This window comes from Rutidosis leptorrhynchoides, chromosome 7 (assembly GCF_046630445.1).
Source record: "Rutidosis leptorrhynchoides isolate AG116_Rl617_1_P2 chromosome 7, CSIRO_AGI_Rlap_v1, whole genome shotgun sequence".
Taxonomy (NCBI): Eukaryota; Viridiplantae; Streptophyta; class Magnoliopsida; order Asterales; family Asteraceae; genus Rutidosis; species Rutidosis leptorrhynchoides.
In genome coordinates this window covers 30,249,344-30,393,522 of record NC_092339.1, presented here as the reverse complement: position 1 = coordinate 30,393,522, position 144,179 = coordinate 30,249,344, and the positions used below count along the sequence as shown (strand labels likewise).

Genomic DNA, 144,179 nt, shown 5'->3' with positions numbered 1-144,179 from the left:
AGCTAGATCTATTTTTCTCTTTTCCAGTAGGTTTATCCAAGGAACTTAAGGTAGTAATGATGTTCATAACATCATTCGATTCATACATATAAAGCTATCTTATTCGAAGGTTTAAACTTGTAATCACTAGAACATAGTTTAGTTAATTCTAAACTTGTTCGCAAATAAAAGTTAATCCTTCTAACTTGACTTTTAAAATCAACTAAACACATGTTCTATATCTGTATGATATGCTAACTTAATGATTTAAAACCTGGAAACACGAAAAACACCGTAAAACCGGATTTACGCCGTCGTAGTAACACCGCGGGCTGTTTTGGGTTAGTTAATTAAAAACTATGATAAACTTTGATTTAAAAGTTGTTATTCTGAGAAAATGATTTTTATTATGAACATGAAACTATATCCAAAAATTATGATTAAACTCAAAGTGGAAGTATATTTTCTAAAATGGTCATCTAGACGTCGTTCTTTCGACTGAAATGACTACCTTTACAAAAACGACTTGTAACTTATTTTTCCGACTATAAACCTATACTTTTTCTGTTTAGATTCATAAAATAGAGTTCAATATGAAACCATAGCAATTTTATTCACTCAAAACGGATTTAAAATGAAGAAGTTATGGGTAAAACAAGATTGGATAATTTTTCTCATTTTAGCTACGTGAAAATTGGTAACAAATCTATTCCAACCATAACTTAATCAACTTGTATTGTATATTATGTAATCTTGAGATACCATAGACACGTATACAATGTTTCGACCTATCATGTCGACACATCTATATATATTTCGGAACAACCATAGACACTCTATATGTGAATGTTGGAGTTAGCTATACAGGGTTGAGGTTGATTCCAAAATATATATAGTTTGAGTTGTGATCAATACTGAGATACGTATACACTGGGTCGTGGATTGATTCAAGATAATATTTATCGATTTATTTCTGTACATCTAACTGTGGACAACTAGTTGTAGGTTACTAACGAGGACAGCTGACTTAATAAACTTAAAACATCAAAATATATTAAAAGTGTTGTAAATATATTTTGAACATACTTTGATATATATGTATATATTGTTATAGGTTCGTGAATCAACCAGTGGCCAAGTCTTACTTCCCGACGAAGTAAAAATCTGTGAAAGTGAGTTATAGTTCCACTTTTAAAATCTAATATTTTTGGGATGAGAATACATGCAGGTTTTATAAATGATTTACAAAGTAGACACAAGTACGTGAAACTACATTCTATGGTTGAATTATCGAAATCGAATATGCCCCTTTTTATTAAGTCTGGTAATCTAAGAATTAGGGAACAGACACCCTAATTGACGCGAATCCTAAAGATAGATCTATTGGGCCTAACAAACCCCATCCAAAGAACCGGATGCTTTAGTACTTCAAAATTTATATCATATCCGAAGGGTGTCCCGGAATGATGGGGATATTCTTATATATGCATCTTGTTAATGTCGGTTACCAGGTGTTCACCATATGAATGATTTTTATCTCTATGTATGGGATGTGTATTGAAATATGAAATCTTGTGGTCTATTATTATGATTTGATATATATAGGTTAAACCTATAACTCACCAACATTTTTGTTGACGTTTTAAGCATGTTTATTCTCAGGTGATTATTAAGAGCTTCCGCTGTCGCATACTTAAATAAGGACGAGATTTGGAGTCCATGCTTGTATGATATTGTGTAAAAACTGCATTCAAGAAACTTATTTTGTTGTAACATATTTGTATTGTAAACCATTATGTAATGGTCGTGTGTAAACAGGATATTTTAGATTATCATTATTTGATAATCTACGTAAAGCTTTTTAAACCTTTATTGATGAAATAAAGGTTATGGTTTGTTTTAAAATGAATGCAGTCTTTGAAAAACGTCTCATATAGAGGTCAAAACCTCGCAACGAAATCAATTAATATGGAACGTTTTTAATCAATAAGAACGGGACATTTCACCTATAACAATATATACATATATCAAAATATGATCAAAATATATTCACAATATTTTCTTTATTACGTGTTGATGATTTTTTGTTGTCCAGTTAGCGGTCCGATGTTAGAAGTCCACAATTGATCGTACATGAATAATTTAATATATATATCTTGAATCAATCCACGACCCAGTGTATACATATCTCAGTATTGATCACAACTCAAACTATATATATTTTGGAATCAACCTCAACCCTGTATAGCTAACTCCAACATTCACATATAGAGTGTCTATGGTTGTTCCGAAATATATATAGATGTGTCGACATGATAGGTCAAAACATTGTATAAGTGTCTATGGTATCTCAAGATTACATAATATACAATACAAGTTGATTAAGGTATGGTTGGAATAGATTTGTTACCAATTTTCACGTAGCTAAAATGAGTAGTTTTTACCAATTTTGTTTTGCTCGCCATTTCTTCGTTTCTAATCCGTTTTGAGTGATTTAAGCGGCCACGGTTTCGTATTGAACTTGAATTTATGAAACTAAACAGAAAAGGTATAGGTTTATAGTCGAAAATACAAGTTACAAGTCGTTTTTGAAAGAGGTAGTCATTTCCGTCGAAAGAACGACATCTTGATGACTGTTTTGAAAAACATACTTTCACTTTGAGTTTAACCATGATTTTTGGATATGGTTTCATGTTCATAAGAAAAATAATTTTCCCAGAAGTATAGCTTTTAAATCAAAGTTTTTCATAGTTTTTTTAATTATCCAAACCAAAACAGTCCCCGGTTGTAACTACGACGGCGTAAATCTGGTTTTATGGTGTTTATCGTGTTTTCGGGTTTTAAATCATTAAGTTAGCATATCATATAGATATAGAACATGTGTATAGTTGATTTTAAAAGTGTAGTTAGAAAGATTAACTTTATTTGCGAACAAGTTTAGAATTAACTAAACTATGTTCTAGTGATTACAAGTTTACCACTTCGAATATGATAGCTTTTCATGTATGAATTGAATGATGTTATGAACATCATTACTACCTTAAGTTCCTTGAATAAACCTACTGTAAAATAGAAAATTGGATCTAGCTTCAACGGATCCTTGGATGGCTCGAAGTTCTTAAAGCATAATCATGACACGAAAACAAGTTCAAGTAAGATCATCACTTGAAATAAGATTGTTATAGTTATAGAAATTGAACCAAAGTTTGAATATGAGTATTACCTTATATTAGAAAGATATCTTACTGTAAATAAGAAAGAATTCTTGAGGTTGGATGATCACTCTACAAGATTGGAAGTAAGCTAGCAAACTTGGAAGTATTCTTGATTTTATGAAACTATAACTTGTAGAATTTATGAAGAACACTTAGAACTTGAAGATAGAACTTGAGAGAGATTAATTAGATGAATAAAATTGAAGAATGAAAGTATTTGTAGGTGTTTTTGGTTGTTGGTGTGGATTAGATATAAAGGATATGTAATTTTGTTTTCATGTAAATAAGTCATGAATGATTACTCATATTTTTGTAATTTTATGAGATATTTCATGCTAGTTGCCAAATGATGGTTCCCACATATTTTAGGTGACTCACATGGGCTGCTAAGAGCTGATCATTGGAGTGTATATACCAATAGTACATACATCTAAAAGCTGTGTATTATACGAGTACGAATACGGGTGCATACGAGTAGAATTATTGATGAAACTGAACGAGGATGTAATTGTAAGCATTTTTGTTAAGTAGAAGTATTTTGATAAGTGTCTTGAAGTCTTTCAAAAGTGTATGAATACATATTAAAACACTACATGTATATACATTTTAACTGAGTCGTTAAGTCATCGTTAGTCGTTACGTGTAAGTGTTGTTTTGAAACCTTTAGGTTAACGATCTTGTTAAATGTTGTTAACCCATTGTTTATTATATCAAATGAGATGTTAAATTGTTACATTATCATGATATTATGATATATAATATATCTTAGTATGATATATATACAGTTAAATGTCGTTACAACGATAATCGTTACATATATGTCTCGTTTCGAAATCATTAAGTTAGTAGTCTTATTTTTACATATGTAGTTCATTGTTAATACACTTAATGATATATTTAATTATCATCTAACATAATTAACCAAGTGTATCAATATCTTAATATGATTCATATGTACCTAGTAAGACGTTGTTATAACGATAATCGTTATATATATCGTTTTCGAGTTTCTTAATTTAATAGTCTCATTTTTATGTATATAACTCATTGTTAAAATACCTAATGAGATACTTACTTTTAATAAAATTATGTTAACTATATGTATAACCATATATATGTCATCGTATAGTTTTTACAAGTTTTAACGTTCGTGAATCACCGGTCAACTTGGGTGGTCAATTGTCTATATGAAACCTATTTCAATTAATCAAGTCTTAACAAGTTTGATTGCTTAACACATTGGAAATATTTAGTCATGTAAATATCAATCTCAATTAATATATATAAACATGGAAAAGTTCGGGTCACTACAGTACCTACCCGTTAAATAAATTTCGTCCCGAAATTTTAAGCTGTTGAAGGTGTTGACGAATCTTCTGGAAATAGATGCGGATATTTCTTCTTCATCTGATCTTCATGCTCCCAGGTGAACTCGGGTCCTCTACGAGTATTCCATCGAACCTTAACAATTGGTATCTTGTTTTGCTTAAGTCTTTTAACCTCACGATCCATTATTTTAACAAATGAATTGAAGTTTTTCGTTGATTTGGATTTCATCTAATGGAATAGTGAGATCTTCTTTAGCAAAACATTTCTTCAAATTCGAGACGTGGAAAGTGTTATGTACAGCCGCGAGTTGTTGAGGTAACTCAAGTCGGTAAGCTACTGGTCCGACACGATCAATAATCTTGAATGGTCCAATATACCTTGGATCTAATTTCCCTCGTTTGCCAAATCGAACAACGCCTTTCCAAGGTGCAACTTTAAGCATGACCATCTCTCCAATTTCAAATTCTATATCTTTTCTTTTAATGTCGGCATAGCTCTTTTGTCGACTTTGGGCGGTTTTCAACCGTTGTTGAATTTGGATGATCTTCTCAGTAGTTTCTTGTATTATCTCCGGACCCGTAATCTGTCTATCCCCTACTTCACTCCAACAAATCGAAGACCTGTACTTTCTACCATAAAGTGCTTCAAACGGCGCCACCTCAATGCTTGAATGGTAGCTGTTGTTGTAGGAAAATTCTGCTAACGGTAGATGTCGATCCCAACTGTTTTCGAAATCAATAACACATGCTCGTAGCATGTCTTCAAGAGTTTGTATCGTCCTTTCGCTCTGCCCATCAGTTTGTGGATGATAGGTAGTACTCATGTCTAGACAAGTTCCTAATGCATGCTGTAATGTCTGCCAGAATCTTGAAATAAATCTGCCATCCCTATTAGAGATAATAGAGATTGGTATTCCATGTCTGGAGATGACTTCCTTCAAATACAGTCGTGCTAACTTCTCCATCTTGTCATCTTCTCTTATTGGCAGGAAGTGTGCTGATTTGGTGAGACGATCAACTATTACCCAAATAGTATCAAAACCACTTGCAGTCCTTGGCAATTTAGTGATGAAATCCATGATAATGTTTTGACATTTCCATTCCGGGATTTCGGGTTGTTAAAGTAGACCTGATGGTTTCTGATGCTCAGCTTTGACCTTAGAACACGTCAAACATTCTCCTACGTATTTAGCAACATCGGCTTTCATACCCGGCCACCAAAAATGTTTCTTGAGATCCTTGTACATCTTCCCCGTTCCAAGATGTATTGAGTATCTGGTTTTATGAGCTTCTCTAAGTACCATTTCTCTCATATCTCCAAATTTTGGTACCCAAATCCTTTCAGCCTTATAACGGGTTCCGTCTTCCCGAATATTAAGATTCTTCTCCGATCGTTTGGGTATTTCATCCTTTAAATTTCCCTCTTTTAAAACTCCTTGTTGCGCCTCCTTTATTTGAGTAGTAAGGTTATTGTGAATCATTATATTCATAGATTTTACTCGAATGGGTTCTCTGTCCTTCCTGCTCAAGGCGTCGGCTACCACATTTGCCTTCCCTGGGTGGTAACGAATCTCAATGTCGTAATCATTCAACAATTCAATCCACATACGCTGCCTGATATTCAGTTGTTTCTGATTAAATATGTGTTGAAGACTTTTGTGGTCGGTATATATAATACTTTTGACCCCATATAAGTAGTGACTCCAAGTCTTTAATGCAAAAACAACCGCGCCTAATTCCAAATCATGCGTCGTATAATTTTGTTCGTGAATCTTCAATTGTTTAGACGCATAAGCAATCACCTTCGTTCGTTGCATTAATACACAACCGAGACCTTGCTTTGATGCGTCACAATAAATCACAAAATCATCATTCCCTTCAGGCAAAGACAATATAGGTGCCGTAGTTAGCTTTTTCTTCAATAACTGAAACGCTTTCTCTTGTTCATCCTTCCATTCAAATTTCTTCCCTTTATGCGTTAATGCAGTCAAGGGTTTTGCTATTCTGGAAAAGTCTTGGATGAACCTTCTGTAGTAACCAGCTAGTCCTAAAAACTGGCGTATGTGTTTCGGAGTTTTTGGGGTTTCCCACTTTTCAACAGTTTCTATCTTTGTCGGATCCACCTTAATACCTTCTTTGTTCAATATGTGACCGAGGAATTGAACTTCTTCCAACCAAAATGCACACTTTGAAAACTTAGCGTACAATTCTTCCTTCCTCAATACTTCTAACACCTTTCTCAAATGTTCACCGTGTTCTTGGTCATTCTTTGAGTAAATAAGTATGTCATCAATGAAAACAATGACAAACTTGTCAAGGTATGGTCCACACACTCGGTTCATAAGGTCCATGAACACAGCTGGTGCATTAGTTAAACCAAACGGCATAACCATAAACTCGTAATGACCGTAACGTGTTCTGAAAGCAGTCTTTGGAATATCATCTTCTTTCACCCGCATTTGATGATACCCGGAACATAAGTCAATCTTTGAATAAATAGACGAGCCTTGTAGTTGATCAAATAAGTCGTCGATTCTCGGTAGTGGGTAGCGGTTCTTGATGGTAAGTTTGTTCAGCTCTCGGTAGTCGATACACAACCTGAATGTACCATCTTTCTTCTTGACAAACAAAACAGGAGGTCCCCACGGTGATGTGCTTGGTCGAATGAAACCACGCTCTAAAAGTTCTTGTAATTGGCTTTGCAGTTCTTTCATCTCACTGGGTGCGAGTCTGTAAGGAGCACGAGCTATTAGTGCAGCTCCTGGTACAAGATCTATTTGAAATTCAACGGATCGATGTGGGGGTAATCCCGGTAATTCTTTCAGAAATACATCGGGAAATTCTTTTGCGACGGGAACATCATTGATGCTCTTTTCTTTAGTTTTTACTTTCTCGACGTGTGCTAGAACAGCATAGCAACCTTTTCTTGTTAGTTTTTGTGCCTTCAAATTACTAATAAGATGTAGCTTCGTGTTTCCTTTTTCTCGTATAATGCGAATTGCATTTTTGTAACAAACGATCTCTGCTTTCACTTCTTTCAACCAGTCCATACCGATTATCACATCAAAACTCCCTAACTCTACTGGTATCAAGTCAATCTTAAATGTTTCGCTAACCAGTTTAATTTCTCGATTCCGACATATATTATCTGCTGAAATTAATTTACCATTTGCTAATTCGAGTAAAAATTTACTATCCAAAGGCGTCAATGGACAACTTAATTTAGCACAAAAATCTCTACTCATATAGCTTCTATCCGCACCCGAATCAAATAAAACGTAAGCAGATTTATTGTCAATAAGAAACGTACCCGTAACAAGCTCCAGGTCTTCCTGTGCCTCTGCTGCATTAATATTGAAAACTCTTCCGCGGCCTTGTCCATTCGTGTTCTCCTGGTTCGGGCAATTTCTAATAAGGTGGCCCGGTTTTCCACATTTATAACAAACTACATTGGCATAACTTGCTCCGACACTACTTGCTCCGCCATTACTCGTTCCGACACCATTTGTTCCTTTCGTTCTGTTAACCCCTGGTCCGTAGACCTCACACTTCGCTGCGCTATGACCATTTCTTTTACACTTGTTTCAAAATTTGGTGCAGAACCCCGAGTGATACTTTTCACACCTTTGGCATAGCTGCTTCTGATTGTTGTTGTTGTTGCGGTTATTATTGTTGTTGGGATGATTGTTGTAGTTGCTGTTGTTGTTGTTGTTATTGTTGTTGTTGTTGTTGTTGTTGGGCCGTTTATTGTAGTTGCGATTGATGTTGCGATTGTTGGGATAGTTGTTGCGATTATTGTTGTAATTGCTGCTGTTGTTGTATTGGTGATTCTTATCACCGTTTTCCTCCCACTTTCTTTTGACTTGCTTCACATTGGCCTCTTCAGCAGTCTGTTCTTTAATTCTTTCTTCAATCTGGTTCACTAGTTTGTGAGCCATTCTACATGCCTGTTGTATGGAGGCGGGCTCGTGTGAACTTATATCTTCTTGGATTCTTTCCAGTAATCCTTTCACAAATGCGTCGATCTTCTCTTCCTCATCTTCGAACGCTCCCGGACACAATAGGCATAATTCTGTGAATCGTCTTTCGTACGTGGTAATATCAAATCCTTGGGTTCGTAACCCTCTAAGTTCTGTCTTGAGCTTATTGACCTCGGTTCTGGGATGGTACTTCTCGTTCATCAAGTGCTTGAATGCTGACCACAGTAGTGCGTAAGCATTATCTTGTCCCACTTGCTCTAGATAGGTATTCCACCATGTTAACGCTGAACCTGTGAAGGTATGCGTAGCGTACTTCACTTTGTCCTCTTCAGTACACTTACTTATGGCAAACACCGATTCGACCTTCTCGGTCCACCATTCCAATCCTATCAGTCCTTCGGTTCCATCAAATTCCAAAGGTTTGCAGGCAGTGAATTTTTTGTAGGTGCATCCTACACGATTTCCTGTACTGCTAGATCCAAGGTTATTGTTGGTATGTAGCGCAGCCTGTACTGCGGCTATGTTTGAAGCAAGAAAGGCACGAAATTCCTCTTCGCTCATATTCAAGGTGTGTCGAGTGGTCGGTGCCATTTCCTTCAAAATAGTCAAATAAAACGAGTTAATCATATAGAATATCAAGAGTAGTCAATAGTATTTTGTAGCGTAATATGAACTTATTTATAAAAGCTCTTTCTTCATATTAGCATTTTATACTCTTTAATTCGGGTAGTACCTACCCGTTAAGTTCATACTTAGTAGCTAACATACAATTTCAACTACTACAATTCTATATGAAAAACTAATCACAAAAAAAAATATCATATTCAAACCTTTATACAATAACTTGCAAACTTACAATACCGCTTTTTTTAACATATAGCATGAAATATAGCACATAAAACTTTGATACAAAGTAGTTGCGAAGATAATTCTAGTTAATAAGTAAGGCGTTCAGCAAAGGCAATAAAGACATGTAATTCATACGTCCAGAAACAAGTCATGCATTCTGGTTTTACTAATACCACTTCCCATCCTTGGTTTTGTGGAACATAACCGTTATGACCGATAGTAAGACAATGTGTTGTAACGTCGTCAAAAGGATGAAGGTTACGTAATGACCAACAGTCTCGTAATAACCTAAAAAACTCATTTCTTACCCCAATTACCGACTCCGTCACTTGTGGGAATGTTTTGTTTAATAGTTGTAGCCCGATGTTCTTGTTCTCACTTTGGTGAGAAGCGAACATTACTAACCCGTAAGCATAACATGCTTCTTTATGTTGCATGTTAGCGGCTTTTTCTAAATCACGAAGTCCTATATTCGGATATATTGAGTCAAAATAATTTCTTAACCCGTTGCGTAAAATAGCATTTGGGTTCCCCGCAATATATGCGTCACAGTAAATATATCGTAACTTATGGATTTCCCAATGTGATATCCCTCACCTTTCGAACGAAAGCCTTTTATAAACTAAGGCATTCTTGGAACGTTCTTCGAATGTCTTACAAACTGATCTCGCCTTAAATAGTTGTGCCGAGGAATTCTGACCGACTCTAGACAAGATTTCATCAATCATGTCTCCGGGTAGGTCTCTTAAAATATTGGGTTGTCTATCCATTTTGTGTTTTTATACTGTAAAATAGACAAGAGTTAGATTCATAAAAAAAATACTTATTAATACAAGCAATTTTTACATATATCATAAAGCATAAGCACACTATATTACATATATTACACCACACGAATACAACTATCTTATTCCGACTCGCTCGTTTCTTCTTCTTCTTCGGTTTTGGTTCGTTTTGCCAAGTTTCTAGGGATATATGATGTTCCCCTAATACGAGCCGTCGTTTTCCACACTGGTTTAGAAAAACCTGGTGGTTTCGAGGTTCCCGGGTTATTGTCACAACTTAAGAAATACGGGTGTTGACGATACATATAAAGTTCATCGGGTTTGGAATCAAATGTCCCTATTTTTATGCCCTTTCCCTTATTGTTCTCTTTTGCCTTATTAAATTGTGTTGGGGTAATTTCTATAACATCATCAGAATCCTTGTCGGGATCCGATTCATCGAAGAATTGGTAATCCTCCCAATGCTTTGCTTCCTTGGCGGAAACACCATTGACCATAATTAACTTTGGTCGGTTGGTTGAGGATTTTCTTCTACTTAACCGTTTTATTATTTCCCCTACTGGTTCTATTTCTTCTTCCGGTTCCGATTCTTCTTCCGGTTCCGACTCTTCTTCCGGTTCCTCTTCGGGAACTTGTGAATCAGTCCACGAATCATTTCAATTTACATTTGACTCTTCATTATTATTAGATGAGTCAATGGGACTTGTTCTAGAGGTAGACATCTATCACATAATATCAAACACGTTAAGAGATTAATATATCACATGATATTCACATGTTAAAAATATATAGTTTCCAACAAAACTGTTAAGCAATCATTTTTAAAGAAAACACGGTCGAAGTCCAGACTCACTAATGCATCCTAACAAATTCGATAAGACACACTAATGCAAATTTTCTGGTTCTCTAAGACCAACGCTCTGATACCAACTGAAATATCCCGTTCATATTGTTTATAAACATTCCATATTAATTGATTTCGTTGCGAGGCTTTGACCTCTATATGAGACGTTTTTCAAAGACTGCATTCATTTTTAAAATAACCATAACCTTTATTTTATCAATAAAGGTTTCAAAAGCATTACGTAGATTATCAAATAATGATAATCTAAAATATACTGTTTACACACGACCATTACATAATGGTTTACAATAGAAATATATTAAATCGACATATGTTTCTTGAATGCAGTTTTTACACAATATCATACAAACATGGACTCCAAATCTTGTCCTTATTTTAGTATGCAACAGCGGAAGCTCTTAGTATTCACCTAAGAATAAACATGCTTTAAACGTCAACAAAAAATATTGGTGAGTTATAGGTTTAACCTATATATATCAAATCGTAACAATAGACCACAAGATTTCATATTTCAATATACATCCCATACATAGAGATAAAAATCATTCATATGGTGAACACCTGGTAACCGACATTAACAAGATGCATATATAAGAATATCCCCATCATTCCGGGACACCCTTCGGATATGATATAAATTTCGAAGTACTAAAGCATCCGGTACTTTGGATGGGGTTTGTTAGGCCCAATAGATCTATCTTTAGGATTCGCGTCAATTAGGGTGTCTGTTCCCTAATTCTTAGATTACCAGACTTAATAAAAAGGGGCATATTCGATTTCGATAATTCAACCATAGAATGTAGTTTCACGTACTTGTGTCTATTTTGTAAATCATTTATAAAACCTGCATGTATTCTCATCCCAAAAAATATTAGATTTTAAAAGTGAGACTATAACTCACTTTCACCAAATATCACTTCGTCGAGAATTTGACTTGGCCACGGGTTGATTCACGAACCTATAACAATATATACATATATCAAAATATGATCAAAATATATTCACAATATTTTCTTTATTACGTGTTGATGATTTTTAGTTGTCCAGTTAGCGGTCCGATGTTAGAAGTCCACAATTGATCGTACATGAATAATTTAATATATATATATATATATATATATATATATATATATATATATATCTTGAATCAATCCACGACCCAGTGTATACATATCTCAGTATTGATCACAACTCAAACTATATATATTTTAGAATCAACCTCAACCCTGTATAGCTAACTCCAACATTCACATATAGAGTGTCTATGGTTGTTCCGAAATATATATAGATGTGTCGACATGATAGGTCGAAACATTGTATACGTGTCTATGGTATCTCAAGATTACATAATATACAATACAAGTTGATTAAGTTATGGTTGGAATAGATTTATTACCAATTTTCACGTAGCTAAAATGAGTAGTTTTTACCAATTTTGTTTTGCTCGCAATTTCTTCGTTTCTAATCCGTTTTGAGTGATTTAAGCGGCCAGGGTTTCGTATTGAACTTGACTTTATGAAACTAAATAGAAAAGGTATAGGTTTATAGTCGAAAATACAAGTTACAAGTCGTTTTTGAAAGAGGTAGTCATTTCCGTCGAAAGAACTACATCTTGATGACTGTTTTGAAAAACATACTTTCACTTTGAGTTTAACCATGATTTTTGGATATGGTTTCATGTTCATAAGAAAAATCATTTTCCCAGAAGTATAGCTTTTAAATCAAAGTTTTTCATAGTTTTTTTAATTATCCAAACCAAAACAGCCCCCGGTTGTAACTACGACGGCGTAAATCCGGTTTTATGGTGTTTATCGTGTTTCCGGGTTTTAAATCATTAATTTAGCATATCATATAGATATAGAACATGTGTATAGTTGATTTTAAAAGTGTAGTTATAAGGATTAACTTTATTTGCGAACAAGTTTAGAATTAACTAAACTATGTTCTAGTGATTACAAGTTTACCACTTCGAATATGATAGCTTTTCATGTATGAATTGAATGATGTTATGAACATCATTACTACCTTAAATTCTTTGGATAAACCTACTGGAAAAGAGAAAAATGGATCTAGCTTCAACGGATCCTTGGATGGCTCGAAGTTCTTGAAGCAAAATCATGACACTAAAACAAGTTCAAGTAAGATCATCACTTGAAATAAGATTGTTATAGTTATAGAAATTGAACCAAAGTTTGAATATGAGTATTACCTTATATTAGAAAGATATCTTACTGTAAATAAGAAAGATTTCTTGAGGTTGGATGATCACTCTACAAGATTGGAAGTAAGCTAGCAAACTTGGAAGTATTCTTGATTTTATGAAACTAGAACTTGTAGAATTTATGAAGAACACTTAGAACTTGAAGATAGAACTTGAGAGAGATCAATTAGATGAATAAAATTGAAGAATGAAAGTGTTTGTAGGTGTTTTTGGTCATTGGTGTATGGATTAGATATAAAGGATATGTAATTTTGTTTTCATGTAAATAAGTCATGAATGATTACTCATATTTTTGTAATTTTATAAGATATTTCATGCTAGTTGCCAAATAATGGTTCTCACATGTATTAGGTGACTCACATGGGCTGCTAAGAGCTGATCATTGGAGTGTATATACCAATAGTACATTCATCTAAAAGCTGTGTATTATACGAGTACGAATACGGGTGCATACGAGTCGAATTGTTGATGAAACTGAACGAGGATGTAATTGTAAGCATTTTTGTTAAGTAGAAGTATTTTGATAAGTGTCTTGAAATCTTTCAAAAGTGTGACTTTCAAAAGTGTATGAATACATATTAAAACACTACATGTATATACATTTTAACTGAGTCGTTAAGTCATCGTTAGTCGTTACATGTAAGTGTTGTTTTGAAACCTTTAGGTTAACGATCTTGTTAAATGTTGTTAACCCATTATTTATTATATCAAATAAGATGTTAAATTGTTACATTATCATGATATTATGATATATAATATATCTTAGTATGATATATATACAGTTAAATGTCGTTACAACGATAATCGTTACATATATGTCTCGTTTCGAAATCATTAAGTTAGTAGTCTTATTTTTACATATGTAGTTTATTGTTAATACACTTAATGATATATTTACTTATCCTCTAACATAATTAACCAAGTGTATCAATATCTTAATATGATTCATATGTACCTAGTAAGACGTTATTATAACGATAATCGTTATATATATCGTTTTCGAGTTTCTTAATTTCATAGTCTCATTTTTATGTATATAACTCATTGTTAAAATACCTAATGAGATACTTACTTTTAATAAAATTATGTTAACTATATGTATAACCATATATATGTCATCGTATAGTTTTTACAATTTTTAACGTTCGTGAATCACCGGTCAACTTGGGTGGTCAATTGTCTATATGAAACCTATTTCAATTAATCAAGTCTTAACAAGTTTGATTGCTTAACACGTTGGAAACATTTAGTCCTGTAAATATTAATCTCAATTAATATATATAAACATGGAAAAGTTCGGATCACTACAGTCCAGCCTTTTGGGACGGCGTCCTAATGATCTACAAGGGACTGATCACCGTGCTCATCTTACATGAGCGGAAAACCCGCTTCCCACCACTTTCAAACGTAACCCTTTTTACAACATGTCAATATAGATTAAACTAAGAGATTTCCACAATAAAATCGAGTTTTACAACTTCAGGTCTACCTCGGCCGTTTTATGAGTTCCGTTCAAAATACAAGTTTCGACCGTACGAGTTTAATTTCCAAACTACACTAGAGCATGGTGTTTGAGGTTAAACTACCCTCATCTTGGCCAAACTTCAAAATCTAAACATCACAAATGCGTTTCCTATTAAAACAAAGCGGGAGGCCACTAATCCAATCGAACACCCTTACCCTTGTCCACGCCGGAATCTAAAAAGAGTAAACAACGAGAGGGTAAGCATGACGCTTAGTGAATGCAATAATTATACATATACATATATCACTTACTTACTTGCAATCACTTACAACATTTCCGCATACATACTAGCAATATAATTAGCATACCATCAAAAAGTATAACGCCAAGACTCCGATATCACAAGCTAGTATATCAATAGCATATAACACAAACAATATAATATGTTATGCACAATACACGACATTGATGTTCACAACATCCATTAGTACTCAAATCCCAAGGCTAGTCCTACGAATGGTATCGTCAACATCGAACTTAAACCCCATCCGTCCCAATTAATGTGGTATCATCAACATCGAACTTTAAACCCACACATGAGGTATCGTCTACATCGAACTTTAACCCCTCATCAAAATCACTACAATAGCGGTATGGCATCGTCGACATCGAACTTTAATTCCATACATGAGGTATCGTCAACAACGAACTTTAAACCCTCATCCAACAAACAATAGTGGTATGGCATCGTCAACATCGAACTTTAAATCGATACCCCACAAGCAAATAAATCATATACACACATATATAATTATTCCACTCACCTTAACGTCTTCGCTGAGTTGATCAAGCTCGCAACCTTCAACGCGACGTACCTATATATATATATATATATATATATATATATATATATATATATATATATATATATATATGATGCATATAATCAATCACACAGTCGAGTTGGTCAACCAACTCACTCGCCATCCTAGTATCGTTTTGACCCATAGTGCAATTTCGACCCATTTGCACTCTTAATCATGATATTAGGTCAACTTCGCCAAAACCCTAACACTAACAAGTTTTGGGTCTTAACTCATTCATTAACACAAGGTTATCGCATTTTCACACACATTTAGACAACTTAGGTCATCAAAGACCCTTTTGACCCATCTCAAGGTTCACACACCCATTTGGTCACCAATTGCCCAAATAACACCCACTTACATCACATCTAGGTTTGCTAGTAGTTAACTAACCAATTTAAGACTCACAAACACCAATTTACACTTTGAAACCCTATTGAGTCTTCATGACTCAATCTTACCAAGAGCACCCAAAATCACCAAATATGGGTTTTAGGTTCAACTATAACCCAAACCCTAACCCTTAAACAACTTAGAATAAGGAAATTAGGTTTAGGACTTACCACTACTATCACAACGTAGCTAGGAAGTAGATGAATAACTTTAAAACACGCACTTTGGCCCGAAACTAGCTTCTTCCTCTTTGGATTGAGCTTTCTCACACTAGAACCCTTCTCTCTCTCTCTAGAATTGAATTGGAAAAGGTGTGGTTATTGGAGATGGAGTAAATGGTGCTCCAAAACTGAATCTAGGGCCTTAAATTCTTCCATAAAGTGAAATTACCAAAATACCCATTTGTAATGTCTAAAACAAGACAGCTGGGCCGCCAGTTAATCTGGACGGCGTCCAAATTTCTGGACGGCGTCCAGTCCTTCACACTTGGACGGCATCCCATCCATTTGGACGGCGTCCCATACAACTGCAAAGACAGGATCTTACATTAATGTAATTATATTACGCGTGGTAAAAATATATTTGTATTACATATTTATTTGATAAAATAATATTGATAATAATAATAAAAGTTATATTATTTTGTAGTAATAATAATAATTATTATTATTCTACTAATAATAATAATGACAATATTTATGTTTACTAATGATGATATTAATTATAATAAAATGATTATTCTAATCATGATTTTTAATAATAATGATATTTTTTATTATTAACTAAAATGATAATAATAATGATATTTTATAATAACAATGATATTTCTATTAAAATAATAATTTTAATAAAAATGATAATTTTAATATTAATGATACTTTTAATAATAATAATAATGATAAAAATAATAAAATGATAGTTTTGATAAAAAATATTAATTATTTTAGTAATAATAATAATAATAATAATAATAATAATAATATTGATAATATTAATAATAACCTTAATGATAATAACGATAAGTAATAATAATAACAATAACAATTCTTAATGATAATACTTATATTAATAACGATAATGATAATAATAATAATATTAATTATTAGATAATAATAATAATGACGATAATAACGACGATAACGATAACGATAACGACGATCGTAATAATAATAATAATAATAATAATAATAATAATAATAATAATAATAATAATAATAATAATAATAATAATAATAATAATAATAATAATAATAATAATAATATTAGAGATAACGATAATTCAGTTGACCATATCTTTAAATCCGTTCATCGAAAGCACACGACTTCTAAATGAAAAGTTAATAATTTTCACCAGCTTTCCAACGACATGCATATCATATACCTTAACTCAGTAGCATATGTAAAAAATTCATAATTTATCATAAACTAACTAACGATGAAACTAAGCATACAAGCATGCATAATCAAATATACTCGAGCACTAGTCAGGGATACACTATTAATATATAAAAGATAAGATATGAATGCTCACATATCAATATTGAGATCCAATATTGCAGGAAAGTACGTAGACGTGATGGAGATGATAAACACTAGATTGACCTCACGAGCATACCCCCGAACATCACCCATAACCTCCATAGCTATAACCCATAATTTCCTTAGCTCTATCCCACTCGGAAAACCCGTTTGAAATTACGCGAACAAAACTTCGTCGTAGTATTTTATATATAATAATACTAATACTACTAATAATAATATTAGGATTAATAACAATAACAATAATAAGACTGATAATAATAATAATAATAATAATAATAATAATAATAATAATAATAATAATAATAATAATAATAATAATAATAATAATAATAATAATATATAATAAATATACGGAGTAATATTTTTGGTGCAATGAATCGCAGAAGAGCTCGAGTTTTATAGCCCCGTTTGGTGAACCACAGCTCCGCGATTGCGGAGGAACTGTGCCCAACAGGCTCGCGATTGCGGCCTTCCCAGATCCAGCTCACCATTCAATGATTAATGGCTGCCGACAGTTTTATATATATATATATATATATATATATATATATATATATATATATATATATATATATATATATATATATATATATATATATATATATATATATATATATATATATATATATTATATAATTAATTATATATAATATTATATTTACGTGCATAGTTAACTTGTAACTTTAGTTCTGTTGAGACGTACATTGGAAAATGGTTTATGACTCGGTTCTGATTTTTCGAACGACATTTCGTACGCTTAGAAAACTTGTACTTTACATTTCGTGACTCGTACCCTTGTTAATATAACCTTAAACCATTGATAAATTATATTACACAAAGTATAACTTATACATTTGGGTGTTTTGGTCATTTACTTCTATAAATCAACTTCTCGTTATTTGTTAAAATATATTTGATAATATATTTAAAATATTACTTAAATCAAAACGTTTTATAACTATATTAATATTACATTGTAAAATATATATATATATATATATATATATATATATATATATATATATATATATTTAGGAATATAAGTTATATATATAATTGGAATATTTATTTAGTTTTCAAAACCAGTTATATTTCAAAGTCCGTTTTATATAATTTAAACTCGTTTAAATAATAGAAGTTATTATATCAAATAATGTTTTTAGTATTATGAAAACTAAATAGTTAATTTACCCAGGGTCACGAGGCAATTACTGTAAAGTATGCTTTTGATAATTAAACGAAAATCTCCATCAACTTTTGACTAACTCACGTTAATGACACTTTATTCCAATTTGTAAAATCACTTTACCAATTATTTCGAATATCGTTGAAAAATGAAAAGTTCCTAAATCAAAGTGGACCTCTCAACAGAGACACGTAAATCATGTCATAATGAATCTTGATAACTCAATCATTTGATATCATCTTTTAATTCCATCGGTAAATGCGATCATGTAAAGTATTATACCTAATACTTTGTTTACGTTTTCAAGTTATAATATATACACATATATATATACAATCATATCCATTTGTATAATAGTTCGTGAATCGTCGAAATTTGGCCGAGGTTAAATGAATGTATGAACACAGTTTAAAATTCTTGAAATTCAACTTAACAAACTTTGTTTATCGTGTCGGAATAATATAAAGATAAAGTTTAAATTTGGTCGGAAATTTCCGGGTTGTCACATTTATAAACTTAAAATCTTGTGAATCATGAAACCGTTTATAAACTTAAAGATCTTGTGATCCGTGTTACCGTTTAAAATATTTTTATAAATGATTACAAACTGATTCAATTTGTTTACGTTGTGTTTTATCTATTTTACATGTTATAGTAAAACCTATTAACTCACCAACATTATGTTGATCGTCTATTTTTTATACATGTATTTTCATGTCTTATATGTTACGCTTCCGCACTTTGGCTAAAGACATGGATAATGGCATCATGGGAGTCAATCGACTTGACCAACCGATGTATGAATGTTGTTGGGCCTCATGGATCACGACACGTCCCGAGGGCATCGGGCGGGGTCGTGTCAGGTGGAGAGGAGAACGAAGCATGCCTTATAAGGGTGTGGAGACCTTTTCTAGCATGATGCGTTTTGGGACTACAAGCGCAGCAGATCCCATGAGAACTGATATCGGCTAAAAAGTCACGTTTTTACCCCCGATATTAGCCCCATTTATGATAAAGTAATTGAATTTATCATCTAAATAAGCATTTATTTGCTTCATTTAGTAGATTATGTCATTACGAAGGCTATGTTTCCAGAATCACTAAAAACGGATGAAAAACGAGGAAAAAACGAGCAAAACCGACTAAGACGATTAACTCGCGTTTAAATAACTTATTTTATAATTTTAGGAAAATTTTATTTACTTAATCTCATGTTGTAGGATATTCAATTACGAACGCGTGGGCGCAAGAATCGTCAGAAACGGAGCTAAAACGAAGATTCTAGAGCGAAAACGGTGAAAGACAAGAAATCAAGTTACGATCCAGCGAATCAGCAAGCCAAACGGGCCGCCAAATAGCCTGCCAGTATGGCAAACGGCCTGCCACATGCCCAAAGCAAATAGGCACAGCAAACGGGCAAGGCTGGCAAACGACCCCTGCAAACGGCTTGCCAAACGGCTTATCACAAATTTTTGGAACAAGGCAAAAGGACCTCATCCTCGATGTTAATGGTGTCGACTCCAATACTCGCACTAGCCTTGAACGAAAAAGGCTCACTTTTACCGGTACCGTCACCCTTGATAGAACTCGGTGAAAGGGAATACAAACCGCCATTTCTGAACTGATCAAAAAAACCCCCCTGTCCTAACGAACGTCCCGAGCCCACATAAGATCACTTACAAAACCCATTTTGTTGAGCATCTTTATAAGACAATTGTATCGCATCCCCCACTTCTTCATCATCAATGCAATCTCGTAGTCCAACTGAAAAATCCGGTGCATTCTTCTTTTTAACCTTATCCTTTGCCCTACCCTTAGCGCCATAGTTCTTCACCCCGGGCCCCCGCAATTTACCCTTCGAGTGAGAAGCATTCGACTCTGAAACAAACTTCACAACCTCGTTCAATTTCCTGTTTTTGTTGACGAAACCATGACCTTCAAGCGCTCTATCTATATTGGTATAATATAAATTATAAAGGCTTTGTTTCATATCAATCCCAACCCCCGATTTTTCAACAGACACTTGACGCCCTATCCCCTGTTCAAGACCTGACCGGCTAACCATATCACCCAACAATTGCGGAGCTAATTTCTTAGGGAATGAAGGGTCCTTTGCCAATAATAATATTTTAGTACATAGTGAGATTTGTAGCGCTTTGAGTTATAGAATCAACTAAAACGGGGTCCGTATAAAGAAGATAACACAGAATTTGCGAGTTGTCATTGTTTTGGTTATAACTCATTCAAACATAGTCGAATTTAGTTGATTTAAAAGCTCATAACCTCGTAACTCATATGACTATAAACTTTATTTTTTTTTGTTACCTGAAATTAAGTTACCGGTTCGAGAGACGCCCTTTCTTTTAAGGGATATGACCAATATACTCAAGTTTAATATTTTCACTAAAATCATTTAGTATTTTGAATATAACATTTCATGTCAAGCTTCCAAAACAATTTTTCAAGTTCCGTAACTAATTACACAAGCCGAAAAAAGAATGTATCTATGGTGGTTGAGAGTTGTCCACATGCATTAAACACTTGATTTCTGTTTTTGGAAAGGAAAAAAAAAAAGTAATTCACGTTATTCTGTATTTTAAAAGCTTGAAAAAGAATGTATTATGGTGGTTGAGAGTTTGTCCACATGCATTAAAAATTGCAGTTATAATCTGACTACAACCAAACATACCTAAGTACCTCAACTACGTGGATTTATCTTGGACATCATCACAAATTATTATTTTCATGGGCATTAAGAAACATCACCGTCAAACACCTTAGCCAATATTTGGCTCCAATGGCAACCAACTGGCATTGTCAATCTTCATGCGTGATCATTTTCGTGATTATAAGGCATTTTGCATCACGTAAAATTTTCATGGTTTATAGTTAGAAAGTAACATTGAATGGTTTGTAGTCAAGTAATAAAATTAGGATTAATAATAAAATAATAATGTGATGGTATGTCATAGTTGGGAGTAAATTGTGATGAGTTAGTGATGAAAAAAAAAATGAGGAGGAAATGATGATGTGATGCTGATGTGACAGTGTGTTAATATAAAGAAGGGTGTCATGAATGAGAATGCTCTTACACAAATTACAAACTAATATATATATATATATATATATATATATATATATATATATATATATATATATATATATATATATATATATATATATATGAAAAGTTTTACCTACAGAGAGTATTGTAAACGACGTCCGTTACAATGTTCGTTTTGACGTTTTGATGACTAGCACGTCCTCATCCCGTCCTGCTGTCTAATAATTCGATCAACGGTCAAAAGTCGGGTCAAATGCAGGAAAGGTCGGTTCAACGCTGACAAAAAGTCAAAAATTCGATTAAAATCGGTTAAAAGTTGATCAAATCGCTCAAAATTTACGTAGTTTAGTATTATTTTTTACACGATAATAGCGATTGAATGTACAAACTAGTCAACAAATGTTTTGTTGGCTTTAAAATGCGTGTGTAAATATAATTATGTAAATAAAAGTCAACGTTAGTCAACGTCCGTCTCGTCCTCCATCTCGGCCGTATCGACCATGTCTCGACATTTTATAGTCTCGTCCGTCTCGACTCTATTTCGCGTCTTTTTCAACATTGTCTATAGATATATCAATTAACACATGAAATACATATATACATAAATATAGATATATCTGAACACATTTACTATTACAAATGCATTTATCATTACACGTACATTCTGTTTGCAATTATATAATAAATTAACTATTATATAATATAATTAAAACATGTATATCTAAATAAGCATAAAAATTACATATTTAATTTTCGATATTCTATATTTAAACGTAAATTTAACAAATTGTGTTATAGCTTTGACAAAGATTACGTGTTTTTGTGGATAGAATTTAAATATGTCACGTTATATATATATATATATATATATATATATATATATATATATATATATATATATATATATATATATATATATATATATATATATATATATTTGTTATATCGCGTTTTGATTTTATCATAACTTAACTTAGTAAATATTACTATAACATTTTTGAATATGTAACGGACATCGATTAATCTGGTTAATCTACCGAATATGAATGGTAGATGAAAATTAAACGATGTGAATGAATAAAAAGTAAATTTTAGCATTTTTAAAAATCTTGTTATTCCACTTGCTATGCTCTAAGATGTCATTGTCAGACTTTGTTGATAACATAATATCAAGCTTGCATCTTTACTCGAAAAGTATTTGATCGGAACTTTTTAAAGAAAAATCGAACTCGACGAGTAATGAAATTGAACTTTGTTATACATTTATATTTATATAATAAAGTTCAACATTATATGTGTAAATATAAATATACAAGAAATTCATAATTATAAACATAAACATATACGTTAATATAATTTTCTATATTACATTAACGTGTATGTTTATATTTATGTTTATAATTATGAATTTCTTGTAACCATAAAGTTGAGAACACATCAACAAAGTAAGGGAATGACGACTTAGATGATTTGGGCATGTTAGGAGGCGCACACCTTTAGAGCCGGTTAGGAGAGTCGAGACCCTCGCCGTTGACGGCGTAAGGAGAAGGGGTAGACCTAGACGTAGGATGGAGGATAGATTGAAGCTTGACATGAAGGAGCTTCGACTGACGGAGGACATGACTTCTGATAGGAGCCTGTGGATGAGTAGAATTAGTATAATTGAGTAGGATTTTTTTTTTTTTTTTTCAATATGTTAGATACATTTATTATACAACTACATATATAACTATTATAGCTAGCTATTCTATAGCTAATCTATATATATCCCTCTACTTGGTATATGTTTCTATGTATATGTATTTAGACTATATATGTATCGATGTATATGCTTGTATCTATATAGGTATCTATGTATCTAAGTGCATGTTTTCTTGGTGTATGTATGTTGGTCTGTCTTGTATATATATATATATATATATATATATATATATATATATATATATATATATATATATATATATATATATATATATATATATATATATATATATATATTTGTCTGTATACTTGAAATTAAATGGTTATGTGCACTATATTATCCATGCTATTTGCTCTATTGTTGTGTATTACTGCTATATGTGCTATCTTTTATGGTTACTGTGTATGGTTACATCTTTCTAGGCGCACATAACTCTTACAGGTACGTATCATTTGCCCTCTCTTTTTCGTTTTTATGAGCATTTTCTGGCCGGAGGTCCTTAGAAAGCAATCTCTTTTGCTCTAGAGTAGAGGGAGGGACGACCTTATCTAGTCGCGGGTTCTATACCCGCGGGTGGAGTAGTGACTTCCTTCTAATCGAGGGTACGAGGAATGATTGTCTACACCCACCTCTCTCATACTCTACTTCCGTGGGATTAGGTATTGTTGTTGTTAAAATAATTTTCTAGCAAAATAAGAACTAAAAAATTATTATCTAAGTTTATATTATAAGGTTGACCGGTATTATGATCAATTTTAAATGATTAAAATCCAATCTTAACTAATGAAATTTGGTTTTGACCTATTGACCGATATTGATAAATTAATTATTTGAATTTTAAAAAAGTGGTAAGCTGGTTACTAAAAAAGTGTAATCGAAGAATAATCGGCATTATTGAAGAGTTTTACAACATTGTATAAATATTATGCACAATATCTTCTATCACTACATTTGCTATAATATTTTATTAATATTAATATTAATATTAAAAAAGTTATTTATCATATTGACAAAAACATTAATAATGGCAAAATGGTCATTTCGAAAAATATTTCAGACATTTTCTTATATTATCCACACAAAATCTCAATCGTTGATATAAGTAAATCCAACGGTCTAAACATGTACAATATCCCAAACCATATCTTAAAAATCTTACAAAATCACAATTCTCACTTCACTTTGAGCTCACAACCACCACAAATGGCTTCCCTTTCACTCAAATCCTTCGCCGGACTCCGTCAATCCTCACCGGAAAACCACCATCCATCAATCACAGCTCTCTCCAAACCCCTTTCCCCATCCCAAATCAACTATCGCCGTCTCAATGTCATCGCCAGTAAATCCAGCCCCAAAATCACCGGTCGCAACCTCCGAGTCGCAATCGTCGGCGGTGGTCCAGCCGGTGGTGCAGCCGCCGAAACTCTAGCCAAAGGCGGAATCGAAACAATTCTAATCGAACGCAAAATGGACAACGCGAAGCCATGCGGCGGCGCAATTCCCCTTTGCATGGTCGGAGAATTTGACCTGCCGTTGGATATCATCGATCGCCGTGTCACCAAAATGAAAATGATCTCTCCGTCGAATGTCGCCGTTGATATCGGCCAAACCCTAAAACCCCACGAGTACATCGGCATGGTTCGTCGTGAAATTCTCGATGCGTATCTCCGTGACCGTGCCTCCGCTGCCGGAGCCACCGTTATCAACGGTTTGTTCGTTAAAATGGACAAACCAACCGATAAGTACGCGCCGTACGTCATCCATTACAATGCCTACGACGGTAAAGCTGGTTCCGCCGGTAAAAAAACTAGCATCGAAGTCGACGCTGTCATCGGCGCCGACGGCGCCAACTCTCGTGTCGCCAAATCCATCGACGCCGGAGATTACGAGTACGCAATCGCGTTCCAAGAACGCATCAAAATCCCCGAGGATAAAATGCAGTACTACGAAAATCTCGCCGAGATGTACGTCGGAGATGACGTGTCACCTGATTTTTACGGTTGGGTGTTTCCTAAATGTGACCACGTGGCAGTGGGGACTGGCACAGTAACCCATAAAGCTGACATCAAAAAATTCCAAACAGCCACGCGCTTAAGAGCACGTGACAAGATTTTGGGTGGGAAAATCATTCGGGTCGAAGCTCACCCGATCCCAGAACACCCGCGTCCTCGAAGATTAGCTGATCGGGTGGCACTAGTTGGTGATGCAGCAGGTTACGTCACCAAATGTTCAGGTGAAGGGATTTATTTTGCGGCGAAAAGTGGGCGAATGTGTGCTGAAGCGATTGTTGAGGGTTCGGAGAACGGGAAACGAATGATTGATGAATCGGATTTGAGGAAGTATTTGGAGAAATGGGATAAAACGTATTGGCCAACGTATAAGGTGTTGGATATATTGCAGAAGGTGTTTTATCGATCGAATCCTGCTCGAGAGGCGTTTGTAGAGATGTGTGGGGATGAGTATGTGCAGAAGATGACGTTTGATAGTTATTTGTACAAGAAGGTTGTACCAGGGAACCCATTGGAGGATTTGAAGCTTGCTGTGAACACAATTGGGAGTTTGGTTAGGGCAAATGCTCTTAGGAATGAGATGGCTAAGCTTTAATTAAGAACTTGTTTGTAATGAATGGTTTGTATTATGCTTGATGTTAAGGAATTTATATTTAAAAAGTTAATTAAATATGGTATGCTTTGTTTATGTCACTTAATGAAAATAGTTTGTGAGCTATGTTGAAATCTTGGCATAGCCATGTTATAATGGGGCAAAATTGCACCCAAAAGTTCATGTACATTGTGGTAGTGCAATTGTAATTGTGCAAATTAAGATGATGAAAATTTAATGATGGTCAGGAATGGGTTAGAAACAGGTAGAGAGTAGTCTTGTTGGACTGCATATATCAGGGTATGATATCGAATTATTCGTCTGAGGGTAGCCCAAACAGGCCAAGTTACAATAAGACAGTCACTACTACAAATTGAATTTTTTGATTGTCATCTTATCTTATCGTCATATCAATGACACTAACATTGAGTTGTAGCTAAACTGGTAGTGGCTTGCCTCTCTTATAGAGAGGTCAGGAGTTCGACTCCGCTAGGCTGCAACATTGCACTCAATGTTATTCCTGACCTGAAGTATCCACCCAGGTCGCCTTTCGCATAGTGCGGGGGCAACAGGGAGGGGAGGTTTTACCGGTCATGCCCTCGGATTGGTTCGGGTTTCCTCGAGGACAGTAGTTGGGGCGGGTTATGCAACTACGGGAGATGAACGCGTGGGTGATTTAGTTACCCTGGATGATCCCAAACTGATGTGCAAATAAAAAATCCTGACACTAAACGCCGACTATCTTGACGCACAAAAGTACATACAAGACTATCCGTGCTTAAGAAAATGTAGCCATTCATGACAGAACCGTGCCTATAATCCTTCTTGGGAGTACTGCTCGAAGACAGGACAAATAGGGACCGGTCTTATAGCGTTGATAGGATCCTAGAACCTAAAATTGGTTGGCTGAACCATGTTTTAGCAACAAAAGAAATCTTACTTGATGTTGACTACGAACTGTTCATATGTCACATAAAAGCACTCCTTGGCAATTTGATTGCTACCACACATCATAAAAAGCATAGAGGACGTAAACTTTAAAGATTTTCTATACAAAACAGGATAGAAAACGGGGATAATTAGAAATCAGCCCAAATTGGAGTATTTTTACTAGCCCAATTGTGTCTTTTAACTAGGCCGAATGTATAAAAAGTAAAGAAAAAGAAAACAAACAGTAAACGGATAGGGTAGAAGGTTTTTCGTTTTCAAGCAAGTATTTTTATACTTTTTATTATAAGGTAGTGTCGCACTTGTTTTTATTTTAGCATATTGTTTTAAGTCATGAATACTATAGATATTATATGATTCTCTCTTCTTAGATCACTCACATTAAACACATAATTTTCTTTTAGAACAAATTATCATATAAGTGTCACGTTAGCACTTATTTCAAGGAGATACCTACAACTTAATCACTGTATTCATGACTCTTATGTCTCTTCAATAATAGAAAAGAAAAGAAAAGAACCCGGTATATTGATTATTTATAGCATAGAATATGATGGAAAGTCAAAAGTACATTACAAAATTGCATCACATTCGTCCTTATACATATGCTTAAAAGCACGAGAGAATGAGGGTGGAGTTTAGGGACATAGTGGTTGCCACTTATGTTCTCGTAGCACATGGCGAAGGCGGTGAGCACGAACCCACTGATAACACTTGTCTTATAGCTCTTAGTCAAGTAGGAAGGTAGCTAGGAAGGAAAGTAGAAGGTTTTTTTTAGTTCGGGCTACCCGGTAAGGCGAGTAATTCGATCCCATACTCTGATGTACGTAGCTCAGCAGGATTACTCCTTGACTGTTTCCAACTTATCATTGGCTACCACTAAATATTCGCCCTATACGAGATTCGAACATGAATATACTAATACCACTGAGCTATCTAGTAATGGTTTGCTCTTAGTCAAGTACATTTACTATATATACTAGTACCAAAGACCCTATGAACGGTAAGATGTTTTATTCATAAAAAATATATGCAAGGTTTATGATGGGCCAAGAAAAAGAAGCGAGCCTGAGCGTAACGGTTTTACTATTCATTGAAGTATGAGCTATACTGGATCGTTTTTTATTTTAAATCAAGTATAATACATATCTCGAACTCAATTACCACCGAGGTATTGCCTGAGTTGTATCCGGGGGTTGTACTCTTCATGTAGGCGCAAGTTCGAAACCTAGGGTCGGGAACTAATTGATAAGGCCAACAGTTAGCTTCTCGGGGGGGGGGGGGGGGGGGGGGGGGGGGGGGGGGGGAATTCTCAACCTTCTACCGTACGATCTGAGTTATTGCGATTTGAGTTTTCTCCTAACGTATGTCTGGATGACATATGATTGCGAAGGTGGTTAAATTCTCTATAGATGATGCCAATACTTAATACTAATGTCCAAAAAAATTAAAATCTCACTCAATTTAAGGGAATTAAATCAACATGCATAATCATGCTTCTATCATTGAACTACTACTTTAAAAAAAAATACCTTATTATTAAACCACAAACCCATGTCACATATATATATATATATATATATATATATATATATATATATATATATATATATATATATATATATATATATATATATATATATATATATTGGTAGGATCAATGGGGAAACGACCAATCGGGAGGAAACGTGTGGAAGCAATTTTTTTTTTATTTTTTTTGAAAATTTTTTGTTCACGAACATTATAGATTGGATGAAAATATGAACATTTAATAAAGACACTTTGTGATCAATGTTTTTATTTTGACGGAAAAACGCTCGAAGAAGTAATATATAACAATTATCGTGTTTTTCGAGCGTATGTTGAGGTTTTAGATATTAGGGTTTATAGGGTTTACAAATTTAGGGTCTAGGGTTTAGATTTAGGATTTAGATTGAGTTTTTAACACGAACTGTTTAGAGTTTAGGGTTTAGGGTTTAGAGTTTGAGGTTTTGGGTTTAGGGACTAAACCCAAAACACCAAACCCTAAACACTAAACCCTAAACTCTAAATCGGGCTAAATTTTACTTCACAAAACATGAAGAAAAAAAATGTTAACATTCTTCACGATCAATAATATCTTGATTGTTATTTTTGTCGATCGGTTTACCGCCTAAATAATAACATTCATCACGAAATGTCTTTGTTAAATGTTCATATTTTCGTGGATCTTGATGCATGAATTTTTTTTTTTCCAAAAAAACGAAAAAAAATTGCTTCCCCCGATTGGTTACTTCCCCATTGATCCCGCCTACACACACACACACACACACACACACACACACACACACACACACACACATACATACATACATACATATATATATATATATATATATATATATATATATATATATATATATATATATATATATATGAGTAAGCAAGGAAACCCTCCTATGAACGAGCACATTTGCTCCCCCATAGAAGGTAAAACCTCGGGTAATCAAGCTCCCCGAGCGCGAGACCTGGTACCGGGTGAATTGCGCATTATGCGCACATCTAGTCACACTATATTTATTTATTTCAAACTAGACTTTAACACCATGGATTATTATCTATCTTCAATCTATAGCTGTTAAAATAATTTTATTTAGTGTTGGACATATCACACTACAAAGCAATTTTTTAATAAATTAGGAGATATTTTTGTTTCGTCATTGTGCGTTGTAGTCATAAACTATTGAAATATGTTGTCGGAATAAAGCAAAATCATTTCTTGCGCTAACACGCGAATATATTTTCGTTCGTTTATGAAAATGTGAGTTGCTTTTTTTATTTAACTAGTTCCGGTCCGGCCCGCGCGATGCGGCGGAGGCTTTCAGCTTGCGTATTCATATTTAACGTAGCTTTATGTATTTACACAAGGGGAAACGACCCATGTGTTAGCCGTCGTTTTAGGTGTTGTCGTCTTTAGTGTTTTTTAAAAAATGCCGGGTTCGAACGTAGTTAGTTTCGTTTTGTTGATAAAAGTATTTCGAGTCTAACGGTGCTAGGGGAAAAATTTAACGCGCGGCGAGCAGGAAGATACGGTCTATCGTTGTTTTTAGCGTTTTTTTAAAAAGTGTCCGTTTTGAACGTGCTTATTTTCGTTTTGTTCATAAAATTATTTCGAGTCTGACGCTGCTGTCGGAAAAATTTAACTCGCGGTGAGCGAGAAGATACAAGCTGTCGTGTGTTTAGCGTTTTTTAAAAAGTGTCCGTTTCAAACGTGCTTATTTTCGTTTGGTTCATAAAATTATTTCGAGTCTGACGTTGCTGTCGGAAAAATTTCACTCGCTGCGAGCGAGAAGATACAAGCTGTCGTTGTGTTTAGCGTTTTTTAAAAAGTGTCCGGTTCGAACGTACCTAGTTTCGTTTTGTTCATAAAATTATTTCGAGTTTAACGGTGTGCTCGGTGAAATTTAATTCGGGGCGAGGAGGAAGATACGGGCTGTCGAAGTGTGTGGGTGGAGTTTTTATTTTAATTTACAAAATTGATAGTTTAACCCCTGCAGTTTTGGGTATTTTTTGTAAGGTGTTTATAGTTGAGTGGGAAAGAATAAAAAATAAGTGTGAAAAGGGGTGAAACTATTGTCGTTTTTGGCACTCACCAAACGAATTTCTCACATTTTATTTTAATTTACAAAATTGATAGTTTAACCCCTGCAGTTTTGGGTATTTTTTGTAAGGTGTTTATAGTTGAGGGGGAAAGAATAAAAAATAAGTGTGAAAAGGGGTGAAACTATTGTCGTTTTTGACACTCACCAAACGAATTTCTCACTGTTTTTAGTATATAATATATAATATAATATAATAATATAATATAATATAATATAATATAATATAATATAATATAATAATAATATAATAATATAATATAATATAATATAATATAATATAATATAATAATATATAAGATAATTTATCATTTTTGAAACATTAAAATTAAAAATCAGTAATATAATTTGCATTAGCATATTTTTACTACCAAAGTATCAACTCATATAGTATTGACATAAAAAGTTAAAAAACCACAAAAACCAAGTTTAAAAGAAGTAATTAATGGGATGAAAGTGGTAACAAGTGAATCTTAAAATTCATCCAATGAGATGAAAATGTAACTTACATTTGCTAGTAGAATATTAAATTTCTCATCATAAATCATAATGATGATGTAATTAGTATCCTACCTCCACCACTAATTCGCAATAAGTAATGAGATTAAGATTTCTTACTTTACATGTAACTCCCTCAAATATTAATACTTCATTTTGTTCACACCATGATTAGTCCGTTATCTTTCAATTAAAAAGTCCAAACTTACTATTTTACCCCCTACCTAAACCTTCGGTGAGGCTTTTATTTAACTAACAAACTAGATTAGATTTCTCAAGCTTTATTAAACACTCAACAACATAAATCTTGACAATACCACTTTAACTTGAAATCACCAAAATTTGTTAATTTCTCGTTACTCATTAAGAATTGTATAAACGATAAAATAAAATACTTTTAGCATCGTTATAAGATAGGTAATGATACATTTACCACTATTTTTTTTTTTATAAATTCACAAAATTTAAACATTACTTTATCTACAATACAACATCATGTTAATAAACTTCATGCAATTTATAAAAACGAGTAATGATCTATATATTTTTTGTGTTGCACTGAAACTCCAATCCAGACTTTGAATATAGGACGGCGCATGATCTTCATCAACATTGATTACATGATTTATTACTTTCACATTAACATAAAATTAGCTTTTAATGCATAATTAACATTAACGAACTAACAATTAATCACTTAATTATAATCATTCTAGGCTTCTCCACTTCCTATATATCCCTTCAAAACTTCCATAATATCATCATAATTCATAATCCATCCAATATATATCATATAACCGTGTTCTAGCATCTTTGCAAAGTCAAACATAGTCATGGAAAGTCAACATTCATTGGAAATTGAGTGGTCAACCCATGAAATCATACCAAAAGAAGATGAAGTTTTTTCCTTTCATCACCAATTGCCTCCTCTTGATTTTAGGTAATCAAGACTTATTCTCTTGTTTTAGTCAAAATTTTGCTTAGGTTTCTTAATTTTATACTTAACTATTCAATATTGTATTTTGTGCATTTCATCATGAAATTAATCAGCAATGAAGAACAGTGGTTTCAAGCTCTTGAATGCATCAATACTTATGATTTGGTACCTGTTCAACAAGATCATTTTGATGCTACTTATACTACTATGGATATCTTCTCAAATGACCCAATCTGGCCTTTTATGGACATCTTACCTTCAGGTTAACAATATATACAATTTCATTTTAAGTTATATAATCTGTTATCTTAATATCTTAATCATATTATATGTGTTAATGTCATGTGTAGATCCTGCACCCTATGAAGACAATTTTATGGTTGAAAAAGATGATCATTTAGTGCTTCAAAATCAAGAATTGTATATGAGCATGAACAACTCATTATGGTGTACAAATCAAGAAAAGCCAATGATCATTAATCAAGAGCTTCCCATAATGAACTCGGTAGGGTTTTCGAACTATGAAATGCCCATGATAGATACATTAGGGTTTCTACATCAAGACATGAACATGAGGGACTCAATGAGCATTCCTTATCAAACGCAACTATCGATCATCGAAACGAAGAATGATAAAGATAAAAAAGAGATGAAGATGGTATGGCCTACGTGTCATGAACCACAAGATGAGGTTCAACGTAAATGTGATAATGAAAATGGTGACAGTAAGAATGCTTCTAATAATCTGAATTGTCCTTCGCGAATGGCATTAAGCAGAGAGATGATATCACATTATTTTTACATGCCAATAACACAAGCTGCTAAAGAGCTTAATGTTGGATTAACACTCTTGAAGAAACGGTGTAGGGAATTGGGCATACGTCGTTGGCCTCATCGGAAACTCATGAGCATTCAAGCTCTAATCAATAATGTCCAGGTATTAATATAATTATTAGGCTTCATTTTGCTTAACTAGTATAAGATTTTAATGATGAATTGAAGTTCTAAAAGAAGTAGTAATCTTTATGGATAATCTTGTTTTGTAGAATGGATACAATGGAGGTGATGAGAAGGTACAAGAAGCAATTGCACAATTAGAGAAAGAAAAGAAGATGATGGAAGAAATTCCTGATTTAAAGTTTGAAGACAAGACGAAAAGATTGAGACAAGCGTGTTTTAAAGCGAATTATAAAAAGAGGAAGACAATGGAGAAGCGATCACCTACAAATTCGTCATCTACAGTTACAGTTAATGGACGTGCATCTTCTTCGTCTTCTAGTAATACTTGGGTTGATGATCATGGATGTTTTCAAGCTGCTGAAGATGGTTATGGTGATTATGAAGGACAAGAAGAAATGAATCTTATATTATCTACCGAGTGCTATTCCTCTTTTAGTAACACCTTGTTTTAAGACTATGCAAGTTTAATTTCAGGAATTAATAGTTTGTGGATATTTGGTTTTGGGAACCATAGAACTGCTTGCTAGCTTTTAATTAGATACTCCCTATATTGTTACGTTAAATATTTTATTTGGTAATTTTTTTTTCTTTTTACCTTTTTTACACAGTTTTCATAGTTTTCGATTCGGTTTTCGAACTGACTAACCATTTTGTAAATAGACTAGACTTATTGTTGGCGAACCTCCGTAGTCACAAAGAGGATTTTATTTAGGCCGGGAAGAATTTGAATCTGGTACTTTTAAGGAGTTTCACCTTTTTTTAACCATGTTATTACCAATAGGCTACCACCGTTGTGGTTTTTATTTGGTAATTTAATATAACAAGTGTAGGCGCGATATTATTTGTAACAATAAATAGTCACAATATGTATAATAAGCATTCTTTCATTTTGTTATAATATAGTACGCATAGATGATTTCTATAAATTATAAGTTTTCCATTAATTAATTTTTTTTATTAATAATTAGAAAAGGTTAAACAAACTGATTATACAACTCATGTATATATAAAAAAAAATAAAAAAAAATCTTTACATGGCGTCATGCTGATGTCAATAGGAAAAAATTGAGTCTTCGTGTATATATATATATATATATATATATGAAAAGTGAATATGGATAACATCACCATATAACCTTAAAGTGGAGAGCAGCGAAAGGGGTTTTGTGCGACAAGAAGATACCGCTCAAATTGAAAGGGAAATTCTTCAAGGTGGCAATTAGACCAGCCATGTTGTACGGATCAGAATGTTGGCCAATGACGAAGGTCCAAGAGAGAAGGATGGAGGTGGCAGAAATGAGGATGCTTAGGTGGACGTGTGGTAAAACCATGTTAAATATGATCCCTAATGGTGTGTTTAGGGAGAACCTTGGAGTGAGTAGCATCATCGACAAGCTAAGAGAAGAACGGCTTCGATGGTTTGGTCATGTGATGAGGCGACCACGAATTGCCCCGGTTAGAAGAGCCGAGGCACTCACCGTCGACGGCATTAGGAGAAGGGGTAGACCTATTCGTAGGTGGATGGATAGAATAAGGCTCGACATGAGGGAGCTTTTGTTAACTGAAGACATGACTTCTGATAGAGAGACGTGGAGAGCTAGAATAAAAATAGTCGAGTAGGGTTGCTTTCTTTTATTATTATCAGCATTATTATTATTATTATTATTATTATTATTATTATTATTATTATTATTATTATTATTATTATTATTAGTATAATAATAATAATAATAATAAACTTAAAAGTTTTAAAACTTACAAAAAATTAGTGGGAAGTCTAGAGACAATCTGGGCCCCCACACCTCTAGCAATAGCAAAACCTATCCTAGTAAAAATATGAGCAGCAGCACCGACACCAATATCTTGCGCCATCGAACTCTTCTGAACCCGCTTTAGCAAAGAAACAGCCTCCTTCTCTAATTCCCCAAGGGAAGAAAATGAGAAAGGAATGAAACCATAACCAATCGCCAGACAACTAGATTCGTACTTGACCCGCTTCCGACGAGCCGCATTAATCACAGCACGTCCAGGGACAAAGTCAGAAAGCCCAGACTGTGTCAAAGGAGAAGACCCTGTCAAGTCAACACAAACATCGCGACCACAATCCCAGGAATAAAGTAACACATCTGCAGGTCTGAGGGCCCTGCCGTTCCCTCCAGACAACCCAATGTCAACCTCCTTTCTCGCTGAAATCCCAGATCGATAACAAACATCAACAAGGGAATCCCGGACAATATTATGTCGATGCTTAATACCCACCATACCAGCACAAGACACCGCGTAATCCCCGAAAATATCCCCAGTAAAAACCCTTGAACAGGCAGAGCATGCCGTCGAGATAGAGAACAATGGAACACCTAACCGGTAGCACAACACACATCGGTAAGTCTTTGCGTTCATCGTCTGACCCAACCCCAAAATAGGGACTGCCCTTAGCCAAGCAGAGGTGTGATCACTCTGCTGTGATTTCCATAAGGCCGATTGTCGGGGAGATAACGAAAAAGTGGATTCTGCAGAAGCGGTAACCTTTGTGAAATAAACATCTGCCAATTTCTTCATGAGTATTGGGGCAGCGACCTCACTCGGATTACCTAAAATATCAAACCCAACCGTTTTATTAAACAGACCCAATGCATCTTCAAAAGCACGACCAAGACCAACAATACCCGCATGACGTAGGAGCTTGGTCTGCAATCCAGCAGACTGTAATCGAGAAGCCAGAAAAGCATAATGACGAACATCTCCCGCAGAATAAACACCAAGCCCTCCAAATGCAAATGGCAAGGTGGCAAGCCGCCACTGCCAATCACCAAACCCAGGCCCTGAAGCAGTAACAATACGCTCCAAGGAAGATCGAAGGGCTCCATCGAAAGCGCGTTGAGCCGCCTCAAATATACTAGGAGGACAAGTACGCAAGGAAAAGGAAAAGTAGTTGTAATACTACTACTTCTATTATTATTATTATTATTATTATTATTATTATTATTATTATTATTATTATTATTATTATGCGTTTGATTATTATTATGTCTATGATTATTATTAGTATTATTAGTAGTAGTTGTAATACTACTACTTCTATTATTATTATTATTATTATTATTATTATTATTATTATTATTATTATTATTATTATTATTATTATTATTATTATTATTATTATTATGCGTTTGATTATTATTATGTCTATGATTATTAATAAACTCGTGTAGAAATTGGTTATTGTAATATTATTAATAATTACTATTATTAGTATTATTGTTATTATTACTATTATTAGTAGTAGTAGTAAAATTTGATATTATTATCACTATTGTCTTTTTATTATTTTTATTACTATCACTATTATTATCAGTATCATTATTATTATGACTACAACTATAGTACTCTTATTATTATTATTATTATTATTATTATTATTATTATTATTATTATTATTATTATTATTATTATTATTATTACTTTTTACTGATGCTTCTTTTACTATTTACTATAATTACTATTACTATACTCTAATATTATTATTATTTGTATTGCTATTATCAATATTAATGCTATTATATGTTTGTTGACTATTATTTACTACCACTATTATTAAAATTATTATGTTTATACATTTATGTATGTATATGTGTATTCATGTTTATACTGTAGCGTCCAAGCTTTTTTTTTTTTTCAACCGTTGGCTGGAGTACGGCTCTAGTTAGTCGACAGCAAGCGTTGATTTATTGGCGACTTGACTGACCCCTAGAGCTTAAAGTGAATTTCAGGCAGGATTTAAAACCTATGAAAATTTGATTTTACCATTTTCATGGCGTCTCTATTTTATTTTATTTTATTTTTATTCAATTTTATTTAATTTCTTTGTTTAATTTAATTTTTTTAATTCTATTTTATTTCTTAAAATAAAAATTTTCTATTTTTTGGTCGGAGGTCCACTCGAAAGCAATCTCTCTATCCGTTAGAGGAAGGATTGTCTACATCTCACCTCCCCATACACCACCGATGTGGTATTGGGTTTTGTTATTGTTGTTATATATAGGAAAAGTGAATATGGATAACAGAATCATATAACCTTATATGTCAACCCTCCTAAAACTATGTCGTTTGGATCCAAAATCACAAAAAAAAAAAAAGAAAAAAAAAAAAATTCCTCGTACAATCAGGTTCATATATTTGCACCTCCCCTAATTTCCATCTCAACAATGGAGATATATCGATTTCGAGACCGTACTTCATCCAACTTAAATTTGATTCCAATCATCCAATACAACAAAAGGTATAATTGTTAATTTTTTTTATTTCGGTTCCCATCCCCAATTGACCAAGTCATCGATATAATTCCCATCTCATAAATGGCGATAAATTGATTTCTTGACTGTTCGTCATCCAACTTAAAATTGGTACTAATCATCCAAAGCAACTGAAGGTACAATCGATTTTTTTTCGGTACCCAACCCCAATAGACCAAGTCGACGATTCCATCTGTTGTGTCGATTTTTAAGTAATTTGATAGATTAGGGCAAGGTGTCGATTTTTAAGTAATTTGATAGATTAGGGCAAGGATCAATATTTATTTTGTTAGTTTAATATTAATCCTCAATAATGTAATTGCAGTTTATTTCAGTAATGAGTATACTAGCTACTCGTATATTGTTGTTTGCTTTTAGTTTTTATTTGTGTTTGTTTCAAATTACAACAACTAGGAGATGTCTGTACTTGTTGTAATTATTTGTTTTTGAGAGTAAATATATGTGTTATTGTTTTACTTTTATCAAGTTGAATTTATAGTTCTGTGTCTTGGTCTAGTTAGTAAAATCAATGTGTTATTCTTTTACTTTTTAGCATAAAATGTTAGCTTTTTGTACCACTCTCTAGTTAGTAAAATCAATGTGTGATTCTTTTACTTTTTAGCATAAAATGTGGCGATTGATGTACTACTATTATAAAGGTTCGATTGAAAGCTAAAGCATGAAGTGAAAATCTAGTGTGTTGATGGAATTCAAAACGAGTTGTTAGATCAAAAGCTTCAACAAGTATATGTGTGAAATCACATCAACTCATATTTGAGTCATGCGAAGATTTGTTCAAAAGAGAGTATGATTAAAGGCCAATGTTGTGGGGGTGATAGTTTTATTTAGTGAGTTTGTTTTTAAATGGTATGTTTTAAAAATTGCGAGATTGGTGAGCCTTTTGCATTTGAAAACTGATGTAATATTTTGTTTAGTTAAATGAAATTGCTCATCTAAAAATTGCAACTTTTGTTGTTCAGGTTATGATCAGCTTGTTTGGTAACTAGTTGCTATACTATTTTTTTTTTTGTCATCTTATACAATGCAATTTGTGACATATATATCTCAAAATTAGTATGTGCACATCGCTTTAGTTGTATGCAAACATAAACATGGATAGTGCAGCTATATATTTGGCACATCTTAATGGGTAGAACCACTAAAGAATTTATAATTGATCAATAAACATAAGCTAAACAATACTACCAACAATCGATAAAAAAGAATCAAAACATGCATACACTAAACACTTGATAAACTGATACAGGGAAATCCAATTTTGAATACACTAAAGACTGAACACATCAGTAGATAGAAAAAGAATCAAACTCTACATAAGCTAAATATTAGCAACCTTATGTCTTCATGGACTATTGCACCAGCAACTGAAAAATCATCGATAATAAACAAAACATCATTTAGTACCAGCAGCAGCATCTTCAGCCTGATGCAAAAGAGTATTAGAATAACGAATGCAACTATCATCAGAAAGTCAATGAACAAATAAGATAACTGAATACATAAATAAACAATCACTAGTACCTTCTTAACTGGACACCCTGTGATATAGTGACCTAATCCCCCGCAATGTGAACATTTTTTTTTTTCGGTGCTTCTAGATAAGATTTGATTCGACATGCGCTCTTTGGACGACCTTTAGTAGCAACAGGAGCCGGAGGATCCCGAACTGATATTTGAGGCATCATGCTTATTTGCGAGCTACCTGCATTGGATTCCTCTAATGAATTGTCAATTTGTGTAGACTTTTGGTGATTCGTATGTTCTTCTAAAAACTTATCTATAAGACTATCTAGTTTCTTCAGGTTTGAGGGAGATTCTTTAGCTTGTTCAACCGCTTTCATATATTTTGTTTGAACACACCACAAACTTAACGCATTAACTTTGTTGTCGTTATGTATATCTTCAAGTTTGTTGTTATAATTTTCCACTTTATACCTAGCATCAAGTGTCCACCTTGGTAAAATATAATGATCCAGAAGAGTTTCAATGTGCTTCTTCTTCATAACATACAATATATGTTTGCATAAGATTCCATATGTTTCAAACTTTGAACAGGAACATGTGACATTTAACTTATCTAACAAACAAATGGTCACAATTCTCCAATATACGTTCTCAACATTAACTTGACCAACCTTATATTTGATCTCTCCTGCGCTCTTACATAAAGTCTCGTGAGTTAAATTATTAGTCGCTTGTATCCATTCTCTTTGAAAAACATCAAACATCCTGCTTGTATAACGTGTACCTGCTTTCACTTCTATTGGATTAACCGAAGAATAAACTGCCTTTGTGTTCATAGTTTTGAAGTCCTCATCTTCTTCAGCAGCTCGTCGAGACTCAACAGCTTTATCATATTGGGCTACAAATTCATTCAACATGGTATTGGAAGTAACATATCCATCAAAGAATGAGTGAATGCTCTCACTTCTACCACTTGTGGTCATCCGAGCAAAAAAACAATCTTTAAAAAAAACTTTACCCAGGGTACGTTGATTATACATATCGTTTATGTTGAAATAAAAATATAAATGGTTGTTGGTAGATGTTGTTGGTAGATGTTGTTGGTAAATGTAGTTGGTAAAATAAGTGGATGGTTGTTGGTGAGTTGTAGGTAAGACTTTTCATCACCTAACTTGCCTAACTCTCACCAAATCCTAATCCTTACTACTATAAATAGAGCCATAAGCAAGCATTCAAATCATCTCAAAACACATTCTTCTTCTTATATCCTAAGAGTGTAATAGAGAGTTTGAGTTTAGTCTCATAATTACAAGAGATATAAGGATTAGTAATTATCCTTGTAATTAGAGAAAGAAGTTGTAATTCCTATTAGTCTTATTAGTGAAACGTTTCTTTCCTTGCCCGTGATTTTTACCCTATTGGGGTTTTCCACGTTAAATTTCGGTGTTGCTTTATTATCGTTTTTGAAGCGACCCGTACTAATCCATCCTGACGAAGTCCATATCGATTACAAACGATTCACAATAGTTGGTTACATCGCGAGGTACTTGACCTCTATATGATACAATTTTACAAACATTGCATTCGTTTTTAAAAGACAAACTTTCATTACATCGAAAGTTGACGGCATGCATACCATTTCATAATATATCTAACTATAATTGACTTAGTAATAATCTTGATGAACTCGACGACTCGAATACAACGTCTTTTGAAATATTTCATGAATGACTCCAAGTAATATCTCTAAAATGAGCAAATGCACAGCGGAAGATTTCTTTAATACCTGAGAATAAACATGCTTTAAAGTGTCAACCAAAAGGTTGGTGAGTTCATTAGTTTATCATAATCGATCATTTTCATCATTTTAATAGACCACAAGAATTTCATTTCCAGTTCTCATAAATATACGTCCCATGCATAGAGACAAAAATAATCATTCATATGGTGAAGACCTGGTAACCGACATTAACAAGATGCATATAAGAATATCCCCTATCATTCCGGGAAATCCTTCGGACATGATAAAAACAACATCGAAGTATTAAAGCATCCGGTACTTTGGATGGGGTTCGTTAGGCCCAATAGATCTATCTTTAGGATTCGCGTCAATTAGGCGTGCACTAATTCTCAAAATTAGTGATGTTCCCTAATTCTTAGGCTACCAAGCAAAAAGGGGCATATTCGGCTTCGATCATTCAACCATATAATGTAGTTTCGATTACTTGTGTCTATTTCGTAAAACATTTATAAAAAATTGCGCATGTATTCTCAGCCCAAAAATATAAAGGGTAAAAAGGCAAATGAAACTCACCTGTTGTATTTTGTAGTAAAAATACATATGACGATAATGGACAAATGCAGGGTTGACCTCGGATTCACGAACCTATATCATTTATATATTTATCAATACTCATAATCGTAATCGAATAAATTTATATATATGTATACATAACTTATTAGTTATATCATATTTATATTAATAATATATTTAGGTTTCATATATTCGTTTTATATATGTAAAAAAAAAATACTTTGTTATGTTGTATGTGTTAAATATATTTATGTATATATATTTCGTTTGTTTATCAAAACAGTAGTTCTAATTATACTAAGTTAATATTAGTAAAGGTAATAATAATGATAATAACCTTAATAATATACTTATGATAATAATACTAATATTTATGTAAGTATTAATAAATCGTATCATTTTTATAATAATATTACCAATGTTAATCATAATCATGATATTTATAATAATACTAAAATCGTACGATTAATAATATTAACATTACTTATAATAATACAATTGATAATATTAATAATATTACTACTTAATAATAATACTAGTGATAATGATAATAATAGTAGTCATAATTGTAACTTTTAATTGTATTAGTAATAATAAATGATAGCTTTTATTAGTAATGATGATAATAATAATAATAACTAATATTAACAATAATATTAACAATAATGATAATACTTATAGTAATAATAATGTTAATACTAATAATTTCTAAATAATACTGCTAATAACAATAATAATAACAATAATACTTGTATTAATAACAATGATTAATATAACAACAACAATAACAATCATAATAATAATAATAATAATAATAATAATAATAATAATAATAATAATAACAATAATAATAATAATAATAATAATAATAATAATAATAATAATAATAATAATAATAATAATAATAATAATAATAATAATAATAATAATAATAATAATAATAATAATAATAATAATGGTTACTACCTTAGAAGCTCCAAAAAATATCAAACCGCCTAAGCCGGGACTCGAACCCACGACCTCCCGCAAACCCGCTAACACCTTGAACCATGGGCTGTGGCCCGTTTTTCTGTTTTATAAATACATTTTAATTACTATAACCCGTAATTTATTCAGCCTTCTTCTTCCACATTCAAGTCGACTAGCAGTGAAAATGACCAGGGATCAATCCCGTTTATTAACAGGTTTCTAACTAATTTTAGGGTTAATGAATAACACATGAACGATTTGAAATTGATTTAAAAAAAAAAAAGAGCTGTAACAGATTAAAATATATATATATATATATATATATATATATATATATATATATATATATATATATATATATATATATATATATATACATATATACATATATACATATATACATATATACATATATATATATATATATATATACATATATATATATATATATATATATATATATATATATATATATATATATATATATATATATATATATATATATATATATATATATATATATATATATATATATATATATATATATATATGTATATATAACGATGAACTTTAAATCAAACTTCGAATTATAGGACATTTTAGAGAAAGAGTATAACATGAAATACGTTTGAAATCATCTATAGAAAGTTTAGAATTCATTAATTTCCACAGAAACAACACCTACGACTTTAATTTGATTGAAGAACAACGTTTGACTTTTTATTTCGAAAACTTTGACTTCAAAATTAACTCTCAATTTGAGGAATTTAAATTCAAAATTTTGCAGATAGTTTAACTAATGGATTCCTAATAAGACTGCAATTTCAGATTTTGATAATTGATAAAATTTTTAAGATTTTTGAAAATTGGATATATAACAGAGTTACGAGCTGTGAACATTTTGTTTCTGTTTTAATTTCCAAATTCGCAGAAGATATAGCCTCTTATAGTAATATCAATCGAATATATAAAGCTAATAAAAAATAATTTGTTTGTTTGTAACTTGATTTGGACATGTAACAATATTGGGACATAATTAAGTCGATCAAGGAAAGAAGAAATAAAAATATATAAACAGATATCAATTTTCCAACTGCTTTGTACGATCTACAGCAGATGATACTAGTGAATTGGAGACAAAAACAAAACAGATAAAGTTTGATGTGGATATATAACAAATTCGTTCCTGTAACATATTCTTAATTAATATTAGTAGTTAATGGAATATGTAGATAAATAATTAATATCCTGTTAATAAATTAATAATGATAATAATATAATTAATTAATGATAATAATATCAAATAATACTAATGGTAATTAAATAATTAAAATCAAAATTTTATTAATGCTAATATCAGTTATAACAATACATATATAAATGATAGTTTTATAGTGATACTTTTATTAATAATGAGTAAATAATATTAGTAATAAAGATAATAATAATAATAATATTATGACTATCTTAATGATAATAATTTTAATGATCATGTTATTAATAATAATAGTGGAAATAACTAGTAATACAATAATACTAATAAGTAGTAATAACTAAAATTATAATTTTTACTACTAATTATAGTAATAATGATATTAATATTGATAATAGTAATATTAGTAATTATAACACCTTATATGTATTAACTTTCATATCTATATAATATATATTGAAAATAATAATTTAACAATGAAATGCCCCGTCCTAATCCATCCGGACGAAGTCCATATCGATTATGAACGATTCACAACAGTTGATTACATTGCGAGGTACTTAACCTCTATATGATACATTTTACAAACATTGCATTCGTTTTTGAAAAGACAATCTTTCATTACATCGAAAGTTGACAACATGCATACCATTTTGTAATATATCTTACTGTAATTGACTTAATAATAATCTTGATGAACTCAACGACTCGAATGCAACGTCTTTTGAAATATGTCATGAATGACTCCAAGTAATATCTCTAAGATGAGCAAATGCACAGCGGAAGATTTCTTTTGTACCTGAGAATAACATGCTTTAAAGTGTCAACCAAAAGGTTGGTGAGTTCATTAGTTTAACATAAATAATCATTTCATAATTTTAATAGACCACAAGATTTCATATTTCCATTTCTCATAAACATACGTCCCATGCATAGAGACAAAAATATCATTCATATGGATTGAACACCTGGTAACCGATATTAACAAGATGCATAAGAATATCCCCTATCGTTCCGGGATCCTCCTTCGGACATGATATAAATTTCGAAGTACTAAAGCATCCGGTACTTTGGATGGGGTTCGTTAGGCCCAATAGATCTATCTTTAGAGTTCGCGTCAATTAGGGTGTCTGTTCCCAAATTCTTAGATTACCAGACTAAAAGGGGGCATATTCAGTTTCGATCATTCAACCATAGAGCGTAATTTCGATTACTTGTGTCTATTTCGTAAAACAGTTATAAAAGTTGCGCATGTATTCTCAGCCCAAAAATATAAAGGGTAAAAATGTAAATGAAACTCACCATACTGTATTTTGTAGTAAAAATACATATAACTATTTTGAACAACTGAACAATGCAGGGTTGGCCTCAGATTCACGAACCTATATCATTTGTATAATTATTAACACGTATAATTGTAATCGAGCGAGTTTATATAAATTATTATTAATAATATGCTCGTTATATTATATGTTATTTGATTAAATTTAATATATTTAATTTGCATATTTTATATATACTAATGTTTATCTTTCTTTATAACCGGTTATAAATAAAAACTTTTACTAGGGTTTTTATATAATAAAAATATATTTATATATAAATTGATATCTTTTATAACTTAATTAGTATCATTAAAAAAATATGGTGATATGTATTACTAATATTATAGTAATGAAATTTTTATATATAAATATCTATTTGTAATAATTTTGAAAATGATCAGTGGTAATAATAATAATGATCTTTCATTTATAATTTTCTTGAAAACAGTATCTTTATTTAAAAAAAAAAATTCTATTTTCATAATCCTGCTAATTTCAAGAATAATGATATTGATAATATTAATAATAATATTAGTATTAGTTCTCATTTTAACAAAGTGATAATAATTATAATGATAATAGTTTTTAACAATAACAATATTAATGATAATAATCATGCTAATAATAATTATAATGATAGCATTAATAATAGTCTTTATGATAATAATAATTAATAGTATGGTAATAGCACTAATATTAATGATAATGATAATGGGTTGTATTATTTTCCTAGTAATAATAATAATAATAATAATAATAATAATAATAATAATAATAATAATAATAATAATAATAATAAAAATAATAATAATAATAATAATAATAATAATAATAATAATAATAATAATATTAATAATAATAATATTAATAATAATAATACAAATAAAAATAAAAGTTATAACCTTTGAAGAAAGACTCAATAAAAGAACGCCACCGCCGGGACTCGAACCCAAGACCTCTCGAATACTTGACACCCACACTAACCATTCGTCTGCCCTTGTCTTTCTGATTACAACTATAACTTAATTTATTTAATCCTCGTTTCTGTTTCTCTTTTCTTATTCATAATATTAATCGACCCTCAACTAATCATCATCATCGTATTCATTTTTGTCCTAACAGAAATATAGCTGGACTTGTGACCCTGCAATGAATACAATCTCGGCCCAACATCCATTTACGGCCCAACAAGGGTTTCATAAGGCCAAATTCACAGCATCTTCTATTATACGAAAAAAAAAATAATTGTATTAGCCCTGGATTCGAACCCAGGACCTTGGGCTCCCTAGCCAACACCTTTAACCACTCTGGCATATCTACTTTTCTGAATTAAATCGATATTAACTATATATAACCTATTAAACTACCTGATTTCAGTACCCATTTATTTTGTTAAATAATCTTGATGGAATGTGGTGGTAGGGTTCTTCAGACACGACAAAAGCACACTGCATTTTACTTTACAACCTATTATCATCATTATAACAGCTAATATCAATAACACCTTTGCTATTAATTTTCTTCATTTCCTTCGTCACTTTAACAGAACCCAGAACAGGGAAAAAAAATATTGGTACAGCAGGTTATTGGGTTAGTGTCGTGGTCGTTTATCTATCATAAAGGTAACAATAACAGTTTTGATCAAGAATATGAGAGAGATAAAGAGAGGGCTGGTGGCGACGGTTAAGGTGACAGATATGGGTTTGTGATGGTGGAATGGTGGTCTTGATGTGGTTATAATGGTGGTGTTAAAATCGTTTAATAAAGAAGAAAGGAGAAAACATATAGAAGGTGGATTAATGTTGGTGGCGGTTTGGGTATGAACACTCATAAGAACAGGAGCATTCAAGTAGCAATAGTTGTTTATGGCTGACCAAAGACAGCAAGTAGCTACAGTTGTGATTCGTATGTGCAGCAAAACAAGAGTAACGGATTAATGATTATTGGGTTCTCGGCCAAACATAGCATCGTAGTAGTTTAATGGGGCTGTGGTGGTTATTGTATTGAACACAGAAGAATGAACAGTAATAATCAAGTGGTTTAGGTTGGTTTTCGATAGTGATGGTTGTGGGTTGTTCTTGCTCGACCTTGGTGGAAAAGATAATCAAAAGTGTGGTTTGCTTTCTGATGGGTGGTGATGGTTGGTTGGTTTTTATCATATATCTTGATGGTGATTGTCGTTAACTGATTGTGTGAAATCATGTAATACTCGTTTGTTTTGTAATCAAAATGGTGTCGACAGAAGATCAAGCAGGTACCGAAGGAAATAAAAACAAATCTAAAAGGTGAAAGGGATAATTAACAAATTTGTACCAAATGTGGATTAATTTCAATAATCAAATGTATTAAGTACCAATCAGTTACAGTTTGATTAGGATATTAATCTGAGTTTGATTCCCATTCTTGTACGAGTGATTTTTGTTAATAATAATAATAATTGAAATAACAATAATATTAATAGTCAAAATAATTCTAATAATAAGAATGGTATTAATACTAATGATATTAAATAATAAAATGATAGTTTTGGAAACTATAATAATAACCAATAATTTATTTAAATCTTAATTTTAATAAAGTTATTATAAACTTTATTTTTATAAGATTAATAATAATGTTGATTTTAACGATCCTAATACTATTGTTAAAGATAATATTAATAAAAATGATAATATACTAGTATTATTAATAACAAAAAATGATAAAATTAATAATACTAATAATAACATATTACATGTATTAAATCCAATATTAATGTTAATATTAATAATGATAATAATAATAATATTACCATAGTCACTATATTGTAACTTGTATTTAATATCATCCATTATGAAATGACTATATTTTTATGTACATCGAATATTTAATATTTACACATTTTACATATATTACAATATATTCATCATAATAATTATATATAGAAATCATGTATATCTTACATATATCAATCCACTATTGTTGATATATATTTATTCGTTATTAAGTTTGTTGGGATAATAAAACTTAGTTTTTCTAAATACTATGTTCAAAAGTTTTAATAGAAACCTAAAATTTGATGTATATATTTATTACTGAACAAGTTTTAATCATAACAATTTACATTTATAATTTCAACAAATAAACCGCATAACATTTTATTAATATATTTTAGATTATAATATATACAGATATATATATATATATATATATATATATATATATATATATATATATATATATATATATATATATATATATATATATATATATATATATCTATTTATAATCAGTTGTTCGTGAATCGTCGGAATTGGTCAAGGTTATACGAATATATGGACAAAGTTCAAAATTTATGAGACTTCAACATTACAAACTTTGCTTATCCTGTCGGAAACATATAAAGATTAAGTTTAAATTTGGTCGGAAATTCCCGGGTCGTCACAGTACCTACCCGTTAAAGAAATTTCGTCCCAAAATTTTAGTGAGGTGGTCATGGTTAACAATAAAAATATTTTCATGACGAATATGAGTTGATAAATAGAGTTTTATCATCATTAAGTAATATGGATAAAATGATTCGATTAATCGAAGCGTATGAATGAAGCTATCTCAAAAGATTGAGATGAAGAAATGGAGATTTTCCATAACTTTTGACGTAGTCGGGATTGAATTCCGAAATTCAAGGGATTTAAAGAAAATCTTCGAAATCTGTGAGATTTGATTCTTCGGCGAATAAGGAGATTAAAATCTCTATAATTAAATACGGTGATCTGCCTCGATTACTCTGTCTGATATTTCCATTATAAATTAAACTCCTTCGTTCCATTATTCTCACCATTCCTATACTTTCTTTCTTAGTTCATACATCCAAAAGATTGTGAAAATGCTTAGTCCAGTTCTAATCCCTAATATTTTCCTAATTATTATTTCTGTCATCCTTCTTTTAAATCTTCCACCAGAAAAATCTGTTTACTTCTATTATTACTTTGGGGTGATACTATTCTTAATTATACCGTGTTTTTATCTTGCTATTCGTATTAACATCCACGGTTTGTAATTTATGTGTTGTTATTGGGTTTTATATCTTCCCTTATACTTCGACGTCCTTGCTTCTGTTTTCTATAATCATTGTCATCCCCAGTCAATACTCCCCCCTATTTGTTGCGATTTATACTCCAATTTCTATTTCGGAGCTTTGTCCCCTCGTTTCTTCTTCTTGCGATTAGGCATCTCTTGTAATGGTCCAGAATTGGCAGATATAAGTTTCAGAATGAACATTGTTAATGTCTTAAGAAAGAAACGGTAATAGCACAATATGACTTGTCAAATTACCAGAATTCAAGGGAAGATAGGACTATCAAGAAAAATATGTTCTTGATATGTTTATAGATTGGACAGAATGTAAGAGTCGTGTAACATAGCACATGATGACGTTATGATCTGTGAATCATCACATTCCATTTAGAAACTCAGCATGACTTACTGTAATATAATCACGTTGATCAAGTGTCATTATATTATACTAACTCATGCATCAGTTCCCAACACTACTTCAAAAAAACATTCATAGTTTAAACTCAAAAGTTTACAGAATATAGAAACTAATAGTTTCTTATCTGATGTAACACTGATAGCGCGAAGAGATAAATGATTTCAGATAAGAATATCTTCAGATATATCGATGGTATTTAAAATAAAGGTACGATGATATCTTAGAATTTTTGAATTAAGTTGTGATGCAGAAATTCATTCATAATTCAAACTCGAATTTTAAAGAAAAATAGAAATTAAAGTAGTTTCCTTTATGATGTAACATAGATAGTAGGAAGAGATAAATAATTTTTGGACAAGAATATCTATGAAAATATCCTCAGAAATATCGAAGGTATTTATGATGATATTTTGGAATTTCTAAGTTCGATGGTTGATGAGAAAGATTTTCCGCAAGATTTTAACATGACTTCGGAGCAAGATATTCTCTAAAGGTTTCAACGGATCCAGAATTATCTGGATTCTTTGAATATAGGGTATGGTCCTTGTATTTGTCCTTGGTCTCCTTCATGGTTAACTCTATCCGTTTTCCAGTTCCAACGTTTCTGAGCTTTTCCAACATATTATTCTTTATCATCAAACTTCCGACGACTAAGGTCATTTACGGTTGCCTACAGTTTCTGCTGCTTCATTCAGCTTTTTCAACATTCAGAGTATCGATTCGTAAACTGGGTGCCTTTTCAAAATTTCAGAATTGAAGATCGTAATTCTAGGAGATAATTGTTATATGTATACATATAACAATTGATGTTGAAATGCTACGAGATTCAAAATACTGATTGCTGATTCCCGGTAATTGGTATGGCAATTATTGTTACAGGGTATAGATGAATACAAGATAGGGTTTCAATGAATATAATGATTTTTTGGAAAGTCCAAATTCATTGAAGTTGTTGGTAATTTTACTGCTAATGTGGTGAAATATAAACGGTTCTCCGGTAACGATGATGACAGGCAAACTTATATATCGAGGTTATAATAAGGCTAATTCGAATGGTAGTTGAAGTTAATTTGTTGAAGCTGTGATAAAATTGGCTAATATGAAAAAGAGTTGCAATGTTATTTTCTGTAATAGCAATGTTAAACGTTTTTCAGGTGCATAACTATATGCATCAATCTTTTCTTCCATAGGTAAAGTGCGGTTGATTCATCCTCTCGATTGAGGTGTTTTCAAGAATCATGAAAGGTTTGAACACAGATTGTAATCGTCAAGATACAAACAAGGTTTAAGGTGAAATCAAGTGGCAAACTTGAAGAGATGTTAAGTTTCATATGTTATAATCAATATTTTAATTCATTTTAATTGTCCATTGTCGGTAGTCCTCAGTTGATAGTCCATAGTTAGCAATTCGATAATTCATATATAGTTTAATATATAATATTCAAATTAATTAATACGTGTCGTGACCCGTATACGTCTCAGACTCGATCACAACTCAAACTATATATATTATTGTAGAATCAACCTCAACCCTGTATAGAGAACTCGATCATTACTGCATATAGAGTGTCTATGGTTATTCCAAATAATATATATAGATGCGTCGATATGATATGTCAAAACCTTGTATACGTGTCCCGATATTTAAAGTGCGTAAAATAAATAACAGAAACTAAATGATGATAAATAAAATTGCGAGAATTAAAATTACGATAATTAAATTGCGATAAAATAAATTGCGATACAGAATTAACAGTTAGCTAAGAATAGTTAGCTAGGATTTCGTTAGCGTGGTTTCTTAACAAAATTTCTCATAGTTAATTTGTTTGTTTCTAACAAATTTTATCTTGTCCAATGTTTTCTTCATTATGCCACTTGTTGGATTCTGATAGATCAAAATCCAAATATGAAATTGAATGAAAATGGTTATTTCGTGGTGAACGGATTTGTATATCTGTGGATACAAGTAGGATAGTAAATGACTGTTGAATCAGATTTGAAGAATGTACAGTGTAACTTATTAATGTGAAATTTAAATATTCCTCCGGTATTACCTACCCGTTAAAATATTTTCACTATTAACAATTTGTACAAAAGAGTTTTTAATTACAACCTTTATGAACATATATATACATATATATTTTCTTCAGATGTAATCATAGATTTAATGAGTTAATATAATATTAATCTCATTTGCTTTACGGTTAGAACTAGAGTACATAATCTCAAAAACATTAGAGGTTACGTAACCATCATGTCGAACAAAAATAAATGATGTAGAACGATACATAGAACGATAATTATACTTGAGGTACATAATGAGATGTTGAGGCATGAATTGTTGATGGTACTGGTGCTATTACTGATGGTGCTGTTAGTGTCGGTGATGTTGTTGAAGCTGGTACGTTTTGCACCATATTCTCTAAAGGGATTACTCGAGCGCGGAGTTCGTTGACTTCTTCTATTATTCCGGGATGATTGTCGATCAAAACGAGCGAATGAATAAGGTTTAGAATCTAAGATAGTATATGATCGTGACAAGATACTCTGAAAATGAGAGAGAAAAAGGTGTCTCAAACAGGTTCGCCGGTAAGCGCTTCAGGTTCATTGTCAAGAGGTGAATTCGGTTGGTGGAAGGGATCGCCTTCTTCGCGTCTCCATTGTTTAAGTCGACTACGAACTCATCAAATGAATTGGGGATAACTGATTGATTGATTCATTCCGGTGACACCGCTTTTGGAATTTAGGTGAATATCCATGTCGGAATAGCTGTCAGAATAACTATCGGAATAGCTATCAAAATCTGTGGGACTCGAACTGGTTGTGGGATTCATCTCGTACGATCAGATGAAGGATTTTCGATAAGAAATAGATTTTAGGATGTAGATTAGTACCCTGCAATACATAATTTACATATGCATATATAATACTAAAATCCCATAAGTTATGGAGGAATCTACGGAAGCTGTCAGGCAAAGTCTACAGTAACAGATATGCTAAGATATGAATTAGCAGATACGCTAAGATACGAATTTTGTCTATACACAATTCATGCAATCATTGCAGTAAGATGTGTCTAGACTAGGAATGATAAGCAGGTAATATCCTAAGGATGATAAGCAGATGATTTTCGTCAAAAATGGTAAGCAAAACTTTTGACATGCAGACACGGTCGAAGTCCAGACTCACTAATGCATCCCAACGACTATCAGTTAGACATACTAATGCAAGACCTGGTTCACTAAGACCACTGCTCTGATACCAACTGAAATGCCCCGTCCTAATCCATCCGGACGAAGTCCATATCGATTATGAACGATTCACAACAGTTGATTACATTGCGAGGTACTTAACCTCTATATGATACATTTTACAAATATTGCATTCGTTTTTGAAAAGACAATCTTTCATTGCATCGAAAGTTGACAACATGCATACCATTTTTTAATATATCTTACGATAATTGACTTAATAATAATCTTGATGAACTCAACGACTCGAATGCAACGTCTTTTGAAATATGTCATGAATGACTCCAAGTAATATCTCTAAGATGAGCAAATGCACAGCGGAAGATTTCTTTTGTACCTGAGAATAACAAGCTTTAAAGTGTCAACCAAAAGGTTGGTGAGTTCATTAGTTTAACATAAATAATCATTTCATAATTTTAATAGACCACAAGATTTCATATTTCCATTTCTCATAAACATACGTCCCATGCATAGAGACAAAAATATCATTCATATGGATTGAACACCTGGTAACCGATATTAACAAGATGCATAAGAATATCCCCTATCGTTCCGGGATCCTCCTTCGGACATGATATAAATTTCGAAGTACTAAAGCATCCGGTACTTTGGATGGGGTTCGTTAGGCCCAATAGATCTATCTTTAGAGTTCGCGTCAATTAGGGTGTCTGTTCCCAAATTCTTAGATTACCAGACTAAAAGGGGGCATATTCAGTTTCGATCATTCAACCATAGAGCGTAATTTCGATTACTTGTGTCTATTTCGTAAAACAGTTATAAAAGTTGCGCACGTATTCTCAGCCCAAAAATATAAAGGGTAAAAAGGCAAATGAAACTCACCATACTGTATTTTGTAGTAAAAATACATATAACTATTTTGAACAACTGAACAATGCAGGGTTGGCCTCGGATTCACGAACCTATATCATTTGTATAATTATTAACACGTATAATTGTTATCGAGCGAGTTTATATAAATTATTATTAATAATATGCTCGTTATATTATATGTTATTTGATTAAATTTAATATATTTAATTTGCATATTTTATATATACTAATGTTTATCTTTCTTTATAACCGGTTATAAATAAAAACTTTTACTAGGGTTTTTATATAATAAAAATATATTTATATATCAATTGATATCTTTTATAACTTAATTAGTATCATTAAAAAAATATGGTGATATGTATTACTAATATTATAGTAATGAAATTTTTATATACAAATATCTATTTGTAATAATTTTGAAAATGATCAGTGGTAATAATATTAATGATCTTTCATTTATAATTTTCTTGAAAACAGTATCTTTATTTAAAACAAAATCTATTTTCATAATCCTGCTAATTTCAAGAATAATGATATTGATAATATTAATAATAATATTAGTATTAGTTCTCATTTTAACAAAGTGATAATAATTATAATGATAATAGTTTTTAACAATAACAATATTAATGATAATAATCATGGTAATAATAATTATAATGATAGCATTAATAATACTCTTTATGATAATAATAATTAATAGTATGGTAATAGCACTAATATTAATGATAATGATAATGGGTTGTATTATTTTCCTAGTAACAATAATAATAATAATAATAATAATAATAATAATAATAATAATAATAATAATAATAATAATAATAATAATAATAATAATAATAATAATAATAATAATACAAATAAAAATAAAAGTTATAACCTTTGAAGAAAGACTCAATAAAAGAACGTCACCGCCGAAACTCGAACCCAAGACCTCTCGAATACTCGACACCCACACTAACCATTCGTCTGCCCTTGTCTTTCTGATTACAACTATAACTTAATTTATTTAATCCTCGTTTCTGTTTCTATTTTCTTATTCATAATATTAATCGACCCTCAACTAATCATCATCATCGTATTCATTTTTGTCCTAACAGAAATATAGCTGGACTTGTAACCCAGCAATGAATACAATCTCGGCCCAACATCCATTTACGGCCCAAGAAGGGTTTCATAAGCCTAAATTCACAACATCTTCTATTATACCAAAAAAATAATAATTGTATTAGCCCTGGATTCGAACCCAGGACCTTGGGCTCCCCAGCCAACGCCTTTAACCACTCTGGCATATCTACTTTTCTGAATTAAATTGATATTAACTATATATAACCTATTAAACTACCTGATTTCAGTACCCATTTATTTTGTTAAATAATCTTGATGGAATGTGGTGGTAGGGTTCTTCAGACACGACAAAAGCACACTGCATTTTACTTTACAACCCATTATCATCATTATAACAGCTAATATCAATAACACCTTTGCTATTAATTTTCTTCATTTCCTTCGTCACTTTAACAGAACCCAGAACAGGGAAAAAAAAAATATTGGTACAGCAGGTAATTGGGTTAGTGTCGTGGTTGTTTATCTATCATAAAAGTAACAATAACAGTTTTGATCAAGAATATGAGAGAGATAAAGAGAGGGCTGGTGGCGACGGTTAAGGTGACAGATATGGGTTTGTGATGGTGGAATGGTGGTCTTGATGTGGTTATAATGGTGGTGTTAAAATCGTTTAATAAAGAAGAAAGGAGAAAACATATAGAAGGTGGATTAATGTTGGTGGCGGTTTGGGTATGAACACTCACAAGAACAGGAGCATTCAAGTAGCAATAGTTGTTTACGGCTGATCAAAGACAATAAGTAGCTACAGCTGTGATTCGTATGTGCACCAAAACAAGAGTAACAGATTAATGATTATTGGGTTCTCGGCCAAACATAGCATCGTAGTAGTTTAATGGGGTTGTGGTGGTTGTTGTATTGAACACAAAAGAACGAACAGTAATAATCAAGTGGTTTAGGTTGGTTTTCGATAGTGATGGTTGTGGGTTGTTCTTGCTCGACCTTGGTGGAAAAGATAATCAAAAGTGTGGTTTGCTTTCTGATGGTTGGTTGGTTTTTATCATATATCTTGATGGTGATTGTCGTTAACTGATTGTGTGAAATCATGTAATACTCGTTTGTTTTGTAATCAAAATGGTGTCGACAGAAGATCAAGCAGGTACCGAAGGAAATAAAAACAAATCTAAAAGGTGAAAGGGATAGTTAACAAATTTGTACCAAATGTGGATTAATTTCAATAATCAAATGTATTAAGTACCAATCAGTTACAGTTTGATTAGGATATTAATCTGAGTTTGATTCCCATTCTTGTACAAGTGATTTTTGTTAATAATAATAATAATTGAAATAACAATAATATTAATAGTCAAAATAATTCTACTAATAAGAATGGTATTAATACTAATGATATTAAATAATAAAATGATAGTTCTGGAAACTATAATAATAACCAATAATTTATTTAAATCTTAATTTTAATAAAGTTGTTATAAACTTTATTTTTATAAGATTAACAATAATGTTGATTTTAACGATCCTAATACTATTGTTAAAGATAATATTAATAAAAATGATAATATGCTAGTATTATTAATAACAAAAAATGATAAAATTAATAATACTAATAATAACATATTACATGTATTAAATCCGATATTAATGTAAATATTAATAATGATAATAATAATAATAATAATAATAATAATATTACCATAGTCACTATATTGTAACTTGTATTTAATATCATCCATTATGAAATGACTATATTTTTATGTACATCGAATATTTAATATTTACACATTTTACATATATTACAATATATTCATCATAATAATTATATATAGAAATCATGTATATCTTACATATATCAATCCACTATTGTTGATATATATCTATTCATTATTAAGTTTGTTGGGATAATAAAACTTAGTATTTCTAAATACTGTGTTCAAAAGTTTTAATAGAAACCTAAAATTTGATGTATATATTTATTACTGAACAAGTTTTAATCATAACAATTTACATTTATAATTTCAACAAATAAACCGCATAACATTTTATTAATATATTTTAGATTATAATATACATATATATATATATATATATATATATATATATATATATATATATATATATATATATATATATATATATATATATATATATATTTTATAATTTCAACAAATAAACCGCATAACATTTTATTAATATATTTTAGATTATAATATACATATATATATATATACATATATATATATATATATATATATATATATATATATATATATATATATACATATATATATACATATATACATATATATATATATTTATATATATATCTACATATCTATTTATAATCAGTTGTTCGTGAATCATCAGAATTGGTCAAGGTTATACGAATACATGGACAAAGTTCAAAATTTATGAGACTTCAACATTACAAACTTTGCTTATCCTGTCGGAAACATATAAAGATTAAGTTTAAATTTGGTCGAAAATTTCCGGGTCGTCACAAACAAATAGTGATATTAATATTAATGTTAATAATACTAATGGAAGTAATAATAACATTAGTATAACAATTATATTTTAACTTGTAATTAATTTGATGTAATAATTTATAAGTATGTAGTATATATATTACCTAATATCTTGTATCAAATATTGACTATTTATAAATTATATATATATTACTATATATAAACTATTACTTATATATGGATTTCCTAAATATATATATATATTCATAGTAACTTAATTATTCTATTAATTTGTTTACATTTTTAATTTCAATTGATTAAATTGTATTTTATTATTTCAACTTATTATATATACTTTTGTTTATATTTATATATATAGATATATATACCTATATATATATACTCACTTAATTATGTATCTATATATATTTATTTGTAACTAATTGTTCGTGAATCATCGGTAATGGTCAAAGGGTAATTGAATTCATGAGTATAGCTTCCAAGTTTTCGAGACTCAACATTATAGACTTTGCTTATCGTGTCGGAAACATATAAAGATTAAGTTTAAATTTGGTCGGAAATTTCCGGGTCGTCACAGTACCTACTCGTTAAAGAAATTTCGTCCCAAAATTTGATCGAGAATGTCATGGCTAATAAAAAAAATGTTTTCATGACGAATATGAGTTGATAATTAGAGTTTTATTACCATGGAGTAATATGGATAAAATAATTCGATTACGTGAAGAGTATAAGTGAAGCTATTACAAAAGACTGAAATGAGTAAATGCAGATTTGACTTAACCAGTGACGTAGTCACGGGTGATTTTCAGAATTTAAGGAATTTAAATAAAATCTTCGAAATCTATAAAATTTGATTCTTCAGCGAATAAGGAAATTAAGATCTCTATAATTAAATACGGTGATCTGCCTCGATTACTCTGTCTGATATTTCCATTATAAATTAAGCTCTTTTGTTCCATTATTCTCACCATTCCTATACTTTCTTTCTTAATTCTTACATCCAAAAGATTGTGAAAATGATTAATCCCTTTCTAATCCTTGATATTTTCCTAATTATCATTTCTATCATCCTTCTTTTCGATCTTCCTCCAGAAGAAGCTGTTTACTTTTAATATAACCTTGGGGTGATACTATTCTTAATTATACCATATCTTTATATTGCTATTTGTATTAATATCCACGGTTTGTAACCTTCGTGTTGTTATTGGGCTTTATATCTTCTCTTATATTTTTGGAGGTCTTTGCCTTTTTATCATCCTCCCGATCTCTAGTAAAGCGAGTAACAGTCCAGAATTTGTAAGTATGGAATTTCGGATAAACATCATGTTTTAAATAAAAAAGATTGTATTGACACGATTTGATTTGTCAAATTACCAGAATCACTGAGAATAGAATTATCAAGAATATACTTTCTTGATATGTTCAGAAGTTAAGCATAATGAAAGAGTTATGTAACATGGCACATGATGACGTTATGATCTGTGAATCATTACGTTCCATTAGAAACTCAGCATGACTTACTGTAATATAATCACGTTGATCAAGTGTCATTATATTATACTAACTCATGCATCAGTTCCCAACATTACCTCAATAACATTCATATTTTAAGCTCAAAAGTTTACAGAATATAGAAACTAACAGTTTCTATATGATGTAACACTGATAGCACTAAGAGATTAATGATTTCAGATAAGAATAGTTATGAAAATATCTTCAGAAATATGGAGGATATTTATAATGAAAGATACGATGATATCTTAGAATTTCTAATATCGAAGGATAATGAAGAAAATTTGTCCGTAAGAGTTTGGAGTCAGAAGCAAGGTATTCGCTAAAGATTTTTTCAGAAACAGAATCATCAGGATTCTTAATGTACAAGTTTAGTCCTTGTGATTTGTTCAGAGACTCCTTCGTAGTTTGCTAAATCAGTTTTTCAGTTTCAAACTTTTTCTGAGCTTTGCCAACATACTATTCTTTATCATCAAACTTCCGATGATTAAGGTCATTTACGGTTGTCTACGATTTCTGCTGCTTCATTCAGCTTTTTCAACATTCAGGGTATTGATTTGTAGACTGAGTGCTTTTCATAATTTTAGAATGAAAGATCATAATTCTAAGAGATAAATGTTATACATATAACTGTTGATGTAGATATACTGTGAGTTTTCAAAGTACTGATTGCTGAATCCCGGTAATTGGTATGGCAGTTCTCATTACAAGATGCAGATGAGTATATGATAGGGTTTCAATGAATAAATATAATGATTTATCAGAGAGATTTAAGACAAGAAGCAACGAGGTTGCTGGTACGTCTGCTGGTAATGTGGTGGAATATAAAAGGTTCCCTGGTAACAATAAAAGAGCACGCATATATATCAAGGTTATAATAAGGTTGTTTCGAACGAAAAGTCGAAGTTGACTTGCTAAAGCTGTGACAAAATTTGCTATTTTGAAAGGGATTACCAAGTTATTTTGGGTAATAATAACACTAAGGAATTAGCACAGCTACGCGTTAAACGTTTACTCAGTTGTCGAGAGTTTCTCAGGTGCATAACTATATGCATAAATCTTTCCTTTCGTGGATGAAGTACGGTTGATTCATCCTATCGATAGAGGTGTTTTCAAGAATCATGAAAGGTTTGAACGCAGGTTGTAATCGTCAAGATACAAATGAGGTTTAAGATGAGATCAAGTGACAAACTTGAAGAATTGTTTAGTTTCATATGTTATTATCAATATTTTTAATTCATTTTAATTGTTCAATGTTATTAGTCCACAGTCGATAGTCCACAGTTAACAGTCCAATAATTCATATATAGTTTAATATATAATATTCGAATTAATTAATACGTATCGTGACCCGTGTATATGTCTCAGACTCGATCACAACTCAAACTATATATATTATTGTGAAATCAACCTCAACCATGTATAGCTAACTCCAGCATTACTCATATAGAGTGTCTATGGTTATTCCAAATAATATATATAGATGTGTCGATATGATATGTCAAAACCTTGTGTACGTGTCCCGATATTTAAATTGCGTAAAGTAAATAACAGAAATTAAATGACGATAAATAAAATTACGAGAATTAAAATTGCGATAAATAAAATGCGATAAATAAATTGCGATAAATAAATTGTGATAAATAAATTGCGATAAATAAAAGGTAATAAGGAATTAACAGTTAGCTAGGAACAGTTAGCTAGGAACAGTTAGCGTGGATTCTTAACAAAATTACTCATAGTTAATTTGTCTGTTTCTAACAAATTTTATTTTGTCAAATGTTTTCTTCATTATGCCACTTGTTGGATTCTGATAGGTCAAAATCCAAATATGAAATTGAATAAAAATGGTTATTCTGTGGTGAACGGATTCGTATATCGGTGGATGTAAGTAGGATAGTAAACGACTGTTGAATCAGCTTTGAAGAATGTACATTGTAACTTATTAATGTGAAATCTAAATATTCCTCGGGTATTACCTACACGTTAAAATATTTTCACCATTAACAGTTTGTGCAAAAGAATTTTTAATTACAATCTTTATGAAAATATATTTACATATATATTTTCTTCAGATATAATCATGGATTTAGTGAGTTAATATGATATTAAACTCATTTTGTTTTCGGTTGGAATTAGAATGAATAATCTCTAAAACTTTAGAGATTACATAATCGCCATGCCGAACGAAGATAAATGAGGTAGAACGATACGTAGAACGAAGATCATACTCGAAGTACCGATGGTGATATTGAGGCGTGTGATGCGGATGTTGCTGTTGATGGTGGTGATGGTACTGTTGGTGTTGCTGATAATGGTACTGTTTATGCTGCTGGTGCTGCTGGTGGTGTTTGTAGCCTTTGCACTATATTCTCCAAATTTATTTCTCGAGCGCGAAGTTCGTTGACTTCTTCTATTATTCTGGGATGATTGTCAGTCGGAACGAGTGGATGAATAAGGTTTTAAATTTGAGATAGTATATAATTGTGGCGAGATATTCGGGAAATGAGTGTGAAAATGGTGTTTCGAATGAGTTCGTCGATAAGTGCTTCAGGTTCTTCGCCAAGAGTGCAAGTTAGTGGGTGGAAAGGATCGCCTTCTTCTCGTCTCCATCGGTTAAGTCAACTATGAATCCATCAGATGAATTGGGGATGGATGATTGGTTGATTCATTCTGGTGACACTGCTTTCGGAGCTTAGGTGAAACTCCATATCAGAATAGCTGCCGGAATATGAGGAATTCGAACTGGTTGAGGGATTCATCTCATACGATCAGATGAAGGATTTTTGATAAGAAATAGATTATAGGATGTAGATTAGTACCCTGCAATACATAATTTACATATGCATATATAATACTAAAATCCTGTAAGTTACGGAGGAATCTACGGAAGCTGTCAGGCAAAGGTAACAGTAACAGATACGCTAAGATATGAATTAGTAGATATGCTAAGATATGAGTTTTGTATATATACTATCTAGGAAATAGAGGTAGTAAGTTGTGTCTAGACTTTAAGGGTGATAAGCAAATAATTTTCGACACTAAATGATAAGCAAAACTTTTGACATGCAGACACGGTCGAAGTCCAGATCCACTAATGCATCTAAACAATTATCAGTTAGACACACTAATACAAGAACTGGTTCACTAAGACCACCGCTCTGATACCAACTGAAGATACAGTGGGGACAACCACCATCCCACCCAGTGCCTTCCCAGCTAACCACCTGGTGACCACTGAGTGTACCTCAGATACTGATTTTAGGGCCTGCCTCTCGGCTACTGCCAACCCTCGTAAGGGATCGCAAGGAGTAAGAGCCAATGCTTCGTCACAGGTAACACTGTGAGAACCTCCTTTACGACTAACCCTCCACACATGGACGGCGTTATACCAGCTCTGATGCCAACTGAAGCGACCCGTCCTAATCCATCCGGACGAAGTCCATATCGATTACAAATGATTCACAATAGTTGGTTACATCGCGAGGTACTTGACCTCTATATGATACAATTTTACAAACATTGCATTCGTTTTTAAAAGACAAACTTTCATTACATTGAAAGTTGACGGCATGCATACCATTTTATAATATATCCAACTATAATTGACTTAGTAATAATCTTGATGAACTCGACGACTCGAATGCAACGTCTTTTGAAATATTTCATGAATGACTTCAAGTAGTATCTCTAAAATGAGCAAATGCACAGTGGAAGATTTCATTAATACCTGAGAATAAACATGCTTTAAAGTGTCAACCAAAAGGTTAGTGAGTTCATTAGTTTATCATAATCGATCATTTTCATCATTTTAATAGACCACAAGAATTTCATTTCCAGTTCTCATAAATATACGTCCCATGCATAGAGACAAAAATAATCATTCATATGGTGAACACCTGGTAACCGACATTAACAAGATGCATATAAGAATATCCCCTATCATTCCGGGAAATCCTTCGGACATGATAAAAACAACATCGAAGTACTAAAGCATCTGGTACTTTGGATGGGGTTCGTTAGGCCCAATAGATCTATCTTTAGGATTCGCGTCAATTAGGCGTGCACTAATTCTCAAAATTAGTGATGTTCCCTAATTCTTAGGCTTCCAAGCAAAAAGGGGCATATTCGGCTTCGATCATTCAACCATATAATGTAGTTTCGATTACTTGTGTCTATTTCGTAAAACATTTATAGAAAATTGCGCATGTATTCTCAGCCCAAAAATATAAAGGGTAAAAAGGCAAATGAAACTCACCTATTGTATTTTGTAGTAAAAATACATATGACGATAATGGACAAATGCAGGGTTGACCTCGGATTCACGAACCTATATCATTTATATATTTATCAATACTTATAATAGTAATCGAATAAATTTATATATATGTATACATAACTTATTAGTTATATCATATTTATATTAATAATATATTTAGGTTTCATATATTCGTTTTATATATGTAAAAAAAATACTTTGTTATGTTGTATGTGTTAAATATATTTATGTATATATATTTCGTTTGTTTATCAAAACAGTAGTTCTAATTATACTAAGTTAATATTAGTAAAGGTAATAATAATGATAATAACCTTAATAATATACTTATGATAATAATACTAATATTTATGTAAGTATTAATAAATCTTATCATTTTTATAATAATATTACCAATGTTAATCATAATCATGATATTTATAATAATACTAAAATCGTACGATTAATAATATTAACATTACTTATAATAATACAATTGATAATATTAATAATATTACTACTTAATAATAATACTAGTGATAATGATAATAATAGTAGTCATAATTGTAACTTTTAATTGTATTAGTAATAATAAATGATAGCTTTTATTAGTAATGATGATAATAATAATAATAACTAATATTAACAATAATATTAACAATAATGATAATACTTATAGTAATAATAATGTTAATACTAATAATTTCTAAATAATACTGCTAATAACAATAGTAATAACAAAAATACTTGTATTAATAACAATGATTAATATAACAATAACAATAATAATAACAATAATAATAATAATAATAATAATAATAATAATAATAATAATAATAATAATAATAATAATAATAATAATAATAATAATAATAATAAAAATGGTTACTACCTTAGAATCTCCAAAAAATATCAAACCGCCTAAGCCGGGACTCGAACCCGCGACCTCCCGCAAACCCGCTAAAACCTTGAACCATGGGCTGTGGCCCGTTTTTCTGTTTTATAAATACATTTTAATTACTATAACCTGTAATTTATTCAGCCTTCTTCTTCCTCATTCAAGTCGACTAGCAGTGAAAACGACCAGGGATCAATCCCGTTTATTAACAGGTTTCTAACTAATTTTAGGGTTAATGAATAACACAGGAACGATTTGAAATTGATTCAAAAAAAAAAAAGAGCTGTAATAGATTAATATATATATATATATATATATATATATATATATATATATATATATATATATATATATATATATATATATATATATATAACGATGAACTTTAAATCAAACTTCGAATTATAGGACGTTTTAGAGAAAGAGTATAACATGAAATACGTTTGAAATCATCTATAGAAAGTTTAGAATTCATTAATTTCCACAGAAACAACACCTACAACTTTAATTTGATTGAAGAACAACGTTTGACTTTTTATTTTGAAAACTTTAACTTCAAAATTAACTCTCAATTTGAGGAATTTAAATACAAAATTTTGCAGATAGTTTAACTAATGGATTCCTAATAAGACTGCAATTTCAGATTTTGATAATTGATAAAATTTTTAAGATTTTTGAAAATTGGATATATAACAGAGTTACGAGCTGTGAACATTTTGTTTCTGTTTTAATTTCCAAATTCGCAGAAGATATAGCCTCTTATAGTAATATCAATCGAATATATAAAGCTAATAAAAGATAATTTGTTTGTTTGTAACTTGATTTGGACATGTAACAATATTGGGACATAATTAAGTCGATCAAGGAAAGAAGAAATAAAAATATATAAACAGATATCAATTTTCCAACTGCTTTGTACGATCTACAGCAGATGATACTAGTGAATTGGAGACAAAAACAAAACAGATAAAGTTTGATGTGGATATATAACAAATTCGTTGCTGTAACAGATTCTTAATTAATATTAGTAGTTAATGGAATATGTAGATAAATAATTAATATCCTGTTAATAAATTAATAATGATAATAATATAATTAATTAATGATAATAATATCAAATAATACTAATGGTAATTAAATAATTAAAATCATAATTTTATTAATGCTAATATCAGTTATAACAATACATATATAAATGACAGTTTTATAGTGATACTTTTATTAATAATGAGTAAATAATATTAGTAATAAAGATAATAATAATAATAATAATATGACTATCTTAATGATAATAATTTTAATGATCATGTTATTAATAATAATAGTGGAAATAACTAGTAATATAATAATACTAATAAGTAGTAATAACTAAAATTATAATTTTTACTACTAATTATAGTAATAATGATATTAATATTGATAATAGTAATATTAGTAATTATAACACCTTATATGTATTAACTTTCATATCTATATAATATATATTGAAAATAATAATTTAACAAATAGTGATATTAATATTAATGTTAATAATACTAATGGAAGTAATAATAACATTAGTATAACAATTATATTTTAACTTGTAATTAATTTGATGTAATAATTTATAAGTATGTAGTATATATATTACCTAATATCTTGTATCAAATATTGACTATTTATAAATTATATATATATATATATATATATATATATATATATATATATATATATATATATATATATATATATATATATATATATATATATATATATATATATATATATTACTATATATAAACTATTACTTATATATGGATTTCTTAAATATATATATTCATAGTAACTTAATTATTCTGTTAATTTGTTTACATTTTTAATTTCAATTGATTAAATTGTATTTTATTATTTCAACTTATTATATATACTTTTGTTTATATTTATATATATAGATATATATACATATATATATATATATATATATATATATATATATATATATATATATACTCACTTAATTATGTATCTATATATATTTATTTGTAACTAATTGTTCGTGAATCGTCGGTAATGGTCGAAGGGTAATTGAATTCATGAGTATAGCTTCCAAGTTTTCAAGACTCAACATTATAGACTTTGCTTATCGTGTCGGAAACATATAAAGATTAAGTTTAAATTTGGTCGGAAATTTCCGGGTCGTCACAGTTTTCATATTATTACTAGCGGTTTGCTATAATTCGGTGTCATTTTTTCTCAACAAGTGGTATCAAGAGCTAAGGTCTAATATCTAGTGTGTATTACTCTACTTATCGTATGCTCTGTGGTTGCTACGTGAGTGGGTCGTCCACATCAGAAAATAAGTAAGATTATTTTCACTCAGTAAAAGTCCTTGGGTGTTATTTTAAGAAAAATAGTATTGTCGAAAAAAAAAAGATTGTAATTATAGCAATGTCTACGAAATTTGAAATTGAAAAGTTCAACGGGAGTAACTTCTCGTTATGGAAACTAAAGATGAAAGCTATCCTGAGAAAGGATAAGTGTTTGGCGGCTATCAGTGGACGTTCCGCTGAAGTCACTGATGAAAAATGAGAAGAGATTGACGGCCAGGCTATCGCAAATCTTCATCTGGCACTAGCAGATGGCATTTTGTCTAGCATAGAAGAAAAGAAGACGGCGAAAGAGATTTGGAATCATCTCGTAAAATTGTACGAGACCAAATCACTCCACAACAAGATATTCCTTAAGATGAAACTTTATGCGCTATGCATGAATGAATCTACTTCAGTTAATGAGCATATTAATTCTTTGAATACTCTATTTTCTTAGCTCGCTTCATTAAGTTGCAATATAGAGCCAAAAGAATGCGCTAAACTTTTACTTCAGAGTCTACCTGATTCGTATGATCAACTCATTATTAACTTAACCAATAATGTTCTCTCAGAGTATCTAGTCTATGATGAAGTTGCGGCTGCTATTCTAGAAGAAGAAAATCGGTGCAATAACAAGGAGGACAAACAGGTCGGTTCACGACAAGTGGAGGCCTTGGTGATGTCAGGAGGGATATCAACGGAACGTGGCCCAAGTGGGAGTTACAATCATGGTAAACCGAAGTCTAAAAAGAAGAAGACCTATACATGCTACAATTGTGGCAAGAAAGGTCACCTGAAGAAGGATTGTCGGAGTTTAAATAACTCAAATCCTCAAGGAAATATTGCAAGCACTTCAGATGATGGGACTGCTTTGGTTAGTGAGGCAGTGGTAGCAAATGAAGGCAGAAAGACATTTATTGATGTCTGGTTATTTGACTCGGGAGCTACTTTTCACATGACCCCTAGAAGAGAATGGTTCAAACAATATGAACGTATCTCAGGAGGATCTTTATACAGTTGTAATGATCATGAACTAAAGATCATTGGAATTGGAGATATCATTTTGAAGATGCAAGATGGTACTGTTCGTACTATTCCAGGATTACGACACGTGGAGGGTTTGAAGAAGAACTTATTGTCTTTAGGACAATTAGATGATCTTAGTTGTAAGATGGAGATACAAGATAAGATCATGAAAATTACGAAAGGCGCGGTTGTACTTATGAAAGGAGAAAAGGTAGGTGCTAATTTATACATTCTGAAAGGCGAGACGGTACATGAAGCGGAAGCATCTGTAGCTTTGAATAGTTCAAGTGATAAAGCTACTATAACATGGCATCAAAAGCTTGGACACATGTCTGAACAAGGTATGAAGATTCTTGTTGAGAGAAATCTTATTCCTGGTCTTACAAAGGTATCGCTACCTTTCTGTGAGCATTGTGTAATCAGCAAGCAACATCGCCTGAAGTTTAACACATCAAATTCTAGAAGTAAATTGGTTCTAGAATTGGTTCACTCTGATGTGTGGCAAGCACCAGTTCAATCCCTAGGAGGAGCAAAGTATTTTGTATCATTTATTGATGATTACACTAGGAGATGTTGGGTGTACCCAATCAAGAGGAAAGCAGGTGTGTTTGAAGTTTTCAAAGTTTACAAAGCGCGGGTTGAACTTGAATCGGGTAAAAAGATCAAGTGTTTGAGGACAGATAATGGAGGAGAATACACTGGTGATGAATTTGATAAGTTTTGCAAACAAGAAGGTATCAAAAGGCAGTTCATAACAATATACACTCCTTAACAAAACGGAGTGGCAGAACGGATGAACATAACCTTATTAGATAGAACGAGGGTGATGTTGGCAACTGCAAGCTTGGAGAAATCATTCTGGACAGAAGCGGTCAGTACTGCCTGTTACGTGATAAATCGGTCACCGTCAACTGCAATTGAGTTGAAATCACCGATGGAGATGTGGACTGGAAAACCAGTTGATTATTTTGACCTTCATGTATTTGGAAGTCCTGTGTACGCAATGTACAATTATCAAGAAATGATAAAGTTGGATACGAAGTCCAGAAAGTGTTTGTTCTTGGGGTATGCTGATGGAGTTAAGGGGTATCACTTATGGGACCCGACTTCCCACAAAGTAGTCATCAGCAGAGATGTTGTCTTTACGGAAGACAAAGATCTTAAAGATTTTAGCACTTCAAAAGAAACTACACCGATACAGGTTGAAAATGAATTTTATAAAGATTCTTCTGAAGCAATACCAGAGCACGAGAAAAATCAAGTAGTCGTTAATGAAGCTCCAACGACTCGTACTTCTAATCAGGAACGGAAACATCCAGGGTGGCACTCGGATTCTATTATAGAAAGCAATATTGCATATTGTCTTCTAACAGAGGAAGGAGAACCAACAACTCTTCACGAGGCACTGAATCATTCAGATGCATCTCAGTGGATGACAGCTATGCAGGAAGAAATTGAAGCTCTTCATAAAAATAAAACATGGAAACTTGTGCCATTACTAAAAGGTAGAAAACCTATTGGAAATAAATGGGTGTATAAGATCAAACGAAATGACGATGATCAAGTGGAGCGGTATCGTGCAAGACTGATGGTTAAAGGATATGCTCAGAAAGAAGGTATAGAATTTAATGAAATATTTTCTCCTGTGGTTCGACTTTCAACAATTTGTGTAGTTCTAGTGATGTGTGCTACATTTGATTTGCATCTAGAGCAGCTAGATGTGAAAACTGCATTTCTTCATGGAAACCTCGAAGAAGAAATTTACATGCTTCAACCAGAAGGTTTTGAACTACAAGGAAAAAAGAACTTGGTTTGCAGGTTAAAGAAATCTCTGTACGGTCTCAAACAGGCGCCGAGATGCTGGTACAAGAGATTTGATTCTTTCATAATGAGCCTTGAATATAACAAACTTTATGCAGACCCTTGTGCATATTTTAAGAGGTTTGGGGATAATGATTTTGTCATTTTGCTGTTATATGTTGACAACATGTTGGTTGCAGGCCCCAACAAAGACCGAGACAGAGATTCTAGGGATGCAAATGAAATGTCCCGTTCTTATTGATTAAAAACGTTCCATATTAATTGATTTCGTTGCGAGGTTTTGACCTCTATATGAGACGTTTTTCAAAGACTGCATTCATTTTTAAAACAAACCATAACCTTTATTTCATAAATAAAGGTTTAAAAAGCTTTACGTAGATTATCAAATAATGATAATCTAAAATATCCTGTTTACACACGACCATTACATAATGGTTTACAATACAAATATGTTACATCGAAATCAGTTTCTTGAATGCAGTTTTTACACAATATCATACAAACATGGACTCCAAATCTTGTCGTTATTTTAGTATGCAACAGCGGAAGCACTTAGTATTCACCTGAGAATAAACATGCTTTAAACGTCAACAAAAATGTTGGTGAGTTATAGGTTTAACCTATATATATCAAATCGTAACAATAGACCACAAGATTTCATATTTCAATACACATCCCATACATAAAGATAAAAATCATTTATATGGTGAACACCTGGTAACCGACATTAACAAGATGCATATATAAGAATATCCCCATCATTCCGGGACCCCCTTCAGATATGATATAAATTTCGAAGTACTAAAGCATCCGGTACTTTGGATGGGGTTTGTTAGGCCCAATAGATCTATCTTTAGGATTGCGTCAATTAGGGTGTCTGTTCCCTAATTCATAGATTACCAGACTTAATAAAAAGGGGCATATTCGATTTCGATAATTCAACCATAGAATGTAGTTTCACGTACTTGTGTCTATTTTGTAAATCACTTATAAAACCTGCATGCATTCTCATCCCAAAAATATTAGATTTTAAAAGTGGGACTATAACTCACTTTCACATATTTTTACTTCATCGGGAAGTAAGACTTGGCCACTGGTTGATTCAAGAACCTATAACAATATATACATATATATCAAAGTATGTTCAAAATATATTTACAATACTTTTAATATATTTTGATGTTTTAAGTTTATTAAGTCAGCTGTCCTCGTTAGTAACCTACAACTAGTTGTCCACAGTTAGATATACAGAAATAAATCGATAAATATTATATTGAATCAATCCACGACCCAGTGTATACGTATCTCAGTATTGAGCACAACTCAAACTATATATATTTTGGAATCAACCTCAACCCTGTATAGCTAACTCCAACATTCACATATAGAGTGTCTATGGTTGTTCTGAAATATATATAGATGTGTCGACATGATAGGTCGAAACATTGTATACGTGTCTATGGTATCTCAAGATTACATAATATACAATACAAGTTGATTAAGTTATGGTTGGAATAGATTTGTTACCAATTTTCACGTAGCTAAAATGAGAAAAATTATCCAATCTTGTTTTACCGATAACTTCTTCATTTTAAATCCGTTTTGAGTGAATCAAATTGCTATGGTTTCATATTGAACTATATTTTATGAATATAAACAGAAAAAGTATAGGTTTATAGTCGGAAAAATAAGTTACAAGTCATTTTTGTAAAGGTAGTCATTTCAGTCGAAAGAACGATGTCTAGATGACCATTTTAGAAAACATACTTACACTTTGAGTTTAACCATAATTTTTGGATATAGTTTCATGTTCATATTAAAAATCATTTTCCCAGAATAACAACTTTTAAATCAAAGTTTATCATAGTTTTTAATTAACTAACCCACTCCGGTTTTACGGTGTTTTTCGTGTTTCCAGGTTTTAAATCATTAAGTTAGCATATCATATAGATATAGAACATGTGTTTAGTTGATTTTAAAAGTCAAGTTAGAAGGATTAACTTTTATTTGCGAACAAGTTTAGAATTAACTAAACTATGTTCTAGTGATTACAAGTTTAAACCTTCGAATAAGATAGCTTTATATGTATGAATAGAATGATGTTATGAACATCATTACTACCTCAAGTTCCTTGGATAAACCTACTGGAAATGAGAAAAATAGATCTAGCTTCAAAGGATCCTTGGATGGCTTGAAAGTTCTTGAAGCAGAATCATGACACGAAAACAATTTCAAGTAAGATTTTGACTCGAAATAAGATTGTTATAGTTATAGAAATTGAATTCAAGTTTGAATATGATTATTACCTTGTATTAGAAAGATAACCTACTGTAAGTAACAAAGGTTTCTTGATCTTGGATGATTACTTGGAATGGATTTAGAAAACTTGGAAGTAAACTTGCAATCTTGGAAGTATTCTTGATTTTATGAAACTAGAACTTTTGGAATTTATGAAGAACACTTAGAACTTGAAGATAGAACTTGAGAGAGATCAATTAGATGAAGAAAATTGAAGAATGAAAGTGTTTGTAGGTGTTTTTGGTCGTTGGTGTATGGATTAGATATAAAGGATATGTAATTTTGTTTTCATGTAAATAAGTCATGATTGATTACTCATATTTTTGTAATTTTATGAGATATTTTATGCTTGTTGCCAAATGATGGTTCCCACATGTGTTAGGTGACTCACATGGGCTACTAAGAGCTAATCATTGGAGTGTATATACCAATAGTACATACATCTAAAAGCTGTGTATTGTACGAGTACGAATACGGGTGCATACGAGTAGAATTGTTGATGAAACTGAACGAGGATGTAATTGTAAGCATTTTTGTTAAGTAGAAGTATTTTGATAAGTGTCTTGAAGTTTTTCAAAAGTGTATGAATACATATTAAAACACTACATGTATATACATTTTAACTGAGTCGTTAAGTCATCGTTAGTCGTTACATGTAAATGTTGTTTTGAAACCTTTAGGTTAACGATCTTGTTGAATGTTGTTAACCCATTATTTATTATAACAAATGAGATGGTAAATTGTTATATTATCATTATATTATGATATATAATATATCTTAGTATGATATATATACAGTTAAATGTCGTTACAACGATAATCGTTACATATATGTCTCGTTTCGAAATCATTAAGTTAGTAGTGTTATTTTTACATATGTATTTCATTATTAATACACTTAATAATGTATTTACTTATCATTTAACATAATTAACCAAGTGTATCAATATCTTAATATGATTCATATGTACCTAGTAAGACGTTGTTATAACGATAATCGTTATATATACCGTTTTCGAGTTTCTTAAATTAATAGTCTCATTTTTATGTATATAACTCATTTTTAAAATACCTAATGAGATACATACTTATAATAAAATCATGTTAACTATATATATAACCATATATATGTCATCGTATAGTTTTTACAAGTTTTAACGTTCGTGAATCACCGGTCAACTTGGGTGGTCAATTGTCTATATGAAACCTATTTCAATTAATCAAGTCTTAACAAGTTTGATTGCTTAACATGTTGGAAACACTTAATCATTTAAATAACAATTTCATTTAATATATATATAAACATGAAAAAGTTCGGGTCACTACAGTACCTACCCGTTAAATAAATTTCGTCTCGAAATTTTAAGCAGTTGGAGGTGTTGACGTATCTTCTGGAAATAAATGCGGGTATTTCTTCTTCATCTGATCTTCACGCTCCCAGGTGAACTCGGGTCCTCTATGAGCATTCCATCGAACCTTAACAATCGGTATCTTGTTTTGTTTAAGTCTCTTAACCTCACGATCCATTATTTCGACGGGTTCTTCAATGAATTGAAGTTTTTCATTGATTTGGATTTCGTCCAACGAAATAGTGAGATCTTCTTTAGCAAAACATTTCTTAAAATTTGAGACGTGGAAAGTGTTATGTAGAGCCGCGAGTTGTTGAGGTAGCTCCAGTTGGTAAGCTACTGGTCCGACACGATCTATAATCTTGAATGGTCCAATGTACCTTGGATTTAGTTTCCCCCGTTTACCAAATCGAACAACGCCTTTCCAAGGTGAAACCTTAAGCATGACCATTTCTCCAATTTCAAACTCTATATCTTTTCTTTTACTGTCCGCGTAGCTCTTTTGTCGACTCTGGGCGGTTTTCAATCTTTGTTGAATTTGGATGATTTTCTCGGTAGTTTCTTGTATTATCTCCGGACCCGTAATCTGTCTATCCCCCACTTCACTCCAACAAATCAGAGACCAGCACTTTCTATCATAAAGTGCTTCAAACGGCGCCATCTCAATGCTTGAATGGCAGCTGTTGTTGTAGGAAAATTCTGCTAACGGTAGATGTCGATCCCAACTGTTTCCGAAATCAATAACACAAGCTCGTAGCATGTCTTCAAGCGTTTGTATTGTCCTTTCGCTCTGCCCATCAGTTTGTGGATGATAGGCAGTACTCATGTCTAGACGAGTTCCCAATGCTTGCTGTAATGTCTGCCAGAATCTTGAAATAAATCTGCCATCCCTATCAGAGATAATAGAGATTGGTATTCCATGTCTGAAGACGACTTCCTTCAAATACAGTCGTGCTAACTTCTCCATCTTGTCATCTTCTCTTATTGGCAGGAAGTGTGCTGATTTGGTGAGACGATCAACTATTACCCAAATATTATCATAACCACTTGCAGTCCTTGGCAATTTAGTAATGAAATCCATGGTAATGTTTTTCCATTTCCATTCCGAGATTTCAGGTTGTTGTAGTAGACCTGATGGTTTTTGATGTTCAGCTTTGACCTTAGAACACGTCAAACATTCTCCTACATATTTAGCAATATCAGCTTTCATACCTGGCCACCAAAAATGTTTCTTAAGATCCTTGTACATCTTCCCCGTTCCAGGATGTATTGAGTATCTGGTTTTATGAGCTTCTCTAAGTACCATTTCTCTCATATCTCCAAAATTTGGTACCCAAATTCTTTCAGCCCTATACCGGGTTCTGTCTTCCCGAATATTAAGATGCTTCTCCGATCCTTTGGGTATTTCATCCTTTAAATTTCCCTCTTTTAAAACTCCTTGTTGTACCTCCTTTATTTGAGTAGTAAGGTTATTGTGAATCATTATATTCACAGATTTTACTCGAATGGGTTCTCTGTCCTTCCTGCTCAAGGCGTCAGCTACCACATTTGCCTTCCCCGGGTGGTAACGAATTTCAAAGTCGTAATCATTCAATAATTCAATCCACCTACGCTGCCTCATATTCAGTTGTTTCCGATTAAATATGTGTTGAAGACTTTTGTGGTCGATATATATAATACTTTTGACCCCATATAAGTTGTGCCTCCAAGTCTTTAATGCAAAAACAACAGTGCCTAATTCCAAATCATGCGTCGTATAATTTTGTTCGTGAATCTTCAATTGTCTAGACGCATAAGCAATCACCTTCGTTCGTTGCATTAATACACAACCGAGACCTTGATTTGATGCGTCACAATAAATCACAAAATCATCATTCCCTTCAGGCAATGACAATATAGGTGCCGTAGTTAGCTTTTTCTTCAATAACTGGAATGCTTTCTCTTGTTCATCCTTCCATTCAAATTTCTTCCCTTTATGCGTTAATGCAGTCAAGGGTTTTGCTATTCTGGAAAAGTCTTGGATGAACCTTCTGTAGTAACCAGCTAGTCCTAAAAACTGGCGTATATGCTTCAGAGTTTTTGGGGTTTCCCACTTTTCAACGGTTTCGATCTTTGCCGGGTCCACCTGGATACCTTCTTTGTTCACTATGTGACCGAGGAATTGAACTTCTTCCAACCAAAATGCACACTTTGAAAACTTAGCGTACAGTTTTTCTTTCCTCAATACTTCTAGCACTTTTCTCAAATGTTCTTCGTGCTCTTGATCATTCTTTGAGTAAATAAGTATGTCATCGATGAAAACAATGACAAACTTGTCAAGATATGGCCCACACACACTCGGTTCATAAGGTCCATGAACACAGCTGGTGCATTAGTTAAACCAAACGGCATGACCATAAACTCGTATTGACCGTAACGTGTTCTGAAAGCAGTCTTTGGAATATCATCTTCTTTCACCCGCATTTGATGATACCCGGAACGTAAGTCAATCTTTAAATAAACAGACGAGCCTTGTAGTTGATCAAATAAGTCATCGATTCTCGGTAGTGGGTAGCAGTTCTTAATGGTAAGTTTGTTCAACTCTCGGTAGTCGATACACAACCTGAATGTACCATCTTTCTTCTTGACAAACAAAATAGGAGCTCCCCACGGTGATGTGCTTGGTCGAATGAAACCACGCTCTAAAAGTTCTTGTAATTGGCTTTCAGTTCTTTCATCTTGCTGGGTGCGAGTCTGTAAGGAGCACGAGCTATTGATGCAGCTCCTGGTACAAGATCTATTTGAAATTCAACGAATCGATGTGGGGGTAATCCCGGTAATTCTTTCGAAAATACATCGAGAAATTCTTTTGCGACGGGAACATCATTGATGCTCTTTTCTTCAGTTTGTACTTTCTCGATGTGTGCTAGAATAGCATAGCAACCTTTTCTTATTAGTTTTTGTGCTTTCAAATTACTAATAAGATGTAGCTTCGTGTTGCCCTTTTCTCCGTACACCATTAAGGGTTCTCCTTCTTCTCGTACAATACGAATTGCATTTTTATAACATACGATCTCTGCTTTCACCTTCTTCAGCCAGTCATGCCAACTATTACATCAAAACTCCCTAACTCTACTGGTATCAAATCAATCTTAAATATTTCGCTACGCAGTTTAATTTATCGATTTCGGCATATATTATCTGCTGAAATTAATTTATCGTTTGCTAATTCGAGTAAAAATTTACTATCCAACGGCGTCAATGGACAACTTAATTTAGCACAAAAATCTCTACTCATATAGCTTCTATCCGCACCCGAATCAAATAAAACGTAAGCAGATTTATTGTCAATAAGAAACGTACCCGTAACAAGCTCCGGGTCTTCCTGTGCCTCTGCCGCATTAATATTGAAAACTCTTCCGCGACCTTGTCCATTCGTGTTCTCCTGGTTCGGGCAATTTCTAATAATGTGGCCCGGTTTTCCACATTTATAACAAACTACATTGGCATAACTTGCTCCGACACTACTTGCTCCGCCATTACTCGTTCCGACACCATTTGTTCCTTTCGTTCTGTTAACCCCTGGTCCGTAGACCTCACACTTTGCCGCGCTATGACCATTTCTTTTACACTTGTTGCAAAATTTGGTGCATAACCCCGAGTGATACTTTTCACACCTTTGGCATAGCTGCTTCTGATTGTTGTTGTTGTTGTTGCGGTTGTTATTGTTGTTGGGATGATTGTTGTAGTTGCTGCTGTTGTTGTTGTTATTGTTGGGCCGTTTGTTGTAGTTGCGATTGATGTCGCGATTGTTGGGATAATTGTTGCGATTATTATTGTAATTGCTGTTGTTGTTGTTGTATTGGTGATTCTTATCACCGTTTTCCTCCCACTTTCTTTTGACTTGCTTCACATTGGCCTCTTCAGCCGTCTGTTCTTTAATTCTTTCCTCAATCTGGTTCACTAGTTTGTGAGCCATTCTACATGCCTGTTGTATGGAGGCGGGCTCGTGTGAACTTATATCTTCTTGGATTCTTTCCGGTAATCCTTTCACAAACGCGTCGATCTTCTCTTCCTCATCTTCGAACGCTCCCGGACACAATAGACACAACTCTGTGAATCGTCTTTCGTATGTGGTAATATCAAATCCTTGGGTTCGTAACCCTATAAGTTCTGTCTTGAGCTTATTGACCTCGGTTCTGGGACGGTACTTCTCGTTCATCAAGTGCTTAAATGCTGACCACGGTAGTGCGTACGCATCATCTTGTCCCACTTGCTCTAGATAGGTATTCCACCATGTTAATGCAGAACCTGTGAAGGTATGCCTAGCGTACTTCACTTTGTCCTCTTCAGTACACTTACTTATGGCAAACACCGATTCGACCTTCTCGGTCCAACGTTTCAATCCGATCGGTCCTTCGGTTCCATCAAATTCCAAAGGTTTGCAGGCAGTGAATTCTTTATAGGTGCATCCTACACGATTTCCTGTACTACTAGATCCAAGGTTATTGTTGGTATGTAGCGCGGCCTGTACTGCGACTATGTTTGAAGCAAGAAAAGCACGAAATTCCTCTTCACTCATATTCAAGGTATGTCGAGTAGTCGGTGCCATTTCCTTCAAAATAGTCAAATGAAACGAGTTAATCATATAGAATATCAAGAGTAGTCAATAGTATTTCGTAGCGTAATATGAACTTATTTATAAAAGCTCTTTCTTCATATTAGCGTTTTATACTCTTTAATTCGGGTAGTACCTACCCGTTAAGTTCATACTTAGTAGCTAACATACCATTTTAACTACTACAATTCTATATGAAAAACTAATCACAAAAAAATATATATATCATATTCAAACCTTTATACAATAACTTGTAAACTTACAATACCGCTATTTTACATATAGCATGAAATATAGCACATAAAACTTTGATACAAAGTAGTTGCGAAGATAATTCTAGTTAATAAATAAGGCGTTCAGTAAAGGAAACAAAGACACGTAATTCATACGTCCAGAAACAAGTCATGCATTCTGGTTTTACTAATACCACTTTCCATCCTAACCGTTGTGACCGATAGTATGACAACATGTTGTAACGTCGTCAAAAAGGTGAAGGTTACGTAATGACCAACAGTCTCGTAATAACCTAAAAACCTCATTTCTTACCCCAAATACCGACTCCGTCACTTGTGGGAACGTTTTGTTTGATAGTTGTAGCCCGATGTTCTTGTTCTCACTTTGGTGAGAAGCGAACATTACTAACCCGTAAGCATAACATGCTTCTTTATGTTGCATGTTAGCCGCTTTTTCTAAATCACGAAGTCCTATATTCGAATATATTGAGTCAAAATAATTTCTTAACCTGTTGCGTAAAATAGCATTTGGGTTCCCCGCAATATATGCGTCAAAGTAAACACATCGTAACTTATGGATTTCCCAATGTGATATCCCCCATCTTTCGAACGAAAGCCTTTTATAAACCAAGGCATTCTTGGAACGTTCTTCGAATGTCTTACAAACTGATTTCGCCGTAAATAGTTGTGCCGAAGAATTCTGACCGACTCTAGACAAGATTTCATCAATCATGTCTCCGGGTAGGTCTCTTAAAATATTGGGTTGTCTATCCATTTTGTGTTTTTATACTGTAAAATAGACACGAGTTAGATTCATAAAATAAAAAAAATAATACTAATTAATACAAGCAATTTTTACATATATCATAAAGCATAAGCACACTATATTATATATATTACACCACACGAATACAACTATCTTATTCCGACTTGCTCGTTTCTTCTTCTTCGGTTTTGGTTCGTTTTGCCAAGTTTCTAGGGATATATGATGTTCCCCTAATACGAGCTGTCGTTTTCCACAACGGTTTAGAAAAACCTGGTGGTTTAGAGGTTCCCGGGTCATTGTTACAACTTAAGGGCTTCGGGGGTTGACGATACATATAAAGTTCATCGGGGTTGAAATTAGATTTCTCTATTTTTATGCCCTTTCTCTTATTATTTTCTTTTGCCTTTTTAAATTCAGTTGGGGTAATTTCTATAACATCATCGGAATTCTCGTCGGAATCCGATTCATCGGAGAATTGGTAATCCTCCCAATATTTTGCTTCCTTGGCAGAAACACCATTGACCATAATTAACCTTGGTCGGTTGGTTGAGGATTTTCTTTTACTTAACCATTTTATTATTTCCCCCACTGGTTCTATTTCCTCCTCCGGTTCCTCCTCTTCCGGTTCTGATTCTTCTTCCGGTTCTGATTCTTCTTCCGGTTCTGATTCTTCTTCCGGTTCTTCTTCGGGAACTTGTGAATCAGTCCAATATATATTCGACTCTTCATTATTATTAGGTGAGTCAATGGGATTTGTGCTAGAGGTAGACATCTATCACACAATATCAAACATGTTAAGAGATTAATATATCACATAATATATACATGTTAATAATATATAGTTTCCAACAAAAATGTTAAGCAATCATTTTTAAAGAAAACACGGTCGAAGTCCAGACTCACTAATGCATCCTAACAAACTCGATAGGACACACTAATGCAAATTTTCTGGTTCTCTAAGACCAACGCTCGGATACCAACTGAAATGTCCCGTTCTTATTGATTAAAAACGTTCCATATTAATTGATTTCGTTGCGAGGTTTTGACCTCTATATGAGACGTTTTTCAAAGACTGCATTCATTTTTAAAACAAATCATAACCTTTATTTCATAAATAAAGCTTTAAAAAGCTTTACGTAGATTATCAAATAATGATAATCTAAAATATCCTGTTTACACATGACCATTACATAATGGTTTACAATACAAATATGTTACATCGAAATCAGTTTCTTGAATGCAGTTTTTACACAATATCATACAAACATGGACTCCAAACCTTGTCCTTATTTTAGTATGCAACAGCGGAAGCTCTTAGTATTCACCTGAGAATAAACATGCTTTAAACGTCAACAAAAATGTTGGTGAGTTATAGGTTTAACCTATATATATCAAATCGTAACAATAGACCACAAGATTTCATATTTCAATACACATCCCATACATAGAGATAAAAATCATTCATATGGTGAACACCTAGCAACCGACATTAACAAGATGCATATATAAGAATATCCCCATCATTCCGGGACACCCTTCGGATATGATATAAATTTCGAAGTACTAAAGCATCCGGTACTTTGGATGGGGTTTGTTAGGCCCAATAGATCTATCTTTAGGATTCGCGTCAATTAGGGTGTCTGTTCCCTAATTCTTAGATTACCGGACTTAATAAAAAGGGGCATATTCGATTTCGATAATTCAACCATAGAATGTAGTTTCACGTACTTGTGTCTATTTTGTAAATCATTTATAAAACCTGCATGTATTCTCATCCTAAAAATATTAGATTTTAAAAGTGGGACTATAACTCACTTTCACAGATTTTTACTTCGTCGGGAAGTAAGACTTGGCCACTGGTTGATTCACGAACCTATAACGATATATACATATATATCAAAGTATGTTCAAAATATATTTACAATACTTTTAATATATTTTGATGTTTTAAGTTTATTAGGTCAGCTGTCCTCGTTAGTAACCTACAACTAGTTGTCCACAGTTAGATGTATAAAAATAAATCGATAAATATTATCTTGAATCAATCCAGGACCCAGTGTATACGTATCTCAGTATTGAGCACAACTCAAACTATATATATTTTGGAATCAACCTCAACCCTGTATAGCTAACTCCAACATTCACATATAGAGTGTCTATGGTTGTTCCGAAATATATATAGATGTGTCGACATGATAGGTTGAAACATTGTATACGTGTCTATGATATCTCAAGATTACATAATATACAATACAAGTTGATTAAGTTATGGTTGGAATAGATTTGTTACCAATTTTCACGTAGCTAAAATGAGAAAAATTATCCAATCTTGTTTTACCCATAACTTCTTCATTTTAAATCCGTTTTGAGTGAATCAAATTGCTATGGTTTTATATTGAACTCTATTTTATGAATCTAAATAGAAAAAGTATAGGTTTATAGTCGGAAAAATAAGTTACAAGTTATTTTTGTAAAGGTAGTAATTTCAGTCGAAAGAACGACGTCTAGATGACCATTTTAGAAAACATACTTACACTTTGAGTTTAACCATAATTTTTGGATATAGTTTCATGTTCATAATAAAAATCATTTTCCCAGAATAACAACTTTTAAATCAAAGTTTATCATAGTTTTTAATTAACTAACCCAAAACAGCCCGCGGTGTTACTACGACGGCGTAAATCCGGTTTTACGGTGTTTTTCGTGTTTCCAGGTTTTAAATCATTAAGTTAGCATATCATATAGATATAGAACATGTATTTAGTTGATTTTAAAAGTCAAGTTAGAAGGATTAACTTTTATTTGCGAACAAGTTTAGAATTAACTAAACTATGTTCTAGTGATTACAAGTTTAAACCTTTGAATAAGATAACTTTATATGTATGAATAGAATGATGTTATGAATATCATTACTACCTCAAGTTCCTTGGATAAACCTACTGGAAATGAGAAAAATAGATCTAGCTTTAAAGGATCCTTGGATGGCTTGAAAGTTCTTGAAGCAGAATCATGACACGAAAACAATTTCAAGTAAGATTTCCACTCGAAATAAGATTGTTATAGTTATAGAAATTGAATTCAAGTTTGAATATGATTATTACCTTGTATTAGAAAGATAACCTACTGTAAGTAACAAAGGTTTCTTGATCTTGGATGATTACTTGGAATGGATTTAGAAAACTTGGAAGTAAACTTGCAATCTTGGAAGTATTCTTGATTTTATGAAACTAGAACTTTTGGAATTTATGAAGAACACTTAGAACTTGAAGATAGAACTTGAGAGAGATCAATTAGATGAAGAAAATTGAAGAATGAAAGTGTTTGTAGGTTTTTTCGGTCGTTGGTGTATGGATTAGATATAAAGGATATGTAATTTTGTTTTCATGTAAATAAGTCATGAATGATTACTCATATTTTTGTAATTTTATGAGATATTTTATGCTAGTTTCCAAATGATGGTTCTCAAATCTGTTAGGTGACTCACATGGGCTGCTAAGAGCTGGTCATTGGAGTGTATATACCAATAGTACATACATCTAAAAGCTGTGTATTGTACGAGTACGAATACGGGTGCATACGAGTAGAATTGTTGATGAAACTGAACGAGGATGTAATTGTAAGCATTTTTGTTAAGTAGAAGTATTTTGATAAGTTTCTTGAAGTCTTTCAAAAGTGTATGAATACATATTAAAACACTACATGTATATACATTTTAACTGAGTCGTTAAGTCATCGTTAGTCGTTACATGTAAATGTTGTTTTGAAACCTTTAGGTTAACGATCTTGTTGAATGTTGTTAACCCATTATTTATTATAACAAATGAGATGTTAAATTGTTATATTATCATGATATTATGATATATAATATATATTAGTATGATATATATACAGTTAAATGTCGTTACAACGATAATCGTTACATATATGTCTCGTTTCGAAATCATTAAGTTAGTAGTCTTATTTTTACATATGTATTTCATTGTTAATACACTTAATAATATATTTACTTATCATTTAACATAATTAACCAAGTGTATCAATATCTTAATATGATTCATATGTACCTAGTAAGACGTTGTTATAACGATAATCGTTATATATATCGTTTTCGAGTTTCTTAAATTAATAGTCTCATTTTTATGTATATAACTCATTGTTAAAATACCTAATGAGATACATACTTATAATAAAATCATGTTAACTATATATATAACCATATATATGTCATCGTATAGTTTTTACAAGTTTTAACGTTCGTGAATCACCGGTTAACTTGGGTGGTCAATTGTCTATATGAAACCTATTTCAATTAATCAAGTCTTAACAAGTTTGATTGCTTAACATGTTGGAAACACTTAATCATTTAAATAACAATTTCATTTAATATATATATATAAACATGGAAAAGTTCGGGTCACTACAGCAAATTCACCGAGATAGAGATAATAGGAAGATTTGGCTTTCTCAAAAGAATTATTTGAAGAAAGTCTTGCAGCACTTCAATATGCAAGATAGTAAGCCAATCTCAACCCCACTTCCTACTAATCTCAAATTCTCCTCCATTATGTGTCCTAGAAGTGAATACGAGAGGAAGGAGATGTCTCGAGTACCGTATGCATCAGCAGTGGGAATGTTCGCAATGATATGTACAAGACCAGACATTGCACATGCAGTGGGAGTAGTTAGTCGGTACATGGCAAATTCTGGTAAAGAGCATTGGAATGCGGTAAAGAGGATCCTAAGATACATTAAGGGTACCTTGGATGTTGCATTATGTTATGGAGAACCGGAATTTATTGTCAAAGGGTATGTTGATTCAGATTATGCAGGTGATATGGATAAAAGTAAATCCACCACCGCGTATGTTTTTACACTTTGTGGTGGAACAGTAAGCTGGGTTTCAAAACCGCAGTCAGTTGTGGGAACATCAACAACAGAAGCAGAATATGTAGCAGCTACTCAAGCTACTAAAGAGGCAGTTTGGTTGAATATGTTATTGGAGGAACTCGGGCACAAACAGAAGAATATCACTTTATTTTGTGACAACCAGAGTGCCTTGCATCTTGCAAGGAATCCGGCATTTCATTCAAAGACAAAGCATATACGAGTTCAATATCACTTCGTTCGTGAGAAAGTGAAAGAAGGAACTGTGGATGTGCAGAAAATTCATACTGACAACAATGTGGCTGATTTTCTAACAAAGTCAATCAACCGTGACAAGTTTATTTGGTACCGTTCCTCATGCGGCCTAGCAGAGACGTAAGCAACATCATTGGCAAGGAAGGATTATCGTGTGAAGATTGATTGAGCTTCAATCAAATCTTCAAGTGGGAGATTGTTGAAATAAAAATATAAATGGTTGTTGGTAGATGTTGGATGTAGTTGGTAAAATAAGTGGATGGTTGTTGGTGAGTTGTAGGTAAGACTTTTCATTACCTAACTTACCTAACTCTCACCAAATCCTAATCCTTACTACTATAAATAGAGCCATAAGCAAGCATTCAAATCATCCCAAAACACATTATTCTTCTTATATTCTAAGAGTGTAATAGAGAGTTTGAGTTTAGTCTCTTAATTACAAGAGATATAAGGATTAGTAATTATCCTTGTAATTAGAGAAAGAAGTTGTAATTCCTATTATTCTTATTAGTGAAACGTTTGTTTCCTTGTCCGTGGTTTTTACCCTATTGGGGTTTTCCACATTAAATCTCGGTGTTCCTTTATTATCGTTTTCATATTATTACTAGCGGTTTGCTATAATTCAGTGTCATTTTTTCTCAACAGTTTAACCAAAAGTGACTTCCAAGATCATACTTATCACGTATAACTTTCCACCGGTTTTCAAATTCTTCAACTGTATGACTTTTAACATACTTATTGTACATATCTTTAAAATCACTATAACGTGCTTTAAGAGGCCGAAGTTGTTCCCGTTCATGCTTTTTGATGTGCCATGCACAATATCGATGACGGGTATTTGGAAGAACTTTTTTGATGGCATTTCTCACTACTTTATCTTGATCGGTAATTATTGGAGTTGGATGCATGTCAAACATGCACTTTAAGAATTGTTGAAATAGCCAAACAAAAGTTTCTTCCTTTTCATTCTCTAGTAAAGCACCTCCGAATAGTATAGATTGACCACGATGATTCAACCCAACAAATGGAGAAAATGGCATCTTAAACCTGTTTGTCTTATACGTCACATCAAACATGACAACATCTCCAAAATTTATGTATGCATCTCGTGACCTCCCATCAGCCCAAAAAATATTTTTTGGAGACCCGTCATCAAATAAATCCACAACCCAATAATGATTACTATCTACATAAGCTTTTTCTTGAAAATATTTGATAACTCCATAGAATTCTTTACCACGGTATTTTCTTCGCTCTTCAGACAATATATCAGAGCATTGTTTTGAAGTAACATCAGGTGCGTCTGGATCTTTCATGGAGTTTACAACTTTTTTTATTTGACAAGGTCTCAAACCATTTTTGCTAAGATCTAACATAAGAGATTTGGTAGCCATCGTGCGGTGAGTCTTTCCATGAGAACGGTGTTTCATCACTTTGCTCGGAGTGCTTAATTCATGGTTATGTGTATTGTTAAAACCATCCACAAACCATTTACCAACTTTATTTTTGGATATTTGAATCATTGATGTACAACCCGTTCTAGATTCTCTACGACGTTTTGTAACAATCTCTTTTGAAGTATTCTTAAACCCTTCCTTGTTGCATACATATATTTTTCGGTAAGGCTCATTTGTTTGTTGTCTTATTTCTAAAGGTGGTCCGTTTTCGTATTCCAAATCCATGTAAAAAAGCACAACGATTATAAAAGGTGTATGCATCATCAGGGGTATCGAAAATCATTCCCATTACATTAGCATCAATACCTCCATTATCCTTCTCAAACTCAATATCCTTGTTATCATCATTTTGCTTCTCACTTTGAAATTCAGAATCATTATTGTCGAGGTCTTCAGTTTGATGGGTTTCTTTATCAATTCCACCATCATCCACTACATCATCTTCATCGTGACTGTTGTATCCTGAACTTTTACTATGGTTGTCAAGAAACTCATTTGTATTAATGTCTTGATTATTGTCATAGTGCTCATATTCTTGTTGATCAAATTCCAATGTATTATGCATATTCTATAATAACACAATAATAAAAAGATCAGTGAGTAGATGGATCTATATAACACACATACATGATGGACGTGGTGTTAATTAACACCACAAGTCTACTTTGATCATTAGTGCATTTAACTAAATTTATATATGCGCCCATTCTTTGTAAGTAGCTATAATGTTTTATTTATTATTCATGATGAAGAGCTAAAAAAAATACAAGAAACATAAATATCGAAAGCAATCTGTCAATTATACTGTTCTGCAATTAGAAACCAACATAAAGATAAATGAAAAGCAAAAAAACGTAATCATATACATTGAAAGTAGATAAATCAATTTCATAAAGGATTAATAGTAAATTAAAAGATATAATACTTTACAATTAGGAAACAATCAACATGATAATATTGTAACATTTCAATCAAGAAGTGATCGATAACTATGTAGAAACATCAGTATGATGGGGTAGGGAAAATCAACCACAAAACAATTATACCGGTTGTTGCTTCAAGTGATCTCAACGACAGTCGAATTGAATGAAGAAAGTAGAAAGAAGCAGTAATTATTTGTCGCAATTTTAATCGTTTAATCGGCTATGCCGATTTCAATCTTAAGGAAATTAAGGTGAAGGTGCAACAACTTGGAGAAAGCTTACTGAGGAGGCTAATTGAACGTCAGTTGTGAAAGTGCTTGAATATAGGAGGAGGTTAATTTGTTACGGAGTATTATTTATTTGGAGTATAATACGACATAGTTTTAGTAGGGTTGGCATATAAGGTTATATGGGCAGATCAATGGGTAAGTAACCAATCGGGGGAAGCGGGGGGAAGCAAATTTTTTTTTTCGTTTTTTTGGATTTTTTTTTCAGGCATCAAGATCACACGAAAATATGAACATTTAGAAAAGACACTTCGTTATGAATGTTATTATCTAGGCGGGGAAACGATCGACAAAAATAACATTCAAGATAATATTGTTCGTGAAAAATGTTAACGTTTTTTTTTTCTTCATGTTTTGTGAAGTGAAATTTAGCCCAACCGTTCGTGTTAAAAACTCAATCTAAATCCTAAATCTAAACCCTAAATCTAAATGCTAAACCCTAAATTTCTAAACCCTAATATCTAAACCCTATAAACCTTAATATCTAAACCCTAATATCTAAAACTCAACATACGCTCGAAAAACACGATAATTGTTATATATTAGTTCTTCGAGCGTTTTCCCGTCAAAATAAAAACATTTATTACAAAGTGTCTTTATTAAATGTTCATATTTTCATCCTATCTATAATGTTCGTGAACAAAGTTTTTTAAAAAAATGAAAAGAAAAAAATAGATTTTGCTTCCCCCCACTTCTCCCCGATTGGTTACTTCCCTCTTGATCATATATATATATATATATATATATATATATATATATATATATATATATATATATATATATATATATATATATATATTCTATTATAATGCTAAAACGATGACATCATCATAAAGCTAATCTCCCCCTTAATTTCACTAAGTCAAAACACGTGGCATCATAACAGCACATATGCTTATGTCATCATTTATAAAAAAAATTGTACGAAAAAAAACAAACGGTATCGATATTTGCCAATATTATATGCCAAAATTGTAGGAAAGGAGTTGAGTTTAAAAGGAAGCTGCTATGCGTATCTCTCTCTTCACTATTTCAATTTCAATGTTCTGTAAAAAAAAAAAAAGCAATCTGCTCTAAACTAAAAAAATGCGAAGGTTCAATTAATCTGCTTCAATATAATCTGCTTCTACCGGTTCGTATATTTTTCATGTTTCTTCCTTTGATTTATGGTTTTTCCCTTTGATTGCAGCACAACAGTTATTTCATGATGCAATCTAACATATTTGATTGCTGTAGAATTAAGATGCTATCTCAAAGTTTGTTTATTACCATCAAATGCAATCCAAATTCAGCTGTTCTTATGTGGTTGTTCAACAACAAACATCTTAAAACGGCTGATGATGTTTCATCTATAGTTTTTTTTTGTTTTTCCTAAATGTTTTTTTGATTTTTGTTTAGTATTGTTTGAATATTTGTTTAATGGTGAAAGATGTTTTGATTTTCCGGTTTGTGATACATGTTTCTTTTGTATAATGTTTATTACTGTTAGAATTGTACTGTCACTAAAAAAGGAAAATAGCCATCAAAAAATTGCCATGAATCATCATAATATCATCATCAATAAATATAAGTACAAATATAAGAACAAATTCTAACACCATTAGAATACCATGAATACCAGTTCTTTAACAATACCACTAAAATTGCCAAACATGGATTCGGTGTATTTTTACAGATTTGATTATTTTTTAACAAATATGTAATTAGATAATTCTTAACAAATTATTCACAAAATAATTGCTATATTTATCCACAATTTAAAACAAAAATATTTAAGTACGAAAACAAATATGTTTCAATCTTTTGGAAAATTAAAATGGATTTTAAAATATTGACAATATGGATTCCATATTTTTTGACGGATTCAAATATTTTTTTAACAAATTTGTAATTAGATAACTCTTAACAAATTATTCACAAAATAATTTCTATAATTATCCACAATTAAAACCAAAAATATTAAACTACGAAAAAAATATGTTGTAATCTTTTGGAAAATTAAAACGGATTTTACAATTTTTAAGGATTTGTAATTAGATAATAACTCTCAATATTTCATCTATAGTTTTTTTTTTGTTTTTCTTAAATGTTTTTTTGATTTTTGTTTAGTATTGTTTGAATATTTGTTTAATGGTGAAAGATGTTTCGATTTTTTGGTTTGTGATACATGTTTCTTTTGTATTATGTTCATTACTGTTAGAATTGTACTGTCACTAAAAAAAGGAAAATAGCCATCGAAAAATTGCCATGAATCATCATAATATCATCATAAATAAATATAAATATAAGAACAAATTCTAACACCATTATAATTAATCTCTCCTAAAAATAGTATGAAATCTTTTATAAAAACAAATATTAATCTCTCCTAAATTATAAAATCTTCTACAGAACACCCAAATTTTAAAGCATATTGTACAACTTTTTTATAATAATTGTATTTTAAATTTCTAAAAAAATTTAAAAGACATTTATTATTAATAATAATAATAATTATTATTATTAAAAATATAAATACTCAACTTTGAGCGAACTTTATTATTATTATTATTGACTTTTAATATAATAATAATTATTATTATATTATTAATATTCAAATATAGATTCTTTTTAGGAAATTAATGACGTTACATATCTATGCGAAAATAAATGTCTCTATATATTTGTATAAAACAACAACAAGTTTCTTAGTCAAACAGATCACTAAAATAAATGACTTTAGCATTTACATTCCTTTAATATCTAAAACATGTCATTAAATTGTTTCATTTAAACAAACCCGTAATTTCATGGGTCATTTCACTAGTGTATATATATATATATATATATATATATATATATATATATATGTGTGTGTGTGTGTGTGTGTGTGTGTGTGTGTGTGTAATATATTATACTAGCCTTTGAGAGCCTGTGCGTTGTACGATAACTCTTAATTATATCAATTAACGGTATAATAAAGAGAGTATCACAAGAATTTTTGTGAATGAAATAAACATAATATGATTAAATTTTTGAGCTACTTAACAAGCCATTTACTCTAATGGGTTAAATCATCCACCTATAACATACAAAAATTAAGAAGGCCTAGAGATTTAAGTTTATAAAATATAAACCTTGTTTCATGAGCACTATATGCCATTTACTCTAATAGTCAATTGATTAAATTAATTCCCATTCAAATAACATTCATACTAAGAAAAGTGTCTGACATTCATTCCTTAGTTGATATTAACCGCGTGCTGTTAATTTGTAAATGGGTAAAAAACACTCACTCACTAAACATTACCATTTATAACCCAAACGGGTCAAAAAGTCTCATTCTTAACCGAAACAATAAACACTCACTTATATAACACCTAAACTTGCGAGGTTACATAACTCGATAGAATAAATATGCTGACACTATCAATAACTCATTTTGACACGACTAAACCCAAATGGGTCAAATGCCCATATAGTCATCAAAACAACCTCTTATTATTTAGATTATACTTTTACTCTCAAAATTGTCACAAATAAAAAAAACTCCTTATTATGCATGAACAATAGTTCACATAGTTAAGAAATGGAACATTTAGTAATCAACCTCGAGATTAGATGGAGAGAACCATTTAAATTCATACAAAAATTATGAATCAGTTCAACTTGAATAATAAACTAATGAAACAAAAAAAGTTTCTTATCGTGATGATTAACGGTACAAGCAAACTAATTTTCCAGAGTACATGTTCGAACCAAGTTCAACTCGAGAAGCTCCACCTCCATTATAATGTTAAAGATAAATGTAGCCAACTCATTGTAGTCAATGTTTAAAGGCTTGAAATTCGAGACGTAATCAGTGTTTCCAAAATGCTATCACATGTAAAGAAATTCAGATTAGATCTATTATTTATATAAACTAAACACCCACAGTGGTCAATGAAACACCAAGTATGCTGCAATTTAAATCTTATTTTAACCTAACTGCAAGTACATTTCGTCTTTTGATTTAAATTAATTAATACGTGATATAATAGAAAATAAATACAAATAGATGTTACCTTTAGCCTGGGCACCTTCATCATCATGGAACGCCATTGATTGGATTAACAGATCAACCTACAAAAAATGAACAAATTAATTTGCAAACTTTCAAACTGTTACATTAAGTATTAATGTTACAAACGTTGTGCTAAGCTACTTGATGTAGGATCGCCTAGTAAAGGTGCAGATCAAAGGTGAGCCAAGGTTTACCAGTGTCGACCCAAGAAGGTATCGGGCCTGCAAGAATTTTTAGAGCATTACCAGCTGGAAGATGGTCAATTGGGCCTTAAATATTGAATGTGACTTTCCAGGACAGCAAAGGAAAATCAAGAGGCAGAAAATTCTGGAAGAAATCTTTTCCTATTCTGGTGGATTTATTTCTGTAAAAAGTTACCTTGTTTTCCTAATATTTAAACATTCCTTTGGGTTGTTTGATAATCAGTTTTTTTCCTGGATTATATTTATCAAATAAAAAAAGTTCACGTTAGTTTCTCTATTATATACAAGTGATTATTTGGTATCACGAGCGCATGTTGCAACCGAAAGAATGCATCGTGGAGGTTACCATCGAGTACCGCTTCGTAGAAATGCCCATCGAGGCAACGAAGATGATCCAAGGGATGTTGAAATTGATTGGCTGAATAGAAGAATTGCTGAACTAGAGTTTAATTGTGATCATGACTTTGTGGGGAGTGATTCTGATCGCTCCAGTGATATGTCTGATATGAATCCTTTCGCCAATGCGCCGAGAGGATTCCAAAGGGGTAATTGTGATAATCCCCTATGGAACTTGGGAGTAAAGATTGAGATTCCTGAGTTTAGGGGTGTCTTGCAACCAGATGATTTTCTTGACTGGCTAAGTATGGTGGAACGCATCTTTGACTTGCGTGATGTTCCGGAGCACTTGAAGGTCAAGGTAGTCGCAATAAAGTTGAGAAAGCATGCTTCTTTGTGGTAGGATAATGTTAAAAAGAATCGAGCTTTAGAGGGGAAATAAAAAATTGAGACGTGGGAAAAGATGAAGAAGTTGTTAAAAAACAAATTTCCACCAGGAAACTATCGACATGAAGCATTCTTGGAGTACCATGCACTTCAACAAAAGTCCTTAAGTGTTGAAGAATTGATTAGGGAGTTCGATAAGCTATGTATTCGGTGTGATTCAAATGAAGAAGAAGATCAGTTGATTGCAAGATTTTTGGGAGCCTTAAATCCCGAAATTTCGAACGTGGTAACTTTACAACCATTCTGGTTGTTTAATGATGTTTGTAAGCTAGCTTTAAAAGTTGAGAAACAGTTAATCAGAGGCAAAAATCGAGCTCCTTTTTCACGATTTCCACCAGTTAACAAGGCTGGTCCAGTAACGTTAGATAAAGGAAAACGAGAACAACCATCGTCTAGTGTTGGTCCCAATAATAATGCTAATAACATCTGGGCTCCTCGATGTTTTAAGTGTAATGGAATGGGTCATTACTCACGTGACTGCCCAAACCAACGCACATTTACCACGCACGATGATCATGACGAACCAAAGTGTGATACAAAAGAAGATGAAGGAGAAGCGTTAATCGTGCATCGAGCTTTGAATGTTATCCCCGTACCTACAACTGATGAACATGCTTGGTTAAGAAATAACATTTTTCGAACTCGGGTCACCGCCGAGGGAAAGGTATGTAATATGATTATTGATGGTGGCAGTTGCGAGAACGTGGTGTCAAATGAGATGGTGGAAAAGTTGGGTCTAAAGTGAAAGGACCCGTTCATATACATTATAAACGATTCACAATAGTTGATTACATTGCGAGGTATTTGACCTATATATGATATATTTTACAAACATTGCATTCGTTTTTAAAAGACAATCTTTCTTTACATCAAAAATTGACAGGCATGCATACCATTTCATAATATCCACTATCCAACTATAAATTGATTTAATAATAATCTTTGATGAACTCAATGACTCGAATGCAACGTTCTTCGAAATATGCTATGAAAGACTCCAAGTAATATCTTTAAAATGGGCAAATGCACAGCGGAAGATTTCTTTAACACCTGAGAATAAACATGCTTTAAAGTGTCAACCAAAAGGTTGGTGAGTTCATTAGTTTATCATAATCATTTATTTCCATCATTTTAATAGACCACAAGAATTTCATTTCCAGTTCTCATAAATATACGTCCCATGCATAGAGACAAAAAATAATCATTCATATGGTGAACACCTGGTAACCGACATTAACTAGATACATATAAGAATATCCCCTATCATTCCGGGATCCTACTTCGGACATGATATAATTTCGAAGTACTAAAGCATCCGGTACTTTGGATGGGGTTTGTTAGGCCCAATAGATCTATCTTTAGGAATCGCGTCAATTAGGGTGTTTGTTCCCTAATTCTTAGATTACCAGACTTAATAAAAAGGGGCATATTCGATTTCGATAATTCAACCATATAATGTAGTTTCGATTACTTGTGTCTATTTCGAAAAACATTTATAAAAATTGCGCCTGTATTCTCAGCCCAAAAATATAAAGGGTAAAAAGGTAAATGAAACTCACCATACTGTATTTTGTAGTAAAAATACATATAACATCATTGAACAAGTGTAGGGTTGGCCTCAGATTCACGAACCTATATTAATTATATATATTTATATGTCGGTCAAAATTTGTCTAACAATTTAGGCCAAGTCATAGTGTACCACAATCCTAATGCTCGAGTCTGACTCAACAGTATAGTAACATGTTATATTACCCATGCTCAGTTAAAATTCTAGTAAAAGGTGACGTGTGAAACAACGTAACACAAATGGTTTCATAATCATAAAATAGTATTTTAGTATTTAGAGAAAGTCAACACGAAAAAATTAATTGAAAAGTTAACGGGAAAAGTCAAAGTTCAAGGTCAAAAGTCAAAGGTTAAAGTAAAAAGTCAAAGGTTAAAGTAAAAACGAGGTCGCATGCAAAAATACAATAACTTATACAACAAAATGATTTTTCGGTCAAACATGACTAAACGGCCACTTCAGCGATTTTTAGAAAAATTATCGGAACTCCGATTGATAAACGGTCACAGCCTTCAAATTCTCGTTACCTCAAAGATATAACATGATTTTTGGCAAAAGTAAACACACATCAGGCCGACCATGACAACTGATACAAAACTGACATTTTAAAAAAAAAAAAAAAGTTTCAACTCTTTTTAGAATTTTAAAATGTGGCCAAACAGTCAACTTTGACGATTTTTAGAAAAATCGTCGAGACTCGAATTGACAAACGGCCAGAGTCGTTTGTTAGACCTTACAACAAAGAATTCAGTGGTATTTTTGTTTTAATCTGAAACAACGCAGATCAGCGAGAATTTCAGTTTCCGTATCGACGTTTCATCAAAATTTACAAAACTTCTTTTATCCATAACTTGACAACCGTTCAACGAAACGAGACGTGCTTTATATGAAAATTCATCTACTCGACGAGTAGAATCCAAATAACCACTTTTTATTACCCAGAAAATTAGTTTACTAATTATCATCAGCAATTTTAATTACGAAATTAATTATACAATTCGTTTATTTCATAACTTTCTAACCGTTCATCGAATCCATTTGATATCTAAATGAAAAGTTCTTAATTTTTCGCTAGCTTTCCAAGGACATGCATATTTTATACCTTATTTCATCCCTAGTATAACAACCTTTAAGATTCAACATAACTTATCTAAGGGCAATATCAAATATACAAGCATGCACAATCCTATATTCTCGAGCACTAGTCAGGGATACACTATTAGTATGTAAAAATTAAATTATGAGTACTCACGTATCAATATTGAGATTCAATATTGCAGGAAAGATACGTAGACGCAACGGAGACGATAATTACTAGATTGACCTCACGAGCATACCCATGAACCATACCCATCACCTCCATAACTATAACCCATAATTTCCTGAGCCCTATCCTACTCGCAAAAACTCATTTTTGAAATAATTCGCTCATGACCTCGTCGTAGTATTTTATGTATAAATACTAATAATAATATTTCTAATACTAATAATAATAATAATAACAATAATTAATATTAGTAATATTAATAATAATAATAATAATTAAAATTTATATATAGAGAGTGTAGTACGAGAGATAGGTAGATGAGAACTAAATCAAACGAAAATGAATTCAATCATTTTAAAGAGATTGAATCCAACCTACCCCACGTATGACCTTCCTTTTCATTTCCATTTTGTAGATAGTCCTTACCGACACTCATTCTCATTAGGTTATAAATAATATTAATTAATATATAATATATTTAATCTTTAGAATTAATTAAATATTATATTATATTTACGTGCGTAGTAAAAATATAATTTTTACAAAAATGACACGGTCGTGATCTCACGACTCATGTACCACTTTCAGTTTTTCGTGCGCACTTTCGTACGTTTAGAAAACTAGCCTTTTATGTTACGTGACGTGTACCTTTTACAAAAATTTGACTTACATAACAATAAATTATCTTTATAAAAATATAACTTGTAAAGTTGAGCATTGTGGTCATTTCCTTCTATAAATTAAAGTCTCTTTGTTTGTCAAAATATTTTATTTTAAATTAAACATTTTGTGACACGTACCTTTATTAATAACTAGACTTAAATTAATTAAAAAAAATAATCCACTCAAAGTGTAACTTAATCTTTTGAGTGTTTTGGTCATTTACTTTTATAATTCATAATCTTGTTATTTATCAAAGTATATTTATTAATATTAGTTTAATATCAAAACGTTTTATGACTAATTTAAATTAAAAGTTATAATCTTATACATATTTTTAAAATATTTATCTAATAACATACTAGTTATCCTTTCAAGACTAATTATATAATTTAAGATCCTTTACAAAATCGAAAAATCCTATAACGTTTATGCTTTAAAACTTAATTTGATTTCATTCTTTTATGCGTAAATGTTTAGTTTAATTTCTTTAACTTTCTAAATAATATATCTTAATATAACATATCAAATGGGTTTATCTAGTCAACGAATCTTATCCCAATTATTCCTTCTATATGATAAATCGAGTATTATGAAATTCGATTCTCCACTAACTTTTGTCTAACTCCCAATAAGTGATACTTTGTTCTTACTTGTAAATCACTTTACCATTTATTCCAAATACCGTTAAAAAGTAAGGGTTTCCTAATTCAAAGTGGACCTCATAACAGAGACTCATAATCATAGTTCAATGTATCCGATAATTCAATCATTTGATATTATCTTTTAATCTCATCGATAAACTTACACCGAACAAATATGTTTATGTAACATATTATTCATTCAATACCTTGATAGCATTTCCAAGTTCAAAAAAAATAGATCTCATAGCTTATATTCATATTAACTAATCCGTTCAATGTTTTATTAATATATCTCAATTTAATAAGCACACATGTATATGCATATATATTTATTTACACATAATTGTTCGTGAATCGTTAGGCATGGTCAAAGGGTATTTGATTAAATGAATATAGTTTCAAAACTTTTGGGACTCAACATTACAGATTTTGCTTATCGTGTCGGATATATATAAAGATTAAAGTTTAAATTTGTTCGGAAATTTCCGGGTCATCACATTACCTACCCGTTAAAAGAAATTTCGTCCCGAAATTTGATAGAGATTGTCATGGCTAACAGTAAGAGTGTTTTCATGACGTATATGAACTGATAATTAGGGTTTTATCATTATTGATTAATATGGATAAAATGATTTGTTTTTGTGAAGAGCACGAATGAAGCTATCACTTAAGAGTGAAAATGAATAAAAGTAAGTTTGACTTAACCGGTGTCGTAGTCAAGATTGATTTCCGAAATTTAAGGAATTTAGAAGAAATCTTCATATTAAGATTTGATTCTTCGGTAATTAAGGAGATTCAGATCTTCTTTGATTAAACGCGATAATCTGCTTCGATTGCTCTGTCGAAAATTTTCCTATAAATCCATCCTCTCCATTTCCTTACAACTCACACCTTCTATTCTTTCTTTCTCAATTCCTACTTTAAAGTATTCGTTAATATGCTCCATCCCATCCTGATCCTTGATATCCTCTTAACTTGCATATCTGTCATTCTTCTTTTTAATCTGCCACCAGAAGAATCTATTTACTTCTACTATACTCTTGGGTTTATAGTGTTTCTAGTTCTCCCATGTCTTTACATTGCTATATGCATCGATATATACGGGTTGTAATTTCCGGGTTGTTGTTAGATTTTTACACCTTCCCTTATATTTCGATGTCCCTGCTTCTGTCTTCTATAGTCATCGTCATCCATAGTTAATGTTCTCTTCTATTTGCTGCGGTTTATACCCCGAATTTCTATTTCAGAGCTTTGCCCTTTCGTTTCTTCTTCTTGCGATTAAATAGCTTTCGTAATGGTCCGGAATTCGCAAATATGATTTTCGGAATGAACATTGTTAATGTTCTAGGAAGGAAATTGTGATGGCACGATCTTGACTTGTCAAATTACTAGAATACCTTGGAAAAGGCCGAATCATCAAGAAATATTTTCTTGATATTTTAGAGGTTAAATAGAATACAAGAGTCGTATAACATGGCACATGATGATGTTATGATCTGTGAATCATCACGTTCCATTTAGAAACTCAGCATGAATTACTGTAATATAATCACGTTGATCAAGTGTCATTATATTATACTAACTCATGCTTCAGTTTCCAACACTACTTCAAAAACATTCATATTTTAAACTCAAAGGTTTACAGAGTATAGGAACTAAACAGTTTTCTTTTTGATGTAATACAGATAGCGCAAAGAGATAAATGATTCCAGATAAGAATAGTTATGGAAATATCTTCAGAAATATGGAGGATATTTATAATGAAAGATACGATGATATCTTAGAATTTCTAATATCAGAGGATGATGAAGAATATTGTCTGTAAGGGTTTAGTGTTAGGAGCAAGGTATTCGTTAATGACTTCAGCAGATACTGAATCATTTGGATTCTTTGAAGGCAGGTTTAGTCTTTGTGATTTGTCCACAGCCTCCTTCATACTTTGCTCAATCCGTTTTCCAGTTCCAAAACTTCTCTATTTCTGAGCTTTGTTAATACACTAATCTTTATCATCAAACTTTTTACTGCTAAGGTCGTTTACAGTTTTTGTTGCTTCATCAGCATTTCGAGAACTAGTTCGCGGTTCAGAGTGTTTTTCAAAAACTTCACATTCGAAGTATGTAAGCCTTGGAAATAGACGTTATGTATAACTGTTGGCGTCAACATGCTGTGAGATTTCAAAATACTAATTGCTAACTCCCAATGATTCGTATGAGATGAGTAAATGATGAGGTTTCGATAAATATAAAGATTCTTCGGAATGCCCAAGATCAGTGAAGTTGTTGGTAAGTTTATTGCTAATGTGGTGGAATATGAAAGGTTCTCCGGTAACAAAAGGGTAATCACATATATCAAAATTATGATAAGGCTACTCCGAATGAAAAAATCGAAGTTGTCTTGCTGGAGCTGTGATATAATTTGCTACTTTGCAAAGGAATTGCAAGGTTATTTTTGCTAATAAATGCCAAAAGATCTGACACAGATATGTGTTGAATTATGACTTTGGTTTCGAGAGCTTTTTAAGTACATAACTGTGGGTAATATGTGGTTGGATCATCATCTCGATTGCTCATTATTTGAAGTGTCTTCAGAGATTTTCGAAGGGTTTGAACATAGATTGTAATCGTTTGTATACATTTGATGTTCTAACACACTTTTGAAGTCAAAGTATAGCTTTGAAAGATGTAGGAATCTAAAAGTAATGGTACCGGTTATATCTCGAATTGAATTCTGAGATTTTAAAATCAGAATACGTAATTGGGTTTGAATGAGTATGGTTGTTTTGATTTCTATGAAAGAATGTATATTATTATGAAAGTAGGAAGTATAATTGATAATTTGCTTAATCTGATTCGAAGAATGTAACATATTAATTGTGAATTTATATATATCTCTCGGGTATTACCTACCCGTTAAAAAATTTTCACAATTAATATTTTGTACATAAGAATTTTATTACAGTCTTTATGAAAATATATATGTATATATTCTCCTCAGATGTAACATAGATTTTAATGAGTTAATACTAAATTAAACTCATTCGATTTACGGTTGGAACTAGAATTGAATAAGTCCTTGAAGGTTTAGAGGTTACATAAGTATTTCTTCAATAATATTGAAATTATGAATCAATACTTCGTTATTTGTTGAGAAGTGATGTTGGTTTTCGTTAAATTCTTGTGAACTTCGCAAAGTACGAATGATGTTATCTGAAAAGTTTCGGTTACATCAATGATGAAGTGTAAATCAAATATATACTTGATTTATTAGGAATTGGAATTTGTTGAATTGAGACAGAGATTGTAGTTAACGATGGTTAAGTCGCGGGTGAGGAACGTACATTATTGCATATTTGTAATATGAATTAACTGAGTAGTTAAGATTCACACACAATAGCTTAGCACGGAAAGATTTGTTTTTTATTTCAAAAAATATATATATATATATATATATAATATATATATATATATAATTTCTTCAGAGGGAATGAGTTAATTCTTCATAACTTGTTGATACAATATACACGTTATTGATTCGTAATGATGTTCACAGTAATTCTTGAACTGACGGAGTTTGTGATGTTATAGGTGTTGTTGATTCTGATGTTGACTGTACTGACGATGCTGGTGACGTTGATGGTACTGTTGATGCTGTTGGTAAAACAAGTTTAACTTGTTAATCACACACCATTTTTGTCAGGGTTTCTACTCTTCTTTCTATCATTTTGGTTCGCTTAACTGATTTATGGTTAGGGCTAGATTAGATAATCTCTAAGACTTTAGAGATTATATAATCGCCGAGGAATGTTTCTCCAATGAAGTTATGAATTAATACTTCGTCAGTTATTGTTGTTGGTACTCCTTGGTATCTATGGTGCGTATGACGTTGATGCTCGTGGGACAGATTGTGAAGTTGAGGTTTACAACGCGGTTGTGGTTGGAGGTGGTAATGGTACTGTTGGCGTTGATGATGGTGGTACTGGTTATGCTGCTGGTGCTGCTACTGGTGTTTGTAATCTCTGCACCATATTCTCCAAAGCCACTACCCGAGCGCGAAGTTCGTTGACTTCTTCTATTATTCCAGGATGATTGTCGGTCGAAACGAGCGGATAAATAAAATCTAGAATTTGATGTAGTATATAATCGTGACGAGATACCCTGGAAATGAGAGAGAAAATGGTGTCTCGAACAGGTTCGCCGGTAAGTGCTTCAGGTTCTTCGCCAAGAGGGCAATGTGGTGGATGGAAAGGATCGCCTTCTTCTTGTTTCCAATGATTGAGGAGGCTACGAACCCATCCCCAATTCATCCAGAATAGGTGATGACTGATTGGTTGATCCATTCCGGTCACACTGCTTTCGGAGCTTGAGTGAGATTCCATTTCGGAATCCGAGTGACTTGAACTGATGACAAATTCCATTTCGTACGATTGGATAAAGGATTTTGGATATAAAAATGATTTTTCGGCTATCGGGTGATATTCTATTTACATAGGATATCTATATATAGAGATCAAAAGATTTCATTGATTACGGAGGAATTTGCGGGGTATGTCAGGTAAAGTTTAAAGTAACAGATACGATAAGATATGATTTAGCAGATACGCTAAGATATGAAGTTTGTCTATACACTACTCATGCAATTAATGTAGCAAGACGTGTCTAGACTAATAATGATAAGCAGGTAATTTCCTATGGATGATAAGAAGATGATTTCCGACTATAAACGATAAGCAAAACTTTTGACATGCAGAAACGGTCGAAGTCCAGACTCACTAATGCATCCTAACGACTTATCAGTTAGACACACTAATGCAGACCTGGTTCGCTAAGACCACCGCTCTGATACCAACTGAAAGGACCCGTTCATATACATTATAAACGATTCACAATAGTTGATTACATTGCGAGGTATTTGACCTATATATGATATATTTTACAAACATTGCATTCGTTTTTAAAAGACAATCTTTCTTTACATCAAAAATTGACAGGCATGCATACCATTTCATAATATTCACTATCCAACTATAAATTGATTTAATAATAATCTTTGATGAACTCAATGACTCGAATGCAACGTTCTTCGAAATATGCTATGAAAGACTCCAAGTAATATCTTTAAAATGAGCAAATGCACAGCGGAAGATTTCTTTAACACCTGAGAATAAACATGCTTTAAAGTGTCAACCAAAAGGTTGGTGAGTTCATTAGTTTATCATAATCATTTATTTCCATCATTTTAATAGACCACAAGAATTTCATTTCCAGTTCTCATAAATATACGTCCCATGCATAGAGACAAAAAATAATCATTCATATGGTGAACACCTGGTAACCGACATTAACTAGATACATATAAGAATATCCCCTATCATTCCGGGATCCTACTTCGGACATGATATAATTTCGAAGTACTAAAGCATCCGGTACTTCGGATGGGGTTTGTTAGGCCCAATAGATCTATCTTTAGGAATCGCGTCAATTAGGGTGTCTTTTCCCTAATTCTTAGATTACCAGACTTAATAAAAAGGGGCATATTCGATTTCGATAATTCAACCATATAATGTAGTTTCGATTACTTGTGTCTATTTCGAAAAACATTTATAAAAATTGCGCCTGTATTCTCAGCCCAAAAATATAAAGGGTAAAAAGGCAAATGAAACTCACCATACTGTATTTTGTAGTAAAAATACATATAACATCATTGAACAAGTGTAGGGTTGGCCTCAGATTCACGAACCTATATTAATTATATATATTTATATGTCGGTCAAAATTTGTCTAACAATTTAGGCCAAGTCATAGTGTACCACAATCCTAATGCTCGAGTCTGACTCAACAGTATAGTAACATGTTATATTACCCATGCTCAGTTAAAATTCTAGTAAAAGGTGACGTGTGAAACAACGTAACACAAATGGTTTCATAATCATAAAATAGTATTTTAGTATTTAGAGAAAGTCAACACGAAAAAATTAATTGAAAAGTTAACGGGAAAAGTCAAAGTTCAAGGTCAAAAGTCAAAGGTTAAAGTAAAAAGTCAAAGGTTAAAGTAAAAACGAGGTCGCATTCAAAAATACAATAACTTATACAACAAAATGATTTTTCGGTCAAACATGACTAAACGGCCACTTCAGCGATTTTTAGAAAAATTATCGGAACTCCGATTGATAAACGGTCACAGCCTTCAAATTCTCGTTACCTCAAAGATATAACATGATTTTTGGCAAAAGTAAACACACATCAGGCCGACCATGACAACTGATACAAAACTGACATTTAAAAAAAAAAAAAAAAAAGTTTCAACTCTTTTTAGAATTTTAAAATGTGGCCAAATAGTCAACTTTGACGATTTTTAGAAAAATCGCCGAGACTCGAATTGACAAACGGCCAGAGTCGTTTGTTAGACCTTACAACAAAGAATTCAGTGGTATTTTTGTTTTAATCTGAAACAGCGCAGATCAGCGAGAATTTCAGTTTCCGTATCGACGTTTCATCAAAATTTACAAAACTTCTTTTATCCATAACTTGACAACCGTTCAACGAAACGAGACGTGCTTTATATGAAAATTCATCTACTCGACGAGTAGAATCCAAATAACCACTTTTTATTACCCAGAAAATTAGTTTACTAATTATCATCAGCAATTTTAATTACGAAATTAATTATACAATTCGTTTATTTCATAACTTTCTAACCGTTCATCGAATCCATTTGATATCTAAATGAAAAGTTCTTAATTTTTCGCTAGCTTTCCAAGGACATGCATATTTTATACCTTATTTCATCCCTAGTATAACAACCTTTAAGATTCAACATAACTTATCTAAGGGCAATATCAAATATACAAGCATGCACAATCCTATATTCTCGAGCACTAGTCAGGGATACACTATTAGTATGTAAAAATTAAATTATGAGTACTCACGTATCAATATTGAGATTCAATATTGCAGGAAAGATACGTAGACGCAACGGAGACTATAATTACTAGATTGACCTCACGAGCATACCCATGAACCATACCCATCACCTCCATAACTATAACCCATAATTTCCTGAGCCCTATCCTACTCGCAAAAACTCATTTTTGAAATAATTCGCTCATGACCTCGTCGTAGTATTTTATGTATAAATACTAATAATAATATTTCTAATACTAATAATAATAATAATAACAATAATTAATATTAGTAATATTAATAATAATAATAATAATTAAAATTTATATATAGAGAGTGTAGTACGAGAGATAGGTAGATGAGAACTAAATCAAACGAAAATGAATTCAATCATTTTAAAGAGATTGAATCCAACCTACCCCACGTATGACCTTCCTTTTCATTTCCATTTTGTAGATAGTCCTTACCGAAACTCATTCTCATTAGGTTATAAATAATATTAATTAATATATAATATATTTAATCTTTAGAATTAATTAAATATTATATTATATTTACGTGCGTAGTAAAAATATAATTTTTACAAAAATGACACGGTCGTGATCTCACGACTCATGTACCACTTTCAGTTTTTCGTGCGCACTTTCGTACGTTTAGAAAACTAGCCTTTTATGTTACGTGACGTGTACCTTTTACAAAAATTTGACTTACATAACAATAAATTATCTTTATAAAAATATAACTTGTAAAGTTGAGCATTGTGGTCATTTCCTTCTATAAATTAAAGTCTCTTTGTTTGTCAAAATATTTTATTTTAAATTAAACATTTTGTGACACGTACCTTTATTAATAACTAGACTTAAATTAATTAAAAAAAATAATCCACTCAAAGTGTAACTTAATCTTTTGAGTGTTTTGGTCATTTACTTTTATAATTCATAATCTTGTTATTTATCAAAGTATATTTATTAATATTAGTTTAATATCAAAACGTTTTATGACTAATTTAAATTAAAAGTTATAATCTTATACATATTTTTAAAATATTTATCTAATAACATACTAGTTATCCTTTCAAGACTAATTATATAATTTAAGATCCTTTACAAAATCGAAAAATCCTATAACGTTTATGCTTTAAAACTTAATTTGATTTCATTCTTTTATGCGTAAATGTTTAGTTTAATTTCTTTAACTTTCTAAATAATATATCTTAATATAACATATCAAATGGGTTTATCTAGTCAACGAATCTTATCCCAATTATTCCTTCTATATGATAAATCGAGTATTATGAAATTCGATTCTCCACTAACTTTTGTCTAACTCCCAATAAGTGATACTTTGTTCTTACTTGTAAATCACTTTACCATTTATTCCAAATACCGTTAAAAAGTAAGGGTTTCCTAATTCAAAGTGGACCTCATAACAGAGACTCATAATCATAGTTCAATGTATCCGATAATTCAATCATTTGATATTATCTTTTAATCTCATCGATAAACTTACACCGAACAAATATGTTTATGTAACATATTATTCATTCAATACCTTGATAGCATTTCCAAGTTCAAAAAAAATAGATCTCATAGCTTATATTCATATTAACTAATCCGTTCAATGTTTTATTAATATATCTCAATTTAATAAGCACACATGTATATGCATATATATTTATTTACACATAATTGTTCGTGAATCGTTAGGCATGGTCAAAGGGTATTTGATTAAATGAATATAGTTTCAAAACTTTTGGGACTCAACATTACAGATTTTGCTTATCGTGTCGGATATATATAAAGATTAAAGTTTAAATTTGTTCGGAAATTTCCGGGTCATCACATAAAGGCAGAAGTTCATCCTGAACCATATTGATAGTGCTCCAAATGAACATATATTTAGGCGCAATATCCTTCCAATATGTAAAGCTTATAGTTGTAATTGTTCTATTTTCAAGTAATATTCATTTAAATAAATAAGTGCGAAGACAAAAGACGAAAACGACGATTTGAAGACGCAAATGACCAAAAAGCTCAAATGTACAAGATATAATCCAAGTGGTTCAATTTATTGATGAAAAACTTCTAAAAATTACAAGAGTACAAGCTGCGAAATGCAAAGTACAAGATATCTAAGCGTACGAAATGACGTTCAAAAATCCAGAACCGAAACGTAAACCGAGTATCAACGTACGAGTCAACGGACCTAAAAGTACAAGTCAACTATGCACAAGAATATAATATTTTATATATATTATTATATAAATTATATATATATATATATATTATATTTATATATTAATATGTCGACAAGCTAGGAGCCAAATCAAATGTGAGCTGGAATCCGAACCTTCGCAATCGCGGAGCTCCCATGCCTAAAACCTCCACTATCGCGGAGCACACCATTCTCAGAATTCTCCTATAAAAGCATGCACTCTGTCGAAGGAAAGAAGAACACACAAATATTAATACTCCCTCTGTAATAATATATATATATATATATATATATATATATATATATATATATATATATATATATATATATATATAATATAGTTTAGTTTTTTATTAGGTTAGTTTGGGTAATGTAAAAGTTGTTTTACGGGTTTTAAAGTCGAAACTCTGTCTATGTAAAACTACGCGATTAATGCTAAATTCTCCCATTTTAATTATGTATCGTACTTAAGTTATTATTATGTTTATTTGAGCCGAAGTAATCGTGATGTTAGGCTAAATATTAAGACGGGGTTATTGGGCTTTGGACCATAATTGGGGTTTGGACAAAAGACCGACACTTGTGGAAATTAGACTATGGATTATTAATGGACTCTATATTTGATTAATATAGAGATTTACAATTTGACGTATCTATAAATAGCCACATACGTTCGATCGGGTACGATGGGCGGGATATTTATATATACTAATAATTGTTCATTTGACTGGAGACTGGGATGGATTAATAGTCAATAGACTTATTAAAACAGGGGTGGATTACATTCAAGGGTAATTGGTGTAATTGTTAACAAATTATTAAAACCTTGGATTATACGCAGTCAATAACCTGGTGTAATCATTAAACAAAGTATTAAAACCTTGTTACAGTTTAAATCCCCAATTAGTTGGAATATTTGACTTCGGGTATAAGGTTAATTTAACGTTGACACTCGCACTTTATAATTATGACCGATGAAAATAATCCAAGACAAAGAACAATTAACCCAAGATAATAAATTAAAATCAAAACGTCAAACATCATGATTACGGAAGTTTAAATAAGCATAATTATTTTATTTCATTTCTTATCGCAATTTTATATATCGTCATTTAAATATCGTTATTTATTTTACGCTTTAAATTAAGTTTTATATATATATATATATATATATATATATATATATATATATATATATATATATATATTTATAATATTTTGCATTAGTTTTAACTGTAATATAAAATATAAAATTGACAAACCGGTCATTAAACGGTAAAACCCACTTTTATAATAATAATAATTGTAATATATATATTGATATTTTGTACAAATATAGTTATATAAAAATATAGTATAAAATAAGTCGTCTCCCTGTCGAACGAACCGGACTTACTAAAAACTATACTACTCTACGATTTGGTACACTGCCTATAGTGTTGTAGCAAGGTTTAGGTATATCCCATCTGTAAATAAATTAAATAAAACTTGTGTAAATCATATAATATTTGGTATTAAAAATAATAGTATTTCGTACTACACCTCCGCTCTCACATCAAGTTTTTGGCGCCGCTGCCGGGGAATCGGCGAAACGCTATATTTTTAATTTATATTTGTAAAAATATAATTAAAAAAATTTAAAAATAATAAAAATTAAAAAAAATTAAAAATAAGAATATATATATATATATATATATATATATATATATATATATATATATATATATATATATATATATATATATATATATATATATATATATATATATATATATTTTTTTTTTTTGAGAATTTATCTATAAAAATTATTTTTATTAAGTTTTTAAAATATAAATTTATTTTTATTTTCTATCTTTTATTTTGTAAAAAAAGTAAAAAAAAAATAATAATAATAATAATAAAAATTTTAAACTGAAACTGCCGAACCAGTTTTAACCTGCACGGATTCTAAGCCTGCATTACTCCGCAGTCGCGGAGCTCTTCTGGCACAAGATACCGCAGTCTCGGAGCCGGTCTGGCAGGAAACATTGGACTGCATTAATTACACGATTAGGGTTAAAATTAAATATTATTTATTTAAATTAGGGTTTAATTTAATAATAGTTAGTTTTAGTTTTAATTAAATTTGTATTTTAAGTTTTAATTAGTTTTATTAATTATAAATTTATTACTTTTATAAAATAATAATATAAAAATAATATTTTTATAAAAATAAGTAATTTTATCATTTTTTATTTTCTTTTTATAAATTGTATATTTTTATCATTTAATTCATAATTTGTATATTTATCGTTTGTAATTAGTTTTAAAATGAGTTTGTGCCGTAGTTATTTTTATATTTCTAGTTTTTAGGCTTTGCCGTAAAATCTCTTAAGTGCTTTTTCTTTAGATTAAGATTTAGGCGCTTTAGAATTTTACTACGTCGCTTATCGCTTTAATATTTAATAGATTTTAGTGCCTTTTAAGTTATTGCCGTTTTCCGTTTAGAATTCTTTTAAGCTTTAATACCTTTAGACGCAATTTTTAATTTTTAGTTTTTAGACTTTTAAGTTTCGACGCTTTACTTTCTTATTATTATTTTTCGACTTTTTGTTTTTCGACGTTTGTTTTTCGACTTCTTATTTTTCGACGCTCTTTTTCTTTTTCATTTCTACGCTCTAGTTTTTAGGACATAGAATTTTCTTTATTTTCTTTAAATTTCGACGAAAAATTATTTTAAGCAATTAAATTGATACAACAACAACAACAACAAAACTCAATACCACATGAGTGGTGTATGGGGGAGGTGAGATGTAGACAATCCTTTCCCTATCCGAGAATAAAGACAAGTCATTTCTCCACCCAGAGTGAAACACTCTCAAGAGTAGAGAAAGTCATCCCTCTCTTTATTCGACGGATAAAGAGATTGTTTCCGAGAGGACCTCCGGCCTTTAAGTAGGAAAAAGTTTTTTTTTTTAAAAAATATATTAAAAATACAAAATAAAAATAATAATAGATGCCATGAAAATGGTAGAATCATAATTTCCATGGGTTTTAAATCCTGTCTGGAATTTAATTTAGGCTCTAAGAGTTAGTCAAGTCGCCAATAAATCGATGATTGTTGTCGACTTAATAGAGCCGTTTATTTTAAGCAATTAAATTGACAGACATCTAAATTTTCTGGTTCGTAGTAATAGTTGGATTTGTTAGTGGTGAGTTGTGGGCTTCCGATTTAAAGGGTCCTGGCTACCTGCTGCATCTATTGGCTATTCAAAACATGGGCAAAAGTAGAAAAGTTTATTAATTTGATAAATTATATAATTTTTAGTTTTATAACTAATAGAATAATTAGTAAAAGCATCACATTGTAGCTAAAATTTGGTAATAAGCGCATTATGGAAAATTTCGAGAATATTTTGGAAACTCTTTCTGATTTTCAAAATCAATTAAATCAATACTCTCAAATGAGTGTTGATGAAAATTCGTTCGGTCAAACTTGGATCACGAATGATGAAACAATAACTGGTTGTGAAATCTGTGGAGATTATCACTCAACATGGGAATGTTATTATTACGTTCCTATGAAAAATTATGCACCCATGGAACCTGAATGGAATGATTATGAGGAATACAATTCAAATTGGGATTATTCCCAAGAATATATCCAAACTCAACAACTAGAGGACGAGGAAAATTATGTGTCTAAAAATTTATTAGATTATATGAAAATCAAACTCGAAGAATTTGATGCTCAAAATGAACAAATGAGAGAGTTTGCAAATTGGCAAGCTGAAACTCTATCAGAATACACACCTGTTGATCTAAGGAGTCGTGTGCAAGAAAATCTCATATCATCGAATTTTGATAAATTCGAGAGCTCCGAAATCACCAATAATCCCGATGATACTTTTTATTCCGTTTTACCAATTTCACAACATAACGACACATTAGCCTCTACCGACGAAATCATCGATCCATCAATGGATGAAGAAGAAGTAAGGGTGATAAATTGGTACTCTTGGAAAAATGATAACGTTGAAAATTTTACCCCGAGACCAAAACAGTGGGACCAATAAAGTCCGTTAAAGAAGAAGAATTTGCTTCGATCCCGAAATTCACCATTCCACAACTTTCCAACCCAATATTCTCAATAGACGAGTCATCTACTGAAGATGAACTACGAGCTGTAATAGATAATGACACCTCGGATTTTACCCAATTGGGTAATAGAGGTGAAAACTTTGATCGTGAGAATAAACGAAAGGAAATGTTAGGAATTGTCCACCCTATAGAAGTATGTATGTCGGTGTATAACGATCCATTTGACCAAGAACCAGAAAAGAGACATATCCATTTACTGAAAGCTACACTTAAAAAAGAATTAAGTAGTGACAATTGGGTGGGTCTAAACTTTAAACCCATTGATATATTTTATACCACCCGAGATGTAAATAACTGGCTCTCTATTTTAATTCGTGGAACTTATTCTACCGACTTCACATATCGTCAGCTAAGTGTGGGAAAGTCTAACCTCACTTAACGTTAAATTAGGAGTTCGGGTTAGTGCATAACTCGTTAATAAAAATGCATGATAAATTAAGGTAAAAGACGCATTTTCAAAGATTAGCAAACAGTTCAGAAAAGCAACCATTTTTGAAGAAAAACATGTGTGATAAAATAACAAAAGTAATGAACGATGAGGCGTGACATCTATCATTCGACGAGCTTTGTAATTATAAACTGGGTATTTTTAATCACTGTTCTACACTAATTACCCTCATGAATTTATAATTATAGTCTGATTTCATGCAAATGAGGGCATTGCATGATCTCAAGTGTGGGGAAGGGTTATAAATTCTCTCGGGTTTATACTTGGTTTATTTTCTAAATTTTATGAAAATTTGAAAAAATTTCAACTAAATGAATTCAAAATCATATTTATACATATTTATGAACGATAAAACTAGGTGTTAATACCGAAATTTTCGTTACCTCAGAAAGGACATAAATTAAGAAACAACCTAAAACACTTAATTTATTTATTAGAAATAAAAAGACGCATGAAAAGAGCCAAGTGTGGGGAGAATGTACCAAGTTATTCAAAACTATCTATCACATGTTTCTGTAAAGTTATTGCAGGTGCTTTTGTTTTGGACTAAATTAACTATTTTACCCGGTATATTGTAATAAATAGAAAGAAAAGTTGGATCTACACGATGAATCAATTCCATCATTAAAAGGAAGTAAAGTCTTCTGAAAAAGACACGCGCTTCTTGATTTAGGTCAAGAAGTTGTCGTCCAGACCAGTTGTAGAGTCTACGAAAAACCTTGAAAAGTTTTCTCGAAAATCAACTGGAAATCCACGGACCTCAAGATCAAACAGGGTCGCCAAGTGGTCAGACTTATCCTAACCATGAGAGGATCTGTCTCGTAAAATGGGGAGGGCGCCGTGCAAATTAGCTTGATAAGACTAATGAATCAGACCCCCAGAAAGGATAATCTCCTTAAAGATCAAAAACCAACTTTTAAGACTGATATTACTCAATCCTTAAGATTGACCTTAAAGATTGAGAATTCAAACTCATGGAATTTGATGATATCTAAACTCGAGCTTGAACGACAAAATATTTTGATCAAAATTAAAACCGATTTGTTTTCTGAAAAACCTAGTTTCAATGCGTTCATTACCATTGAACGTAAAATCCTAGGAATTCAACAAAATTCATTAGGTCACATGAACCAAATCGGGTGTCAACCATAAGAATGGTGGTTGCATAGCATGGTCGAAGACAGGACTGAAATGTCCCGTTCATATTGATTATAAACGTTCCATATTAATTGATTTCGTTGCGAGGTTTTGACCTCTATATGAGACGTTTTTCAAAGACTGCGTTCATTTTTAAAACAACCATAACCTTTATTTTATCAATAAAGGTTTTAAAAACATTACGTAGATTATCAAATAATGATAATCTAAAATATACTGTTTACACACGACCATTACATAATGGTTTACAATAGAAATATATTACATCGACATATGTTTCTTGAATGCAGTTTTTACACAATATCATACAATCATGGACTCCAAATCTTGTCCTTATTTTAGTATGCAACAGCGGAAGCTCTTAGTATTCACCTGAGAATAAACATGCTTTAAACGTCAACAAAAATGTTGGTGAGTTATAGGTTTAACCTATATATATCAAATCGTAACAATAGACCACAAGATTTCATATTTCAATACACATCCCATATATAGAGATAAAAATCATTCATGTGGTGAACACCTGGTAACTGACATTAACAAGATGCATATATAAGAATATCCCCATCATTTCGGGACACCCTTCGGATATGATATAAATTTCGAAGTACTAAAGCATCCGGTACTTTGGATGGGGTTTGTTAGGCCCAATAGATCTATCTTTAGGATTCGTGTCAATTAGGGTGTCTGTTCCCTAATTCTTAGATTACCATACTTAATAAAAAGGGGCATATTCGATTTCAATAATTCAACCATAGAATGTAGTTTCACGTACTTGTGTCTATTTTGTAAATTATTTATAAAACCTGCATGTATTCTCATCCCAAAAATATTAGATTTTAAAAGTGGGACTATAACTCATTTTCACAGATATTTCCTTCCTCGGAAATAAGACTTGGCCACGGATCGATTCACGAACCTATACAAATATGTACATATATATCAAAGTATGATCAAAATATAATTACAACCATTTTTTATTATGTTTTAAAGATTTGAGTGTATTAAGTCAGCTGTCCTCGTTAGTAACCTACAACTAGTTGTCCACAGTTAGATGTACAGAAAATAAATCGATATATATTATCTTGAATCAATCCACGACCCAGTGTATACACGTCTTAGGCTAGATCACAACTCAAAGTATATATATTTTTGGAATCAACCTCAACCCTGTACAGCTAACTCCAACATTACTGCATATAGAGTGTCTATGGTTGTTCCAAATAATATATATACATGGGTCGATATGATATGTCAAAACATTTGCATACGTGTCTATGGTATCCCAAGATTACATAATATATTAGGATACATGTATAATACAATATAAGTTAGCTAGGATATGATTTGTATAGATTTGTTAAACATTTCCCGTAGCTAAAAAGATCAAAAATATCTAATCTTGTTTTACCCATAACTTCTTCATTTTAAATCCGTTTTGAGTGAATAAAATTGATATGGTTTCATATTGAACTCTAATTTAAGAATCTAAAAAGAAAAGGTATAGGTTTATAGTCAGAAATTTAAGTTACATGTCAATTACTAAAGAGGTAGTCATTTCCGTCGAAAGAACGACATCTTGATGACCATTTTGAAAAACATACTTTTACTTTGAGTTTAACCAAGATTTTTGGATATAGTTTCATGTTCATATGAAAAATCATTTTCCCAGAAGAACAACTTTTAAATCAAAGTTTATCATAGTTTTTAATTATCCAAACCAAAACAGCCCCCGGTTTCACTACGATGGCGTATATCCGATTTTATGGTGTTCATCGTGTTTCCAGGTTTTAAATCATTAAGTTAGCATATCATATAGATATAGAACATGTGTTTAGTTGATTTTAAAAGTCAAGTTAGAAGGATTAACTTTTTTTTGCGAACAAGTTTAGAATTAACTAAACTATGTTCTAGTGATTACAAGTTTAAACCTTCGAATAAGATAGCTTTATATGTATGAATCGAATGATGTTATGAACATCATTACTACCTTAAGTTTTCTGGATAAAACTACTAGAAATGTGAAAAATGGATCTAGCTTCAAAGGATCCGTGGATGGCTTGAAAGTTCTTGAAGCAGAATCATGACACGAAAACAGTTCAAGTAAGATTTTCACTCGAAATAAGATTGTTATAGTTGTAGAAATTGAATTAAAGTTTGAATATGAATATTACCTTGAATTAGAAAGATAACCTACTATAAATAAAAAAGGTTCCTTGATCTTAGATGATTACTTGGAATGGATTAGAAAGCTTGGAAGTAGACTTGCAAACTTGGAAGTATTCTTGATTTTTATGAAACTATACTTATGGAATTTATGAAGAACACTTAGAACTTGAAGATGGAACTTGAGAGAGATCAATTAGATGAAGAAAATTGAAGAATGAAAGTGTTTGTAGGTGTTTTTGGTCATTGGTATATGGATTAGATATAAAGGATATGTAATTTTGTTTTCATGTAAATAAGTCATGAATGATTACTAATATTTTTGTAATTTTATGAGATATTTCATGCTAGTTGCCAAATGATGGTTCCCACATGTGTTAGGTGACTCACATGGGCTGTTAATAGTTGATCATTGGAGTGTATATACCAATAGTACATACATCTAAAAGCTGTGTATTGTACGAGTATGAATACGGGTGCATACGAGTAGAATTGTTGATGAAACTGAACGAGGATGTAATTGTAAGCATTTTTGTTAAGTAGAAGTACTTTGATATGTTTCTTGAAGTCTTTCAAAAGTGTAAGAATACATATCAAAACACAACATGTATATACATTCTAATGGAGTCGTTAAGTCTTCGTTAGTCGTTACATGTAAGTGTTGTTTTGAAACCTTTAAGTTAACGATCTCAATTAATGTTGTTAACCCAATGTTTATTATATCAAATGAGATGTTAAATTATTATATTATTATGATATTATGATGCATGAATATCGCTTAATATGATATATACATTAAAATATCGTTACAACGATAATCGTTACATATAAGTCTCGTTTAGTAATTCTTGAGTTAGTAGTCTTGTTTTTACATATGTAGTTCATTGTTAACACACTTAATGATATATTTAAATATCATTTTATCATATTAAATATAGTGTATCAATATCTTAATATGATACATATGTATTTAGTAGACGTTATCATAACGATAATCGTTATATATATCATTTCGAGTTTCTTAACTTAGTAATCTCATTTCTTATGTATATCACACATTGTTAATATACTTAGTGAGATACTTACTCATCATAATATCATGTCAACCATATATATATGTCTATATATACCACAACATGTAGTTTTTACAAATTTGTAACGTTCGTGAATCGCCGGTCAACTTGGGTGATCAATTGTCTATATGAAACTTATTTCATTTAATCAAGTCTTAACAAGTTTGATTACTTAACACGTTGGAAACATTTAGTCATGTAAATATCAATCTCAATTAATATATATAAACATGGAAAAGTTCGGGTCACTGCAAGGACCTTGTGCCAGACCGAAAAATTATAGGATGATCTTTACTATTTCTCATACAAAGGATAGTAATTGCATCCGACACGTTGTGGACCATGAACATCTGCATGTCATTAGACATTTCCTTAACAGTTGCTTGTTCAACGCTTTCCTTTACAAACGGACGGTAGTTTACCGAAAGGTAATATACGGAGCAAGTAAACTGGACGTGTTTCCTATTACAAGGTTAGTAAGTGGGTGACACAAAATCATAAGTTTTGAGCTAAAATTTTAAAATCTGAAACCCACAAAACCCACAAACATTTTGAAAACACCGGTGAAGGGTTATTTCGGAAAACTTATCTAGGGTAAAAGCTAGAATGAATTTTAAAAAGATCAAATATTTTCATAAAGATCCAATTTCCTTAAAGGATCTACATTTTCATAGTCATGTGGGACTGTAAACAACATCGTTACTATCATTGTGCATACCGCTGTATCAAAATCACTGATGTATAAAGTGTGAGAATAAAAAAGTGATTCGAGTGAAGTGTGATTTAATTATAAGTTATGTATTGCTTGAGGACAAGAAACGTTCAAGTGTGAGGATATTTGATAGTGCTCCAAATGAACATATATTTAGGCGCAATATCCTTCCAATATGTAAAGCTTTTAGTTGTAATTGTTCTATTTTCAAGTAATATTCGTTTAAATAAATAAGTGCGAAGACAAAAGTCGAAAACGACGATTTGAAGACGCAAATGACCAAAAAGCTCAAATGTACAAGATACAATCCAAGTGGTTCAATTTATTGATGAGAAACGTCTAAAAATTACAAGAGTACAAACCGCAAAACGCAAAGTACAAGATATCTAAGCGTACGAAATGACGTTCGAAAATCCGGAACCGAAACATAAACCGAGTATCAACGTACGAGTCAACAGACCTAAAAGTACAAGTCAACTATGCACAAGAATATAATATAATATATAAATAATTATATAAATAATTATATAAATTATATTTATATATTAATATGTCGACAAGCTAGGAGCCAAATCAAATGTAAGCTGGAATCCGAACCTTCGCAATCGCGGAGCTCCCATGCCTAAAACCTCCACGATCGCGGAGCACACCATTCTCAGAATTCTCCTATAAAAGCATGCACTCAGTCGAAGGAAAGAAGAACACACAAATATTAATACTCCCTCTGTAATAATATATATATATATATATATATATATATATATATATATATATATATATATATATATATATATATATATATATATATATATATATAATATAGTTTAGTTTTATATTAGGTTAGTTTGAGTAATGTAAAAGTTATTTTATGGGTTTTAAAGTCGGAACTCTATCTCTGTAACACTACGCGATTAATAATCACTGTAAGCTAAATTCTCCCTTTTTAATTATGTATCGTACTTAAGTTATTATTATGCTTATTTGAGCCGAAGTAATCGTGATGTTAGGCTAAATATTAAGACGGGGTTATTGGGCTTTGGACCATAATTCGGGTTTGGACAAAAGACCGACACTTGTGGAAATTAGACTATGGATTATTAATGGACTCTATATTTGATTAATATAGAGATTTACAATTTGACGTATCTATAAATAGCCACATATGTTTGATCGGGTACGATGGGCGGGATATTTATATATACTAATAATTGTTCATTTGACCGGAGACGGGGATGGATTAATAGTCAATGGACTTATTAAAACAGGGGTGGATTACATTCAAGGGTAATTGGTGTAATTGTTAACAAAGTATTAAAACCTTGGATTATACGCAGTCGATAAACTGGTGTAATCATTAAACAAAGTATTAAAACCTTATTACAGTTTAAATCCCTAATTAGTTGGAATATTTGACTTCGGGTATAAGGTTAATTTAACGGGGACACTCACACTTTATAATTATGACCGATGAAAATAATCCAGGACAAATGACAATTAACCCAGGATAATAAATTAAAATCAAAAAGGTCAAACGTCATGATTACAGAAGTTTAAATAAGCATAATTATTTTATTTCATTTCTTATCGCAATTTTATATATCGTCATTTAAATATCGTTATTTATTTTACGCTTTAAATTAAGTTATATATAATATTTTGCATTAGGTTTTAACTGTGATATAAAATATAAAATCGACAAACCGATCATTAAACGGTAAAACCCACTTTTATAATAATAATAATTGTAATATATATATTTATATTTTGTACAAATATAGTTATATAAAAATATAGTGTAAAATAAGTCGTCTCTCTGTGGAACAAATCGGACTTACTAAAAACTATACTACTCTACGATTAGGTACACTGCCTATAGTGTTGTAGCAAGGTTTAGGTATATCCCATTTGTAAATAAATTAAATAAAACTTGTGTAAATCGTATAATATTTCGTATTAAAGATAATAGTATTTCGTACTACACCTCCACTCTCACATCACATATCAGTTGACTTGGTTAAAGAAAGGAAACCGCATAAAGGTGACGAAAAGGTGTCTTGTTAAATTCTCAATCAGAAAAAAATACAAAGATGAAGTATGGTGTGAAGTTATTCCCATGGATGCGTGTCACCTTCTTTTAGGTCGACCATGGCAATTTGATCGACGAACGAAACATGATGGTTTTAAAAACACTTACACTTTTTGTAAAGATGGTGTGCAGGTAACACTGGTCCCCTAGGATCATCGAAAACAACCACCAGAAGCAGATACATTATTTTTTAGTCGATCCGAGTTTGAGCACACGGTCTAATTAGCACCTTTGAGTTTTGCATTGGTTGCTGCAGAAATAAATGAAGTTGCAGATAAGGTGCCTGACCAAGTTAAGCCACTCCTATGGCAATTTGCAGATGTTATACCCGAAGAAATTCCTCCTGGATTGCCGATAATGCGCGATGTGCAACATTGCATTGACTTGATCCCAGGTTCGTCAATACCAAATAAACCTGCATATAGGATGAACCCAGCAGAATACGAAGAACTACAAAAACAAGTTTCTGAGTTATTGGCGAAAGGGTTAATTCGAGAAAGTATGAGTCCTTGTGCCGTTCCGGCACTTCTGGTTCCTAAACAAGGTGGAGCTTTTAGGATGTGTATCGACAGTAGAGCGGTTAACAAAATTACTATTAAGTACCGTTTTCCAATTCCTAGGTTCGATGACTTATTGGATCAGTTACACGGCGCTATTGTGTTTTCTAAAATTGACTTGAGGAGTGGCTACCACCAAATAAGAATGCGACCAGGAGATGAGTGGAAGACGGCTTTTAAGACTCGGGACGGGTTATATGAATGGATGGTTATGCCATTTGGGTTGTCCAATGCACCAAGTACGTTTATGAGGTTGATGAATCAGGCCTTCAAGCCTTTTATTGGAAAATTCGTTGTTTTGTACTTTGACGATATCCTCATATATAGTTCCTCAACCGAGCAGCACCTGTCTCATCTTAAGTAAGTATTTAACACATTGAGGGATCAGAAACTTTATGCAAATGGTAAAAAATGTCACTTCCTGACATCAGAAGTGAGATTCCTCGGGTACGTTGTGTCGGGCAAGGGTATACGCATGGATGAAGGCAAGATTGAGGCTATTTTGAATTGGCCAATCCCGACAACCCAACATGATATACACAGTTTTCACGGGTTAGCTTCTTTTTACCGACGTTTCATAAAGATTTTTAGTACTATAATTGCTCCTATTACAGAATGCATGAAAGGTGGGAGATATACATGGAACAATGCGGCTACAGCAGGTTTTAATGAATTAAAAGATAAGGTAACTCAAGCACCCGTGCTCGTATTACCCAAATTTGAGGAAGTTTTTCATGTTGAATGTGATGCATCCGGAGTTGGGATTGGAGGGGTTTTAAGCCAAAATAAGCGACCTGTTGCTTTCTTTAGTGAGAAACTAAATGATGCCCGACGACGATATTCAACTTACGATCGCGAATTTTTTGCTATTGATAGATGCCTTGAAGTGTGGAGGTATTACTTATTACCCGCTGAGTTTATCCTTTACTCCGATCATGAATCTTTAAAATACATACAGGGGCAACATAAATTAAGCGCTAGACATGCCAAATGGGTAGAATCAATACATGCATATTTATTCGTTATTCAGCACAAAGCGGGAGCTCAAAATCAAGTCGCAGACGCCCTTAGTAGGGGCTATTCATTGATTTCCACTATGCGTATCCAGGTTTGCGGTTTTGACTCTTGGAAGTCTATGTATGCAACAGATCGTGACTTTAAAGATTTATGGGTAACATGTACTAAGGGTTCTCACCCACTGTTTAATATTAATAATGGGTATTTGATCAAGGGGATTACAATTTGTGTTCCAAGTGGATCTGTTAGAGAAATGGTTATTCTTGAAGGGCATGCAGGGAGTCTGGGGGCCACTTTGGCATGAACAAAACTTTTCTACTTCTCAAGCCTAATTTTTATTGGCCTCATATGGAGCGCGATGTTAACCGAGTAGTCACCCGATGTCGTGTTTGTCATATCGCAAAAATAAAAAATAACAATTCAGGCTTGTACATGCCGTTACCAGTACCTCTTCGACCATGGGAATATATTAGTCTCGACTTTGTTCTCGGTCTGCCCCGTACTCAACGACAAAAGGATTCCGTGATGGTAGTTGTTGACAGGTTTTCCAAGATGGCCCATTTTATTGCTTGTGTAAAAACATTTGATGCAAGTCAGATTGCTCGGCTTTATTTCTCGGAGATTGTTCGTTTACATGGTATACCGAAGACTTTGACGTCTGATCGAGATGTAAAATTTGTAAGTCACCTTTGGCGAACATTATGGGCGCGAGTGGGGTCAAAGTTGCAATTTAGACGCTCACATCACCCACAAACGGATGGTCAAATGAAGGTTGTTAATCGTAGCTTGGGTAATCTTTTGAGAAGTTTAGTTGGAGACCATCCGAAGCAATGGGATCTAGTATTACCCCAGGAAGAATTTGCATACAGTCGGTCCACTAATCGTACTACGGGGAAAAGTCCATTTGAGATTGTGTATGGAATGAATCCGGCTACCCCACTTGACTTTCATCCTGAGCCGGTGCGTGATGTACCAAGTACAGAAGGTTTAGAACATGCGGCTAATGTAAAGAATTTGCATGAGCAGGTGCGTGATAAAATAATCCGCCAAAATAATGCATATAAATCTCGTGTGGACAAACATCGGAAACAAGTTGTTTATAATGTTGGGGATCTTGTGTGGATCCATCTTCGCAAAGAGCGGTTTCCTGCAGGACGTTTCGGAAAGTTAAAACCTCGGGCGGATGGTCCCTTTCGGGTGTTATCGCGTGTTAATGATAATGCATATAAGATTGAGCTACCAGGCCATTACAATGTGTCAACCACTTTCAATGTTGCTGATTTATCCCCGTATATTGATGAACATGACGATGACTTAGACTCGTGGACGAGTCTTTTCGACGAAGGAGGGAATGATGCAGGATCGCCTAGTAAAGGTGCAGATCAAAGGTGGGCCAAGGTTTACCAGCGTCGGCCCAAGAAGGTATCGGGCCTGCAAGAATTTTTAGAGCATTACCAGCTGGAAGATGGTCAGTTGGGCCTTAAATATTGAATGTGACTTTCCAGGACAGCAAAGGAAAATCAAGAGCCAGAAAATTCTGGAAGAAATCTTTTCCTATTCTGGTGAATTTATTTCTTTAATAAGTTACCTTGTATTCCTAATATTTAAACATTCCTTTGGGTTGTTTGATAATCAGTTTTTTCCTGGATTATATTTATCAAATAAAAAAGTTCACGTTAGTTTCTCTATTATTATATACAAGTGATTACTAGTGAACCAATATACATAATTTGTTCACATCATATCTGCAACACCTGATATAACACTCAAATTTTGACAAAAACACAACTTAAAATAGCATAAAAGCTCAACAATGTCACCTCACGAGTTCCACGGTAGCTCTATAAATTAGCCTTCAGTTAGTAAAACTGTAAAATCATAATATTTCATCATATAAAAATTAGTCAAATCATAAATAGCCCGCCCATATTGCCAGATATAGGAATTTGAATTTATAACATGTTTGTAAAGGTTAAATAAATAAGCATACAACCTCATCAACAATGAAGGACTTTGTTATATGGTTACTTATTTACAACAACTTGTTTGTGATAATGTTTACCTGCAAATTGAAACCGGAATGGCACAAATTGAAATCGGAATGACATGCTGCTCCAGTCCTTTCGTTTTGCATCTTTTTTACACTATTGATTTTTTTTTTTTTTTTTTTTTTTTTTTTTTTTTTTTTTTGTAAATCCATCTTTTGAACTTTAAAATTACATGCTTTTTGAACTATTTAAATTCAGCTCAGTGTATATGTCTGCCAAGAGTGAGTTCGAATCAAGTAAGTGTAGACTTGGAAGGTCAAATGCTCTTTTGACAGCCCATATTATCAATACAATCGTAGACCTGCAAGGTTTTGATTCTTCATTGTGGTCAAGAATATGACTCAAGATATAAATAAACTGTGAAATTCTAATGCATCCGGCTACTAAAACAAAATGTTTACACATAAACATAAAGAATGGAAACAACCAATTAAGAGATGGGAATGTAATCAGACTTTGACATTTCTAAGCCTTTGAAACTTGCAGTTATCTCAATCTTATAGACCATATACAGTTTATAAAAAGCTATTGAAAGAATAAAGATAGATGTGAGTGAATGCCAAAGTCATGTACACAATGAAAATTTATTGAATATAGTGTTAGTGATTATTAAACATGTTGTATGTGTTAGATCACACTTTTACAAAACCTTCAACTCGATAAACAAATCAAGTTGACCCATTTTTATTTTTCGCAAATGCAGTTTTATATGTCTATCAAACATACCCCTGTTTGACCTATTTATAAGTAAGATACTTCGAGTTTTGACATTTAGACGCAAGTGTGTATTAAACATACCCATGTTTGACCTATTTATATGTCTATCAAACATACCCGTGTATTATATGGCAACAAAAATCAGTAGCCAACTTCAGACTGCCAATATCAATCTGGATTTATGGAATGGGACTGTAATCTAAAAAATGATAAAAAAAAAAAAAAAAAATTGATTAGAGAATCACAAGTAAAAAACTCCAATTTCAAATAATTTAAGAACATCAAAAGAAAAAGTCCTTATTTTTCTTAAGATAATTAATATGAGAAGAAAGAACCCTAACTTTATAACAAAATAAAAGGAAGAACCCTGATAAATTTACTTGACATGACTGATTCTTATGAAGGTACGATTTTGAATTGTGATACATCTTCAAATATGACATAGAGGGCTGATCGAATGCCAGTAACAGAAAACCAAAATCATCATGAATCGAATAACAACTTAAGACGATATTGTATTGCAATACCCTTAGAAGCAAATTGATTTCAAACCGGTTGAATAAATAGATTACGTAATCGATCATAGTACTGGAGTCCTAGATCAGATGAGAATAAGTTCAATAATATTCTATTAAATTTCATAGCCATAACCATTCTGAACCCAGATTCGAATCGGTTTCACCTTGAGTGTAAATTTACTCTGAATATCTGCTTCAAATGTCTGTGTGCATATGGATTTAATAAACGATTATTCATACGTAACAAAAAGATAAAGAAATGCTAGAATAATTAAAAAAAAATAGAGTATATAATGTTACTAAACCGTTCTCGAATGTATAGCCTCAATTATAACCAAACATAATCAAGCATTTTTTATTCATTCAAAGAATTGGTGTGCTATCAAGATTTCTAACTAACTTCAATCAGTGTAATCGGAACACCAAAAAAGCTTATATGCTTCAAACAATTTAAAAACATAGACTATCAAAAATCATAAACCAAAAATCAAAAAACGGATAGTAGGTGGATTAACGAAAAAAGTATCATGATTGAAACAGGAGTATTGAATTTCAAACACAATCGAATGGGAAAAAAATGTAAATCGAATATCATTATCGAACATATATCGATGAGATGATACCAATGATTTCATTGATATCGACAGCTTTCTTGTTAATCAAAGTAGATGATTTAAGTGGATTGGATGCAATCAGCCTATCGATTTTAATCAATTAGAGTGCACGGAAATTGATCCGATATGTTCTGAAATCGTTGGTGTAATGATAACTTTAAGCAGATGATACATGAGATGATAATTTGATGGTGTGCAAAAGACCGATCAATTTTGTTCGCAGAGCTTTGTTCAGACGCCATGTATATTGATATACTTTAGGGTTTCTTGGTATCGTACACGAAAAGTGAGTATAGTATATAAAATTTATACCATTACGTTTATAAAATTGTAAAGGATTAAATAGGGGTACCGACGTCGTCTATTACGGCGGCCTGAAGCCATAATCGCCGGTTGGAATGAGGTGTTTTTTTTCCAGTTTTGAAGAGAGAGATAAAGAGTGGTTTTTGACGAGTTAGAAGAAAACATGGTGTGAGGCTAATAGCAATGCAACACTTGTCATTTTATCAGTATTAAGCCATTTAATTAAGAGGTAATTAAAATATAACACGTGGATAATGATGTTTAGGGCTAATTTTGAGGTGACACGTGGCAATAAGCCACATGGTTTATAATATGTAAAGAAAGATACTCTATCAGTTACACAACAATATTTACGCATAAAAATAAATAACATGACTCGTTTTGTTATTGTTTAAAGAATTACTTTGGTAATTTTTTTTTTCCCTTTTGTTGATATCATCACTAACTTTTTTCAACAAAAATTCCCTTCTTTTTAAAAGTTCAAACGTTCAATACTTTCTAGAAAAACAAAAACAACTGATATATAAGTAGTCACAATTATAGTTATCCTAACAAACAAATTTGGATCGGTCAAAATGCCCCCATTTCCAGAGGTGTTTAACAATATGCCCCCTAGAATTATTTTTTACAACATATGCCCCCTATCCACGTATCACGCACCATGCATTATGCGTGGATGCTCGTGCTTGATGCGTGGATACCGAGCATAACGAGTATAACGAGCATACCACCCAAAGTGCACCACACATAGTACCTACGCACTAACCAACCATATACACGCATAGTGCGTGTAAGTTTAATAATTTAGGAGCCTATTTCACTTTAACAGTTAAACCACACACCTAAGGGCGATTTTCCAGAATTCATTCGGGTCTTCATTAATTTCGTTGTTGCACTATCGATCGTAGTTAATATTCAACATACTACCCTTTTACCCCTTATAGCAAAAAAAAAAAAAAAAAAAAAAACACGCGCAATGAAACCCACTTTCTCGTATTTTTGAGAGAAAATCCTTAGAATAGAAGCTATAAAAGTTTGTAATCTACAAGTATGACAATTGAAAAACATCTATAATGGCTACCAATCATGTAAAATCACTTTTTTATGTTTTCATTTCATTATTTGTTATAAACATTTCGTCAAACACTGGTGTGCGTATATTTATAAATCGTTTGCGTTGGTTGTATGTAATATACATGTATGGTAAGTAGTGGTTATCTGTTGTTCGTGTTGTTTAGCCTTAGGTTTGATGTTTCAATGAATACAAATCAAGAGAAATTGTTATTTGCTCGATAATCACAACGCACCACGCATGGTGGCTGTGGTGCGTGGTGTGTGCTGCTAATATTTTTCCTGGGCCATGCCCTCAAACCCGGACATGGGCCATGCCCTCCTCCCCGGGCATGGGCCATGTCCTCTGATAACTCCTAAATTATGCAGGTTTTTCATAACATTTTAAGGAGTTATCTCAGTATTTTAAAGTCATTTTAATACTTAAACACGCCAAAATGGGTAAAAATGGGGAAAAAGGGTTTTCTAATGTTTTTGTTTGAGATATGTATTAAACATGATCAAAAATAGTTAAAAGTTGCAGAAAATTAGATGAAGTCGCCGGCATGGAGACATTGAAGCCGCTGACTTGATGACAAAACTCAGAATCTTCCAGAATGTTGCAGAAAACCAGAATTCGAGAGATAGCAGTGAAGCCGCCAGCTTGTTAATGAATCCGCCGACTTAGGGCAATTTCGTGTACTTAAAGCCCAAGAAATAGCTAAAAAGGCAACGAAATCAAAAAGATTGCAAATCACTTAAGCCGCCGGCTAAACATCCATGTCGCCGGCTTGGCCAAAGATATAAACGTGTTTTCAAACTTGAGGATTAAGTTAAACTTGGAGAAGGAGTAACCGCCCAAGGGAAGCCGCCGGCTTCATCCTGAAGCCGACGGCTTAGGCCACCGAATCTGCACAATATAAATAGAGGCCTCTTGTATCAGTTTTAGATGTACTTTTTTGATTTTCTCTTAGGGTTTTCACCAAAAACAAAAACTCTTAGGTTTAGGGTTTCTATTCAAAGTTCCAAGTTGTAATCAAGTTATTAATCAAAGTTATTCTTCAATTTACTTTTAAGGTGTAGTGACCCGAACTTTTCCATGATTATATATTATATGAGATTAATATTTACATGAATAAATGTTTCCAACATGTTAAGTAATCAAACTTGTTAAGACTTGATTATTTGAAATGAGTTTCATGTAGACAATTGACCACCCAAGTTGACCGGCGATTCACGAACGTTATAACTTGTATATGATATGATATTATATATATGAACATATATATATGTTTAACATGATGAAATGATAATTAAAGTATCTCATTATGTATATTAACAATGAACCTTATACATAAAACAAGACTACTAACTTAAAAAATTCAAAACGATATCTATACGTAACAATTATCGTTGTAATAACGTCTTAATATTTATATATCATATTAAGATATATTAGTACATCATGTTATCATGATAATGTAATAATTTAACATCTCATTAAATATAATAACAATGGAATTAATTACATTTAACAGGATCGTTAACTTAAAGGTTTCAAAACAACACTTACATGTAACGACTAACGATGACTTAACGACTTAGTTAAAATGTATATACATGTAGTGTATTAAGATGTATTATGAAGTGACCCGTCCAAATCCATAAGGACGAATACAATAACATATGGTTACATTGCGAGGTATTTGACCTCTATATGATACATTTTACAAACATTGCATTTCTTTTTAAAAGACAGACTTTCATTACATTGAAAGTTGACAGGCATGCATACCATTTCATAATATCCAAACTATAAATGACCTATACTTAATAATAATCATTATTGAACTCAACAACTTGAATGCAACGTCTTTTGAAATATGCCACGAGTGACTCCAAGTAATATCTCTAAAATGAGCAAATGCACAGTGGAAGTTTTCTTTAATACCTGAGAATAAACATGTTTTCAAGTGTCAACCAAAAGGTTGGTGAGTTCATTAGTTTATCATAACAATCATTTCCAATATTTTAATAGACCACAAGATTTCTATTTCCATTTCTCATAAAAATACGTCCCATACATAGAGACAAAAATCATTCATATGGATTGAACACCTGGTAATCGACCTTAACAAGATGCATATAGAATATCCCCATCATTCCGAGACAACTTCGGACATGATAAATTCGCCATCATTCCGGGAAAACTTCGGACATGATAAATTCGCCATCATTCCGGGACAACTTCGGACATGATAAATTCGAAGTACTAAAGCATCCGGTACTTTGGATGGGGCTTGTTGGGCCCAATAGATCTATCTTTAGGATTCGCGTCAATTAGGGTGTCTGTTCCCTAATTCTTAGATTACCAGACTAAAAAGGGGCATATATATATTTTGTATATGTATTTAAAGTGATTAATATAGTCCTATTAATATATATATATATATAGTATTATATTAAAAATATTTAATTTGTTGTATGTAAGTTTTTATATAAGTAATGTTAATATGATTTATATATAGTTATATGTAATATTAATATAATTGTATTATATATAATAAGTATGTTTTATGTACAATATATTTATTTGTTCCAAAAATGATAGTTTTGATATTAATGATTTACTAATAATAATAATGATTTTATTAAAAATTATAATATTAATAATAATAATGATATTGTTAAAAATGATACTTTTGTTTAATAATAATATTAATAATAATAATACTAATAGTTACAAAGGTGATACTAATACTAATATTAATAAATATAATGATAACTTGTATTATTTTCATAATAATAATAATAATAATAATAATAATAATAATAATAATAATAATAATAATAATAATAATAATAATAATATTACAACTATTAGTGATAATAATAATAATAATATTTATACTTGTATTGGTAATCATAATAAATGAAAATTTTATCATATTACTTATATTAATAATAATAATAATAATAATAATAATACTAATAATTAATATTCATAATACTTAATAATAATAATAATTCTAATACTTAATGATAATAGTAATAATAACAATAATGATAAGTGTATAATAACAATAATAATAACAATCATAATAACAATACTATTAATAATAATAATAATAATATAATAATAATAATTAATAATAATAATAATAATAATAAAATAATAATAATAATAATAATAATAATAATAATAATAATAATAATAATAATAATAATAATAATAATAATAATAATAATAATAATAATAATAATAGCTTTAAAGAAAAATAGAATGGCTACCTTGTAACAAGCCAAAAAAAAATTAAATGCCCCTGCCGGGTCTCGAACCCGAGACCTCTCGATACCCAACAACAGCCACAAACCATTCTGCTGATGCTTATTTTTTCTGATTCAATCTAACAGTTAAATTATATAACCCGTATATATGTGTGTCTCCTTTTTCTTCTCCTTAGTCATCATACCAATCGACCAGGAACAAAATTTCACTACAACTAAGCTTTCGTTTTAGGTTTAGGAATTACACAGAAACAGATTTAACAAACTCATTGGAAATTAACAGACGCGAAGAACAATTTAAATGAATTAAGAACAGCATCGCTGTTTTAAAAAAATATACAAACTTAAACCTTGATTCACGAATTTAGACACCTTTGGATTTAGATTCCTACATGAAATAGTTTACAAAACACTCCTAGAAACTATTGGGATCATCAATTGGATCTGAAACATCAAGTTAAATTCAAATTTTGCGATGAACAATTGTTTTGACTTTTTAACTTTAAACTTTGACTCTAAAATTCTTGCTTGATACTAACGATTGTGATTTGAAACTTTGTAATCAGTTTAAATGAAAAATTCCTAACAACATGGCATTTACACATTTTGCAAATTGATTCAAATTTGAGACTTGACAAAAAAACAAGAAGAACAGAGCAGGTATCTGACTTCATTCGTAATTTTTATTTAATTTGAAAATTAAAGACTGTAAAAATTGATAATTGATATTGAGGACGTAATGTTGATTAAGTGTAGTAATATCTCAACGAAATTCTTCATTTTATAACAAATTGATTTGACATCAAATAATTAATCAGTGAAAATATAATTAAAAAAATAAAGGGGATTACGATGTGCAACTGAATTTGGAAGACATTGTTCATGATTTGTACGAGTTCTGATTCTGATATCTAACAATTTAGAAAGGAAACAAAAAATATAAAAGGTTGATGTTGAGGTTCACGACTTTTGTATCATCCAGTGGGTTTTAATTTAGTATTAATAATTATTAAGTATATTAATAATAATTTTAATAATAATGATAATTAATAATCATAATAATGAATAATAATGATAATAAAATATGATATATATATAATAATAACACCAAAATAAGAAAAAAATAATACTGATAATGATGATATTTAATAATAATAAAAATGATAATAATTAATGATAATAATCATAATACCTTACTAATAATTTATATCATTAATAATAATATTATTATTAGTAATATAACAATTTATATACAACAAGTTTCATATTAGTATGTTATATTTACTATACTAATTTTTGATATTAATATTGAAAGTAATATTACTATAACAATTATTTTAACTTATAATTTAAATTTAATATATTAATATTACAATTTTATTGATTATATCCTATTTACTAATCATATAATTTATATTATATAATAATATATATTGAATATTTAATATTTATAAATTTTATATATATTACTATATACATATATTAATAAGAATTCATATATATTTATATATAGATTCATTTTAAAATACACTTAATTATTTTGTATCCTATCTTACGTATTTAATTCTAATGTTTAAATTATATTTTATAATTTCAAATTATCTATACTTATATATATATATATATATATATATATATATATATATATATATATATATATATATATATATATATATATATATAAGTATATATATATATATATATATATATATATATATATATATATATATATATATATATATATATGCACATCAAGTTACATATATTTATTCGTGAATCGTTAGGAATAGTCGAAGGGTAATTGAATTCGTAAAAATAGTCCAAAAATTTTGAGACTCAACATTACAGACTTTGCTTATCGTGTCAGAAGCATATAAAGATTAAGTTTAAATTTGGTCGGAAATTTCCGGGTCGTCACAGTACCTACCCGTTAAAGAAATTTCGTTCCGAAATTTGATTGGGGTCGTCATGGCTAACAATAAAAATGTTTTCATGACGAATATGAGTTGATAAATAGAATTTTATCATCATTGAGTACTATGGATAAAACAATTCAATTATTCGAAGAGTACGAATGAAGCTATCACAAAAGAGTGAAATGAATAAATACAGATTCGTCTTTTCTGGTGACGTAGTCATGGTTGATTTTCGGAAATCAAGGAATTTAAAGAAAATCTTCAAAATCTAAAAGATTTGATTCTTCGGCGAATAAGGAAATTAAGATCTCTATAATTAAATACGGTAATCTGCCTCGATTACTCTGTCTGATATTTCCATTATAAATTAAACTTTTTCCGTTTCATTATATTTATCACTCCTATACTCAATTCTCAAATTTAAAAGATTGTGAATATGCTTAATCCAGTTCAGATCCTTGTCCTTATCCTTACTATCGCAACAATCATTCTCCTTTTTCAACTTCCACCAGAGGAATCTATTTTCTTCTACTTCGCCCTTGGGGTTATAGTGTTTTTAATTCTCCCGTGTCTTTATGTTGCGATAAACATTGACATACACGGTTTGTAATTTATGTGTTGTTATCGGGCTTTATATCCTCCTTTATATTTCGGAACTCCATGCTTTTTTTTCCCCGACTTTAAATAAAGTAAATAATGGTCCAGAATTCGTAAGTATGGAGTTTCGAATGAACATGACTAATGTTCTAAGAAAGAAACGTTAATAGCACAATCTGACTTGTCAAATTACTAGAATTTAAGGGAAGAGGTAGGACTATCAAGAAAATATGTTCTTGATGTGTTTATAAATTAGATAGAATGTAAGAGTCGTGTAACATGGCACATGATGACGTTATGGTCTGTGAATCATCACGTTTCATTAGAAACTCAACATGACTTACTGTAATATAATCACTTTGATCAAGTGTCATTATATTATACTAACTCATGCTTCAGTTCCCAACACTACTTCAGAATTCATTCATAGTTTATACTTAGATTTTATAGAAATTTCCAATATAATGCATTACTGATAGCACGAAGAGGTATATAATTTCGAACGAGAATATTTATGAAAATATCTTCAGAAGTATCGAAGATATTTATGATGATATTTTGGAATTTCTAAGTTCGAAAGTTGATAAGGAAAAATTTTCTGTAAGATTTTAACATTATATATATTTATATACATTATATATATTTATATACATTGACAAAAAGAAATGTTTAGTATTTATACCTTACGATATAATCATAATTATTTATAGTAATCATATATAGATTTACAATATTATCATATATATATTTATATACATTCATATGATAGTAACCTAATTATTCTATTTACTAGTTTACATTTTAATTCGAATGATTAAGGTGTACTTTATTAATTTAAAATATTGTATATACACTTATATATATATATATATATATATATATATATATATATATATATATATATATATATATATATATATATATATATATATATATATATATATATATGTATATATATATATATGTATATATATATGTATATATATATCATATTAGTTTACATACAATCGTTCGTGAATCGTTGGGAATAGTCAAAGGTCAACTGATCCTATTAACATAGTTCATAAATTTTGAGACTCAACATTACATACTTTGCTTATCGTATCGAAATCATATAAAGATTAAGTTTAAAAAATTGGTCGGAAATTCCCGGGTCATCACAGTACCTACCCGTTAAAGAAATTTCGTCCCGAAATTTGAGTGAGGTCGTCATGGCTAACAATAAATATGTTTTCCTGACGAATATGAGCTGATAAATAGAGTTTTATCATTATTAAATAATACATATAAAATAATTCGATTATTCGAAGAGCACGAATGAAGCTATCACAAAAAAAAAGAATTGAATAAATGAAGTTTCATTTTTAACTTTTGACGTTGCCTTGGTTGAATTCCGAAATTCAAGGGATTTGAAAGAAAATCTTGGAAATCTATAAGATCTAATTCTTCGGCGAATAATGGAAATTAAGATCTATCTAATTAAATACGGTGATCTGCTTCGATTACTCTTTCTGATATTTCCATTATAAATTAAACTCTTTCATTCCATTATTCTCATAATTCCTATACTTTCCTTCTTGTTTCATACATCCAAAAGATTCTGAAAATGCTTCATCCAGTTCTGATCCTTGCCCTTATCATGACCATCGCCATAATCATTCGCCTTTTCCAACTTCCACCGGAGGAATCTGTTTTCTTCTACTTCGCCCTTGGGGTTATAGTGTTTTTAATTCTCTCGTGTCTTTATGTTGCGATAAACATTGATATACACGATTGGTAATTCCTATGTTTGTGATCGGCTTTATATTTTCCTTTATTTTTCGGAGCTTCATGCTCTTGTTTTCTCTTCCCTACTCCAAGTCAAGCGAATAATGGTCCAGAATTTGTACATATAGAGTTTTTGAATGATTATAATGTTCTAAGCAGGGTGGAACGTGATAGCACGATTTGATTTTCAAATTTATCAAAAATACAGACGATAGAACTATCAAGAATATATTCTTCTTAATATGTTCAGAGGTTATGTAGAATGAAAGAGTTATGTAACATGACACATGATGATGGTGTAATCTACTGTGAACCATCATCACGTTTCATTAGAAACTCAGCATGAATTACTGTAATATAATCACGTTGATCAAGTGTCATTATATTATACTAACTCATGCTTCAGTTCCCAACATTACTTCAATAACATTCATATTTTAAGCTCAAAAGTTTACAGAATATAGAAACTAACAGTTTTTATATAATGTAATACTGATAGCACGAAGAGATTAATGATTTCAGATAAGAATAGTTATGAAAATATCTTCAGAAATATGGAGGATATTTATAATGAAAGATATGATAATATCTTTGAATATCTAAGATCAGAGGATGATAGAAACTATTGTCTGCAAGGGTTTAGAGTAAGGAGCAAGATATTCACTAAAGACTTTTTAGCAGACATTGAGTCATTTGGATTCTTTGAAGTCAAACTTATTCTTTGTGATTTGTCCACAATTTTCTTCATAGTTTCACATAATCTACTTTTCGGTACTAAATTTTCTATTAAATGTTTCCAATATAATGATACACAGGAAGCACGAAGAGGTATATAATTTCAGACGAGAATATTTATGAAAATATCCTCAGAAATATCGAAGATATTGATGATGATATTTTGGAATTTCTAAGTTCGATGGTTAATGGAGAAAGATTTTCCGCAAGATTTTAACATGACTTCCGAGCAAGATATTCTTTGAAGGTTTCATCGGATCCAGAATTACCTGAATTCTTTGAATATATGGTATGGTCCTTGTATTTATCCTCGGTCTCCTTCGTGGTTAGCTCAATCCGTTTTCCAGTTCCAACTTTTCTGAGCTTTTCCAACATACTATTCTTTATCATCAAACTTTTGATAATTATGGTCGTTTACGGTTGTCTATGGTTTCTGCTGCTTCATTCAGCTTTTTCAACATTCAAAGTATTGATTTGTGACTGAGTGCTTTTCATAATTCCAGAAGGAGAGATCATAATTCTAAGAGATAATGTCATACATATAACTGTTGATGTAGATATGCTGTGAGTTTTCAAAGTACTGATTGCTGATTCCCGGTAATTAGTATGGCAATTCTCATTACAAGATGCGGATGAGTATATGATAGGGTTTCAATGAATAAATATAATGATTTGTCAGAGAGATTTAAGCCAAGAAGTAACGAGGTTGTTGGTATGTCTGCTGGTAATATGATGGGATATAAAAGAATTCTCCGGTATCAAAAGGGTAATCGTATATATCAGGATTATAGTAAGGTTACTTCGAATGAAAAGTCGAAGTTGACTTGCTGAAGCTGTGACAAAATTGACTACCTTGAAAAGGGATCGCAAAGTTATTTTTTGCTAATAAATGCCAAAGATCTGACGCGGTTACGTGTTAAACTTTTACTCAGTTGCCGAGAGTTTCTCAGGTGCATAACTATATGCATAAATCTTTACTTCCATTAATGAAGTGCGGTTGATTCATCCTATCGATTGAGGTGTTTTTATGAATCATGAAAGGTTTGAACGCAGTTTGTAATCGTCAAGATACAAATGAGGTTTAAGATGAAATCAAGTGGCAAACTTGAAGAATTGTTTAGTTTCATATATTATAGTCAATATTTTAATTCATTTTAATTGTCCAATGTCATTAGTCTACAGTCGATAGTTCACAGTTGACAGTCCAATAATTCATTTTCATATATAATTTAATATATAATATTCAAATTAATTAATACGTATCGTGATCCGTGTACATGTCTCAGACTCGATCACAACTCAAAGTATATATATTATTATAGAATCAACCTCAATCCTGTATAGAGAACTCGATCATTACTGCATATAGAGTGTCTATGGTGATTCCAAATAATATATATAGATGTGTCGATATGATATGTCAAAACCTTGTATACGTGTCCCGATATTTAAAGTGCGTAAAATAAATAACAGAAATTAAATGACGATAAATTAAATGCGTAAAGTAAATAACAAAAAAAAAAATCAAATGACGATAAATTAAAATTACGAGAATGTAATTGCGAGAATGTAAATTGCGAGAATTAAATTGCGATAAATAAAATGTAACCAGTTAGCTAGGAACAGTTAGCTGGAATAGTTAGCGTGGTTTCTTAACAAAATTCCATATTGTTAATTAGTCTGTTTCTAATCAATTTTTATTGTGTCCAGTATTTCTTCATTATGCCACGTGTTGGATTCTGGTAAGTAAAAATCCAAATATGAAATTTAATTTGAATGAAAATAGTTATTCTGTGGTGAACGGATTCATATATTGATAGATGTAGGTAGGATGGTAATCGACCGTTGAATCAGATTCGAAGAATGTACAATGTAACTTATTAATGTGAAATCTTAAATATTTCTCGGGTATTACCTACCGGTTAAAATATTTTTACCATTAACAGTTTGTACGAAAGAATTTTTAATCACAATCCTTATGAAAATATATTTACATATATATTTTCTTCAGATGTAATTATGGATTTAATGAGTCAATGTGATATTAAACTCATCAGATTTACGATTGGAACTATAATACATAATCTCTAAAACATTAGAGTTTACATAATCGTCATGTCGAACGAAGATAAATGATGTAGAATGATTCGTGGAACGATAATTATACTCGAGGTACAGAATGAGATGTTGAGGCATGGATTGCTGAAACTTGGGTTGTTGGTGGTATTGGTGCCATTGGTGCTGAGGCTGGTGATGTTACTGGTGTTGGTGATACTGTTGATGATTGCAAATTGTATATCGTGCTCTCTAAAGTTAATACTCGAGCTCGAAGTTCTCTAACTTCTTCTACTAACCCTGGTTGTTTATTAATGTGAGGTAGAGGTCGAATATCTTCTCTAGTTTCGTTAATGGTAGTTTCAAGACGAAAAATTCTTGCAAATAGGGTATAAACGGTATTGCGAACGGGTTCGCCGGTGAGCAGGTCAACTACTCCAAGGTTAGGTGGTAGATTTGATTCATGATATGTAGTACCTTCTTCCTTTCTCCATAGGGTGAGTATGTCGCGAACCCACCCCCATTTTCTCCAGTAATCACGGTAGTTGATTGGTTGGTGTGCTCCTGTTACGCTGTCTTCGAAGTCAGAGGAACTTGGTCGATTCGTAGAGGCCATCTTACGCGATCTCAGGAAAGATTTTTGGTATGAAGAGTTTAGTGACAGCAATTGATAGTTAGATGGTATTCTCAATGCATAATTTGCATAGATATACATAGTACCAGGATTCCTTAAATTAAGGAGAAATTTACGAGATACATCAGGCAAGGTCTACAGTAACAGATACACTAAGATATGAATTAGCGGATACGTTAAGATACGAATGTTGTCTATACACTATTCATGCAATCATTGCAGTAAGTTGTGTCTAGACTAAGAATAATAAGTAGGTAATTTCCTAAGGATGATAAGCAGATGATTTTAGACACAAAATGATAAGCACAACTTTTGACATGCAGACACGGTCGAAGTCCAGACTCACTAACGCATCTAAACAACTATCAGTTAGACTCACTATTGCAAGACCTGGTTCGCTAAGACCACCGCTCTGATACCATCTGTGAAGACCCGTCCTAATCCATCCGGACGAAGTCCATATCGATTATAAACGATTAACAACAGTTGATTACATCGCGAGGTACTTGACCTCTATATGATACATTTTACAAACATTGCATTCGTTTTTGAAAAGACAATCTTTCATTACATCGAAAGTTAACGGCATGCATACCATTTTATAATATATCTAACTATAATTGACTTAATAATAATCTTGATGAACTCAACGACTCGAATGCAACGTCTTTTGAAATATGTCATGAATGACTCCAAGTAATATCTTTAAAATGAGTAATTGCACAGCGGAAGACTTCTTTCATACCTGAGAATAAACATGCTTTAAAGTATCAACCAAAAGGTTGGTGAGTTCATTAGTTTAACGTAAATAAACATTTCCTTCATTTTAATAGACCACAAGATTTTCATTTCTCATAAATATACGTCCCATGCATAGAGACAAAATAATCATTCATATGGATTGAACACCTGGTAACCGACATTCACAATATACATATAAGAATATCCCCATCATTCCGGGATCCTCCTTCGGACATGATATAAATTCGAAGTACTAAAGCATCCGGTACTTTGGATGGGGCTTGTTGGGCCCGATAGATCTATCTTTAGAGTTCGCGTCAATTAGGGTGTCTGTTCCCTAATTCTTAGATTACCAGACTTAATAAAAAGGGGCATATTCGATTTCGATAATTCAACCATATAATGTAGTTTCGATTACTTGTGTCTATTTCGTAAAACAATTATAAAAGCAGTGCATGTATTCTCAGTCCCAAAAATATATATATTGCAAAAGCATTTAAAAAGGGAATAATGAAACTCACTGTACTGTATTTTGTAGTAAAAATACATATGACGATATTGAACAATGCAGGGTTGGCCTCGGATTCACGAACCTATATCATTTGTATATATATTAATACATATCCTTGTAATCGAACACATATATTTATAATTTTATTAGTTATATTCTCGTTATATTAATAATATATATTTTTACATATAAAAATATTAATTTTTGTTATATTATGTATATATTAAATTTACTTGTATGTCTATATATATCCATCATTGGTTTGTTAAAACTTTACTTTTAGTACTGTCAATGATAATATCTGAAATAATGCTAAGGATAATACTAATATCAATGAAATGCTAATATTATCTATAATTTTATTATTAATGTTATTAATAATAGTTTTTAATAATAAATCTCATGATAATGATAATATCGATAGTTTTTGATAAAATGAATAATTTTGTAATACGGGTGGTGAAAATAATAATAAATTTTCTTTTTGATATTAGTACATAATACTTAATACCAATAATTATAATAATTTTATTACTAATGGTAATCTTAATAATAATACTTTTATTAATAATAATAATAATACAATTTCTAAAATGATACAAATACGAACATTAATAAAAAATAATAATAACTTTTATTGTTTTCATCATAATACAATAATAGTAATAATACTAAATATTAATACTTGATAATAGTAATAATAATTATAACATTCATAATATTTAACAATAATCAAACTAACAATCAATAATAATATTAATACATGTTAATAACATAAATAATAATAATAATAATAATAATAATAATAATAATAATAATAATAATAATAATAATAATAATAATAATAATAATAATAATAATAAAAGGATTGACTACCTCAATAAAATTGACAAAAAGAAATGTCCCCATTCAGACTCGAACCCACGATCCCCTCATTCATCAGATCAACACTTAACCAACACACCATTTCAACTTTTCTGTTCTAGACTGAATCCATGTCTTACATAACCCATCTGTTAAATAACTATATACTTCCTTCTTCTTCTTCGCTTTTCATACATCCCAGGATTAAATCAAACTTAACAATTTAATTGGGTTCCTGATTTAAACTTGAATTTAAAACATAGACGTTCCAAGAGAGTGTAAAAAAAATAATAATATAAAACAAAGAAAAAACCTGCTGTTGTCCGTCACTCAGCTCAAAAAAAAAAAATTGATAAAGAAATTGTGAACGTTTCAATCGAAGGTTACAACACGAGTTATGTTTCAATTTACTCCTAGAAATTCTAGGAACAATCAATTTGAATTAAAACATCAGAATGAATCTCAATTTCATGATGAACACAATATTTGACTTTTGTTTTTACAACTTTGACTCGCAAAATTCTTAATCGATAAGAGAAATTAACGATTGCAAACTTGCAGATAGATTAAATGAGGAATTCCTAACACAATTGCATTAATGGATTTTGGAAAACATTTCAATTTCTATCTTTTGCCAAAAAGTAATACGTACCGTGTATATATATATATCGAGCAGTAATTTGATTTTTCTGTTTACTATCAGAAATTAATAACTTTATGGATGTTGTAATTGATTTAGAGGGTAAAGGAAAATGAAGTAATCAATTCAAATTATGTATCAATTATTGAAATCTCATGGTGTCGACAGTTTAACACGAGGGCGCAGAGAAAGCAGAAAAAAAAATAAGTCTGATTGAGACGTATACGCACATACACGTATATATATCTAACCTTATCTCTTTAATATAAGTAATTATAATTATTAAATATTCTAGTAATAATAATACTGATTTAATAATAATTATATTATTAATACAGATTAATAATAATAGATATAATAATAGTAATAACTTAAAATTATAATTTTATTACTAATCATAAAGATATAACAATTTTTGATGTATCAATTCTATATATCATATCAACTAATAATAATACTCTAATATTAACATTAATTTTAATACTAATATTAATAATGAAAGTAAATATGATACATTTAATATAACATTATATTTTTAACTTTGTAATTAAATATATTAATGTTGCAGTTTATTAATCATGTGATATTTCATAATTTCATATTATATATGTATGTGTATATATATATATATATATATATATATATATATATATATATATATATATATATATATATATATTGAATGTTTAGTATTTATACCTTATGATATAATCATAATTATTTATAGTAATCATATATATATTTACAATATTATCATATATATATTTATATACATTCATATGATAGTAACCTAATTATTCTATTTATTAGTTTACATTTTAATTCGAATGATTAAGGTGTACTTTATTAATTTAAAATATTGTATATACACTTATATTTATATATATATATATATATATATATATATATATATATATATATATATATATATATATATATATATATATATATATATTACATATTAGTTTACATACAATCGTTCGTGATTCGTTGGGAATAGTCAAAGGTCAACTGATCCTATTAACATAGTTCATAAATTTTGAGACTCAACATTACATACTTTGCTTATCGTATCGAAATCATATAAAGATTAAGTTTAAAAAATTGGTCGGAAATTCCCGGGTCATCACAAGCGTTCCCAACATTCCATTCTTTATTATCAAACTTTTGGCCGTTTAGACCATCTACAATTTTGTTGTTTCCTCTACATTTAATGCTACCATATCTGAATCATCGGTTATCAATCTGAGGTGGTTTCAAGAGAATTGTGTTTTTAGATGATTAAACGCTGATGGTAATATGGTGGAATATAAAAGATTTCTCCGGTAACGATGATGAATAAGGTAATCATATATATCAAGGTTATAATAAGGTTGTTTCGAACAAAAAGTCGAAGTTGACTTGCTGGAGCTGTGACAAAATTCGCTAATTTGAAAAATATTTGAAATGTGATTTTCGGTAATAACAATGCCAAAAGAGCTAGCACAGATATGTGTTAAACGTTTACTCAGGTTCCGAGTGTTTTTCAGGTGCATAACTATATGCATAAATCTTTCCTTCCGTAGATGAGATGCAGTTGGTTCATTCTCTCGATCGAGGTGTTTTCAAGAATCATGAAAGGTTTGAACGCAAATTGTAATCGTCAAGATACAAATGTGGTTTAAAATGAAATCAAGTGGCAAACTTGAAGAAATATTTAGTTTCATATGTTTAATTGTCCAATGTTGGTAGTCCACAGTTAGTAGTCCACAGTTAGTAATTCAATAATTCATATATAGTTTAATATATAATATTTGAATTAATTAATACGTATCGTGACCCATTGTATACATGTCTCAGACTCGATCACAACTCAAAGTATATATATTATTTTAGAATCAACCTCAACCCTGTATAACGAACTCGAGCATTACAGCATATAGAGTGCCTATGGTTATTCCAAATAATATATATAGATGACGTCAATATGATATGTCAAAACATTGTATATGTGTCCCGATTTATACGACGATATTTAAAGTGCGTAAAATAAATAACAGAAATTAAATGACAATAAATAAAATTGCGAGAATTAAAATTGTGATCAATAAATTGCGATAAATAAAATGTAATACAGAATTAACAGTCAGCTAGGAACAGTTAGCTAGGATTTTGTTAGTGTGGATTCTTAACAAAATTCCTCGTAGTTAATTTTCTGTTTCTAATAAATTTTATTTTGTCAAATGTTTTCTTCATTATGCCACTTGTTGGATTCTGATAGGTCAAAATCCAAATATGAAATTGAATGAAAATGATTATTCTGCGGTGAACGAATACGTATATCGATGGTTGTAAGTAGGATAGTAAATGCTATTGAATCAGATTTGAAGAATGTACAGTTTAACTTATTAAGGTGAAATTTAAATATTCCTCGGGTATTACCTAACCGTTAAAATATTTTCACCATTAACAGTTTGTACAAAAGAATTTTTAATTACGATCTTTATGAAAACATATATACATATATATTTTATTTAGATGTAATCAGGGATTTAATGAGTCAATATGATATTAGACTCATTTAATTTACCGTTAGAATAAGAATATATAATCTCTAAAACATTAGAGATTACATAATCGCCATGTCGAACGAAGATAAATGATGTAGAACGATTCGTAGAACGATGATTATACTCGAGGTACATAATGAGATATTGAGGCATGTGATGTTGAAACTTGGGTTGTTGGTGGTACTGTTGATGCTGGTGATGTTGCTGAAGCTGGTAAGTTTTGCACCATATTTTCCAAATTGGTTACTCGAGCACGAAGCTCGTTGACTTCTTTCATTATTCCGGAATGATTGTCGGTCGGAACGAGCGGATGAATAAGGTTTAGAATTGTGGATAGAATATAATCGTGTCGAGCTACTCTGGAAATGAGACTGAAACTGGTGTTTCGGATAGGCTCGCCAGTAAGTGCTTCAGGTTCTTCGCCAAGAGGTGAATTCGGTTGTTAGAAAGGATCACCTTCTTCTCGTCTCCATTGATTAAGTCGACTACGAACCCATCCCCAATTCATCCAGAATTGGTGATGACTGATTTGTTGGTCCATTCCGGTTATACTTGTAGTGACCCGAACTTTTCCATGTTTATATATATTAAATGAAATTGTTATTTATATGATTAAGTGTTTCCAACATGTTAAGCAATCAAACTTGTTAAGACTTGATTAATTGAAATAGGTTTCATATATACATTTGACCATCCAAGTTGACCGGTGATTCACGAACGTTAAAACTTGTAAAAACTATATGATGACATATATATGGATATATATATATATATATATATATATATATATATATATATATATATATATATATATATATATATATATATATATATATATATAGTTAACATGATATTATGATAAGTAAACATATCATTAAGTATATTAACAATGAACTACATATGTAAAAACAAGACTACTAACTTAATGATTTTGAAACGAGACATATATGTAACGATTATCGTTGTAACGACATTTAATGTATATATATCATATTAAGATATATTATTACATCATGATATCATGATAATGTAATAATTTAACATCTCATTTGATTTAATAAACAATGGGTTAACAACATTTAACAAGATCGTTAACTTAAAGGTTTTAAATCAACATTTACATGTAACGACTAACGATGACTTAACGACTCAGTTAAAATGTATATACATGTAGTGTTTTAATATGTATTCATACACTTTTGAAAGACTTCAAGACACTTATTAAAATACTTCTACTTAACAAAAATGCTTACAATTACATCCTCGTTCAGTTTCATCAACAATTCTACTTGTATACACACGTATTCGTACTCGTACAATACACAGCTTTTAGATGTATGTACTATTGGTATATACACTCCAATGATCAGCTCTTAGCAGCCCATGTGAGTCACCTAACACATGTAAGAACCATCATTTAGCAACTAGCATGAAATATTTCATAAAATTACAAAAATATGAGTAATCATTCATGACTTATTTACATATAAACAAAATTACACATCCTTTATATCTAATCCATATACCAATGACCAAAAACACCTACAAACACTTTCATTCTTCAATTTTCTTCATCTAATTGATCTCTCTCAAGTTCTATCTTCAAGTTCTAAGTGTTCTTCATAAATTCTACAAGTTTTAGTTTCATAAAATTAAGAATACTTCCAAGCTTGCTAGCTTACTTCCAATCTTGTAGAGTGATCATCCAATCTCAAGAAATATTTTTTATTTATAGTAAGATATCTTTCTAATACAAGGTAATACTCATATTCAAACTTTGATTCAATTTTTATAACTATAACAATCTTATTTTGAGTGGAAATCTTACTTGAACTTATTTTCGTGTCATGATTCTACTTCAAGAACTTTCAAGCCATCCAAGATCCTTTGAAGTTAGATAATTTCTTGTCACTTCCAGTAGGTTTACCTACTAAACTTGAGGTAGTAATGATGTTCATAACATCATTCGATTCATACATATAAAACTATCTTATTCGAAGATTTGAACATGTAATCACTAGAACATAGTTTAGTTAATTCTAAACTTGTTCGTAAACAAAAGTTAATCCTTATAACTTGACTTTTAAAATCAACTTAACACATGTTCTATATCTATATGATATGCTAACATAATGATTTAAAACCTGAAAACACGAAAAACACCATAAAACCGGATATACGCTGTCGTAGTAAAACCGTGGGCTGTTTTGGGTTAGTTAATTAAAAAATATGATAAACTTTGATTTAAAATTTGTTATTCTGGGAAAATGATTTTTCTTATGAACATGAAACTATATCCAAAAATTATGGTTAAACTCAAAGTGAAAGTATATTTTCCAAAATGGTCATCTAGACATCGTTCTTTCGACTGAAATGACTACCTTTACAAAAATGAATTGTAACTTATATTTCTGACTATAAATCTATACTTTTTCTGTCTAGATTCATAAAATAGAGTTCAATATGAAACCATAGCAATTTTATTCACTCAAAACGGATTTAAAACGAATAAGTTATGGGTAAAACAAGATTGGATATTTTTTCTTATTGTAGCTACGTGAAAATTGGTAACAAATCTATATTAATCATATCCTAGCTAACTTATATTGTATTATACATGTATTCTAATATATTATGTAATCTTGGGATACCATAGACACGTATACAAATGTTTGACATATCATATCGACCCATGTGTATATATTATTTGGAACAACCATAGACACTCTATATGCAGTAATGTGGGAGTTAGCTATACAGGGTTGAGGTTGATTCCAAAAATATATATACTTTGAGTTGTGATCTAGCCTGAGACGTGTATACACTAGGTCGTGGATTGATTCAAGATAATATATATCAATTTTTTTCTGTACATCTAACTTTGGACAACTAGTTGTAGGTTACTAACGAGGACAGCTGACTTAATAAACTTAAAACATCAAAATGTATTAAAAGTGTTGTAAATATATTTTGAACATACTTTGATATATATGTACATATTTGTTATAGGTTCGTAAATCGACCAGTGGCCAAGTCTTACTTCCGACGAAGTAAAAATCTGTGAAAGTGAGTTATAGTCCCACTTTTAAAATCTAATATTTTGGGATGAGAATACATGCAGTTTTATAAATGTTTTACGAAATAGACACAAGTAAATGAAACTACATTATATGGGTGAATGATCGAAGCCGAATATGCCCCTTTTGCTTGGTAACCTAAGAATTAGTAAACTGATCTACTAATTGACGCGAATCCTAAAGATAGATCTATTTTGCCTAACGAACCCCATCCAAAGTACCGGATGCTTTAGTACTTCGAATTCGCTTTTATCATGTCCGAAGGATTTCCCGGAATGATAGGGGATATTCTTATATGCATCTTGTTAATGTCGGTTACCAGGTGTTCACCATATGAATGAATTTTATCTCTATGTATGGGATGTATATTGAAATATGAAATCTTGTGGTCTATTATTATGATTTGATAATATATAGGCTAAACCTATAACTCACCAACATTTTTTGTTGACGTTTTAAGCATGTTTATTCTCAGGTGATTATTAAGAGCTTCCGCTATTGCATACTAAAATAAGGACAAGATTTGGAGTCCATGCTTATATGATATTATGTAAAAACTGCATTCAAGAAACTTATTTTTAATGTAATATATTCTTATTGTAAACCATTATATAATGGTTGTGTGTAAACGATATATTTTAGATTATCATTATTTGATAATCTACGTAATAATTTTTAAACCTTTATAGATAAAATAAAGGTTATGGTTGTTTTAAAAATGAATGCAGTCTTTGAAAAACGTCTCATATAGAGGTCAAAACCTCGCGACAAAATCAATTAATATGGAACGTTTATAATCAATATGAACGGTACATTTCAGTTGGTATCCGAGTGTTGGTCTTAGAGAACCAAAAAAATGCATTAGTGTGTCTTACTGAGTTTGTTAGGATGCATTAGTGAGTCTGGACTTCGACCGTATTTTTCTTCAAAAATGATTGCTTAACATTTTTGTTGTTGGAAACTATATATTATTAACATGTAAATATTATGTGATATATTAATCTCTTAACGTGTTTGATATTGTGTGATAGATGTCTACTTCTAGTAGAAATCCCATTGATTCACCTAATAATAATGAAGAATCAAATATATTTTGGGAAGATTCACAAATTTCCGAAGAGGAACCGGAAGAAGAGGAACCAGAAGAGGAGGAACCGGAAGAAGAGGAACCAGCAGAGGAGGAATCGGAAGAGGAGGAACCAGAAGAAGAAGAGGTTCCGGAGGAAGAAATATTGATACCTATAGTAAATCGATTAAATAAAAGAAAATCTTCAACCAACGGACCAAAGTTAATAATGGTCAATGGTGTTTCCGCCGAGGAAGCAAAATATTAGGAGGATTACCAATTTTCCGATGAATCGGATCCCGATGAGGATTCCGATGATGTTATAGAAATTACCTCGACCCAATTTAATAAAGCGAAAGAAAATAATAAGGGAAAAGGTATAAAAATAGAGAAACCCGATTCCAACCCCGATGAACTTTATATGTATCGACAACATCCGTAATTCCTAAAATGTAACAATGACCCGGGAACCTCTAAACCACCAGGTTTTTCTAAACCATTATGGAAAACGACGGCTCGTATTAGAGGAACATCATATATTCCTAGAAAAATAGGAAAATGAACCAAGTCTGAAGAAGAAGAAACCAGTGATTCAGATTATAGGGTTGTAATCATGTTGTGTATTATATGTATTGTACTGTGCTTGTACTTTTATGTTCTATGTAAAAATTGCTTATATTGTTTGTTAATTATCTTTTACGAATCTAATCCTTATCTATTTTACAGTATAAAAACAAAATGGACGTTAAGGGTAGACGACTGAATATTTTAGAAGACCTACCAGAAGATATGATTGAGGAAATCTTGTCTAGAGTCGGTCAGAATTCATCAGCACATTTAGTTATGGAGAAATTAACTTGTCAAACATTTAAAAGACTTTTCGAAAATGCCTTAGTTTATAAAAGGCTTTCCTTTGATAGGTGGGGTATATCACATTTGGGAGACCATAAGTTACGCCGTGTTTTCTTTAAATCATTAAATGCGGAGAACCCAAATGCAATTTTACGCTACGGGTTAAGAACCTATTTTGACTCAACATATCCCAACATAGGATTTCGTGAATTAGAAAGAGCATCTAACATGCAACATAAAGAAGCATGTTATGCTTACGGGTTAGTGATGTTCGCTTCTTACCAAACTGAGAAAAAGAACATCGGATTGCAGCTTTTAAATAAAACTTTCCCACAAGT

At 31.4% G+C, this 144,179-nt stretch overlaps 1 protein-coding gene and 1 pseudogene across 1 annotated transcript; one reads left to right on the top strand and one right to left on the bottom strand.

Annotated features, from left to right (window-relative positions):
- The first annotated feature begins 24,617 nt into the window (after positions 1–24,617).
- On the top strand, positions 24,618–26,167 carry LOC139857205 (geranylgeranyl diphosphate reductase, chloroplastic). Its single transcript, XM_071845944.1, has one exon. It carries the CDS (start codon positions 24,644–24,646, stop codon positions 26,042–26,044), a length of 1,401 nt encoding a protein of 466 aa, XP_071702045.1. The 5' UTR covers positions 24,618–24,643; the 3' UTR covers positions 26,045–26,167.
- Positions 26,168–38,728: 12,561 nt separating this feature from the next.
- On the bottom strand, positions 38,729–89,743 carry LOC139859075 (protein FAR1-RELATED SEQUENCE 5-like; annotated as a pseudogene).
- Between the last annotated feature and the right edge of the window lie 54,436 nt (positions 89,744–144,179).

Bases quoted from the DNA above. Each gene is read 5' to 3' on its own strand.
- LOC139857205 (XM_071845944.1), top strand. From the start codon at position 24,644: ATGGCTTCCCTTTCACTCAAATCCTTCGCCGGACTCCGTCAATCCTCA.